The 117,078-nt window shown below is 34.0% G+C and overlaps 15 protein-coding genes, 1 long non-coding RNA gene and 1 other non-coding gene across 22 annotated transcripts; 8 read left to right on the plus strand and 9 right to left on the minus strand.

Annotated features, from left to right (window-relative positions):
* Nucleotides 1–20,200: 20,200 nt before the first annotated feature.
* Nucleotides 20,201–22,037, minus strand: LOC118027653 (cytochrome P450 705A22-like). Its single transcript, XM_035031054.2, has 2 exons — nucleotides 21,092–22,037; nucleotides 20,201–20,939 (listed from the first exon to the last, which is right to left on the minus strand). The coding sequence occupies exons 1-2, from the start codon at nucleotides 21,998–22,000 to the stop codon at nucleotides 20,310–20,312; spliced, it is 1,539 nt and encodes a 512-aa protein (XP_034886945.1). The 5' UTR covers nucleotides 22,001–22,037; the 3' UTR covers nucleotides 20,201–20,309.
* A 6,402-nt stretch (nucleotides 22,038–28,439) lies between these two features.
* Nucleotides 28,440–33,689, minus strand: LOC118027652 (translation initiation factor eIF2B subunit gamma). Its single transcript, XM_035031053.2, has 13 exons — nucleotides 33,485–33,689; nucleotides 33,225–33,320; nucleotides 32,833–32,910; nucleotides 30,974–31,054; nucleotides 30,675–30,894; nucleotides 30,540–30,598; nucleotides 30,292–30,341; nucleotides 30,121–30,208; nucleotides 29,767–30,024; nucleotides 29,564–29,656; nucleotides 29,333–29,437; nucleotides 29,001–29,117; nucleotides 28,440–28,896 (listed from the first exon to the last, which is right to left on the minus strand). The coding sequence occupies exons 1-13, from the start codon at nucleotides 33,548–33,550 to the stop codon at nucleotides 28,831–28,833; spliced, it is 1,377 nt and encodes a 458-aa protein (XP_034886944.1). The 5' UTR covers nucleotides 33,551–33,689; the 3' UTR covers nucleotides 28,440–28,830.
* A 441-nt stretch (nucleotides 33,690–34,130) lies between these two features.
* Nucleotides 34,131–34,203, plus strand: TRNAA-UGC (transfer RNA alanine (anticodon UGC)). Its single transcript has one exon. It is a non-coding gene; the product is annotated as a tRNA-Ala (tRNA).
* An 802-nt stretch (nucleotides 34,204–35,005) lies between these two features.
* LOC118027651 (F-box/kelch-repeat protein At5g26960) lies at nucleotides 35,006–36,557 on the minus strand. Its single transcript, XM_035031051.2, has one exon. It carries the CDS (start codon nucleotides 36,437–36,439, stop codon nucleotides 35,177–35,179), a length of 1,263 nt encoding a protein of 420 aa, XP_034886942.1. The 5' UTR covers nucleotides 36,440–36,557; the 3' UTR covers nucleotides 35,006–35,176.
* A 4,022-nt stretch (nucleotides 36,558–40,579) lies between these two features.
* Nucleotides 40,580–44,255, plus strand: LOC118027650 (G2/mitotic-specific cyclin S13-7). The gene is made up of 8 exons (XM_035031050.2): nucleotides 40,580–40,983; nucleotides 41,879–41,982; nucleotides 42,077–42,298; nucleotides 42,385–42,501; nucleotides 42,600–42,848; nucleotides 42,952–43,113; nucleotides 43,220–43,401; nucleotides 43,620–44,255. The coding sequence occupies exons 1-8, from the start codon at nucleotides 40,938–40,940 to the stop codon at nucleotides 43,762–43,764; spliced, it is 1,227 nt and encodes a 408-aa protein (XP_034886941.1). The 5' UTR covers nucleotides 40,580–40,937; the 3' UTR covers nucleotides 43,765–44,255.
* Nucleotides 44,256–47,283: 3,028 nt separating this feature from the next.
* Nucleotides 47,284–54,554, minus strand: LOC118027648 (stomatal closure-related actin-binding protein 1). Of its 2 annotated transcripts, XM_035031048.2 has the most exons (13): nucleotides 54,342–54,551; nucleotides 53,368–53,667; nucleotides 52,794–52,922; nucleotides 52,561–52,653; nucleotides 52,262–52,402; nucleotides 51,868–51,936; nucleotides 51,266–51,349; nucleotides 50,512–50,692; nucleotides 49,682–49,798; nucleotides 49,382–49,440; nucleotides 48,175–48,309; nucleotides 47,756–47,905; nucleotides 47,284–47,635 (listed from the first exon to the last, which is right to left on the minus strand). In XM_035031048.2, the coding sequence occupies exons 2-13, from the start codon at nucleotides 53,647–53,649 to the stop codon at nucleotides 47,591–47,593; spliced, it is 1,485 nt and encodes a 494-aa protein (XP_034886939.1). In that variant the 5' UTR covers nucleotides 53,650–53,667; nucleotides 54,342–54,551; the 3' UTR covers nucleotides 47,284–47,590. The 2 variants fall into 2 exon arrangements, with proteins under 2 accessions (XP_034886939.1, XP_034886940.1); XM_035031049.2 differs by lacking the exons at nucleotides 47,284–47,635; nucleotides 47,756–47,905 and adding an exon at nucleotides 47,930–48,041 and having other exon boundaries at nucleotides 54,342–54,554.
* Nucleotides 54,555–55,615: 1,061 nt separating this feature from the next.
* On the plus strand, nucleotides 55,616–59,027 carry LOC118027647 (uncharacterized). The gene is made up of 3 exons (XM_035031047.2): nucleotides 55,616–57,295; nucleotides 57,514–57,677; nucleotides 57,781–59,027. The coding sequence occupies exons 1-3, from the start codon at nucleotides 56,677–56,679 to the stop codon at nucleotides 58,849–58,851; spliced, it is 1,854 nt and encodes a 617-aa protein (XP_034886938.1). The 5' UTR covers nucleotides 55,616–56,676; the 3' UTR covers nucleotides 58,852–59,027.
* On the minus strand, nucleotides 58,928–62,215 carry LOC118027646 (putative pentatricopeptide repeat-containing protein At1g69350, mitochondrial). Its single transcript, XM_035031046.2, has one exon. It carries the CDS (start codon nucleotides 61,886–61,888, stop codon nucleotides 59,456–59,458), a length of 2,433 nt encoding a protein of 810 aa, XP_034886937.1. The 5' UTR covers nucleotides 61,889–62,215; the 3' UTR covers nucleotides 58,928–59,455.
* A 5,317-nt stretch (nucleotides 62,216–67,532) lies between these two features.
* LOC118027645 (tubulin beta-1 chain) lies at nucleotides 67,533–70,534 on the plus strand. The gene is made up of 4 exons (XM_035031045.2): nucleotides 67,533–67,715; nucleotides 68,148–68,557; nucleotides 68,647–68,916; nucleotides 69,672–70,534. Exons 2-4 carry the CDS (start codon nucleotides 68,164–68,166, stop codon nucleotides 70,346–70,348), a joined length of 1,341 nt encoding a protein of 446 aa, XP_034886936.1. The 5' UTR covers nucleotides 67,533–67,715; nucleotides 68,148–68,163; the 3' UTR covers nucleotides 70,349–70,534.
* A 2,200-nt stretch (nucleotides 70,535–72,734) lies between these two features.
* On the plus strand, nucleotides 72,735–75,804 carry LOC118027644 (tubulin beta-5 chain). Its single transcript, XM_035031043.2, has 4 exons — nucleotides 72,735–72,852; nucleotides 73,234–73,637; nucleotides 73,708–73,977; nucleotides 74,870–75,804. Exons 2-4 carry the CDS (start codon nucleotides 73,244–73,246, stop codon nucleotides 75,547–75,549), a joined length of 1,344 nt encoding a protein of 447 aa, XP_034886934.1. The 5' UTR covers nucleotides 72,735–72,852; nucleotides 73,234–73,243; the 3' UTR covers nucleotides 75,550–75,804.
* A 2,067-nt stretch (nucleotides 75,805–77,871) lies between these two features.
* On the plus strand, nucleotides 77,872–81,380 carry LOC118027642 (early nodulin-like protein 18). The gene is made up of 2 exons (XM_035031040.2): nucleotides 77,872–78,067; nucleotides 80,797–81,380. Exons 1-2 carry the CDS (start codon nucleotides 77,872–77,874, stop codon nucleotides 81,276–81,278), a joined length of 678 nt encoding a protein of 225 aa, XP_034886931.1. The 3' UTR covers nucleotides 81,279–81,380.
* On the minus strand, nucleotides 81,283–86,046 carry LOC118027641 (uncharacterized). Of its 5 annotated transcripts, none has more exons than XR_004683858.2 (3): nucleotides 84,090–86,045; nucleotides 82,590–83,714; nucleotides 81,283–81,808 (listed from the first exon to the last, which is right to left on the minus strand). XR_004683858.2 is itself a non-coding variant. In XM_035031039.2 (2 exons), exons 1-2 carry the CDS (start codon nucleotides 84,180–84,182, stop codon nucleotides 82,659–82,661), a joined length of 1,128 nt encoding a protein of 375 aa, XP_034886930.1. In that variant the 5' UTR covers nucleotides 84,183–86,046; the 3' UTR covers nucleotides 82,293–82,658. The 5 variants fall into 5 exon arrangements, 2 of the variants coding, with proteins under 2 accessions (XP_034886930.1, XP_034886929.1); XR_004683860.2 differs by having other exon boundaries at nucleotides 81,283–81,845; XR_004683859.2 differs by having other exon boundaries at nucleotides 81,283–81,848.
* Nucleotides 86,047–86,733: 687 nt separating this feature from the next.
* On the minus strand, nucleotides 86,734–87,395 carry LOC118027643 (splicing factor 3B subunit 6-like protein). The gene has a single exon (XM_035031042.2). The coding sequence runs from the start codon at nucleotides 87,266–87,268 to the stop codon at nucleotides 86,891–86,893; it is 378 nt and encodes a 125-aa protein (XP_034886933.1). The 5' UTR covers nucleotides 87,269–87,395; the 3' UTR covers nucleotides 86,734–86,890.
* Nucleotides 87,396–88,060: 665 nt separating this feature from the next.
* Nucleotides 88,061–89,273, plus strand: LOC118027639 (uncharacterized). The gene is made up of 3 exons (XM_035031036.2): nucleotides 88,061–88,188; nucleotides 88,615–88,806; nucleotides 89,082–89,273. Exons 1-3 carry the CDS (start codon nucleotides 88,120–88,122, stop codon nucleotides 89,127–89,129), a joined length of 309 nt encoding a protein of 102 aa, XP_034886927.1. The 5' UTR covers nucleotides 88,061–88,119; the 3' UTR covers nucleotides 89,130–89,273.
* A 108-nt stretch (nucleotides 89,274–89,381) lies between these two features.
* On the minus strand, nucleotides 89,382–97,228 carry LOC118027638 (dihydropyrimidinase). Its single transcript, XM_035031034.2, has 13 exons — nucleotides 97,069–97,228; nucleotides 96,676–96,837; nucleotides 95,207–95,258; nucleotides 94,480–94,749; nucleotides 94,125–94,336; nucleotides 92,845–92,965; nucleotides 91,738–91,825; nucleotides 91,534–91,612; nucleotides 91,157–91,244; nucleotides 91,010–91,050; nucleotides 90,857–90,909; nucleotides 90,534–90,690; nucleotides 89,382–89,828 (listed from the first exon to the last, which is right to left on the minus strand). The coding sequence occupies exons 1-13, from the start codon at nucleotides 97,147–97,149 to the stop codon at nucleotides 89,637–89,639; spliced, it is 1,596 nt and encodes a 531-aa protein (XP_034886925.1). The 5' UTR covers nucleotides 97,150–97,228; the 3' UTR covers nucleotides 89,382–89,636.
* Nucleotides 97,229–103,352: 6,124 nt separating this feature from the next.
* Nucleotides 103,353–109,931, plus strand: LOC118027636 (uncharacterized). Its single transcript, XM_035031033.2, has 8 exons — nucleotides 103,353–103,739; nucleotides 104,069–104,160; nucleotides 104,515–104,586; nucleotides 105,285–105,391; nucleotides 106,340–106,395; nucleotides 106,625–106,799; nucleotides 108,047–108,337; nucleotides 108,964–109,931. Exons 1-8 carry the CDS (start codon nucleotides 103,557–103,559, stop codon nucleotides 109,878–109,880), a joined length of 1,893 nt encoding a protein of 630 aa, XP_034886924.1. The 5' UTR covers nucleotides 103,353–103,556; the 3' UTR covers nucleotides 109,881–109,931.
* Nucleotides 109,923–110,976, minus strand: LOC140955955 (uncharacterized). Its single transcript, XR_012170761.1, has 2 exons — nucleotides 110,560–110,976; nucleotides 109,923–110,451 (listed from the first exon to the last, which is right to left on the minus strand). It is a non-coding gene; the product is annotated as an uncharacterized lncRNA (long non-coding RNA).
* Between the last annotated feature and the right edge of the window lie 6,102 nt (nucleotides 110,977–117,078).

A 117,078-nucleotide genomic window follows, 5' to 3' on the forward strand; every position in this document is an offset into this window, starting at 1 on the left:
GAGGACAAAAAACCCCCCAAAGAGATCGATGGTTTGTTTGTTTTGTTTTGTTTCTTGGGATAATGTTGAAGGAGATAAAAAAGGCTAGTTATGTACTAAAAGCTGTAAAGGGAGATCTAGTCAACGACACGTTACTTATTAATCTATTTAATTATATTACAGAAGTTTCAAAGGTTCAATCTATCTAAGGTTAGTTAGATCCTTTTGTCTTGCACGGAGATCATTAAAGTTGTAAGGAAAGAAAGAAAAACCTATTTATTATAAAGTAATTAAATTCAAGGTTCAGAAACCAATATAAAGCTGTTAATGGTGTATTTAAAAGTATCATTATAATTACTTTTTAAAATATTTTTTCATACTGAAATATATTAAAATAATATTTTTTTAGATAATGCATTAAATTGATTCAAAATATAAAAAATTATTAATTTTTAACAAAATAAAAAAAATAATTTTTTTTTTAAATATAAGTTAGCCGCGTTTCCAAAAGAATATATATCTAAGCTAATCTAATTACTGTTTGAGAATATTTAACAAATCCAACAATTAATTATTGCTTTTGGAGAGGAAAAAAAACACTTCTAATTTACCGTACATATGATAGAAGGTTCTGATATTGTATGGGAGTATAGTTTTTCTTTTTTCAAAACTCAATGACAAAAGTATCCTTGGTCTATCGAAACTAATTTCTTCTTTATGTGATTTTCAAGTAATTAGGTTCTTAGCATGTGCTCCGTACGTAGATGTATTATTCAACTAATAAATAATAATTTTTTTATAATTTATAATGGTTTTATTTAAATTATTTATAGATAAATATCTTTAGCATTTACGAAATTAAAATGTTTGGTTTTTAAAATCTGAATAGTTTTGGGTAAATTTTGATAATTTATAATTAATTGATAAATCTTGATTGCATTGAAATAAAAATCATAAACATAAAATAATTAATAGTTAATATAAACAGTTCTACTATTATCGATTGGTGAAGAATTGGTTATAAATATTTTGACCAATAGTTTTCCATCATCATCATCGTAGAGTTCGTGACCACACAAGAGTTAACCGCAAAAGCCCCACCATCAATTATTGTTCATGACTTCCATTTTTTCTTGTATTTTTTATGGCTTACTTGGAGAAAAGAGATTATTGTATATATTCAGTGTGTTTTTTTTTTTTCTAATAAAATGTTTATGTTACATTCCAATATCAAATACAATTTCAAGAGAAAAGAAGTTGTATTGTTAAAATTATAATTTCAAGTTCTTATTAGGAGAAAAGACTACATGCTAAACGCTAGGGGGTGTCGCTTATATATATATATATATATATATATATATATATAATTAATCCGTGTTAATATTATCATAATTTATCTAAAAAACATGTTTAGTGTAAAAAGACCAAGTAAAAAAAACATATCGTGTTAATAAGGTAAAAGATATTTAATTTGAAAAATATAGTTCTTACTCTTATTTCAAATCAATCAAATTTATTTTGTATTTTATAAAAAAAATTTGTTAATTAAAAGAAGAGCATAGAACAAAAGAGTTGCATTTCTTCTTGAAAAGAAAAAAAAGACCGAGAAATTATATTAGCAAATAATTTTGTTTTAATGAAATTTTAATTATCATTCTTTTTACCAAAAAAAACAAATAAATTTTATATAATTAAATAAAATTTTTTTAAAGAGCTTCATTCCAAACGAGATTAAATATTTTAATTTATATTTATATTTTAATTTCTTGACTAGATCGTTAGTTATCATGATTAGGAATACAATTTAATATTTATTGACACATTTAATCCTTGACTATTTTATTAGATGGTTGGCTAGTATCAAACTAGAAAATAACGAATATTTGGATTTAAAATATAAGTGATGATAGTATGTACTGTAAAAAAAGTCTAGAGAAAAACGTAATAATCATCAGAATTGTCAATGGGAGACTAGAAGTTGAGCAGTACTGTCGAGATAAAGAAAGTTTTCGGATCTTTTTATTATTATTATTATTATTTTTGAAAGACTAGTCCGCATGTATTAATGGTCATGTACATCTCTCTAAAAAAATTATGAGTAATTTCATTAAAATGTTTGTTGTACTTGGTGGAATTGATACTTCAAAGTCAAAAAATCATCTCTTGTCACTTTACAATATTCAACTTATATATATATATATAAAAGTAATCAGTGACATTTCTTTCTCGTCATGTAGCAAGAACATTGTAATGATATTGCCTCCTGCTGCGACTACTATTATTATTAATATAGTTGTTTGACCAGTTTATGTGTATCTTAACTAATTCTATAAATTTAAAATATAATGGCTATATAAATATTTAGTAATATTGAAATTTATGTAATTTGAATTTATATTTTTAAAAAATTAAATTTAAAACATGATAAATTAAAGATAGATTATCCACGTCAGTTTGCGAAACTAATCGGGTAGCTTGCAAGGAAGGCACCCAGCAGGTGACGTGTCGAGATGCTTTGGTCAACACGTGTAGGAGTCAGCATCGTGGAATCGATGCCGGCAAGGCAAAAGAAAGTGTCACTTGGGTCAACTCTAGTAGATTACTAGTTAAAAAATAAATAAATAAGGGATGATATTTTAATAATTTAGTCAAGGCTGTACCGATATTCGTTCTTGAAAAAACCTCACCCTCATGGCATCTCATGCAGAGGCGTTCTACAGCAGATATATATAAATATTCGGACTTTTTGGGCGCAGCGCTTAATTTTCAACCCCGCAGATATTAATGACTTTTTGTGGTTGTTGATGTTGACTTGTTGCTGTATAAATAGTCAAGTATATTGTGCTCATACCGAAGGTAACGTCTTTATCAATTTCAACTACGGAGAAAAAACAAAGTAAATATTATACCAGCGAATAAATCTTTCAAGCTAAATCTTTATATGTTTGTTAATGTAATGTTCCATTGCATTCACTTGTGTTGGCTCTGTGATTTTTTTAAAAAGGAAAAATTACCCTAAAATTTGTAAAATATATTAAACTATATGATTATTTAGGATGTAAATTGTTAACTGTATAACAAAGTTTTAAAATATAAATTATAATTTTTCAAAATAAAAAAGATAAATATAATAATGACTAAACTATAGAATGATTTACATAATTTTTTCTTTTTAAAGTTATAATGTAAAGGACCATTTAAATTGTATATATATATATATATAAGAAAGCGATGTGATGAACTATGATTAAGAGCAATCAGATCTAAGTGTATTTTTTTCATTGAAAGGACTAAATTGTAGTTTTAAATTTCTTTTAAAAAACAACCCAACAAAACCATGACTTGATTGATTTTTTAATTAAAATGATGTTGATTTTATATTTTTTATAAAAATACCAGTGTCAACAAGTTTTTTTTAACTAGAATAATTTAATAATGATAATTATCTAAACATTTCTGAAAAATAAGATTGGATTCACTTTGGATTTTTTTTATTATGTTAATTTTTTTTTTTTTAGAGTTATTGAGTGGTTTGAAGAGATTTTAAAGAGTTTTATAGGTAATTTTAAATAAAAATATCTTGGAAAATAAAATTTTAGGTAAACCTACCCCCTGATTTTTTCAGCCACCGGGTAGCTGAAGTCTGAGCTGTCGCTTTCATGTGAAGATCATGAAAGTGCAATGCAGGGACTTCAATCTATTCTGGAAAGCACACAAACTAAACAAGGACTGGAAGTTTTTCATAAGAAGATCAGGATCATAGATGGCTCTCCCTTTCACGAGGAATACTTTTCTGGATTCGAATATCTTTCTCAACTTCAGCTCCAGCAAGATGTTCCAGCATGACGAACATTATGAGCAGATAAGTGGAACTCTGAATAGCACAAAATCCAAAACATCTAACCTGTTGCTATGTGTAATAAAAACTGCTTTGAGCGTCCAATCCAACGATGTTGTAGCATCTTGGTTTCTTGATTTTGGCCATGTTTTCTGGAAAGTAGTTTTCAGGAAATCATTTTCCAAACTTTCCTGTGTTTGTTTGTCATTAGAAAAGTTGGTCAACGGAAAACACTTTCCAGTCAACGAAAAACACTTTCCCATCAACGAAAAACACTTTCTGGTCAACGGAAAACACTTTCCAATCAATTTCAGTCAAAGAAAAATTTGACTTGGTTTTCAGGAAAGTGTTTTCCCTTTAGTTGTGTTTGTTCTCCGGAAAGTGGTTTCCGGGAAATCACTTTCCAAACTTTCTTGTGTTTGTTTGCCAGTAAGAAAGTTGGTCAATGGAAAACACTTTCCAGTAAAAGAAAAATTTGACTTGGTTTTCAGGAAAGTGTTTTCCTGAAAAATTTAGGGGGGAAACACTTTCTGAAAGTTGTGAAAAATTTGGAAATGTCATTATTTGCTGATTATATCAAATTTGATCCTCAAACTTTTGATTGCTATATATATTTTGTTTTGAATATTTATTTTTCAATTTCATGTATTAAAATTTTATTTTTATATTAACTTTGGTCCTTATTTTTATAATTTCTATTTTCTTTTTCCTTATCATATTTTTTATTGAAATTTTTTATCTATCAAATTTGGTCCTCATTCTTTTGATTGTTACTTATTTTATTTGAAATAATTTATGAAATATTGATTATTATTATTTTAATTTCTTCATCTTTCATTTTTTTTAAAAAAAATTAGATTTGATCTCTATTATTTTTGATTATTATTTATTTTATTTGAGATAATTTATGAAAATTATTTGTTTTTCAATTTCATTCTCATTCAACTTTTTAATTTGTAAGATTTGTTCCTCATTATTTTAATAAACTTGAGAAAAATAAAATATTAATAAGTTATTTTCCAGTTCATTTTCCATAACATAACCAAACACTGGAAAGTATTTTCCAACTCATTTTTCATTACACTACCAAATATCAAAAAATACTTTCCCGGAATTCACTTTCCCGAAATTCATTTTTCCCGGAATTGACTTTTCAAAAGAAAACTACTTTCCAGCAAACAAACGGAGCCTTTATCTTTTCCACCTCAAGATCCTGACTCCGTAGGCCTATTGACAGGAGCAGAGCAAAGCATTGTCATCACCACTGCATCATTGTGATTTGTGCCTATATATGAGCGGCTGCAAGTGCATCGGGAGGGACAACAGAAACAAGATCACCACTCACAACCTGCAGGAAGATGAAGCATAAATGGCTGTAAGAGCATCTCCAATACAGAAAGCCAAATTGAGAAGCTAAATTGATAAAATGACTTTTTGAATAGTAGAAATATAGCTTTTTTTGATTATGTGCATTCCAATGGTAAAAGTTATTTAGAAAAAGCTATTTATATTTTAATATATTTCATGTTAAATTCATTTTTATATAATCATGTAACTAATTTAGATCTTTTATATATAATATAATTATGATGTTATTAATTATATAATTAATATTAGTAATTTATAAAAATAATATAAAATTTAATGAAATAATATGAAAGTTAAAAGATATAATTTAAAATTAAACTTAAAATTTATTTATATGAATATTTTTAATTTTCAGTTTTATATGTTACTGTTAAAAAATTTAATTTTTTAAAAGTAAAATCATCATAAAATATCAAATTAATAACAAAAAATCTACAAAATCAAGAGATATTAAAGAGTAAATATAAAAACCTTTTAAATAAACATACATTTTAATTTCAGCTAATTAACACAACTGATGTTATTAATTAACCAGAGAATAATTGATTCTTTGTTTTTCTAAATTTGAGAGAAGAGTGAGGCACAATACAAGATTTTTTTAAAAAACAAGTTTTTTCCTTCCTTTTAAAGAAAAAATAAATATTGTTGCCAACGGCTATAAAAATAGCTGTTGGCAACGTTAACTTAAATTTACCTTTTCTACGGGAACTTGTAGAAATGCCTCTGCTTAAATTAAAAAGTCATTTTGGCTTCTTTGATGGCTGCTCCGTTGGAATAACTTAATAAAGATCCTGAAGACAAAAATACATGTTTTTGAATTCAGCTCTTCATTTGCATCTCCGGTTGGAGATGCTCTAAATAATCCAAGGCTTAGAACTAGAGAGCTAGAAAGGGTTTGAATGCTGACCAAAATGTCATTTGCAGTCAAGTGATGAGCAATGGCCTGAAGAGCACCAGCAATTCCAACATCCTCAGGAACTGCGGCAACCTGCAGCATTTATATATATATATATATAGCACCTATAAATTATACTTTTATTGATAAAAAAATGAATGGCAAAGACTGGAGTACCATGCAGTTAATAACAATCCTGAAATATATGCTAGCATCGGGCATTGATGCTTACGAAATGTAATGTGTTGCCGCACAGAGCACATGATGGCAGCTTCCATTTTTAGAATAGCAGAAAAAAAGAAATTACGTGTTTTTGGAGAATAAATACGAACTGCATTTAATAAGTGTTATCTCTGGGGAAAAGGAATGATAGTAGTATATATATATATATGGCCTTTAGCAGGAAGCTAAAAAACTAAGAAAACAGCAAGTTCCTAACTGATTTGGCCTTGGTCCAAGACCACTGTGTTTGCTTTCAGTTTAACAAAGAATCAAATTAAGTAGCAGACCATTCTTTCCATCTCATTGACATGTTCTTGTAGGCTTAAAAGCAAGTGGTAAGCATTTCCTAAAAATTCAACAGCCTATCTCTACTATTTTATGGCTTTATATACACCAGCATCAATCATTCACCAGTAGGAAGTCTTGCAATGAAAGAGATGCCTGAGCCACAGTCATCATATTGCATAACCTAGCTCGTCCTCTAGGACAGCCCACAGTCATCATATTGCATAAACTAGTTCGTCTTAGGACAGCATTCTTATTACTAGTTATTATAAGCTATAGTATCCTAAATAATCACTGCTCCTATCAGGGCATAGCATTTAAACCTAGCTAGGTTTCGACCCAGGCTTTAGAATTTTGTATGCGATGTGTTTCTCAAAGCCAAGTTTAACAGATTTTAAGAGAGCAGAAATCAACTAAACGTTTTTTCCCATTCTGTACGTGGCTATCGTAACTACTATAGTGGTGGTCTGTACGAATCAAGTCTTATGTTTGGAATCTTTATTTAGAATTTAAATCTATAATTTTTGTTGTAACCCATTTTTGGGTCCCCATGAAAAATAAAATAAATAGCCAAAAGAGGCTAGAAAAATAACGGAAGGCAGAAGCACTCAGAAAATGGTTAGAAAACTGGTCAAGGAGTATAAAGATACAAAGATTGGATTTTTTGACAGTATTTTCTTGAAGGATGAGAGCCCTATTGAGAAAGGAAATTTTGAATTTTGAGGAGAAGCCCAAATTTGGATGTTTATGGACTTAATTGGATTTTATTTGAATTTATAAAGGATTTGATTGCAAGAAAAAATTGATTTTTAAGTCAATTTGGGCTTTAATTAGAAGAAATTAAAGTTCTGGGGCCAAATTATGATTTTTAGGAATTTATTAAGTCAAATCAGGGGCTTAATTGCATAAATATTGAAGTTTAAGGGCCAATTAGGGACTTAATTAAGAAATTCCGAAACCAGGGACCAATTTGGAGAAGGCGCAAAGATAGAGGGGTCTGTTTGGAATTGTTTCAGGGGCTTAATTGAAGAAATTGGAAGTTTATTGATCAATTAGGGGCTCAATTACATAAATCAGAGGCCAAGGACCAAAATGAAAAGGCAGCCAACAAGAGGGGCGGGGACCGAATTTGAGGGACTGATTTGAAGTTTAGCCATTTAAATGAAACGGCGCGTTTTACCCAAAACGACGCCGTTTCATTAAAAAAAAAAAAAAAAAAAAAAGACCAGAACGGTGTTCATCTTCTTCCTTTCCCCCGTTTTAGCAGAACCGAAGGCAAAAATTTCGAAAATTCTCCCGCGTCTCTCTCCTCGCCCCCACCACCGCCGAAAGAGCCGACCAGCCGTTGCGTGATTGAAGGCGCACTAACCATGGTCTCCCACCCGTTCTGCCCCTATAAATATAGAAGAAAACCGAAGAGAAAAAACGGGAGAGAGAGGAGAAAGAGAGGAGAGAGAGAGAGAGCGAACCAAACACTTGGAAACAGCCGCAGCGCCGCCGCCCGGAGCCACCGTGCACGAGCCACACCACCGCCAGCGACCACCTCCTCCACGCCAGGTACATTTTCTTCCCCCCATTTTTGTGTCTTCTGCAGGTTTGCCTCCTGCATGCATTCTGCATGCAGGAGGCGGGGGAAGAAAATTAATTCTTCCCCCGCTGGGCCTGGGTCTGCTGGGCCAGCCCGATGCTGGCCCAGCCTTGCAAGTCTGGGCCGGTCTTGGCCCAGACCGTAGGAGTTTTTCGGGCCGAGATCGGCCCACGTTCGTTTCTCGGGCCGAGATCGGCCCAATGTCATTCGGGCCGAGATCGGCCCGTCTCTTTTTTGAGGCTGAGCCTGGCCCATTCATTTGGGCCGGCCCAGCCCTATAATATATTATATATTATTATAAATTATAATATATATGTGTATATGTTATATATATATATATAAAATATTTATAAAAAAATCTGAAAAATCTAAAAAAAATGTTGTTACTTTCCTTTCATATATATATATTTTTTTTTAAGGGGGTTTTTGTATTTTTTTTTTTTATATTATGGAGGTATTAAAATCAGTATTTTGAAATATCTGATTTTAGTCGAGACACCTGAAATTTTCAAAGATAAATTTTTTTTTTTTTGCTTTCAAAAAAATTCTAAAAATTCCTTAAAAATATTATTGATTTTTTTGTACATCTTTTTAAAAAATGACTTAATATTAGTTTGTATTTTTATGCTGTGGAGATACAAATTCAGTATTAAAAATACCCGATTTCGTCAAAAAAAAAAAATATTTTCTTGCGTGTTGCATACGGCCAATACACTAACATGTTTTGAATGTTCTTTTTTATATATATAAAAAAATATTGGAAGTTTTTTTGAAAAATGTGTTTTCGCATGGATTTCTTAAACACAAATCATTTTCTTGCATTTGTGGATTTTACAACCTGTTTGTAAAACTCCAAAGGGTATTGGCCAATATTCCAAAAACTATAAAAATCTTATTTTGGAGGAGAAGTTGTGGTTATTGTTCACCGCTAATGTTTGGATGAAGAAATCCTTAAAAGGACGAACATCCAAAATATTATCGGGAGTAATAAATCAACGCACATGTTTTGAAAGAAGCTTTGGTTGCGATCGAGAACATTTCAAAAATTATTTTTTTTTTCTCTCCACGGTTTAACGAGTCGTGAAAAGTAATTGTTTTTTTTAAGAATTGTGAAATTTTCTTCGTTTTTTTTATTCTCTTTTCCTTGCGATTTACGAGTTGACGGGATTTAGAAAACACCAACACCATAGACTATAGAGCAAACCAAACACCAAGCAGCTTACCTCAGGTAGGGCGTATTAGGGGTGCTAGTACTTTCCCTTTACGCAACCAGTCCCTTGCCCTTAGAATCTCTGAAAGACCAGTTAGGGTTCCTAGTGACCAAATACTAGGTGGCGACTCCAAAAGAACCAAATCATCAGAACACTACGAAAATCGCCAACCGATGTCGTGCCTTCTTTAATTTATAAATTTTTGTGGGGGTGTGACAGTATGGCGACTCCACTGGGGGATGTTAGGACTAAGCTTTGATTTGTTTGTTTGTTTATGTTATATGTTATTGGTTTTTGTTTTCTTATGATGTTTTGTTTAAAAGCTTTAGCATATATCTTTACATTCTATCATACATGCCATAGTCATGCATCACTTTATTATTATTATTATGTTTTGGAGGACACACACATGTAACTCTAAGTTTAAGTTGGGGGACTAGCAGCTTGCCTTATGACTTGAGTCAAGGCTTAAGTTTGTGTAAACCCAACTCTTTGCTGAGTGTTTAGACTGATAGTGATTGGTACACGTGCCATCCCACTATCTGCTGGACCTCCATATCGCCTTTACGAGGGTGATCACTGGAACAGCAAGAGACCCTCTTTTAGAGACCTAGTAGTAAACCTACCCTATGTCTCACGTAGAAGAACTAGAACCTATCCTTAGGATGTATGTTCCATAATATCTTTTGCAAGTCATACATTCATACCCAATGAATAAAGCATTTTTATCACAATCATGCATTTTTTTTTCTCATACATCTATGCATGCATCGCCAGATCGTGAAACATAGGTCCCACATCCAGAGTCCACCAAACCCGATCCAGATCAAGAATGGAAAACGAAGTAAGAGCTCACTTAGAGTCGCACTACCAGACCGAGTTGGAATCTGTGAAAAATGAAGTTTCTCGATTGACCAATCTGCTTGAGCAACTTTTAAGAGCCCAAGAACGGGGAGGGAATGTCTACCCAACCACCTATAGGAGCACAGTCAGTTCATGTCCCGGGGGTATCTCAGAACTTGGGGGCAGATTCAATGATGGAGCAGCACTTTGCACCTGCCATTCCCATTCAGCCCCCTCAAGCTCACGTCACAGCAGATGGGCCTTCCGATAATAGGTCCCACCGGATTTTATGAACGATGATAAGATATCAGCCTTTGGAAGAAAGGTTAAGAGCAGTCGAGGGAAATGACTGGTTTGACCCCATGCGAGCGTCTGAAATATGCTTGGTACCAAACATCACGGTACCAAAAGATTTCAGGATACCAAAGTTTATAAAGTACACTGGGTTGGAATGCCCAAACACTCACCTTCGATCTTATTGCAATAAGATGGCTGAGGTGATTCATGACGATAAGTTACTGATCTACTTTTTCCAAGACAGTCTATCGGGGTCGGCGCTAAGTTGGTACATGAGGCTGGATAATGCCAAGATCAAGAAATGGAAGGATTTAGTTGAGGCTTTCCTTAAGCAATACAAGTTCAATTTGGAAATTGCTCCAGATCGAACGAGCCTTATGTCAATGGAAAAAGAGAAGCCAAGAATCAGTAAGGGCTTATGCGCACAGATGGAGGGACGAGGCCATGCATGTGCAACCCCCTTTGATAGAAACGGAGATGGTGGCTTTGTTCGCCAATACATTCAAGGCACCCTACTATGAGCATTTAATGGGTAGCTCTTCTCAACATTTCTATGATGTTGTACGCATAACGGAAAGAATAGAGCAAGGGATTAAAGCTGGACGCATAAATTGAGCCATTGGAGACAAAAGGTTTTTTCGGAAGAAAATTGAAGGGTCCCGTTAACAACTTCGAAGGTGGGTCCAATGACAAGTATAACGGATTCATATAACCCACAAATACCTACCTCCCATGTGGCCCCACATAAACTTTAACAAACCTTTTTTCCCTAATCGAGCAAATGGCCAGTCAAACACCCAAAACAACCACCAAAGACCAAACCCAAGATACGTTTCAGAACAACTACCGCCATTACCCATGCCTTTGAAGGACATATATGCCAAACTACTGAGCATTGGACAAATAGCTCCTATCCCTACATTACCACTACAGCCACCATTCCCCATCTGGTATAAGCCCGAGTTGACTTGCGAGTACCATGCTGGTATTCCCGGGCATTGCCTTGAAACGTGCTATGGTTTCAAGAACAAGTTGTTGAAGCTCATCAAGATAGGATGGGTGTCATTTGAAGATACACCCAATATCAGTTCAAATCCATCGCCACATGACAAAAGTGATAGGGGATAAAGGGTTGGAAAACCTTGGTCAAGAATCGTCAATAATGAAGAAGGCGAGATCAAAGGAGAAGACAAGGAAACGCAAATGGGGAAGGAAGATGAAAGCATTGCCTCGGTTGACTTTCCACACACTAGAAGAAGTTTCAGAACGGGTGGACCCAGGAGCTTCTCGTAGTTTTCAAAATGTAAAACAACTTTATTTGCCTTAGCATGTTTTTGTCATTTGCTTTTGTCTTTGCTTTTATTTTCTCTAGTGAGCATTCAGAGCTCATATTGTCAGCCAGATTTTGTGTTTGTCTTTAAGCCTACCTTTTCTTTAAATAAATGATGAGATTATGCACTTTTTAAACAAGGTTTAGTGGTTACAAATAAAGTATCATAAAATGCTACCCTTGAAATACAGCCTCACCTCTGGATAACATAATGAATTGATACATCACCTGTAAATTTTTTTTTCAAGACAAAAATAGAGTTTATCAATCCTAAACAATGTGCATTTTTGAAAAAAACACAATTTATTGTCCTTTCACTCTCTAATGAGTTTTTTTTGTTGGTGGTTTTGTTTTGAGTCGAAATGAATTTCTTCTCTATATAAAAACCTAGACTAGGATCGCACCCCTACACTGGGGGCAAGACGAGATGTTTTATGAAAAGTTTTACGAAAACCAAGCTAAAGCATTTGACAAAAGCATGACAGAGAGGCAAATACAAGTCATACATTTTGAGAAAAGGACTAGTTGAAGAAAGTCAAAGACTTCTTCTCCAAGAATATGATAGGCAACACGAGAGATAAATCCAGCATACGACTTCAAAAGCAAGTTCATGTTAAGAGGGAGTCTCATGAACTAGAAGAAGAGGCTGGGACCTATGTTTCAAAAACCAGGTATAAATGCATGCATTGCATCTAATCATAAATCATTGCATATATATTTTTTGGATCGTTACAGGAGGAGATCTTAGCGCATTCCAACAAGATTATGGACGAAGAAAGAATCATTGAGATGATTCTAGAACAACAAGAAGAGAAGATAATGGTTTTCAAACCCTGCCAGCAGGAAGAACGACATCGATAGCATTCGGTAAAAAGGAATCACCAAATGGGATTCCAAGTTGTTGAGATCGACAGAAGGGATCTCGTATTTCGATGGAGGTCGCCAGAAGGGACCTCATATTTCAGCTTTGAATAAAAGGAATCGTCAGATGGGATTCCAAGTTGTTTGAGATCGCTAGAAGGGGTCTCGTTTTCGATATTCATCAATGGAGGTCGCCAGAAGGGACCTCAAATTTCAGCTTTGGTATAAAAGGAATCGTTCAGATGGGATTCCAAGTTGTTTGAGATCGCCAAAAGGGGTCTCTCGTTTTCGATATTCATCAATGGAGGTCGCCAGAAGGGACCTCAAATTTCAGCTTTGGTATAAAAGGAATCGTCAGATGGGATTCCAAGTTGTTTGAGATCGCCAGAAGGGGTCTCGTTTTCGATATTCATCAATGGAGGTCGCCAGAAGGGACCTCAAATTTCAGCTTTGGTATAAAAGGAATTGCCAGATAGGATTCCAAGTTGTTTGGCTAAAGGAGATCGCCAGAAGGGATCTCGTATTTCGATGGAGGTCGCCAGAAGGGACCTCATATTTAAGGAATCGCCAGATGGGATTCCAAGTTATTTGAGATAGCCAGAAGGGATCTCGTACTTCGACATTCATCAAGGAAGGTCGCCAGAAGGGACCTCATATTGAAACCATTTCTTAGAAAAAGCATGGAGTTTATTAAGAATTCTTCCCCCTGGGTAGGTCACCCATACAATGAGACCATCATTTTTCTTGGGTTCGTCACCCATACAATGAGACCATCATTTTTCTTGGGTTCGTCACCCATACAATGAGACCATCATTTTTCTCGGGTAGGTCACCCATACAATGAGACCATCACTTTTCTTGGGTTCGTCACCCATACAATGAGACCATCATTTTTCTTGGGTTCGTCACCCATACAATGAGGACCATCATTTTTCTCGGGTAGGTCACCCATACAATGAGACCATCACTTTTCTTGGGTTCGTCACCCATACAATGAGACCATCATTTTTCTCGGGTTCGTCACCCATACAATGAGACCATCACTTTTCTTGGGTTCGTCACCCATACAATGAGACCATCATTTTTCTGGGTAGGTCACCCATACAATGAGACCATTATTTTTCTTGGGAAGGTCACCCATACAATGAGACCATCATTTTTCTTGGGTAGGTCACCCATACAATGAGACCATCGTTTTTCTTGGGTAGGTCACCCATACAATGAGACCCTTCTCCATTTTTTTATATGGGTAGGTCACCCATAAGAATGAGGCCATTCTTCCCCCTGGGTAGGTCACCCAAAAGAATGAGACCACTCTTTCCCTTTCCACTCGGGCAGGTCACCCATCATAATGAGACCATTACACACATTTTTTTGTAAAGGAATCGCCGGTTGGGATTCCAGGTTAAAGGAGATCACCAGATGGGATCTCGGATGGATTTCCATGTAAGAATTCAGAGGATCGCTGGATAAGGATCTCGAGATGACTAAGTTTTGATCATAGTTTTTGGGCTAAGGAGGATTGTTATAAAGGACAAAGTTTCAGATCAATCAAGCTTTGACCGGATCAGTTTCGGGAGTTCCGTTTCGGTTTTATCTTTATAACACTTACTGCGCAAAATCCATGCTCCGTAAGTATTATAAAGAGGGGCATCTGTTGTAACCCATTTTTGGGTCCCCATGAAAAATAAAATAAATAGCCAAAAGAGGCTAGAAAAATAACGGAAGGCAGAAGCACTCAGAAAATGGTTAGAAAACTGGTCAAGGAGTATAAAGATACAAAGATTGGATTTTTGACAGTATTTTCTTGAAGGATGAGAGCCCTATTTGAGAAGGAAATTTTGAATTTTGAGGAGAAGCCCAAATTTGGATGTTTATGGACTTAATTGGATTTTATTTGAATTTATAAAGGATTTTGATTGCAAGAAAAAATTGATTTTTAAGTCAATTTGGGCTTTAATTAGTAAAGAAATTAAAGTTCTGGGGCCAAATTATGATTTTTAGGAATTTATTAAGTCAAATCAGGGGGCTTAATTGCATAAATATTGAAGTTTAAGGGCCAATTAGGGACTTAATTAAGAAAATCCGAAACCAGGGACCAATTTGGAGAAGGCGCAAAGATAGAGGGGTCTGTTTGGAAATTGTTTCAGGGGCTTAATTGAAGAAATTGGAAGTTTATTGATCAATTAGGGGCTCAAATTGCATAAATCAGAGGCCAAGGACCAAAATGAAAAGGCAGCCAACAAGAGGGGCGGGGACCGAATTTGAGGGACTGATTTGAAGTTTAGCCATTTAAATGAAACGACGCGTTTTAACCCAAAACGACGCCGTTTCATTAAAAAAAAAGAAAAAAAAAAAAAGACCAGAACGGTGTCGTTTTGAACAACACTGTTCATCTTCTTCCTTTCCCCGTTTAGCAGAACCGAAGGCAAAAATTTTCGAAAATTCTCCCGCGTCTCTCTCCTCGCCCCACCACCGCCGAAAGAGCCGACCAGCCGTTGCGTGATTGAAGGCGCACTAACCATGGTCTCCCACCCGTTCTGCCCCTATAAATATAGAAGAAAACCGAAGAGAAAAAACGGGAGAGAGGATCGGGAGAGAGAGGAGAAAGAGAGGAGAGAGAAGAGAGAGCGAACCAAACACTTGGAAACCAGCCGCAACGCCGCCGCCCGGAGCCACCGTGCACGAGCCACACCACCGGCCAGCGACCAACCTCCTCCACGCCAGGTACATTTCTTCCCCCCATTTTTGTGTCTTCTGCAGGTTTGCCTCCTGCATGCATTCTGCATGCAGGAGGCGGGGGAAGAAAATTAATTCTTCCCCCGCTGGGCCTGGGTCTGCTGGCCAGCCCGATGCTGGCCCAGGCCTTGCAAGTCTGGGCCGGTCTTGGCCCAGACCGTAGGAGTTTTTCGGGCCGAGATCGGCCCACGTTCGTTTCTCGGGCCGAGATCGGCCCAATGTCATTCGGGCCGAGATCGGCCCGTCTCTTTTTTGAGGCTGAGCCTGGCCCATTCATTTGGGCCGGCCCAGCCCTATAATATATTATATATTATTATAAATTATAATATATATGTGTATATGTTATATATATATATAAAATATTTATAAAAAAAATCTGAAAAATCTAAAAAAATGTTGTTACTTTCCTTTCATATATATATATTTTTTTAAGGGGGTTTTGTATTTTTTTTTTTTATATTATGGAGGTATAAAATCAGTATTTGAAAATATCTGATTTTAGTCGAGACACCTGAAATTTTCAAAGATAAAATTTTTTTTTTTTTGCTTTCAAAAAAATTCTAAAAATTCCTTAAAAATATTATTGATTTTTGTACATCTTTTTAAAAATGACTTAATATTAGTTTTGTATTTTTATGCTGTGGAGATACAAATTCAGTATTAAAAATACCCGATTTCGTCAAAAAAAAAAAATATTTTCTTGCGTGTTGCATACGGCCAATACACTAACATGTTTTGAATGTTCTTTTTATATATAAAAAAAAAATATTGGAAGTTTTTTTTGAAAATGTGTTTTCGCATGGATTTCTTAAACACAAATCATTTTCTTGCATTTGTGGATTTTACAACCTGTTTGTTAAAACTCCAAAGGGTATTGGCCAATATTTCCAAAAACTATAAAAATCTTATTTTGGGGAGGAGAAGTTGTGGTTATTGTTCACCGCTAATGTTTGGATGAAGAAATCCTTAAAAGGACGAACATCCAAAATAATTATCGGGAGTAATAAATCAACGCACATGTTTGAAAGAAGCTTTGGTTGCGATCGAGAACATTTCAAAAATTATTTTTTTTTTCTCTCCACGGTTTACGAGTCGTGAAAAGTAATTGTTTTTTTTTAAGAATTGTGAAATTTTCTTCGTTTTTTTTATTCTCTTTTCCTTGCGATTTACGAGTTGACGGGATTATTAAAAAACACCAACACCATAGACTATTAGAGCAAACCAAACACCAAGCAGCTTACCTCAGGTAGGGCGTATTAGGGGTGCTAGTACCTTTCCTTTACGCAACCAGTCCCTTGCCTTAGAATCTCTGAAAGACCAGTTAGGGTTCCTAGTGACCAAATACTAGGTGGCGACTCCAAAAGAACCAAATCATCAGAACACTACGAAAATCGCCAACCGATGTCGTGCCTTCTTTAATTTATAAATTTTTGTGGGGGGTGTGACAATTTTAAAAAAATATATGTGAAAACAAATTATGGGGAGAGACCCTCTAATTTGCTACAATTTTTTCCACGTTAAAAAAAACCCTCCACGGTACTGTCTCTTTCCTTCTCTTCTTCTTACCCCCACCATCTCTAATATCATCATGTCATTCCTAAGTCTTGTGATCATTGTGTTCTTCCTATGTACGTAATATTTCTTCCAACTCTGCTATTCTCTATTATTAAGGGGAAAAAATGTGTTGGAGAATAAATCAGACAGAAATATGGTGTGGAAAAGGCAAACAAAGAAAACATAGTTGAAAGATGTTGCTGATGTCTTGGTCTTTTGCATGAGTGTTCTTCATCTGTTATAGAGGCACAAGCATGAGTTCACTGAAAGACTAACTTATTCACGATGAAGACTTTAAAGAGATCATAATCAGCATTATTCCAATCTATTTAACAGCATCCAATTCTAAGAATTAATAATAACTAGGGACTTGACTCAATTTCCCAGAAACACGATGCATGTATCGCTCGATAGCTAATACATATGTAATTACCACATGAAATATAAATCATCCTCCAAAATAGCACCCTATACTAATACTAAGCAATCAGAGCTAATTATTTGCCATTAGCTACTTCAAATGATCATATATGTTCTTTGCATTGTAGAAAACCATAATTGCCATTCACAAGATTTATGCTGTCAAAAACCAATTTCCGGGGATTTCAACAGTAAACTATTTCTAAATTCACGGGACCCATTTTATTTATAGAAGTTATACATGTTCTTCTTAGTGGCGTTGAGTAGCGAAATATATAGCAACAAACTTATTTATACAATAATTGTCAAAAATTTATTTTATGTGGTGATTTTTTTAAAATTATTAAAACTAAGAATTGTGGTGTCTTTATGAATTATTAACACTGTCAAAATTATATTAGTTATTGAATTGTTTATTTGGTAATGTGATTTGCATTGGTATAATATTTATTTATTTAAGTTTGATTTGAATAAAATGTTAGAATTTTTTATTAGAATATTTCTAGAAATTTTTCTCAATATTCAAATGAAAAGATTAATTTGATCGAATCTTTTCAACAAATACATATTTTTTGATCTTTTAATAAAGAATTAATATTAGATAAGTCTATTTATATATTTTTTTAAATATCTATATTTTATGTCATTTTAAATAAATATAAGGGTATTTTATAACAAAAAGAAATGTTTTTATAAAAAAAAATGATTTATGAATTAAGAGTAAAATAGTCAAGATTGATAATTCAATTCATTTTTACAATTATTCCAAACAATATAATTGAATTCATTTCAATTATGTGGTTTTATATTTTATTCTAAATATAAGAATTATAATAGGTTATAAATTAAATTCAAATTTGTTTATACAAGGATGGGGTTTAGTGAGTGAAACATATTTGGTGAAAAAATTAAAATTTGACATAAATAGCACCAAAGTTTTAAAATAAAGTTTTGAGTTTAAATCAAACATGCTCAGCTCATGGCCTAGCCTTTGCCTAGGTTTAAATTTACTGTAAAGTAATTTTTTGAATTACAAAAAAAAAAAAAAACTATATTTTTTGCTGCCAACATATTTTAGGCTTGAATTTAAGTTTATAATTATTCAGTCAATATATTACTTTGTCCAGCCTATAATTAAAAAGGTTGTACAATTAGTCATTTTCTTTTACTGACTCCAACAATTTTTCCAGTACAAAAAATACTATATTTAAAATTAAAATTGACAAGTTTAATATTATTTTATGATGAGTAATCGAGGCTTATAATGAAGGGAATTTATTATTGTAATCACCAGAATTAATTATATATTAATTTTGTTCTAAAATCCATTATAAAAGGGATAAAATAAGAGCGTCCTAGATAGTTTCCTAAATACATTTAATAGAAATTTTAACACTCTCCTCCTCCTCCTCCTCCTCCTTTGTTTTTAGCCTAATTTCCTATGTTTTTAAGCTCTACATTCTATGTTTTTTCGTATACTTTATAGCTTATGATTAGTCTTTGTAGAGAGATATTTGAATCAAATTTTCTAGAGTTCATGGATCTTATTTAGAAATGTATCTAAATAAGATTGTATTGTTGGAATTTTTGAAAGTTAATTGCATACATCTTGTGTTTGCACCAAGGAATAATAAAGTCTTAAGAATAAAAAATAAATTTTTAGCTTAGTCATATTATAAGTAGTTCAACAAATAGGTACTCTAGAATAGTTTTTTTTAAGTATAATATTAATACTTGTTTAGTATACAAGCTAAGATTGTGTTTTAATATGTTATTGAGGTTTCTATATTTTCCTAGTAAGTATATCTGTTAATATTTTATTTTGATTGTAAATTTATTATAATATATAAATTGCATGCTTGTAAACTAAACTTTTATGATAGCTAATCTAATTAATAGTTTTATGACAACATGAAGATCCTCTAATGGTTCTTAAAGAATCATGATTTGCGCCTAAGTGTATAATTTGAATGAAATACGGATGAAAAGTAATGTGGATAAAAACCTTTTCATTAAAAATATATATAAAAATTAATGATAAAATATTATTTGGTAGAAATATTAAGGTAATTAGAGGCATTTTTTTATGTTTATCTAAGAAAAAAACATAAATCACCTACTAAGATAACTAGTCTTCAAGAGGCGTGGCGTGGTAGCAAAGGGCTTGAGATCTGCACAGCAGGTTTTGAGTTCGAGTCAGGGTATACAGCTCTTGTAAGAGCCTGAACAACCGAGGTTTTTACTCGCTTACCTGGGCCCCAAAATACGCTTTCTGGGGGGTAGGGTTTCCTCGAATCCAAAAAAAAAAACTAGTCATCAACACTAATATGTGTTAATTAACATTAATATAAATTATATCTCGAAATCTTATTTAATAGTTTAAGTTTTTAAATTAAGATGATTTATTGATATAGTATTAAAGTCTTGATAGCTAAATAATCATGAGTTTCAATCTCATCATCTCTATTCTAATTAATGAAATTAAATAAAAGATATTATATGTATATATGAGCTTCAAGTTTAAAAAGTTTTTATTTAAAAAGATATATTAAAAAATAATATAAATTATATTTTAAAGTTTCATATATTAATTTAAAGAAATTGAGGTTTTATAAAAGAAAAATAGCTAAGTGGGAAAAGAGAAGATTATTATTAATCTTTTTACACGCATATACTATCTGGCATTTGTACACATATAAACAGTAAAGGAAAAAAAAAAAAAAAGGAGTTAATAATGAAACCATGCAAAAAACAAAAAAACAAAGAAAGTAAAGGAAAGAAAAACACAGAACCACTGCCTGGCATAGAGGAGGGTGATTTGTACTGAGAGTGGATACTTAGAATTAGAACTTAAGAAGAACAAACGTTTAGACTGGGATTTAAGCAGAAAATAGGTTACTGTGGAGAACAGGAATGGCCGTGAAAGGTTTAGCCATGGTCTTTACCACGCCTGATTTAGAGTCCATGTTAACCTTCGATCCATCTGCTCCATCTCCACCGAGAACTTTCCAATCAAAACACTGAACCATAGCTGTAACACTACAATTAATCAAACTTGAGGTCATGTTGGTCCCAGGGCACATTCTCCTTCCTCCACCAAAAGGGACGTAAACCTGTAGGTTTTGGCCCTTGGTGTTGTCCTGTTCAGTCAAGAACCTCTCCGGAATAAAATCATTGGGGTTTTCAAATATCTTTGGATCCCTCATGATAGAGTAGGCGTTCATTATCATTGTGATTCCTTTGGGTATATCATATCCTCCAAGTTTGCAATTTTCACCGCATATTCTATCAAATAGAGGCACCGGTGGATTTAGCCTCATTGCTTCCTTCACACATGCTTGGAAATAAGGCAGGTTTGGGATATCTTCTTCATCCACAAGTCTCTCTGTCCCAACAACTGAATCTATCTCCTCTCTCAGCTTCTTGAACGCGGCAGGATGGTTGACAAGCTCTGCTAAGATCCACAGTATGGCATCTGATGTAGTATTGGTACCTCCTGTGAAAAGATCCTGGGAGAGAGAGAGAAACAAAAAAGCGGAAATTAAAAAGGATGTTTAATAAATAAGATTACTTAAATTTTGACAGTTCATTCTAAGTATAATTAGCAGAAAGAAAGTATTGATCATCTTGAAAGAGAGATTAACTAATGAAGTATAATTACCAGAAAGAAAGTCTTCATTTGCTTCCTGGTTATCCTTATTTCAGCATTTTTGTCATGATACACTTCCAAAAGAATATCCATCAAGTCTTTATTCTCCATGTGAGGACCTTCTCTCTTTGCTTTCTCCTCATGCTCTACCAAGACGTTCTCAAACAATTCATCATACCTTTTGGGCACGTCGGCAATTTTCTTTCTTAAGTACCAGATACCTATCCTTTTCAAGGGACCAAACACGCTAAATAAAGCAAGCTTCGCAGCCAGATCAAAGGATTCACTCACCAGCTCTCTGCACTTCTCAGCCTGATTATCTTCTCCTGAACACCTAGCGCTCATAATCATCCTGCAAGTACTATTGTTTGCTAGTGTTAATACCTCAGCACTCACATTTGCAACCTCATTTTTCTGACCTATCTCCAACATTTTACTCAAAAACCTCACAACTTCTTCTCGTCTAACATTCTTTAACTTCTTCATCTGTCTAGTCCCCAACAATTCTGTCGTACAAATTTTCTTCATGAATTTCCAGTAATCCCCATACGGAGCATTGAAAAAGCTTGTTGAGCTTCCGAATAGTAAATTATCCTCAAAAGGGGATTTTATTCTAGAGGTAAAATGGATATCTAGTGCCTTGAAGATTTCTGTGGCCAGTGGAGCGGATGAGACAAGAACAGCAGGATAAGTGGCCAAACGGAGATAGAGGAGAGGGCCATATTTATTGTTGAGAGCATGGAATCCTTTGAATGCTACCGGGGTTAATAAATGGAGGTGGCCGATCAAAGGAAGTGTGGGTGGGCTTGGAGGGGGGCAATAACCGGCAGGTTTCTTGCCGGGCCTCTTGAAGATGAATTGAAGGAAGACTGTGATAAACAAGAGGATAAAGATGGCAAGAACATATTGAATGACAGTCATGGTGTCCGCTTAGAGAAAACTAGCTAAAAAGAAAATGGGGAGTAAGTGTTTTGAACTAACTTCATATGTATTTATAGCCAACTCTGCCCTTTACCCAACCGTTGCGTGGGCAAGTAAGGATGTATAACGATTTCTATGGAAAATAAAAGGGATGAATTAGCTTAATTTGTTTTTAAATATTAGATATTAAGATTTGATGTATTTTCATAGTTTTATTGTTTTCAATTTATCTTTAAAAGTAAAATCATTTTCACAGATGAAACAAAGACCATAAAATTTGAATGATCAAACTCTTATTCCTGTCTGTTCTTTATATCGTTATTGCTTCGGTGGAGGGAGACGCCACGCCTAGGAAGACTGCATGAACCAAACAGAAACATGGAAGGTTTTTCAACTGTCAAACTGATCTAGAATTGAATGGTGAATGTATGGTTTTAACCTATTTATTTGCCTGTAGATTTCGCGACAAATTAAGTTCTTTGTAAGCATCAAAGATAGTGTAAGCCTGTACCATGATAAAAAGTGTAAGAAAAGTGCACAACACTTGTAACCTCGAAGAATACAACAAATGATCAAAGTGGTTCTCCTCCTTGTTTTCTTTTAAGATTAACACTTTTTTTTAAAAAAAAAGTAACTATTTTTTAATTAAAAAAAGAATACATTAAATCGATGCATGGTTTAGAAAAAAAACTAATCAACCCTTATACAAAAAAAAAAAAAAAACACATCTATTTCAATTTTAAGTGATGATTTTAGAGAAGAGTATTTAATTATGATTATTTTCTTAAGTTAACCAGGAAAGTTCCTGTTCAAACAAATAGGATAATTTGCACAATGAGCTGGTCAAAGGTCAATACACTTCAAAACAAAGCAATCTTTAAATAATAAATAATGTGATTGCCTGAATTATGTTACATTAAAAATATATATTTTTTATTTTTAAAATTATTTTTAGCATAAAAAAATAATTTTAAACAAAAAAAAATCAAACTTATAAAAATATAATTTCAATTCCATTTCTAAACACTACTGTGACATATAATTTTAATTGAAGAGACTGATCTGAAGCGTCATGTCTTGCAGTGGAAGGGATCGAATAATTGATAATAACGCGGGGTTAAACTACGGTTTTTACCTAAATTTAATTTCCAATTTTTCAAGGACAAGATTTTATTGATTTTACCCCAAATAGCTATCAATTAACAGCCTTTTGTACGTACGTAGGATATATATTTGAAATAAAATTTAACTAGTAATCTTTCTAATTGATCCTTTTTTTCATATTTGCATCAATTATTATTATTATTATTGCATTCTCCATAAAATGATATAATGCGAGAAGAGAAGATTCACATATAAATTAGCTTAGCTTCATGTTATATACTAAAATTAATTAAGGAGTTACCAAGTATGATCAAGAAGAATATGCAAAACTTGACTGCAGACTGAATTTGATCACTTATACGTGAATGGTGAATGAAAGATATAAAGAGTTTACATGGTACAAAAACCTTCAAACAAGAAATGAATGAGTAGTGACCAGAAGTTACATTTAATAAGAAGAGAATCGTTATTGGAAGTTAACTTGAACTTTCCTATTTAAAGAAGAAAACAAGCGAAACAGGAATAAATTAAACAACTCAACAAAACAACAATAACTAGTTAATTTCTTTGTTAAAAAAAATTTAGTTGTACGAGAAAAATAATTTAATTTCTTCTTCTTTTTTGTTGTTTTTTTTTTGGAAGGGATCATCCAAGTGGTTAACAACTTTAATGGACTGACTTATTCCTTAGGATTGTCTTATTCCTTAGGTTTTTAGGTTTAGATATATTGGTAGAGAATTTATTTAATTTTTCACTGTTAAAAGAAACCAGCCTGCCCCACCTTTAATGTCTACAATATTCTTCGCGCGCACAGAAAAGGCCAGCAACTCTGAATGGTGATGGATCTTTGACTAGATGATGTTAATTTTGGGATCTTGAAGAAGGTGGATATTAAGGAATTATAAAATGCTAATTATAACCGGTTTACTTGGAGATGGTGCTTGCTTGAATGGTTTTCTAAATCCAAAAAGATCCTGAATTTTTTTGTTAATTTCGTCAACATGTATAGAAGTTTTAAAGAGATTGGATTTTTTATTATTTATTTTATTGTGTTTGATTGTAGGAGATGATGGGTAAATATGGTGTTAGTTTACTATCTTGTTTGATATTATGAGGACGATTACTTTTTAACATACTAATTAATGAGAATAATGGCAAAGGTTTACTTGGGGATGGTGCTTGCTTGAATGGTTTTCTAAATCCAAAAAATCCTTAACTCTTTTGTTAATTTCGTCAATAGAAGTTTTAAAGAGATTGGATTTTTTATTATTTATTTTATTGTGTTTGATTGTAGGAGATGATGGTTAAATATAGTGTTAATTTACTATTTTGTTTGATATTATAATGACGATTACTTTTTAACATACTAATTAACGAGAATAATGGCAAAGGTTTACTTGGAGATGGTGCTTGCTTGAATGGTTTTCTAAATCCAAAAAATCCTGAACTCTTTTGTTAATTTCGTCAACATGTATAGAAGTTTTAAAGAGATTTGATTTTTTTATTATTTATTTTATTGTGTTTGATTGTAGAAGATGATGGGTGGATATGATGTTAGTTTATGATTTTATTTGATATTGTGATGATAATTACTTTTTAAAAATTATTTTTAATATAGTATATTAAAATAATTTTAAAATATTAAAAATTAATATAAAAAAAAATAAAAATTATTTTTTTAAAAAAAATAAAAAATTATATTCTACATGAGAGAAGATGGAAGTCAAAGGAGAAAAGTATTGGAAGAAATAGGAGGACGTACGATGACGATTCTTGCCCTTCATGCACGCAACCTAGGTTAGGGTTACCTTTCCATTATTGAAAGTTGAAATTTAAGTAATGTAATGACTTCAAACCTTTGACTCCCTTTATTTATTTATTTTATTGCTTAAAGTTAGTTAATTATTTTCATTAATATTGGATCTCCTCCAGTGGATTTTGACTGTTGAAAAATACACACAATATCATACCAGGCCACGTGATGCATCCTCTTTTTCAAAAACAAACACGTGATGCATAGTTATAGCCAGGAAATCCGTTCCTGGGAAAATTTAGGACAGACTGCCGCAAAGCCAGCGATTTGACTTTCATTAATTCACATGTAAAGCACATTTGTTTTTATGTTTTAAAAACAAATTTTATTTTTCAAGTTTGAAAAAATTGTATATCCTCCCTGCTTGAACGGGCTCGTAATATTATATCCTACCTGCTTGCTTTATAAGAAATGACGATGGAATAAATTCATTCACTATTATTAAATAAATGAGAAATTCGCTCCTTCTTTTTTAGCAATCTTGTGATACATATCTTGTAGAGTTTATTGAGTTATCACCAAAAGAATTTTGAAATTAATTTTTTATTTAATTATATAATAATAAGAAGAGACTTCGATCATAAGAAAAATAATAAATAAAATCATGGAGAAAATATATTTATAAAAAAACCATTTTATTCTGGCTCATGTAATTTTGTTAAAAAGCAACAATAATAAAAAAAAAACATAAAAACTATAATGATTTGAACTTAAAATATATATATATATATATATATATATATATGTTTAATAAAAAAACCTAATTTTCTATTTCATAAACTTCATTTTTATTTTGAAAAAAAAAACATGTTTTTTTTAAGAAGCATTGTTTTTTAAATAAAAACTTATTATAATTCACAATATATAGAAATCTGGTACAAAAGTAAAATGAATAGCTCTTATTTAGTTTTTTGTATAGTTCTAGCTTGGAATTCCAGTCCTAATTAAAATGATATAGGCCACAAAGTCAATCAAGACCTCAAGTAGCTTATAAATCCATTTTTCTCACCATTTTTTCAACCAAAAAGAAAAAAGAAATACACCCTAAAGATTTTATTAAACCCATTTACAGTCTTAAATCATAATTTAATCAATGTAAAACTTAAAGATTAACTTCAATCCAAAAACATTCTCAAGAGTCCATCTACTTTTTCAAGAAAGATATAGAATAAAAAATATCTTAATAAAATTTCTCTCATCAAATGAAATTCATTAACATAAATCAAATGAAACTCATTAACATAAAAAAAATAATTATTTTATGGTTAGAATGTGGTCAACTTATGAATTTTTCTTTCCTTGTTAATTTTTATAACTCTTTCTCTCTGGTCTCTTAGACTAAAGGTTGAAAAAATAAAAAATTAAATAAAGTTTCACATCAAAATATCAGATAGAAAATTAAAGGAGACCAAATAGTAATTTTAAAAAATATCCAAGGAGAAATCCAAGGAAAAAAGCATGAGGACCATTTTTGTACTTTTTTATATAAGGCTTGGTATTTCATTCATTTTGTAGTTTTGGTCCCTTAATTTTCAATTTCTTCTAAATTATAAAACCAAATTGTTTTTTTATAAAATCAAACATCAATTTAATGTCAAGATAATTTTTTTAAAATCGTAATAATATTATAAAAAATAATTATAATTAAATTATAAATTTTAATTTCTAATAAATACAATAAAACTAAATTAAAAAAAAAAAAGGGTCACATCTTAATTTTATAGCCACGGCAAAGTCAGCAATCTGGCTTTCATTGATTTACATATAATAGCTACTTGCATTATCGAAAAATGACGCAACGCGACGCTAAAATCATATAAATTCATTGACTATAATTAACTGAGAAAGCCGGGTTTTTTTTTTTATATAGTTTAATGATCAATAATTAAAAAATTCTTCTCGGAGCGATGTTTGTCGAGCAAGACTAGGCAAAAAACGACAAAAACTCAGGGAACGGCTACTTGTGATCTTGGACCACCAGTCACCGTTTAACCTCCAATGTCAACTACCATTTGATCTATTCCCGTCACAGTCATCGTCACTCTCATTTTTTAATTATCAACCACCATGCATCTCAACCAAGTCATGTAGGGGGAAAAAATCTAATAGGGCTGGAGGAGATTCTTATCATCGAGTTTTCTGAATTTTTTTTTCTCCTGGGTGTGGTGTTGTTGTACTTGGTAGTTGGTTATTAGATATATGCTTACTCTTTGTTGCTGGTAAAGTTAATTTTTTTATATAAAAAAAGGTTTTAGGAGTCTATCTAAATTATCAAATAATTTACTACTAATCCAATTAAAAAAGGAAAAAAAAAAGAGTAAAACTTCAAAGAAAAAACAGAAAACATTGTCTTAAAAAAAAATGAAAACTTAAGCGAATCTTCTAAACCTGATATAATCTAAAAACCTTGTAATTCGTCAAATTATGGAATCTTAAGTTCAATCAAGAGGTTTAAATTTCATCCAATTTAATTTTAAAAGATGAAATCGTTGAAAAAATATTAATGAAAAAACTCATAAAAGAGAAAAGAAAAAAAAAAAAGAGTATAAAATTTAAGAGAAAAACACCTAAGAGGGATGAAATCTGGAGAGGAAAAAAAAAAGGAATGATCATAAACAAACTAAATAGTAATTAAAAGAATGAGAATCAAATTTGAAAGATTAAAAAAATCAAAAGGGGTGAAACTGCAAAACATTTTTAATTTTATAAATTAAAAAATGAAAGGGGGTGAAATTGAAAAAAATCATAAAGTGCTAACCCAATAGAAACAAAACCAGAAAAAATAAAAAAAAAAAAAAAAAAAAAAAACAAAGCTCAAAAAAGAAAAGAAAAACAAAACTAAATCTTTTTGCTGCACCAATTAAGGGGACTCTTATAGTCAATATAGGACATACACTGCAGATAATGAGCCATGGTCTGTTCAACAGCATTGAGCAACATGTAATAAACCAACAATAGCAGAAGCACGATTTTCATTCCAATCTTTTTGAGTCCAAGAGCGGATTGGATTGTAGCTCCATTTGCCGAAGTGATTGGGAGTGGGGAGAGTAACCCATGAATAAGTACGATGTCTTCTCTGAAGACACGAAACATTGCTTTAGTAATGCTGGGAAACTCTCTGTTTTCAGTTATTTTTTAAAAAAATTATTTATTTATTTATTTTAAATTAATATTTTTTTAGTATTTTCATATTTTTTTAAGATGCTAATATTAAAAAATTATTTTAATATAATTTCAAGTAAAAAACACTTTAAAAAATAATTATTCTTAAACACTTCAAAAAAAAAAAACTGAGATCGAACAGATTGTAGCACTGCCAAGCTCAAAACACAAGCATCTTGAGTCATGTATCCGTGGAGCAGGACATGCAAATGCTTCAAATATGATTACTGGTTGGCTAATCAAACGTTCTTATCAGATTACATTATTAGCCCTGAAGTAATTTTACCATCACAACTACAATAGAGGCTGAAGAACAAACATTTCACATGCAGACACAGAATTACACTACAACAACCTTAATGGAGACAACCGGAATTGATAAATGCTTGATCCAGCAGCCAAGAACTTTGAACATCTTTTACAAGGTTATGAAAAAATTGGCGCTAATCTATTTTTTCCCGAGTCGTTAAAAATATATGGGACGGATTCTATCAGATACAAGAAACTCTGACCATATAAAAAGAAAATTGTAAGAACAAACTAAAAAATGATTGAATAGTACTCTCATTAAGATTGGTATTTCTCTTTACTTGCCAAAGATTCTTTTTGCTTGCCAGAGGTATCACCTGCTCCACTCGACGGCAGCAATCACCAAAAATTTTCCTCTGACCTATGATTAGCACACTACACGATTCAGAAGACTCCTTCGCATGGGCATTCACTTCCAAGCAAGGGTTTTTCTTCTTTACTTTTATTTTCTAGCCAAAGACTCTCCCTTGTGCTCACTGCCTGCAGTAACCACAAAACCTGCTCCAACCTGGAACAAAGACAGAAAAATGAGAACATAGAGAACACATGAAACTGTGCTGTGCGTGATTAGCTGTGTGAGAGAGAAGAGGTAGGAAGGGAGGGAGGGATGACCTGGCAGTCTTTCAACACAGCTCGCTCTTGGAGCTGTGCATTGCTACAAATCACAGAACCTTGGATTGAACAACCATCTCCAATGGTGACATGGTTCATGATGACTGAATTAACAACCTGCGGTTACAGAGTAATTAGATTCAATGACTTGACACTCATGTCGACAAAGTTAAAATCTGTTGTTTTCTTTATGAATGTATAAAAATTAAGGAAACATATATACAATGGCCAAAGCAATCGACCTCATAGGTTCATTCTAGCTAGTGTTATGGTATATGCTATTTCATGTTCATTCTAACTAGTGTTATGTTTATGATTTAAAATCTTCATACCTTCACATTGGAACCTATCCGGCAGTGACGGCCAATGACAGATCGCTTGACACTACACTTGTCACCCATTTGTGAACCTTCCCATAGCATACAATGAGGCCCCACCTACACTCATCAAATTAACATCCAAGTATTCGACCAAATGTACAAGACAAAACCCCCAAGATAAATTATTACTGAAACTAAATAAGTGGTTTTAGAAGTGAGATTTTTTAAGTTTACTGGACTCACAGCAGTTCTTGATCCAATCTGTGCAGAAGGATGTATGATGTTGTTATGAGCAGAGAAGGAATAGCCTGACAGATGACTGACATCACCTATGACCTGACATTTCACAGATTGAAAATCAATTTCAACTAAATCAATAAAAAATGCAAAAATAGAATTGAAAATTATAATAAGAACAAATAAGAACATCAGCAGCATAAACTCACATCTCGATTTATATCACTGAATGCTTGAATAGAATTTAAGCGTTGACAGTATCTGCTCTCGCTGGCAATATAAGCACAACATTTATGGATTCTTCGAACCAGAGCAGTACCGTTGTTACTTGAAGCATAAAGATCATGGAAGCTCAGAGTAGATGCATTAGCCAAGATCTGAGATACCACTGCTTGGTTGTTTTGGAAACTAACCTTCTCATTTCCATTTTTTGCTTGTGGTGCCCCGTTCAATAATACCTCTGATTTCTAACATTAAATGGATATATTTGCACCAATTTAAGTTTTCTATATCAACATGCAAGCCAAAAAAATTCAATTATACAAGGAATTTATTTGACTAACCATCTGACTCCGAACAAGATAAGGCAGCATATCTTCTTTTATGCTTCGAAATTTATCCTTTTCATCCAAAACTTCTTGCAAAACAGACCTGAAAGAGATACACAGGGATGGTTATGGAGGACTCTTGAAAAGAAAAACAAGGAAAAGATGACAAGTTAAAAACAGACCAACCTCTTGAATGCATACATATGAGCATCCATGAGATCAGCTCGTATTTCCATCTAACAAAGTGACAGAAAAGAAGAGTAGAGTAAGAGCTACAGTTCATACAAAATATCATCAAATACAACTAAGAACTAGAAATATGAAAATAATAAAAGTACGCATGCTGGGATTTCAATCTGTTCTGGAAAGCACAAAAACTAAACAAGGATTGGAAGTTTTTAATAAGATCAATGAGATAGATGGCTCTCCCTTACCTGATCTACTGCACGAAGAATGCTTTTCTGGATTCGAATTTCTTTCTCAACTTCAGCTCCTGCAAGAAGTTTCAGCATGAGCACTATGAGCAGATAAATGGAACTCTGAATAACACAAAATCCTAAACATCTAACCTGTTGCTATGTGTAATAAAAATTGTTTTGAGGGGTCCAAGCCAATGATGTTGTAGCGTCTTGGTTTCTTGATTTTATCTTTTCCACCTGAAGATCCTGACTCTGTAGGTCCACTGACAGGAGCAGAGCAAAGCATTGTCGTCACCACTGCATCATGCTGTCTATGAACAGCTGCAAGTGCACCAGGAGGAATATCAGAAACAAGATCTCCACTCACAACCTGCAGGAAGATGAAGCATAAATGGCTGCAAATAATTGAAAGCTTAGAACTCAAAAACTAAAGGTGTTCAAATGCTGACCAAAATGTCATTTGCAGTCAAGTGGTGAGCAATGGCCCGAAGAGCACCAGCTGTTCCAACATCCTCTGGAACTGCAGCAACCTACAGCATTATAAAGCATCTATAAAGTCTACTTTTAGAGATAAAAAATGAATGACAGAGAGAAGAATACCATGAGTTAATAACAATCCTGAAATATAACAATGGTTGCATCAAGCATTGATGCTCATGAAATGCAATATGTTGCAGCACAGAGCACATGATGCCAGCTTCCATTTGTAAGATTGCAGAAAAATGAAATGACATCTTTTTAGAGAATAATATGAACTGCATATAATAAATGGTATCCTTGAGGCAAAGATATTGGTAGTATTTATGGCCTCCAGCTAGAAGCTAAAAAACTAACAAAACAGCAAGTTCCAAACTGATTTGGCCCAGGTCCATGACCACTGTGTTTGCTTTCAGTTTAACAAAGAATCAAAGTACAGTACCTTTCAATTTCAATTGACTTGTTCTTGTACGCTTAAAAGTGGTGAGCATTTTCAAAAAATTCAACAATCTCTACTATTTTATGGTTTCATACACTGGCATCAGTCATTCAACAGTAGAAAGTCATGCAATAAAAGATATGCCTGTGCCACAATTATCATAATGCATAACCTAGTCCTAGGACAATATTCTTATTATTAGTTATTATAAGCTGTAGTATCCTAAATAATCACTCTTCCCATAACATGTAAATGATTCACGCGAAACAACACAGGAGCATAAAAAAGACAAAAGGTGTGGTCTGTATTGATGTTTAATTTTCAGCTTTTCACACGCCTAAAAGATGGGATGGAAAAGACTGAAAGGGAAATGTCAGTGGATTCACATAATTGTTTTTAAAAAGAAACCCCCCTAGACCACTATATTAGTATAATGTACTGAAGAGAATGCATCAATTAGCCACGAGTGCACTAAATGCAAGTGGATTGAGGAAAAAATGTCTCAACCACTACCAATAAGGAATGAGAAAGGAAGCCAACAGTCACGAAAAAAAACAGAAAGGGGGTTGGGGGTTAGTAAGCGAAACATATTTGGTGACAAAAAAGCTTTTTAGAAATTTGATGGCATATTAGCATGCCATGAGCTTTAATCATTGAGGAAAATAATTCCATAAGACCATCTTAGGAAGTTTATGTCAGCACTCAAAAACCAACATCGCAACAATCCATTGTTCATCAACTAACACTCTTCAGTATGGAGTTCAAAATTCTGCAAAGATTTTGAGCTATTCATTTCTCACCTTTTTCATCAAGCAGATGGAAATTTCCTACCATTAAGCGTGTTATTTCAGTCGCAAAATATGCAAAGAACAGAAAAACAGAGGGATTTGTAATGAAACAGACTAGTGATAGGGAATTGTTATAACAGTCTTTTTCTTCCTGATATTACTCAGACCCTGACTCTGGCTTGAAGTCCCATTTTCTGATACTTCGAGACAGACTACAGAATAGTCTGCTACGAGGAAAACTCTTCTAAACATTGGCAAGCTCCACATTTATACATACCAAGGCAGCAATTGACATACATCCATGTCACATGTATCACCAAAATTAGTAACTATAGTTGATGTTCACTTGTCAAGGCCACACTATAGTTTTAGTTATTTAGTTAAACAGTTTGCACAAAGTGAAGACTCATTTCTCAATTGTTTAACCGAATCATTTCCGAGCAATATTCCTACCAAATTCTACCTAGTTATTTCAGTAACCAAAAAACACCATACTCCATACCATCAAGCACTGACCACAGACAATTACAATCAAATGTCACCAACAAAATACAATTATTTTTATTGCATTAGAGATTAAAATTAAAAAAGAACAAAAAATTACCTCCACATGTAAACGATCAACATAAGCATTTGATATCCAACCACCAACGTGAAGAGCTGCATCTTCCCCTTCAACAACCTATACAGCAACACAAAAAAGGGGCTGTTAGAAAGAAACCCTAAACCCCAAAAGCAACTAAAAAGCCATCATTGTTACACATTTGCTAATAATTCACTTTATAATCTTAACAATTGAATTACACTTAAATAATTTAAATTATGAATGAACATTCCAAAACAGAAGCAGCAGTGGCTTTTATAAAGTTCAGTTTTCTTCTCCATTTTGCAATTTTCTTCCACCACCACCACTACTAGAGAAAGCAAAACAGAACAAGCAAAAAGATCACAAGGGATCACAAAAAAAAAAAAGAGTTAAAATAAAGAGAAGCATACAACTATAAGATCCTTAAGATTACTGAGTTCTAACTGCTCCAACACGTAAGAAAGAACCGGCCGGTTCGCGACCGGAAGCAAAGCTTTTGGCACATCCTGCATTCAGCAAACAAAAATAAGCAAGAAAATAAAATCGAAGAGAGGACAGAAATAAAAATAAATCTTAGTCGGTAGAGCAATTAGAGCGGTTTTTATTTTTAAATATATATATTTTTTAATCTCGAGAAACATACAGAAAGTGAATAAAGTAGGAAGCAAACCTTGGAGACGAGAGGAAGTAATTTTTTACAGGTGCCACCGGCAAGGACGACAACTTGAAAATCCATCTCTCAATAAAAAAAATATTTATCTCTTTATTTTCGAGAGAAAGAGAGGGGGAAGCGAATCAGAACAGGGGAGGTTTTAGGTTCTTTTTGGTTTTTATTTTTTATTTTAATTTTTAGGGGGGGGGGGGTTTGGTTTCTAGAATGAGAAATTTTATAGTGTTCGATGAGTAGATAGTTGTGTTTTATTAGTTATTTTATTCATTTATTTTTAAATATATAAAAAAGAAATAAAAATATTTTTATTATTTTTATTGGGTTATAAATTTTATTTTTTATCTATTTTATTTAAAAATATAAAAAAACAAAATATTACTAACTTCTTACCATAAAGGAGCAAAAAGAGAGGAGAGCGTATCTCCTTTCCTTTTTAACTCTTGAGCCGTAATGGCTCGGTTTATTACCTATATTCATTAGAAATTAATAAAATAAAAAAGGGACTTCACTGCCGGTGAGCAATTTCAGATTTTCAATCCTGTGCGTACCGTCGGAGTGTCGTTTCTTACCTAGCCTATCGTCATCTTACTTTATTATGGAACTCAATATATCTATTATATACTAATTAAAGAGTAGATTTCGTAATGGGGATGTAGCTCAAATGGTAGAGCGCTCGCTTTGCATGCGAGAGGCACGGGGTTCGATCCCCCGCATCTCCAAACGTTTCACACTAAATATTCTATATATATATAATTATTTTTAGAGACTCAATATATATATTTTCTAGCTTACCATGAGATAAGTTATGGCATTCAGCCATTTACTATACTGGTTTGTAAAAATAAAATTTTCATAATTCTTATGACCAATTTTTTAAAACAGTTTTGAGCAGTGAACCTATATTATATTGTGTTTTTTATGAACAACAACAACAATAAATCATCTCTATATCATGCTAATCACTGTATTAAGCTGGAAGAAATATTTTTTGTCGACTACATATAGTTTGAGATTACATGTAGTTTGAGATTTTGAACTTCAACAGTGGCTACTAGAATAATTGATGATAAATTTACAATCGATTGAGACTACGTTTGTTTTTACAACAAGCACAATCATGTTTTTAAATTTTTTTATTTTAAAACATTTTTAATATGCAGTTATTAAAAACAAATTAAAAAAATATTATTTTAATATATTTTTAAATAAAAAAAACATTTCAAAAATTAACCTCATTCTCAATCTAAAACACGCTCTGATTCCTTTCCGTGCTAAACTCCATGAAAAGGGTCAATAATGAATTCTCCTAAAATTGGTCAACAAATAATACTCCTTGTGATAATGTTTTAAAAAAATAAAAGTAAAAAGTAAAAAAAATGCATTTTCTTTATCGTAAATGGTATAATTTTGTTCAAGAACACACAATCACCCTAATTTTGTCCATTTCTGTTACTCAAGCCAAAAATAGGCCAATCAAATCAACATGGCTTCAATTAAAAAAAAAAAAAAAACCACACGCTATCCACGCCACTTTTTCTTTATTGTAAATAGTGTAATTAAAAAATGTCAAGAACACCCATGATTTTGTCTGCTATCTAAACGACATGCGTAGGGTAGCCCCGATAACACTCCTTTGCCTAATACGCACCACCATTATAAACGGCTATAAACTTAGCATAAATTTTTCTCCCTCTAGCATTCCACAGTCACACAGGCGCCGCGTCGAATCACCTCCGGCAAATCAGGCCCTCTACTCCATTCTCCACTAATACAATCATAAATCAAGACCAGTCCCTCTTTCAATCCCCTAACACTCCTTCCACTCCTCCTCAACAAATCATCAAGGCACCCCCTAACTTGAATTAACACCATCTTGTTTTCAACGCCTACACAACTAAACCTCACTGTACTGTCTAGTCTAACTTGAGCTGGCAATGGTGGACTCTTTATCCTACACCACTTTCCAAACCCACTGCCATTGCTGCCACCTCCGCCGCCATGCCTACGGGCATCAAAGCTCCAAAATGATAGCTCCACCGCGTGGCTAGCTAAAATGTAGACGTAGCCCGCCACAGCACATGCAGCCACTACACACCCGCCACCAGGAACTACTCTACTCCTTAACCACGCACGCGCCTCCACATCAAACAAATCCATCGAACTGGCATACATATAAGCCTCTGTCCCTGCTGTAGCGGCGCGTGTGATTTCATTACCCAAGGCGCCACCAATGTTAAGTCCCCCAATCACATAAAACACACCATCAACAGCCGCCCCAAGGCAACCATATCGCCTCCTCAACGCGTTTGAAACCACGCGCCAAGTATCAGTGTCTGGGTCGTACTCCTCCAATGTTGCCCCAGCTCGTGACCCACCTCCTGCGACATAAATTTTACCCGAAAGCACTGCAGTAGCAAATTTCTTTCTCGGAAAAATCATTGAACATCTTGAAGTAATTATGCCACTCCAGACATCATAACAAAACATTTCGTTTCGCCCAATGATGTAGATTCTGGGTCCAATTACAGACAAACGCGCGTGAGAAAAGCTATCCAACGAGGCCAGAGGGAAAGGAAGACACGAAGCAACTTTCCACAAAGGGTCATTGGTATTGGCATCATTGCGATTTTGGAGGCGGAGGGAGGCGACAAGGGGGGCGGAGAGGGTGAAGATGGTGGGATGGATGGAGTGGTTGAGACGGCGGAGGTAGAGGAAGGAAGGAGAGTGGAGGAGGAGAGACCAGCGGCGGCAAACGTGGGAAATGGAAGGGAGGGAAGAGGAAGGGACTCTAGAGAGGCATTCTAAGAGAAGATCGTCTGGAAGAGAAGAGAAAGTGGTGGTGGCGACTGTGATGATTGGGTTTGGAGATAGAGGGTTGGAGCTGGGGTCTTGCGGGTTTGGGAAGCAAGATTTCATTAGCCATGAGAAGGGGCGAGAGTTGCAACTTTCTGGCATGAAGTAGAGTTATGGGGGGGTTTAATGGAGGAGAGAGGAGATTTGCGAGGAGGTGAAGCAGTTACTTATTATGTTCAGGTGCTTGGTCTGCTAGCTAACAAGACATAGCCTTTTCAAAACAAAACAAAAAAAAAAGAAAAAAAAAACATTTTCTTAACTTATAAAAGTGGACTTTCTGGCGATTGGTCTTGCTGGATATTGAATAGACACGTCATCTTTTCTAATACCATCTTTTTCAACTTATTGATGCCTGTGACATGTCTGCAGAATCACGATAGCAAGTGTTCTTTTTAAAACATAATCGTATTTTCGGAACAGTTTAAGGTATACTAATTAGCAATATTTTAGTATAAGGCTAAATAAGTCATTATAAATTTCAAAGAGTTAGCATCATGATGGTTGAAGAAGTTTACGGAGAATTATGAGACTTTATTAATTTTTATGAATATACTACGTCTATTTCCGGAGTATGTCTTGGGATGATTTGAAAATAAAATTTAATTTTAATTGAAGTGTAAGTTGGTTCGATAATATTTTGTATTACAGAATAAAAACTCTAAATCCAAAAAAAAAAATGTATTTATAAAAAATATTTTTTTTTCATTTTTTTAGAAAAATGAGAAAACCAAAAGGCACATCCATTAAATATTATATAAATGCATTTAATATACTTTTTTTATTGTTAGATTGCGATAAAAAAAAAATAATGAAAGTAAAGTATTTGAATAGAAATGAATGGTGCTATTTTATATAATAATTTTTTTAGTTGTTCACGATAAATTCTATAAAAAATAAAATAAAGATGGATTTGAATAATTAAATGACTCAATAAGTGAGCACCGTTAATCAAACCCCTTTTAAAATGCAGATTCTGAATAATAATAGTATAGGTACCGCATTGACTTATCAATCACACCATGTGATTTTGTTTTAAAATTCAATAGGTTAAGGAGTGAGGTTTTATATTTTCATGTTAATATTTAATTCTTTAAGAAGCCAATGGCAGCGAGCTCGACTTGTACATTGGATTGGGCACATAGTTGACCTTTAAAACATCAAATCAAGTAGTATGTTAGATTTTTATATATTTAAACTCAGAATATAATTAAATTTAAAAATATTAGACATGATAATTTATCAAATCAATGTATATTAAATCTCAACACATAATTGAATTCAGAAACATTAAATTTAATAGCTTGACAAACTCGTGTCCTATTAGACTCGATATATAATAACACCTAAGATTATTGGTCCTAGAAATGAGATAAATCCACGTCATCTCGGTCAGCATTTTATCATCCGAGAAATATTAAATATAAATGCAAGCCTAGCCAATATATACTGTACAGTGTACACTTATCCATGTGACAAAGTTACCCGTAAAAGCAACAAAAAGAAAGAGGGCGGGGACCGTTTTATATCAATCTTTATATATATATGTTTGCATCGGCACCTATAGATGCTTGGTTGTTTTATCATGTTTTTTCCCCTTTAACCATATTCTTGGTTCAATGGAACCATGGAAGTTTTGACCAGTCCGAGGATTTTTGGATTGAGATTTTTATAGAGATGAAATGATTCGAGGATTACCTTATCCACTAAGAACCTGATTCTCATCTAAAGGGGGAAAAAGAGCACTTTTAGCACGTAGGTCAGATTCACAGGTCTAAGAGCCCATTTGAGGCTGCATTTCTACATGTGTTTTGTAAAATTTTAAATTTTTTTTTTGTTAAAATTGAGTACGGTTTATACTTTTTGGATCGTTTTGATGTGCTGATGTTAAAAATAATTTTTAAAAAATAAAAAAATATCATTGGCATGTATTTCGGCACGAAAAACTATTTAAAAAACAACCATTACCACATTACCAAACACGTTCAAGCACAACCCGTATAAACTTGTAGCGTGTCTAAATAAAAAGAACAAAAAATAAATATTCCATACTTCGTTATAATTATAAATATACATAGAAACACGGATTCTATATTGAAACGTTTATTTTAACAAAACAATTCTTAAATTAATAAATTTTACATAGCAAAATTAAAAAGACACTCATGCTCTTTATTAGCAATTTTTTTTTTTTTTGTATATGACAATATAAAATATATGCCAATGCTAATATGTAAATTCAGCTCTATCTTTAATAAGAAAGAAAGATACTAGATTATATGTTTTACAAAATAGGTTAGTTCTATTTTTTTTTTTAAATTTTATGCTTGTTTATGTATCCTTAAATAATATAAAATGATTTTTTTATTTACTATGCAAAACAGTTTTTAACTAATTAAATGATTTTTTTTTATTATTATTATTATTTGAATGGAGCGGATAGCTGTGGACTTGCTAGTTACGGCCTTGAGCTCCTCTCCCAGAGGAGATCCAGTGGCCAGTGGCCGGAGAGGAGATGAGCAACAACCATTTTCTTTTCTTTTTGCCTTTATTCCCGAACTGATTTATATAGCACAATAGAAGCCCACATATATCCTCGCCCGTACAATTAACGGCTATAATAAATTTCAAAACTCAAACTCCGGTGCATTGAGAAAAAAATAATAATAAAAGAACTATTTAATTTTTTTTTTGTTTTCAATTTTGATTCTTGTTTCTTTTTTACTGCTCTTTTTTTTCATTTTATTATTTATTTTATTTTTCAATTTAATTCCTAATTTTTTTCTTTTAATTATTTTTTTATAGAGTATTGAGTCCTCATTGTTTTTATTTTTTATTTTTTTATGATTGAGAATTTTGTTTTGTTATTTTTTCATATGCTTGTTTTCTACAACTATGACCCGGCCCACCAGTTTCAATGACTAATCTAGTTAAAGTTTGATTTTTTTTTGAATTTTTAAAATATTTTTTTTGTTGTTTTCATCATTTGATACTAACTTATTGGGCCCCAAACTTTGTAATTTGTTCTGCTTTTTTTTTTTTTTATAAGATAATCTTCATCTCATATCTTGACTCGCATATTATTAAAGTTAAGTTGGGTTGACTCAAATTTTTATTTTTTGGTTTCATCATTAGATATTTCTTTTATTTTAATGGAATCTTTTCTGACTTTTTAAAAGTAACACGAGTTGCCTTGTTTTATTTTGCCTTTGCTAAATCTACCTCTTTTGAAAGGAATTTTTTTTATTAGATTAAATTAATTTATTTTATCATTTAATATTAAATTGGTTTGGTACTACCTCAATCTTTTTTGGTGTTCTTTGTTATATCTTTCTCTTTTAAAAAGTTTTTTTTTTTGTAATTAAATTAATCTATCTCATCCTTCATGATTGAATTTGTTTTATATTGAGCTTTCTAATTGAGCTTAGGTTTGGAATTTAATAGTTTGTTATTTTGAGAGATTAACTTGGGTTTACAAGATTCACCCAAATTCACTTTATTTTTTTCTTTTTTAGCTATTTTTTCGGTTTCATCATTGGGCATTTTCTTACTTTTTTTCCACTTCTTATGGGATTTTTCATTTGTTTTGGAAAAAAAAAACACGTGTTATATAAAGCTTTTTTTTTTTTTTAGGTTTTGTTCAACTTTTTTTATAAGGATTTTTGCTTTTGAATTAGATACAAGCATCAAATATTTTTTATGTTTTATTCCAATTACTTTTGAAACCCGATCGTTCTAAGCTCTAGGTCACGAGTCAAACTGTCAGGACGAGTATTTTAAATTTGATTTTTTCAATTGTTTTTTTTTTCAAATTTGGTCCTTACTTACTTGGTTTTTATTTTTGTTTGGGATTTTTTTGTGAATTTATTGACTTAAAATTTCCAATATTTAATGATATTTGAGATTTTAGTTCTCAATATTTTTTATCTTTAATTTTTACTATTAGTTCTTTTATTAAATTTAAATTTGTTTTTAAATTCATCATCGTTGTAATTTTAATTTTTTTTATAATTTTATCAGCCTGATTTACTAGTACTTTCATTAATATTTTTTTTAATTTTATCTTTAATCATTTTGATTTTTAGAATTTAACAATCATTTTTTTTTTCAGTTTTCTTTCTATAACGTAGGGTCATTAATTTTTTTAAATTTACAGCACTTAAACATTGTTTTTTATGCTTTTAGAAGATCAGCTCGGCTCGTAGCTTTGCACATCATCAAGCTATCTAGTCAAATCCAAAAAAACCACAAACGCCTTCACGTCCGTCAGATCTGAACAATCAAACGGTGGAAATTAACCAAAAAATCGACCGTTGGAGGTCCTTGCGTCTCTTCAAAATTAGTCTTCTTTGACTCGTTGACTTCATTTGCTTGCTTGCGCGCTCTCGTTTTCCACATCACCAGACGCAAACAAATACAAGAAACAGAGAAAGAATTTGCGGAGATTTCAGAGAGATAAAGGGTTTGTAGAGAGAGATAAAAGGTTTGAAGAAGGGTGGCGGTCAATAACGCTGAAGAAGGAAAGGCACGAAGTAGTCTTCTCCAAGAGTTTTTATCATCAATATTTGAAAGAGTCTTTGGTCAGAATCAATAAGAAAACACAATGGGTTCAAGAAATCTTGTTGTTTCTTATCCACAACAACCCAGAGGTAAAAAAAAAAAATTTCTGTTTTTGGGTCTTGGTTTCTTAATTTTTTTTTTCTGGGTTTTGTTTCTTTTTGCGTTTCTGTTTCATTTTTTGTGGTTCGAACGGTTATTTGTGGTTTTTATGAGTGAAAGGTTATTTCTTTGTGGTTTTGGTTCTGCTTTAGGTTTGATCATGGTATTTGATATGGTTTAGGTAAAAACTACTTGTTGGGTTTTGGTTTTTGTTTATCGTTTGTTTCCTTTTTGTATTTTGAAGGGTTTTTTATGATCTGGTCTGAATGCATGCATAGGTGATTCTTTCTTTGGGTTTGGTTCCTTTATAGTTTGTTCATGTGTGTGATTACGGTTTCGATGCATGATAATTTGGTTTATAATAAAAAGAAATTTACTCTTAAGAGTCCTTTATTGAATCTGCAAAATGGGATTGATTTCTGTTCCTTTTTTGAGGCTTACTTTCTTTCTTTCTTTGCTTTTTTTGTTTGAGGGTATTTCATATTCTCTTTTAGTATGGTTTTGTTGTTTGATTAATTGATAGAATATAGAGGCAATTGCCTTAAGATTTCGCTGTCTATTTGCATATTAGATTTCTGTCCTTACCAATAGTAATTCTTTCACATTTTGAGTTTTGATATTGGGATTGTCTTGTTTGATGGGAAGCATTGGCATTCTAATTTCACGAGTATCTTTCAGTCCTTCCTTTTCTTCTTTGATGGATTGATTTTTTGTGTGTGTCCTTTATCGTATTCTCTTGAATTTGATGCTGATAGTATCATGTTTTAACACAGTGGGTGTCTTTTATCAATTTTGTACTGTCTTGCAACTTTTTTTTTTTTTTTTGTAAACATGTTTTCTGTAAACTTTACACTGCTAGATTAATTTTATTTCCTTTTCTTTTAGGAGAAGCGAAGCAGAAGGCTTTTGCACCAGCAGATGGAATGAATAGAAGAGTGCTTCAAGATATTGGCAATTTAGTGAATGATCGTGTATCTTTGCAAGGGAAGGTTAGCTAACATTTTTTGGTGTGACCATTTTGTAACCGGGAGTCGGGTTCTTTTGGAACCTCACCTAATGAATGCACTCAACACCTTCTTGCAGAAACCAATCACAGAAGTTGTAGATTCTGTGGTTGCTCGTAATGTGAGGGCTCCTGCAGCTAGAAAGTTACCAGCAGCAGCAATAAGGAAGGTTAACGAGAAACATAGACCTGAGGATGTCATTGTGATAAGCTCTGAGGAAACAGAAAAGAGTAAACCTGTTAGCAGGGTACCAAGGAAAGAAGTCAAGACACTCACTTCAATCCTCACTGCTCGAAGCAAGGTAATCAGAGAGTTTCGCTTCTGGTTTATGTATAATTTGTTCTATCCTTTTGATTGTTTATTTACTGATGTGGTTTGTAACACTAGGCCGCTTGTGGTAAGCCTAAGGATACACTGGTGGAAATTGATGCTGCTGATGTTAATAATGAGTTGGCAGTAGTTGAATACGTTGATGATATGTACGAGTTTTACAAGCTTACAGAGGTTAAGATATCCCCTCTCTCTCCATATATCTATCTATGCCTCTCTCTCTCTCTCTCTCTCTCTCTGACACACACATTAACATAACGAGTTTTATGCAGGTTGACAGTAGGGTACATGACTACTTGGAATTCCAACCAGACATCAATGCAAAGATGAGATCGATCCTTGTAGATTGGCTGATTGATGTTCATCGAAAGTTTTTACTAATGCCGGAAACTCTCTATCTTACCATAAATATTGTGGATAGGTTCCTAGCATTGAAGTTGGTACCAAGGAGGGAACTTCAGTTGGTTGGCATCAGCTCAATGCTTATAGCTTGCAAGTACGAAGAAATATGGGCACCAGAGGTGCAGTATTCTTCACTTTTCAATATTATTGCCTTGGCATTTTTGTTTTTTCTGTTGAACTCACTCTCCAGACATGATGATTCTTTTGTTCTCAAATTTACAGGTTAATGACTTTGTTCGCATATCTGACAATGCCTATATAAGAGAGCAAGTTCTGGCAATGGAGAAAGCAATCTTAGGAAAGCTAGAGTGGTATCTAACAGTTCCAACACCCTATGTTTTCCTTGTTAGATATATCAAGGCCTCCATTCCATCCGATGAAGAGGTACCAATGCAACATTGCTATAATTTTGTTTTCAAGCCCTGCTTTTTCATGTTGATACCTCCTTGATATGGCTCATCATAATTAAGCTAATGTTTCACTGATGTAGACAGAGAATCTGGTGTTCTTCCTGTCTGAACTTGGTCTGATGCAATATCCGGTTGTTGTCAAGTATGGTCCTTCAAAAATTGCCGCATCAGCTGTGTATGCTGCTCGATGCACTCTGGATAAGATCCCTTTCTGGACTGAAACTTTAAAGCACCACACTGGCTACACTGAAGATATGTTAATGTAACTTTTCTTTAACTAAAAATATGGATCATAATTAAGTTAAACTATGCTTTGCCCGACTCCCTGCTAGTAACAATCATGGTGTGCCATAATGTGGCACACAGTACTGAGGCTTCTCTAGTTTGTGACCTTAACCACACCATAATTTGGCACACTGTTGGTTGTTGGTTGGATGCCACATAGTTAACTTTTAATGTTTTAGTTCTGTCATGCAACAGGGATTGTGCAAAGCTCCTGGTTCATTTTCACACTGCAGCTGCTGAAAGTAAGCTCAAGGCTGTCTACAAGAAATTCTCAAGTGCAGATCGTGGTGCTGTGGCTCTTCTTACCCCAGCCAGAAGCCTTTCATCTGAATCGCCATGAAAAAGTTCTTATAAAACATTTGAGTGAACAAGATTCTATTTTTGAAAGTCTTAATGTTTTGATGCGTATGCTCAAGGCTGTCTACAAGAAATTCTCAAGTGCAGATCGCCATGAAAAAGTTTTTATACAACAATTGAGTGAACAAGATTCTATTTTTGAAAGTCTTAATGTTTTGATGTGTAAGCTCAAGGCTGTCTACAAGAAATTCTCAGGTGCAGATCGTGGTGCTGTGGCTCTTCTTACCCCAGCCAGAGAGGCCTTTCATCTGAATCACCATGAAAAAGTTGTAACATTTCGGTGAACAGGATTCTTAATTTTGAAAGTCTGAATGTTTTGATGGCTAGATGCTTGCGTCTTCCATATATCAGTAGTGTTTTAGTTAATAGGGAAGATCATGCTGCTGCTATCATGATCCATAGTCTTCATGTATTATCCTGCTCCTTTTGGTGAAGCAGTTGTCAAATTACGTGAGAATGCTTGATTTGATTCGAGTTTAAAGATTCTTTTACATTCTTTGAAGATCATGCTGCTGTTATCATGATCCGTCGTAGTGTTCGTATAGTATCCTGCTCCTTTTGGTAAAGCAGTTGTCAAACTACATGAGAGATGCTTGATTTGAATTTAGTTTACAGATTCTTTTACATTCTTAGAAGATCATGCTGCTATCACGATCCGTAGTGTTCATTTAGTATCCTGCGCCTTTTGGTGAAGCAGCTGTCAAAATATGTGAGAAATGCTTCATTTGATTCTAGTTTAAAGATTCTTTTACATTCTTTGTGTTCGCTTCTCTAATTAAGCAATTAGATTATGAGTGGTTACATGCTACTTTACATCCTTTTACATCCTGCTCCAATTTTCATGTGCAACGTTTCATTACAAAAGAATAACCACTGTATACAACAGTTTGAACATTCAACACCCCCCCCCTGGTGTTTATTATTATTATTATTATTATTATTCTTTCTTTCTTCTGTAAATACAGAGATTGTATTGAATTCTTTTAAACTGTTTCTTCAGTCCCTGCATCATTGAAACTAATCTCTGCCGCAACTCCATCAACCATTGTATTGTTAGAGCCTTGATCTTGTTGTTTTCCACCATTGTTGATAGCTTCAGAACAAAAGCAACCTTCCTTTACCCTTGGAAAGTGGCTCTAATACTAATTGTAAGGAATCTCCTTACAGCATCCACCCTAAGCACATTATCAAAACCCAAACTCTAAGAAACTTTATCTGCATTCTTACTAATAATTATAGGTTCAGCGAGAATAACAATATCAACTCTGTTCATACGAAGCAACTCCATTAAAATAGAATGAAAACTGGAGCTTGCTGCAGTTCCAATATAAAATCCGCAATAAATAAGGTGAGATGAGGAAACCTGTTTAAATCACGATCCTAGTAACAAAACCACGATCCTAGTTAGACACCCTGTCCACTCTAGCAGACACTGCTTCTATAACTCCAACAACAAGAAGTTGTGAGTCCCCAATCCCAAGCATGGAAGCAATTTCTTCAGACACGACACCCTCGCAGAATTGGCCCTCTTGGGTCGCTTTAACAAAGTCATCTGGTCTGTTTAGGAGACTGATTAATAGAGAAACCAAGAGGAAGTGTCGAGTCTGAGTGGGAAGAAAGATGAGTGGCAGTATTAGAAACAACATGACTATGAGAATTGATACCGTTCAAAAACTGATGAGAACTGGCCATGTTACTTTCATTTGCTGCTGTCTGATGGTCTTTGAGTTTATGAGATTCGTGTGTGGCCATCACTCCACGTGGTTTTGGTCTAGGGAGGGCATTACGAGGTCCATTAACAACAAGATACCCTTGAGGTCTAACATTAGAAATAGAAGCCCCTTCATTGACCGACTCAAAACAGACAGATTTGCCTTGAGGTGTAGGGTTTCCATTCCTGAAATTGTGAGGCTAATTAATAACAGGAGAAGAATTCGGGACAGGCAGAGAAAGATTAGCATGATATTCCAATCCATCACCATGTTATCCATGAGATCTTCTCCCAAATTCCCAAACCGTGAGCTAGAGATTCTTAAGCACGGATTTCCCCCCTCATTTTCTGTTCCTTTGCACAGCATCCACGAACCAAATGGTTCACCAATTTCCGGTCTAATCACTGGAGTTGGATCGGCTACTGGGACCGAGAGAGGTGAATTCTCGTCCATAGAATCCAAGTTGTTTCCTTCCTGTATGTCAGAACAAGATTCCTTTCGGTGACCATACTTTCTTACAATGAAAACAGACCAAGTGCAAGTTCTCATACTCGGCCTTCCAAATTTTCCGTTTCATACGAAATTTCGAATACAATGGCTTGTTAAGATCAATTTCCTCACTAATCCTTGCAAATTTTGCCCCGGTACTGGAGGCGGCGCTGTCATCATTTCGAATAGTACGCCCCAGTTTATGACCAATACGAGTAAGGATTGGTTGATCATAATACTCCACTTGTAAACCAGGATTAGTTAGCAAGTTTTAAGTGTTTCTTTTCCTTGTCTACCTCATATATCTTTTTTGTTGTGCACGAGTTCCAACTCTCAACTGACGATCTAAAGGAAACTCAGATAAATAACTTGTTGATGAGTGAAAACTAGCCTTCTCTAATTATGTGCTTCCGGAAGAAAAGATGAAAATTGTGTCACTATATACATACACGAAACTGATGTCCGAGTTCTGCCTCACAAGTAGAACATGTTTTTTTTAGTCTGGATTATGGCAGAGCTTGCAAGGAACTAAAGACTGATGGAAAAAGTACAAGAAGCAACAGTAACTAGCATTACTGGAACAAGATAGTGTTTGAAAGGGATATACAGCAAATTCCTCACCTCAAGATGGTGGTGAAATAAACTATGAGATTGCACTCACCTGGAGCATTCCTTGTTCCAAGAGTAAATTGTTAGCGCATTCCTTGTTCCAGGCCGAAACCAGTTAAAATGCACAATAACTGGTTAGCGCTTCGTCAACAAGAAGAGATTCCAAAACCTGGAATGACCCTGAAGGACACCTCCGAGAGAGGTTCATGGACAGTCCTTTCGATTTTCAGACAGCCTTTTGGGTTGCTGCCAATTCGTACTGCTTCAAGAAGTAGCCCGGAAATATATATGGAAACCACCATAACAGAGCTCAATACTGGCAAATTTATTGCATTGTTTTAATGGAATTTGCCCGATTGCACGCAGAAGCCAGCTAGTAATTCATACATCGAAATCCAATCAGGATATTAATATGATCCGGGCTTTTACTTGGCACACGGGCAGGGGTACATGTTTTTTTTTTGCTGCATCTTTTGGAAGAATAGCTGGTGAACATGATATTGTGGGGATTGTAATGCCACGTTGTGGATCAGTTTATGACATTTTCATCCATGTTGGATGGATCGATGTCTTCATGAAGATATTGCTTGCTCAATTACATGAAAGTATCATCATATTGTAACAATCCCAAACATATTACATGCAGCTTGCATAGTTTAAAACTTTAATAGCATATACATAGCACACATCTCTTAAAACAATAACCAATTGTGCAGCCATCATACAAAAACCATTCAACACCTGCAGTTATGTTTAAGAGATTTGAGACGACTGCAATCCATCTCCATTTGCAGGGGGGGGGGGGGGGGTATGCTACACTATAAAAAGGCAAAATAAAAAAACAATGCCTTGGAAAAATTTACGAATGAAAAAGAAAAAAGAATGGTGGAAGCCCACAACACAATCATGCATGCCAAATCCTACTATTACAAACCTACGGTACATGTGCAAACTCAACCTAATTACAATTAGTGAAACAGAAGACTAATGGAGGTTGGTTTAAGATCCTAAACGCGCTCTGTCATCTGGCCCGGCAAGCATAATCTGGCATTCCAATGATAGCAAAAACAAAAAGGGTTAATTTCATTTGACAAAAAGATCAATCACGCTAATGTATAAAACTTTGATACAAGGATTTATGGATAGATTTTGAGATGCGCTTACATTGCAATCAAAAGCAAACCTTCTTGCAAGCATAATGGCTGCATTCCTCTCCCTTGCAGATTCAAATGCTAATACGAAGGAAAGCCCTTTCTTTGCTTGCCAAAACAATGCTTGAGCTGCAGCATTCCCACCTCCTCTAACTCCACACAGCTAAAAGCATAGGAGTGTGAGAAATGGCTGACCCAAAGGGTCATTTATTGATAAAACCAAAATAAGACACTAATGTCCAACAAAAGAACCGTTGACAACTTCATAGGCACATAAGAGGGGTGTGTGTGTCCGTGTGCTGAAGGACAGACCAAAATATTTTGCAATCAAAAGGGAATAAAAGTAAAAAAGAAGTGAAGGGTATGGACTTTCATAAACACAAAACCATCTTATCTGCGATATCTGAGAAATGAAAAAACAGCTCATCTTACCTGCATTGAAGTAGAGTAGTACTCTTTAGCATTTGTCGACTTCCCTTTCCGAAGCTTTATCCTCATCTTTCCGACATGAAGCACATGAATAGATTCTGATGGATGATCTACCCCATTCGTCTGGGTAACAATGACCTGTAAAGTAAACAAAATTAAATGGTGAATAATAGCATCCTTATACTTTGATGGAAAAATACAGTTCTTTTTTATTTGGCCCCGTACCACAATGAGACAACATTAAGCTAAAAAACATTAAGCTAAACACCCTCTATAAATTCCATCAACTTCCACCAAGATGAATGTAAACTTCAACATGTTATCCTTGAAGAGTTATTACCATGATGCCCTCGATCCATGAGCTTCCAGCTCAATGGCATTTGCAAAACAAGAGGGGTATGGTCTCAAGTTTGAGTGTTGCCTTTATCAGTTCATTGCTAATCTCAAAAAGAAAAGGAAAATCTATGATGCCCTCACATCCCAAAGCATTTTTAGCAATAACAAGAAACACTGGGCAGAGACTAGAATGCATGTATGTTTCCATGCTCAAGGAAAAGCAATGAGAGTATGGGAGTGTAAATGCCACCTTGATCATTACAATGGTTAAGAAAATACCCCTTCAACTCAATGAAGGAAGCAGAATCAGGTACACAACTAAACATCCCTCATTGTGATTATTCCTATAAACTAGGGTTGTGTCCTCAAAGTCATAACCTCAGAATCTCTAATATACATCTTTTCCTATTTTTCTGTATGTGTATGTACACTCTCTTAAGGCCATAAGAGTCAAAGAACCTACATTGCACTAAGTTGCAAATACCCAAATATCATTACCTTTTCACTAACATATTGCAGTAAGAGCATTGGAATGAAAACATCAGCAAGCCCTCAAGATTCAAGAATGAACACAAAGAAAATATCCAATTACCACGTGCACATGCACTTTTGTCTATACTTCATCAGGCATCCATGGAGACTTGATGTTGGTCTAAGTTCAATTTAAACCAGTGACCAACACCATGGGTCAGCCTGGCCAGAACTTGACCCACAACCCACCCTTCAATTTACAAGGGTAACAAAAATCACTGAAATGGCCATTGTAAAGATGCACAATATGCAATGTTCAGATAACAATTCCAAAATATTGAACTTGACATGTTTAGATACCAAAAAAACAGAGAAAAGTTAAACCAGTTTTAGCACAACTTACATTGAATTCAACATCATGTTTTCGCACAAGTGCCTCCACATAACTTCCCAGACCAGCAGCTGTTCACAAAATCACATCAGCCAGTTGTCTTTCTAAATCGCACGGTTCAGAACTTCAAGTACAAACATGTGAACCACATAATTTTAATTATCAAGTTCCATATACTAATGGAAATTGAGAACAGTCATGAAAAATGATTATGTAGTCTGTCCAACTAGTTTGGGATCACAGCTTTGTTGAGCTGAATCCATAAAAATTGGAAACCAAGAACCAGCTTAGAGAAGCAGATCAAATACAGACCAGGATCAATGGGACAAGCACTGCTCAAAGAAAATTGTTGGCCATCAGAAATAATTTCAGCTTGCAGGACTCGCCCAACATCAAAAGGCTCTGGAGCATAAACTGGTTTGGTAGCTCCTGTAGAGAGTAAAATTAATGAAAGCAGTCAATAGTCTCTTTCATGCAGCATTATGTTAACTACGCATAAATCATAAACAACCCAAAATATGCTATTCTCTTCATGAATCCCACAAATACTCACTAGCAAAAACCATTTTCATTTAACCCTCTAACTCCATGGATATTCTCCAAAATCAAAATCAAAGTGTCTAACTTGTTAACCATTTAATTTTCTGTCAATTCATCTAAACTTGCAGGGCAAATACCCATTTTCACATAACTCATCCCATATTCTATTCTAGCCTTGCTTGATAACACAATTCAGCCAATCCAACCTTCATATATCAAGATACTGAAATCTCAATCAATCTATTGCATTTCAGATCCCGCTCATATCCTCAATAAAAAAATGCTCTGTTGATAGTTGAATGTTGGAGAACAAGCAGCATTGCATCCAACAAGTTGCTTGCTTAACAAAAAGGGTGACAAAATCATGTACAAACAGGTTTCATGCTTCATAGCAACTGTTTGGTTCACAAAATGACAATCATCTCACAAAGGGTTGGCAGTGGCTAGATCAAATCTACAAGACAGAAACTAAATAACTTAAAGACACTAAGCAAGAATGAAATGCTATCCTCTAATAAAACAGAATCAACCATAAAACATCTACTGTGTTTTGTTCAATCGTTCAAAGCATCCAGAAGAGAAACATGATTGCAGATAGAAACCTGATATAAGCTCCTTTTTTCCACCATCAGATGATAGATGATACCACTGAATGGAACATTTTGAAAGTTCTGGAGCATTATCAGAGCAAGGATTGATCCGCAAACACGAACCTAAAGCTTCAGTGCCATCCAGTTCAAATAATTGAAATATGCTCTGCTCTGCTCGCATGCTCCTTGCCAGCTGAGAAAAATAGGATTGGGGGGGGGGGTGTATTTAAGAAGTCAATTCTCTGATATATTATTCAGCAAGTTCAGTATAAATGAACAGCAAAATGATGGACATTAGAATTGCATGTCAAAAGCAAGAGATCATAATTGAAGATCTCACAGGAAACATTTTTAGAAGGAAGCATGCATAAAGAATTTCCTCTTAACCATTGAGTCGCTCTGACAAAAGCATATCACGTTAATCAAAGCCCAAACCAGATCTTAAACCATTCAAAGACTTCAATTTTGAATTACAAAAACTACCAACTTAAACATATTGCCTGAAAGTTTTGCATATTTTGACTTGTTTGAAGATTTTAAACAACATTCTGAAACCAAAGAACTCAACACTGGTTTGGAAAGTGAGGACTAAAATAACAATCAGGGAGAAGTAACCATACAAGTCAAATTATAAATGAAAATTCTGAGATTGGATGATGGCGGAAAAGCAGTAATAACTAAGCATCTTCACGACATGCAGTTAAAATGAGAATTACAGAGATGTTACCAAAGCTATTTACAACCAGCGCATAATATCTAATAATACCTCCTTTTGAAGCTGCAGAGAACGTTTAGACTTCTCAGCAAGTTGAATCCTCAATGCCCGTATCTCATGTTCCATGTCCATAACCTACAATTAGATGTTCAATTCACTTGTGATCAATAAACGAATTTGTGTCTCCAGATATGAAAGTTCATAAAGCTATCAGTCACCACAAGCATTACAGAGGAGTGAAAAATCATTATCCTAGAAACTCAATTTCCCTTGAATTTAGAAATTTCTGATAACCTACAACTCATAACTTTGACCTGTGCCCATTCAAAAAGTCTGCAGTGTAATTTTCATTGTAGAAGCGAGCTATATTTTCAAGGATCATTATCAGTTCTGACTTAACTTGGTCCCCAAAAAGGATAAATGCATGCATCTGAAAACAACTTATGAATTATGATTGTCAAGTTCTAGTTTGAAATGCAGTTAAAACACATAATAGGCTTAGAGAAATAGATAAAAACCCTGAAAAGGACAGTCATGAGCCCCAAATATGTTACAAGAACCTCACCATATTTCATAGAAAAGTGAAACAAACTAGTTTTGTAACTAGAACGTCTGGTGGGAAATGAAATTTTCACCAAAGATCCAGCACGCACCTTACTTGGCTGATGCAGCATTTTGATCCTTCGAGCCTCTTGAACCTCCTTCATTAATTCTTCCAAGTCCTAATATGCCACCCAAATTTTTTTTGTAAAGAATAAGATGAAAAAATAAAATAATGCAGAAAAATAATGCACAAACTACAAACTTAACAGGATTCAAACACAAAAGGAGCATAAAAAGAACAAGAAAAGGATGTCAGACTGTCCTTGTCAATTTCAAAAGCAGAAAAGTACCAACTCATAGCTAACTACAAGTATTGAAAAATGAAATGCAATAAAGAGGATATCTGTCTAATATCCACATAAAACAAGATCTTTTTAAAATTTGTAACATTAGCAAAGGGCCAAACTCCCATTGAAGCTGTAATAACTAATAATTAATATAAACCTGCTTTCCGGAAGCTCGAGACCCTCGTTCATGTTCCTGAATCGCTTCTTCCACCCTCTGGACTGCTGCTCTCGCACTCTCAATTTCAGCACGAGCATAAGCTCTTTCCCCGTCAACAAGTTTCTTGGCATCCTCTGAAGCCTAAAAAAGGATACAAACACTAGATGATGAGGCAGAAAAATGCTTATTGCTATCTCAGATTCTCAAATTAAAATATATATATATATATAGGAAAGCTTGCTGAATTGAATTTGCTAGCTTAAGAAAAATTTGCTAAATTTCATCAAAGACTAGATTACCTGCTTGAGAAAATTTGCTAGCTTCTTTACTTCTGCTTTTTCTTGAATCAACTCTCCTTCCCTATGAGTCAGCTGGACCGCCAACGCTTCCACCTAGAAGAATTGACCATAATTTATTTTCCACATAAATCTTTAAGTACTCCATGGCAGCAGAACCAATTCAGTAAGTTACACATGAAATCAAAATTTTTGGATGAGAAATTTGATAAAAGCAGCAGTGAAGTAAGACCAACCATGGCAATAGCCTCTTCCACATCATCCTTGTTTCTACCTGCCACTCGTCCTTTTAATGATTCTAGCGCATCCCTAAGCTTCTTCAATAGAACATGTTTCTCTAATGAAGCTGCCTCTCTAAGCCTAGCCTGTAATCAAAAGTTGAATAGCTTATAATTTGATTTCTTATATCATCCATTCTCATCAGCAAATTAATAACTCCAAAGTCTTAAAGCTTGAGAAATGGAGAAACAAACAACCACTGATATGAAACAAACAACTGACTTCCAACTTTTTTCCACAATTAATTGATGCTCCACTCAATTGACAAGAAAAAAAGAAAGCACACAAAACCATGTAATCAGTCAGCTGAATTTATTACTTCCAATTGGCATGGTTGAAAAATAACGTGAAGAATAAGTTTGAAAACTATTTCCCTAACCAAACTCAAATTTCTCTGCAACCAAAAGGGTAAAGTAACAGACAATTGAGGAGGTCAAGTTATTCAAAAATTAGACAATCCATCTAAAGCAAAACAAATCAAGCTTCCAGAAACAAAACAAAATGTTAAATACAATTTAAAAGAAACTTAACCTCTTCTGACAACTTGGCAGCAGCAGCCAATCCCTTTTCAAATTTATTGGCAAGGTCACGGACAGAGAGGCGTTTCTGCTGTTCCAAAAGTAAAGCAGTCTCGCGTGCCACAACCTCCTTCATGGACAATACTTTTGGGCTATCTTTTGCATCCACAATCTGATTGTTAGCTCCAATTTTGTAATTAGGAAACCGACTAGAAGCAAATGCAACATCAGCTGATACAGCTGGGACAGCATCTTTTTGCATAGTATCTCCAAAATCACGGGTTACCCTGGTCATTGTCTCAATATGACTACCCTGTTTGACAATCAAATAGGTAATATTAACAGAAATGGATTAATTACATAATCAATGTAAAAGAATTTCTCAACATAAAAAAGCAAAATGCAGGTCAGCGTTTTACCTACCAAAATTAATCCAGTCAAGTAACTAATCAGAGGGGGGGGGGGGGAGTAACCCTTTTTACTTGCTTAAAAAAAGAGATTTTTAATCTTTCATTAGTAAGAGAATCAAAACTTCAAAAATAAAGAAATTCTCATGTTAATTTTTCTCCTAATTTTCCAGAGTTTTTCTCAGCAATCAAACAGGCAGTTACAGTCAGCAAAAAGAGCTGAGATAACATAAAAAATGGCAAGAAGCTAAAGATCAAAAAATTATTTTGTACAATCATCCACGAAATCAAAAGGAAAACCTTTAACTATTATAAGCTTTGACGGCGATCAAAAACAGCAGAAACAACTATAAACAAATACCAAAAAAGTTCCTATAAAAGGTTAATCACATCATAATCAGAGAAAACACACATCAGCAAAAGGCAAAGACTGAAACAACAAAGCACACACAATAGTACTGCTAAGAAGTCAAAGTAAAGAGCTAGAGAAACATGAAAATGAAACCCTAGCTCTCTAATATCTTTTGGGGTTAAAGAAAAGCTAAAATGGAGACAAAAAGGGAGAAACTTGGGGACTTACAGATCATGAAAATACTTTAAAGTACAGCAAATAAATGAGAGATGATAGATGGGTTTTTGAGATTCTTAGATCAGATGAAACTTAAACTAGCCAAGATTGAATATTTTTGAGAGAATTCGACTGTTCATTCACAGAGAGACAGAATGATACTTTATCTATGAATTTAAATGGAAGATGCAAAGGTGGGTAGGCTTCACTTTTTAAAAAGGAAAGCAAAGAAGAAGTAAAAAAAGGAAAGGGAAAAGAAAAAGCCGCCCTTATGACTTTATTACTTATTTTTTATATTTTATTTTACTTTTTTTCAAATAAGTACCAGATGGCTTGATAATGAACTCTAATGTATTGTTTTGTTAGTGTTAAAGCAGTAGTTTTTAAAAATATTTTTTTAATTTTAGTATATTAAAATATAAAAAAATTATTTAAAAAAAAAAACATGATATCGAGTAAAAAAAGTCAATGTTGTACTTTTTTTTTAGCCTGAAGCCATCTAAAAGACTAAAACTATTATTAATTACGTGTTTAGTAGTGCATTAGTTTTTATTGTATTTAATTTAAAAAAAATATTCAATTAATATTTTATATATATATATTAATATTTTTAATGTGTTAATGTCAAAAAACTAAAAATATTATTTTAATATATTTTTAAATAAAAAAAATACATTTTAAAAAATATTATACAATATATTACAAAACACATTAAAAACTTTAAGTAGATCATTCTAGATATTAAACTTTCTTCCTTGTGACCTATAAAAAAATTCATTTATTGGTTGATGATATTTGATATTATAGTTTAAATATTTTTGTTTTTTTTTAAAACATCAAATTGCATGTTTTTTTTAGTGGTTTTATATATGAAAATGTTTAAATAAAAAAAACTGAGAGAGATAAATTTAATATTTATTTAAATAAAAATACTTAAAAAACTATTTTCAATAATTAAGATTTACAAGTGAGTATTTTTCAAAATATAATTACACTGCTTATGCGTGTCGTCATGCCTGGAAAACTTCGAAACTTTCAAGAGTGGTCCTACACTTTGATATCCAGCACCTCCTTGATTTTTTTTTTTTTTTAATTTATATAAGTTATTAATTTTACGTGTATCACAACTAATCTCACGACTCATTAAATATTCTGCAAATTTAATAAATATGTAAAGCACCGCAGAGTAACAAACATAATAAAATTTGAATCCTATAATTACAAAAAAAAAAAACAAATCCCTTTAACAGCCGGCAAAGACCTCAAGTGCACCTCTCTTGATTCTTGAAAAGGAAGGATTGGTCTGTCTTAACAAACAGAAGAACGAGAGCCTGTGGCCTGTTGAGAGACGACGACGACGACGTTTCTGTACAGGCAATTTAACATACAGGCAGGCAGTATACTCAAGGGACCGTCCTTTCTCTTGCTGTTAGGTTGACCAGAAGCTGTCCACACCGGTCTCTTTCACTGGAGCATCTGTTAAGTGTGCACAGTTGAGGCAGATAGTCATAGAATTTTTTGCTTGCAGAATGAGGGCGATTTGCCAACTCATTCGCTGGATAGCCACAAATACTTTATGGTGGTTGGACTATTCTACCAGCAACTAGTAATTAAAGCCGGCAGAGCATAATCTCCAATGGAAAAAAAAAAAAGAAGGAAAACTGCGGTAAACCAGAAAGGAAAAGAGCAAGCTTTCGTGTTGAAAAAGAAGAGCAGCCCCAAGCTCACTGAATGCTGATCACTTGCTAATAATACTGGATTCCTTATCGAGAGCAATGAAGAAAATCAGGAGAGGTAAAACGAGGAAAATCCAAGTAGATCCTGTCAAAAAAAGAAAAAATCCAAGTAGAAGACAGCGAGCGCAGCCTGCGCTCGGGACCCATTTAGAATTGTGGAAAATTACCTCGCAAGATGGCATCCAAAGTCCAAAGATTCATCTGAATCGCTAGGTTGCATTGACAAGAAATCAATGGATTATTCATTTGTAACATAACAAACATATCACTGTGAATCTTCTTCGTATGGGCCTCTTGTCAAAAATTTCGAATCCCAGATCCACAGTAGTCCAATACTGCACGTATTTGAACTCCTCCCTTCAAAATCCAACCTTCCTGGGCCTCACAGTCCTTCTCAAATCCATCTTTAACACGGCCTTCCTTCCCTGTTCTCACTGCCAAGCACCATGAAGGATTGATTTGTTGAGAAAACTGAATCATGCTGCGAACTTGAGATCTCCATCTCTCTTCTTCACATCCAAACATCATCTCAAAACACGAACAAATTGAAAAACCCTAAACCCCAACATGCCCTTCTACTCATTCAATTCCAAATCCTAAAAGCATAACAAATGGTAGGCCTGCCAAGAAGCTTACTCCTTCCTATCATTTTCACCTCCATTGGTGTCGTCATCCTCTTCTCCCTATACCAATCCACTCACCACATCCCTAGCGCTGAATTTACTTCCAGTAACAACCCAATCAAAGCCCCAATTGCCCGATTTGCCCCTCAAAACTTCACTCTCTTAATCATAGTTCTCGCCTTTAACCGCCTAGACTCACTCTCCAGGTGCCTCAACTCCCTCTCTTCCGCCAACTACGGTGGCGACACTGTCCACCTCCACATCCACATTGATCATTTTGCCCTCACCAATGAATCCCTCAACGTTATTGATAAAAAACTTGAGGAATCGCGAAAAGTTTTGAACTTTGTTGATGGGTTTGATTGGAAATTTGGAAACAAAGTTGTGCATTATAGGACTAATAATGTTGGGTTGCAAGCTCAATGGCTAGAAGCTTGGTGGCCAAGTTCAGATCATGAGTTTTCGTTTATTGTTGAGGATGATATGGAGGTTTCGCCGTTGTTTTATAAATTTGTGAGGAGTTTGATTGTTAATTACTATTACAATGTGTCGAATTTTAGTCCTTTTATATATGGTGCTTCACTTCAGCGTCCACGGTTTGTCCCAGGTACTGCTCTTATTTCAGGTTTTGTATTTGTTAGACTGGATGTTTTAATGTTCAATGTTAAGGTTTATAGATTTCTTGATTTGTTATATTGGGTTTTTGTGGGCATGGAGGTTGCTTCTCTTGCTAAAACTAGTTTTAGAAGTAGTGTTTGATTTTTTTAAAAAGAATTCTTTTACCTTTCTGAGAGTGATTTTGGTTTATCTGGTTGCTGATTGCAGGTAAACATGGAAACAAAATACAATTGGATAGTGAAACGCATCTTTTCTTGTACCAGTTGGTTGGTACTTGGGGTCAGATTCTCTTTCCAGAACCTTGGAAAGAGTTTAGGTTGTGGTATGATCTGCACAAGTCCAAGGGTATCAAGCCATTTCTTGATGGAATGGTAATCTAATGCCCCCCCTTCTTCACGTCCACTGATTGATTTTTTTCTCTGTCATTACTTGAAATCTTTGCTCAAATGAATTCTAAATCTAATATATTTGCAGGTGACTAATGGATGGTACAAAAGGATTGGAGAAAGAATCTGGACTCCTTGGTTCATTAAATTCATTCACTCTAGAGGTTATTTTAACATCTATACAAATTTTCAGCATGAGAGAGCACTCAGTGTCTCTCACAGGGATGCTGGTGTTAACTATGGGAAAACTGCTGGGCCTGACTCCCAATTATTGGATGGAAGTTCTCTTGACTTCAACTTACTGGAAATGCAACCTTTGAGCAATCTGAAATGGTATGATTACTGCTTCAGAGAAGTACTTCCTGGAAGAGTTGGAAGGACCTTGGATGAAGTTGGGTCTATTCTTCAGACTGTGCAGGAAGATCAGAGTGTTCTGCTTGTGAATATATTTGGGGCATCAGATACAATCACGAGGAACATGCTTTGCCACTTTGAGAGGCTAAATATAAGGAACTATGTATTGATTGGCCCTGGGTCTGATTTCCTATTTGATCTTGCTAGAAGAGGGCATCCTGTGATTGATGCTGACCAGTTTTTCAATTTTCATAGAGCACAGAAAGTAATGGGATTTCAACATTCCAGTGCGGGGCTGATGAAGAACATTTTAGTGAATGCTTATGTAATCAAAAAGTGTTTAGAAAATGGGTATGATTCTTTGATAGTGGATGCAAACATGCTGTTTCTCAGTAAAGTTCAAGAGTTCATTGATCCAACTAATGACTTCTATGCTGGGAAGAGCTTGGGATTTTTCTTTGTTAGGAGCTCTTCTTCTGCTCAAGAAATTTGGGCTGGTCTCCTGAAGAAGGTTGCTGCCACAATAGGTAATGTTTTGTTCCAAGGAGAGAGCACAGATTTTGTTTACTTAGTGAAGTTGTTGGAACAGAATGGTGTGAGAATTCACAGGGTTGATGAGGCGAGCGTTGGCATCCAGATTCATGCCTATACTTCTAATCAATCATCTGTGGAGGCTGGGAAGAAGATGGTTTATTGGTTTGCAGGCACAGGTGTGGATTTGATTCAAAAGCGGCTTCAAGAACTGAGTTTGTGGGTTGTGGATGGTGACTCTTCTTGCTCTGCTGTTGTTTGTCACCAGTCATAGGCTCATAGCATCTAGTGGTAGGCAGATTTTGTTTAACCATTTTTTACCAATATTCTTTGTACAATCTGTACAAATATTCAGAAATTCTTTTGCATGCATATGCTGTATTGTAAATTTTTGGAACAATGAAACCCAAAAACTTGGTGCAATGGGAATTTGTTCGGAACATGTTTTTAGTCTTGGGACCATGCTTGAGTTATAATTGACAAGAGTTCCCTGCTAGCTTGGACAGATTGATTAAAAACTTCTGAATCGTCGTGCCATGTAAATAATATCATGAACATGCTGCCTGATCGTTGAATTGACGGGGACCTCAGCTGTGCAAGGTAGGTGAATTGGCCAGAAAAATTGATCGCAGCAATACTAGCAACCAATTTCATTAATTTTCCAGAGTTAAGTTATGTCCACGTTAATATAAATTACTCAGATATCCACTAAGAGACCACCAAGCGGGTAAAGATTACTTGGTTGCAAACCGATACCCAAAAATGATTTGAGATAACCATCTATCCCGCTTCCTCTCTTACAACACATCCAAATCGAAAGGGCTAAACCACTTGAAGATCGGGCACTCTTTTGTAAAATGAACCTCGGAATTCAATTTTCAAACATTGAATAATTGAATCAGGGAGGCACATAGAAGACTTGAATCAACATTCATCATTCTCTCTCCAGCTACAAAAGCATGAACCTGGTTATCAATCTGAACCCAACTGCAACCGGGATTTTTCTTCGCGCCTCTCGATTTCATCAATTTCCTTACCTGGTTTGCCTCGTCCCATTTTCCAGCTTCTGCATACATGTTTGAAAGAACCGAGTAGTATCCAGAATGCTGGGGTTTCAACTTGAACAAATGTTCAGCTGCCCAATGAGCCAACTCAATATTCCCATGTATTCGACATGCCCCAAGCAAAGCACCCCATACATTGGTATCGGGTTCAATGGGTAAGCTTTCAATAAGTTTTACTGCTTCCTCTATAAGTCCAGCCCGGCCAAGGAGATCGACCATACAAGCATAGTGCATTTGCGTTGGCTTAATATTCTGGACCTGCATATGCTCAAAATATTTCTTCCCCTCTTCAACTAGCCCTCCATGACTGCAAGCAGACAAGACCGCAATGTATGAAACTGAATCATATTCCACCCCATTTTCCTTCATTGCTTCAAAAAGGTTGATAGCAATCGTCAATTCACCCAGCATTCCGTAACCTAAAATCATAGAATTCCAAGAGGCCGTGTCCCTGCTTGCAATTTGACGAAAGACCTTACCAGCAAGATCAATTCGTCCACATTTGATATAGAAGTCCAAAAGTGCATTGGCAATGAAGAGGTGCGTGTGCAAATGCTTTCTTACTGCTAATCCATGAACCTCTTTCCCTTGTTTCAATGCAGCAAGATTTGCACACGCTGAAATAACACCCATATAGGAAACTACATCAAGCTTTATACCCTTAATTCCCATTTCCAAGAATAAACTAAGAGATTCTGAGCAATCAGTTGTTTGAGAGTAGCCTATAATTAAAATGTTGTAAGATACTTCATCTCTAAGGGAGATCTTAAAGACTCTTCGAGCAAGATTTAGACAACCACATTTCGCATACATGTCTGTCAGAGCATTTGACACAAATAGATCAACAGAGGACCCTGTGCGAATTGCCCTTGCATGGATTTCTTTTCCAGGACGAAGGAATCCTATTCGGGCACACGCTGGGAGAACATTCGTGAAGGTGACAGAATTTGGTATTTCACCGTCAGCTTGCATTTGCCTCACTAAATCTACAGCTGCTAATTCAAGACTATTTTGAGCAAAATTAGCTACCATGGCATTCCAAGAAACAATATTCTTTTCACCTATCTGGTTGAACACATTGGATGCTTGAAGTGAACGACCTGATTTTGCATACATATCAATCAAAGCATTGGCAACAAAAATATCTGATTCAAGTCCAAATCTTAGACTACACCCGTGAATTTCCATCCCCGAGTCAAAAAGTTTTAATTCAACCAAGACAGGCAACATACTGGAAAAAGTGACAGAATTCGGCTTCACTCCTCCATCAATCATCAATCTAAACATCTCCAACGCATCTTGATTACGCTCAAGATAAGCAAGACTAGTAATTATTGCATTCCAAGAAACCCCATTTCTCTCTGAAATTTCATCAAAAACACGCCTCGAGTCTTTCACATACCCGCATTTCCCATACACATCAACCAAAGCATTCCCTACAGTCACCTGAGAATCCAAGCCAGTCTTCACAGCATAACAATGAATTTGCCTCCCCATAACCCCATCCTCAAGTCCCGCGCAAACCGGCAAAACACTCACAACACTAACCATATTTGGCCTAAACCCAGGCCTCAAATTCATTTCACAAAATAAATGAATCGCTTCGGCATAGAAACCATGAACCGAAAACACCCCAATGACCGAATTCCACGACACAACATCTCTTTCAAGCATTTCATCAAACACCCTCTTCACATCTTTCAAACCCCCGCAATTCCCATAAAACAATAATAATGTGTTCCCTACAAACACATCCGAATCAAACCCAAGTTTAAACACAGCCCCGTGAATCTCTCTACCTTTTTGAACACTCAAATTATCGGCACAAGCTTTCAGTACAAAAGGAAAGGTGTGGTCATCAAGTCTAACACCCATTTTAACCATTTGATTATATGTTCTAAAATCATCATTAACGCGCGCCACCGACAAAGCGCGAATGAGAGTGTTCCACAAGAAAGCAGAGCGAGAGAAAGGCAGAGTTTGATGAAACAGATAGAGAGAGGTGGTGGGGTCATGAAAAGTGGCGTACTTGAGGATGAGAGAGGCACAAAGAGAGATACTTTGAGGAAGGAAGGCATTGAGGAGTGCAGAGGCGTGAGATTGTTTGGTTTGGGGGAGAGATTTGGCGTTGGAGATTAGAGAGAGGAGACTAGCGTGTGTGGAGAAAGAAGAGGAGTGTTTGCATGAGAGTGTTGAAAGCAGGTGGTGAAAAGCTTTTACACTTGCATTGTTAGAGAATGAGAACATAGAAAGAGCGAGGGAGCAACAGAACAAACTGATTTCTGATTCTCAAAGTGTAGTTTATTAAGGGATTGCCTTCTGCACGGACTGGGTGTTTCAACTCTCTTTCAAATCGTCGCCGGAATCGACCATTTGCTCTTTGAATAAACACTCTAAATTCAATTTGAAGTTAGGAGTTGTCAACTTTTTGGCCCAGTGGGGCTTTTAGGGAGCTCACCTTCCATAATCTAGTGTAGTGATGGGTCACATAATACATCTGAATCCACGTTCTACATTTAAGCTCCAAATTCCAGAGTGAGCTTCATTGTTCATCATGGATAACTTGTGCGAGCATGTTTTGTGACGTGAATTCTGTGATCAAGGGTGTAGACTCCCGAACCCATCAACATTGATTTTGAACTAATCATGAATTTTATCAATTGTAAATATTTCTTAATAAAATTAGATTGATAATTTGGAAATTAATTTGAAATTTATTTTAAAAAATATTGGAGATTCTTTCTATTAAAAAAAAAGTGACAACAATTAAAATAAATTAAATTAAATTAATTAAAACAAGCTCAGGCATGTGTTCCTAAATTTAAAACTCACCCACACACCTAGGCTTTCCTTGTAGTGGCCCAGGGGATTAGGCCATAGGCGCTTACACGTGTACTTGTTTTTGCCTTGATTTTTTTTAATATATATAAGAAAACATTTATTTAATATGGCTACCTACATGATTTAGATTACATGATTGATAAATTAAACCATAACACTTGTATTATTTTTTAAAAATTGAAATATTTTTTTAATATATTTTTTAAAATTATGTTTCAATTAATATCACTCATTAATAATATTTTTTTATTTTTTTATTTAATCTTTTATTTAATAGAGAATTTTCTTAAATTATTTTGTGTGTATTTAATTTTTGAAGATTTTTTTTTATTAATTTGTGTGTTTTTTTATCTTTTGCATAGATGAATTTTATTTTTTAAAATAAAAAATGTTTATTTTTGAAATGTTATTTTTAACATGTGAAACTTTACATAATATCTTTTTATATTCTATTCAATTAATTTAATATGTTTGTTTATTTTTATTATTGTTTGATTGAATTAAAAAAATATTTTAATCAATAAAATTTAGTAAACACAATTGGATAATTTTATATCTTTTTGTAATATTAAATATCTTAATCTATACTTGTTTTTTTATTTTTTTATTTTTATTTTTAGTTGTTCGTTAATGACTCTTTTTTAATTTATTAACACACATGATTTTCCTATTTATTTGATTATGTGCATGGATAAACATTTTGATCTGTACTTATAAAATTTAGAAAATTTTAACTACAAAAATACATTAAGAAAAGCATGCATTTACAATTTCTTTATAAGGTATAAAAATATTTAACTTGTAATAGAGCGTGGATCACATGACAAGTAGATTGCTATTATGAAATGCAATCACAAGTTTGGTTAAATTTTTTTTTTTAAAATGATTGGAATTAACAAGAAAAAAAAACCATTTTTTTTGTTTGAATCGTTGAAGTGATATTTCTTTATATATTTTGGTCCTTGTCTGTTAAAAAAAGTTAACATTTCAATCACAAAATATCATTTTTTTACATTCAATTCCTTGCAAACCGAGAAAGAAGAGAGAACCATTGAGAAATGAAGAGAAGGGGGGAACCAATTAAAACTATATATTTTTTATTTGATGTTGAGTTTTCAAGCTAATTAAAACATGTTTTGTTGCTGGGAATAAGACTTTAGAAATTATTAAGATTATCATCATCATCATCATTATTATTATTATTTTGTTTTTTTTTTAAGTAAAAAATGTTGAAGCTAAGGTTTATGAGGCTGTAAAGCTTGGATCCTTATTTCCTGGACACTAAAAGTGCTCAAAAACTATTGCAGCAGGCGAGATGCAATTTATTCTGTTAGTGTATAATTAACTAAATAACATGATATTTATTTTTGTATTTGACATTAAAGTATTTATTTTTATCATTATAAAATTAAGTCAAAATATTTCTAAAAAAACAAAGTTCTTGATATCAATGAAGTTCATTATCTAGATCGTGAGTTTAATAAATTATGTTGTTTAAACTAAGTTGATTCAATATATTTAACATCTTAGTGCTAAAAAAAGAATCATCTTGAGTTATTTTTTTAAAAGCCAATCAATTTTTTTTAGCAATCATTTAAATTACTCTTAAACTTGCTAGGTCGATCGAATCATGTCATGATAACTGATCTTGTATAATTGAATTTTAAATTCAAATTAAAAATATAACTAGGTTGAAAAAATTTAATATTTATTTTCAAATCAAATTTAATAACAATTTCAAATAATATTCACTTGATAATTTTTTTACATTTTTATAATAGATTATTAGAGACTAAGAGCAACCTTGTAAACTAATGCATAACTATTTAATTTGATAATAATGTCAACATCACAAGCATTAATGGAGTATAATCTGAGACCAATGGCTTCCTGGATTTGGTTCCTAATCCTTTGATCTGGCAAAGGAACACAGTCTCCACACAAATGGTAAAGCACTGCAACAAAATCAATAAAAAAGGCAGTCACATGCTTGGACTGAAAGCATACTATTGTATCTAGAGAATTACATTCACTGACGCCACGTGAGCGAGACATGTGAGGTGCCTTTCTTGCGACAATAAAAAAAAGGAGGGCGGTGGCAGGGGTGGGGCTCAGGCTAGCCTTCTGATACAAGAAATTGGACCACGTGATAGGTCATCCACTGCTCCCTGTGGTATTTTTTAAGGCAGGACAGATGTTTCGAAGGCAGCTGCTAAAAACGGACCACCTGATGCTTCTAATTGTCTGTTGAGATTTTTTTTCCTAGACTTCAAACTGGCTGCTGTGTTTAGACTGTGTGCCCCGCTCGACGGTGATCTGCAATGTGCGCCCTCATGGTGTTTAATACACAGGCACTGCTTGGTTGGTCCCCGGCAAAATCTGAAGGAACAAGAAAAGAAGGAAGATTAATGTTCAAGACAGCAAGGCCTAGCTATGAATCTTGAAAGACAGATAGATTCCACGTGAAAATCATTTCTTCCCTGCTGAATTGTCAGCAATTCATGTAGCCATGTAACTTGGATCAAGAAGTGACAGGGAATCATACCCACACAGCTTGCATTAAAAAAGCAGAAGCTCCACCTGATTTTTATCCTCTACTAATGTCAAATGTAACAGGAGAGGCAAAGCATGTCTGCAGCCACGTGGAATCCTGTCACATGATCAAAATAGCTTTCGCTTGCTTATATTGGCTACTGGCTTAATCAACCTCTCCTTCCACGCCTAAATACGACAGCGTTGAGGCTACGATCTTAGTTTGTTCCGGAGGTTTTTTTTTTTAACTGTTCGAGAAGATGAACTGAACTCCGTGTTCGAGTTGAGCATGCGTCGCAAAAGAGTTTGTGTAAAAATGAACATTTTTTCCGACCCCAGAGCATAGATTATTGGATATTATAACGGGTAGATTTTACATATGTTAAAGAATAATATAAATTATATTTTGAAATTTTATTTAACAATTTAAATTATTGAATTGAGATAATTTTTTAATATAGTATCAGAATCTTACTAACCAAGTGATCTCAAGTTTAAACCTTACTATCTCTATTTATTTGATAAAAATTAAAGTAATGTGAATCTGTGCATGTTTCAAATTCAAAATTTCACCTGAGAGAGATATTTTAAGAATAATATACATCATATCTTGAAATTCCACTTGACAATTTAAGTTATTGGACTGAGATGGTTTTTAACAATATATAAACACTTATTCTTCAAATAAATGGTGTTCTTGAAATAATTTTTACGGTAATCAAGATTAAGTTTTACCTTGAACATTTAAAAAATATCAGCATGATGTGTTCAAGTGAGCTTAATAATTTTTTAAAAATATTAATCTCATATTTTAAATTTAAAAAAATAATAAAAAAATAAACACAGTTCTTTAACCATCAAATTAACTCAACATAGTTTATCTATATACATATACTTAACCGTGAGGTGTAATATTATTGAATTAGGAAAACGAGATGCGATGGGCGTGATTGACATGTCACATGGCCACATCGCCATCTCATGTGCCCCTGCCAGCAAAGCTCCTTCTAACTTTTTTCCAGGCTGTCCTTTTTCCCCCAATCCAAGGCCGATGCACCAAACAAATCTCTCTCCTTAGTCACTTCTTCGAGTTAACAATAATTTTTAATCAGAGAGATTAGTCAATAACATGATGCTTAATAATTAAGCTGACAATTATACTTGCATCTGTTAACAGAAAATAGATCCAACTGATATCAACATACTCTGTTAACTGACGGCTGATGATCTTGTAGGCGAGAAGGCCATCAAGCACCCATGTGGGCCATGCCCCGTGGGTTGAAAAAGGGACCGAGTCAACGTGCATTTGAATCGTTGAGATCCAAATCTTGCACATCATGATCCGTGGCTTTTTCAAGATCTACGACACGCAGTAATGTTACTATTACGCATGGATTCGTAATCATAATATTTCTCTATGACATATATAATATTTTTCTTGTCAGATAATTTTTTATTGTTACTGTGACAAAATTAGTCAAGTTATGAAATGGCAAATAATCTTTTACTGTGTGATGAGTAAATATATTTAAATTATTGCAATGTCAGGACTTGAATACTACATGTTTTTTTCAACATCACAGTACACATCGAATTATAATTGCATTATGAGTATGTATGAAAATATAATTATAGTTATATTTTTAAATATTTTTTATTTAAAAATATATTAAAATATTATTTTTTTATTTTTTAAAATTATTTTTGATATCAGTATATCAAAATATCTAAAAAAATTTAAAAAATATTAATTTAAAATAAAATAAAATAATATTTTTTTAAGATATTTTTAAAACTAAAAAAACTAATAGAATAAATATTATTCATTTAAGTAATTAATTAACTCATGAAGTGATGAAATAATCTTTTACAGCATAATAAGTGAAAGCGAGCCTCGTTTACTATTCATTAATTAAATATATTATAACATAATTTAGCTAATCTAGAAAACATTATAAATATAACATGTTATATTACACAACAAGCAAATATTTTAAATCATATATATTGTATAAAAATAGGATATCATAACAAATATTTTTTTATAATGTTTGATTTTACAGTAACAAAACTCAATTATTTTAAAAAAATAATAATATAAAATTTATTATTTTTAAATTAGTTTTTATGATACAATCAAACATTCAAAAATAATTTTTAACTTCTTTTCATTTCATGACTCAATCAAATATATAAAAAAATAATTCTTATTGAAGAAATTATTATTTTTGGATCACTTTATGATAAAACAAGCAAGGATGATTAACATGCAACTTGAAGGGATTATAACTACAATGGAAAATGCTTCATAACAAGTAACTGGAAGGGAACATAAAAACACATAATCAAATAGCACTGCCGGCCAAAAAAGGACTATCAAGTCATTTCAAACTAGGTCATCACTGTCAGCAAACCCTGATTTTCAAATATCAAGTACGATGACAAAGCCAAATCAAACCTACATCTACACCGTTAAACAATCACGATCCAACGGAATCGAACGGTCTACAGAAAAAAGAGAGGGAAACAACCACAGCCGTCCGATTCACACACCTTGCCTTGGCCTTTTCCTTATATACCCACGCATGTTTCCGCTTGTCTCCACAGCTACACTCTCCACTTGCTCGCTGTCACTTGCTCGATATCCGGAAATCTCACCGGACGCGCCGCACTTTCACAGCCAGTCTCCGATTTCTCAACGGTGAGTTTTAATATCCAGATCTGATCTCAATTTCTCTTTTCAAGTCTGTTTGGATGCCGAGAAATTACGGAGAGAAATAATCAAAAGCTGAAAACCATTGATTTATCTTCCCGACTTATGCATCATGCGTTATTTGCTCAGCAACTGCGTATTCCATTTGCTCAGAAACTAGATCTGTGACAACTGACAATACACTGTTTTAAGCTATTAATTTGTGTATCTTCGCTTCGTTTAGTGATTTGATTGTTCTTTACCGATATCATCTTCTCTTATTTGCCGATATCAAATTTGTTACGAGTTTAAACTCCAAATCGCAGTGTTGAATAGAGTCTCAGATCTGATGTCTGTGTTGCAAATTAATTAAACTGGTTTACTAGTGCTTAGTTTTTTTTTATTATGCGGCTCCCTTTATTCTTTTTTTATTTTCTGCAGAAATATAATATAAAAAATGAGGGAAATCCTTCACATTCAAGGAGGACAATGCGGGAACCAGATAGGTTCCAAGTTCTGGGAGGTTGTTTGCGATGAGCATGGAATTGATCCCACTGGAAAATACGTTGGAACCTCTGACCTTCAATTGGAGCGTGTCAATGTTTACTACAATGAGGCTTCGTGTGGGAGATTTGTCCCTCGTGCTGTGCTTATGGATCTTGAGCCTGGTACTATGGACAGTTTGAGGACTGGTCCTTATGGCCAGATCTTCAGGCCTGATAACTTCGTGTTTGGGCAGTCTGGTGCTGGAAATAACTGGGCCAAAGGGCATTACACTGAGGGTGCGGAGTTGATTGATTCAGTTCTTGATGTTGTGAGGAAAGAAGCAGAAAATTGTGACTGTCTTCAAGGTATATTATGTTCTATCGATAATTATTTTTTTATTTGTGATTTGATTTTTAATTTTAAGTAATCATTAATGGGTTTTCTGTATGTGCAGGTTTTCAAGTTTGCCACTCGCTCGGTGGAGGAACTGGGTCTGGAATGGGGACTCTACTGATTTCTAAGATCAGAGAAGAATACCCTGATAGAATGATGCTTACTTTCTCTGTGTTCCCATCACCTAAGGTTTCTGATACTGTCGTGGAACCATACAATGCTACCCTTTCTGTTCATCAGTTGGTTGAGAATGCTGATGAGTGTATGGTGCTTGACAACGAGGCATTGTATGATATTTGCTTCAGGATTCTCAAGCTGACTACTCCTAGCTGTAAGTGCATTTTGGCTTGAAACTAGCTTTATTTGTCTGTTGCCCAAATTTAGTATCATGCTTCGTTTTGGTGCATAATGCTTTCAGATTTTGGTGAAGCAATCTGTGATTAAGTCATAATTTGTTTTCATAAGCTCCCTCATTTTGCTGGGTTGGTGGGTTTGGGTTTTTTCATCTTTTGTCCAAAATGTATATCTTTATCATGGCTTGAAATCAGAATCGAGATAGAGGTGCATTTTTAACTACATGCCCCTGTTCGTTGCTGCTATGCTTTTGGTTCACGCGGCTTGGTCATGTTGTTTGTTTATATTCTCCACATGCTAACAAGGTGCCTTGTTCAAATATTAGCTGCATTGACGTTTTGAAGTGTTTTTTTTTTTTTTTTTACTCTTATGTTGACAGTCATTTAATTATTTCATTGTGAGTTGTTGCAATCTGTGTCTTAATCTCTGTCTGCCTGAGTAGCAATGTGGGGTTTTCTCCGTGGATCTTAAATATGTATTTAGTAGGATATAGGTGATTGCATGGGTTTATGAAACGTGGCTGTGCCAAATGTTAGGTGGTTGATTTTATGACACTGTCAATTTTAAAATTTGATTGATGGTGTAGTGGGGTAATTTTCAGGGGACAGAAGTTTTGGGTCCTCTCTATTATGAAGCTGGCCTGTTTATTTTCGAATTGCTTGGTTATTTATTTGTATCTTTCTGCTTCAATTGAGATTAAAAAAATGCTGAATCAACTTTTGATTGTTGCAGTTGGCGACCTGAATCATCTGATCTCTGCAACAATGAGCGGTGTCACCTGCTGCCTCAGGTTCCCTGGTCAGCTCAACTCTGATCTTAGGAAGCTTGCAGTGAACCTCATCCCCTTCCCCCGTCTGCACTTTTTCATGGTTGGATTTGCTCCTCTGACCTCACGTGGTTCTCAGCAGTACAGGGCACTGACTGTCCCAGAACTCACCCAGCAGATGTGGGATGCCAAGAACATGATGTGTGCTGCTGACCCACGCCATGGTCGCTACCTGACTGCCTCTGCTATGTTCAGGGGTAAGATGAGCACTAAAGAAGTTGATGAACAAATGATCAATGTCCAGAACAAGAATTCATCCTACTTTGTTGAGTGGATCCCCAACAATGTGAAGTCTAGTGTGTGTGACATTCCTCCAAGAGGACTTGCCATGGCATCCACTTTCATTGGAAACTCAACCTCCATCCAGGAGATGTTCAGGCGTGTAAGTGAGCAATTCACAGCTATGTTCAGGAGGAAGGCTTTCTTGCACTGGTACACCGGAGAAGGCATGGATGAAATGGAATTCACTGAAGCTGAGAGCAACATGAATGACCTCGTGTCTGAATATCAGCAGTACCAGGATGCAACAGCTGATGAAGAAGTTGATTATGAGGACGAGGAGGAAGAAGAGGCTGAGATGTGATGAGGTGTAAACGGTCCTGCTACTGTTTTTTTTGCAGTTTATGCTGCTTTGATTTGTACTCTTCAAATTTATCATGTGTTGAAGTTCCTGTGTAGTATGAATGGTAGAGTTGGAAAAGTCGTTTCTTTTCCTTCTAGTTGTAGTAGTTAAATATAATGTGGTTGATAAGGGTTGCGTTACCATCAATGGTTGAATTCTGTACCTTTACTTGTGCTTCTAGTTCTTGCAGTGGAAAATTGAACCAAAGTGATTGTTTAGGCAGTGTTGATTGTAGGACGCTGGAGCTCCGTCTGGACAGGTGAGATGACAGTAACAACCAAAGAACGTTTACGAACATCACTGCTCTTTGCAGCAGCTGGATGTTTTGTTGCCGTCCATGTTTTAACCTCTGGTTAGTTGTTCTGGATGAAATATTGTCGGGGAAAAGAGAATGGCCAACACAACAGGATCCTGTTAGTGTTAGAGAGAGTTTCCATGTGTGTCCTCTTCGGAATTCTTTAGCATTTTATCAGCTATAATAGCTTGGATGAACAACAGAGAATGATATCCATACAGGTAGCGCCAAACAATACAAGTTCCACCAGATTTTGGTCCTTGTGCTTCAACCATTAAAGCCTGTTTGTATACATTGAAAGGCACTTTGTCAAGTGTGCCCTCTAGACCACATATATATATATATATATGGTTGTCTGTACTAATTTATATGTATTTGATTGATCTTTTGAGTTTCTCGAGTTAACAATTATATCGAATGATGCTAAAATTTGTGTTATTGGAATCTGGGAGTCATCCATAATTGGACAATATTTTCTTTCCGGCTGCTTGCTTAGATATCCATATCCTAATTCCTATCCACGTTTTGAAATTTAGAATGGGAGAAGCCAGCTACTCCCCTACAACGAGTCGCTGATATGAGATTTGAATTTTTTAAAATCAATCAAGAAAAAATGACATACCGAATTGCACATTCCATACACCTCTTTTAAGACTAATTCATTTTTTTAATGCAGGGAAGGATGCCAATAAAAAAGTAATGGTTTTTAATTAGTGGGATAGAGGATTCATGCTAAAACGACGGATTGAATTGATTACCACTAAAATATAAAGAGATATTACGACCTTCTCATGTAATAAAATGTGTGTGTGTATATATATATATTTATCATCTCAAATACTCCAATAGGAGGATTTTAAACAGTTACACCTTGCTATTTTGATTTGATTAAAATAGATATTATTGACTGAAAATGTCTGAAAACAAGGAAAACGAGAAAGCAATTTGGGAACCACTACTATTTCTATCTGGATCGCACTACAGAGAGTCCCCTTTTGGATAAATAATCACTGTCATATTTAAGACCTAAACGCTGGTGGCATGCTTGACTCTAAATCTAAGCAAGAGATCTGCTCTTATGAAATGGTCAAGATTAAGTGGAAGGTGTGTTAATTATGTTTTAGGTACAGAGTCTGGATTCCTGTGGGTGTGAGTGTGATGTTGAATCAAAATGAGATATGAGAATAGCTGACAGTTCATCTGGGGACCTCTCTACCTCTTGTGGTCCTTCTAGCAGACCTCTCTCCCACCTTTTCATTTTTCCTTTTTTGCTAATTGCAGGAAGTTGTACCAACCAAACTCGCATCTCTCCTCTAATCCCATCATTTAACTTCACACTGATACTTAACCCCCTGTTTTTTTGGGATTGCGGCTGAAATAAAGGTCGCAAAAATTTATCTATCTTATTTAAAATTAATTTTTTAAATATTTTTTATCGTTTGATGTGTTGATATGAGAAATGAGATTAAAAAAAAAAAAAAATAAAGAACTTTATGTTATTCCTGGAAGGAAGGGATGTGTTGAAATGATTTTAGCTGGGAAGGAAAACATGGAGGAAGATTCATTTTCTTTAATTCCTTTGTTTTCTCTTTGTAAAACAAAGGCAGCGAATTTCTTTCTAATCTCATCCATTTCGTTTTTATTTCAGCACATTGATGGAAAAATAATTTGCTCTCTCTGTATTTTCAGCCCTTCCATCTGCAATCCTCCTCCTCCTCCTATCTTCTCGGCTTCTTAAATAGAGGCTTAGGCACTTAATTGCAATCTTCTATAAAGATAGGATACCAACTTGTAATTTCCCCTAAAAAAATACTTAGGACAAGACATGTCGAGACAGGGACAATTAAGTCGTTTTAATAAAGGTCATTAGTCTACAAATCCCCTATTTTAAAAAATCAAATATCATTGCCCAGTCAAATCACAACCACTGTCTACACCGTTGAAACATCATGATCCAACGGACTAGAACAAAAGAGATGGAAACCACAACAGCCGTCCGATCCACACACCTATTTCCCCCCTCTATAAAAGCACTCATTTACAAACCAAATTATCTCCTACTCTCACTCTCACTCTCACTCCTCCCCGATCGAGCATCTCTCAAAGCTTGATCGCCGAAAACCTCACCAGAGACACTGCATCAACAACGTCTGTTTCCGATTTCCTAACGGTGAGTTTGTGATTTCTAGACCTGATCTCTCTTTTTTCGAGTCTGTTTGGATGTTGAGAAAGCTGAGGAAACTGAGAGACTTAGTGAGTATTTTTGTTTTGTTTTGAGTGAATGACTTTGTATATGCAGTCTTATCGCACTTTTTTTTCTCTCTTCAGCCAAACAGGCTGGATCTGTAACTATACTGTCTGTTAATCTTCCATTTAAAGCTTTATTTATTGACTTAATTGTTATCTTAGTATTTATCATAGGTTAAAATATAACTATCCAGTGAATTCTAACTAAATCCTTGCAAAAGTAGAACTTCTTCTCTCTTTGTTGTAAAGGAATTTTAATTAGTTTTCCTCTTACCACTAATTTCTATCATTTATTCATTTGCAGCGAAACAAAAATGAGAGAAATCCTTCACGTTCAGGGAGGACAATGTGGTAACCAAATTGGATCGAAGTTTTGGGAGGTGGTTTGCGATGAGCATGGAATTGATCCCACTGGAAAATACGTTGGTACCTCTGACCTTCAATTGGAGCGTGTCAATGTTTATTACAACGAGGCTTCATGTGGACGCTTTGTACCTCGTGCTGTGCTTATGGATCTTGAGCCTGGTACCATGGACAGTGTGAGGACCGGCCCCTATGGCCAGATCTTTAGGCCTGATAACTTTGTGTTTGGGCAGTCTGGTGCTGGAAATAACTGGGCGAAGGGGCATTACACTGAGGGTGCAGAGTTGATTGATTCGGTTCTTGATGTTGTGAGGAAGGAGGCGGAGAATTGTGATTGTCTTCAAGGTATATGTTGTCAGATGTTTGGCAATTTGATTTTTGTATTGTTAGTTATATTGTGGTTTTGTGTGTGTAGGTTTCCAAGTTTGCCACTCGCTCGGTGGAGGAACTGGTTCCGGGATGGGGACTCTGCTGATTTCTAAGATCAGAGAGGAATACCCTGATAGAATGATGCTTACGTTCTCTGTGTTCCCATCCCCCAAGGTTTCAGATACTGTTGTTGAGCCTTACAATGCTACTCTTTCAGTTCATCAGTTAGTTGAGAATGCTGATGAATGTATGGTGCTAGATAACGAGGCCTTGTATGATATCTGCTTCAGGACTCTCAAGTTAACAACTCCTAGCTGTAAGAGCACTCTGGCATTTATCTATGATATTTTTTATTCCCTTTTATTTGACGAAAACATTGTTTTGTGGTTTGCTGATAACTTCTACTCAGATTCAGTACCATGCTTGTCGAGGAAACTTGCATATTTAGATTGCTGTAAAGCATCTAGTAATTGAATTTTTCAGGTCTATGGGGGTGGGGTTTTATTATATGATTATGATTGTGATTATGTGAAATGTATATGTTATTGAAGGAATGACAAATAAGAAAGTGAATAGAAGCTCCTGCTCTGATTACTTGTTTTCTGTTTTTCTTTGCTTACATACCCTTGGTCCAGCATGTCTTGAGGAATGAGCAATTTATCATTTTTTGTTGTTGCTTGGTTGTATTCTATACGTTTTGTCAACTTGCCTGGTCAGGTGTCAGTTGTATTTATGTTTTGTAGCGGTTCATTGCTTCCCTCATTTATGTCAATACTTAATTTATATCTTTTGGCTGGCAAGCCCTATCTTACAATTCATGCCTGCTTGAATGAGGGATGTCGGCTCCATATTGCTAGATCTCACACGATTCTTCGCAGATGTCATTCTCTAGCAGCTAGGCGTTTGTTTGGGTTGATGAGCTGTGGAAATAGCAAAAGTTTGGCGGCAGCTTTTATGATATTACTGAGTTTGGGATAATTTGATTTAAGGCAATATGACACTGTGATGTAACCATGAAAAGAGAAGTTTTAGGTTTTGTATGCATGGAAATTTGTTTGTTTGTTCCCCACTGGCTCTGTTTTTTTCCCCGTGGCATAGATCTGGGCTTTTGACATGGGGATTGTTTGTGTTTTTCCATTGCTGGTCTTTGCATCTTGTCTGCACCATAACAAGGATTAAATGCTGGATTAAAATTGAATTTGTGACAGTTGGCGACCTGAACCACCTTATCTCTGCAACAATGAGTGGGGTTACCTGCTGCCTCCGGTTCCCTGGTCAGCTCAACTCTGACCTTAGAAAGCTTGCTGTGAATCTCATCCCCTTCCCCCGTCTGCACTTCTTTATGGTTGGATTTGCTCCTCTCACATCTCGAGGTTCTCAGCAGTACAGGGCATTGACTGTCCCAGAACTCACCCAGCAGATGTGGGATGCCAAGAACATGATGTGCGCTGCTGACCCACGCCATGGTCGCTACCTGACTGCTTCTGCTATGTTCAGGGGTAAGATGAGCACTAAAGAAGTTGATGAACAAATGATCAATGTCCAGAACAAGAATTCATCCTACTTTGTTGAGTGGATCCCCAACAATGTGAAGTCTAGTGTGTGTGACATTCCTCCAAGAGGACTTGCCATGGCATCCACCTTCATTGGAAACTCAACCTCCATCCAGGAGATGTTCAGGCGTGTAAGTGAGCAATTCACAGCTATGTTCAGGAGGAAGGCTTTCTTGCACTGGTACACCGGAGAAGGCATGGATGAAATGGAATTCACTGAAGCTGAGAGCAACATGAATGACCTCGTGTCTGAATATCAGCAGTACCAGGATGCAACAGCCGAAGAAGAGGTTGATTATGAGGACGAGGAGGAAGAAGATGCTGCCGGGATGTAATTATTTGTGCAAAGTCTATCTGCTACTTGCTTTTACAGCGTATTCTGCATGAACATGTTTACTGCTTTGAAATGTGCGTGGTGAATTTCACTGTCTGGGCGGTTTGAATAGTAATTAGAGTTGGAAAAGCCTATATTTTTGTTCAGTAGTTAAATATTAAAGCCATGTGGCTGATGTGAGAAGTTTTGTATTGGTGTTCATGTTTGTATTCTAGCGCCATTGCTATTTCTATTCCTATAATCAATCATTTAAATCTCCGTGTCCTTTGATGTGATAATCATGCCAGTCATTTTCAAGGATTATGTGTCGTTTATTTATTTTTATTTATTTTTCCAATTCCTTTTCTTCTTTGTGTCCCTCTATCTTTCTTTACCTCTCATTGTTATGCATAGCAGGGAACCAGGGGTAGCTATTAAACGTTTTCAATGCTAAACCCAGCAAAGAGTTCTGATAAAAAAAAATGTTATGCGTATGATGATTTTTTTGAGAAGTAAAATAATTTTTTATTATACGAAAATATATATGAAGGATAGGTTATAGTTTTGACCTTGAATATATATATATAAACAGGTCATTTTTATAGAATAAGGTTTTGTCTATTTTTGTGTTTTAAAGGTATTTTAAAAAAAAATTTGAATTATTTTTTCTTTCAATTAATATTTTTTTAAAAATTATTTTAATACATCGATATTAAAAATAATTTTTTAAAAAATAAAAAAATATTATTTTAATATATTTTAAAATAAAAAATATTTAAAAAAATAATCATAACAATATTTCTTTTAAGCAAACTGTAAATAAAAAAAAATCGATATACTCCAGGCGATGTCGGAGTCAATCAGATAGTACATCAGCATTGTTACAAGAAAAAGAATCAACGAGGGTCTTATACGCTACATCATGAACAATCCAATTACACCCTCTTTTGATATAAGAATTAAAAAAATAAATAAAAAAACAATCACTACAAGTTGTAACCAAGCAAGCAGCATCATTAAGAGCTAAGTGAAGATCACCGAGGTTGAAACATCTCTCCTTCATAGCAGAAATCACAGCATGAGAATCACCCTCTATAATGCAGGAAAGTTTTCAATTTGAAGTGTCATTTGAACTGCTTCTCGTTAAGCTATGGCTTCCATCATGGGTTGGGTCGGAAGCATGGGGATAAAAGATGCATTTAGCACTCAATAGACTACCTGTAAAAATTACAAAATTATACAAACCAGGACTCCAAAATAAAAATTTTAAAATCTAGAGACCTGATTGCCATCCAAAAATCAAATTAAATATTATGATTCTTTTGAGTTATTATTTTAATCTGGCTCAATAAGACCTCTACTTAGACCTAAACGTATTTCATTGGTTATTAAATATTTATGTTAGGCTATTCACATAATCTATCTAGAAAAGATTTAATTGTGATATATCTATACCTAACTATTCAGAACAATTCGTTATTTCAAATCGAATTATATTATTGATATTGAAAAATAGATGATAACTATTTTTGTGAATAATGATTTTTTGAAATTTTATTTAAAGTTTGTTTTTAAGTCTATAAATTGAATAAAAAAATATATCTTGACTCATAAAATATATTTATAAGAAAAGATTCATAAAAGAAATAGTCTCTAACTACTAATCATGAGAATTAACAATATAATTTATAATATCAAAAAAAAAAAAAAAAAAAACCTTAGAGCTGTTTTTTGTCCTTTGTTTTCTTCTCAAAGGAATCGTTTCCAGCAGCAGCAGCGGCTTCTTTCCTTTCAATGGAGCTTCTTCCAAATGTTTCATCAAATAACTTGTTGCCAAGTTATCATAAGCGTATGGTTGTCATTCTTTGTCACGTTATATGCAAAAGGTTTGCCTTCATACACCACACAAATGCCAAGAGTACTGTTGTCTTCAACTAAAGTAGAAGTGGATAGATCCTTCATGACCCTGTGTATGATCTGCGTAGTGAAATCACTTTCAATCCCATGATAAATGATCCAAAATGATAATATCCCAGTACTCTCAGATTAATTAAGGTTTTGATCGACCCTTTCCTGCAAAACAAGGCAGAAAACAGGGCCCAAGAAAAAAAGAAAATAAAGAATTTATTCTAAACCCAATATAATCTCCTTTTGATTTTCTTTTTCTTTTATCATGTTAAGGGAACAGGTAAGACCATGTTAGTCATTCAAAGGACAATACGGGGTAGAAATATATAGGCCTTGGAGCATAACACTTGACATAATTCCCTTCCTTTATTCCTCCATAAGAGGTAAAGTCCACACAGTTCTCCACATCCACCAAGTTTCACAGAGCCCAAGAACAATGGAACAGAGGACAGGCCTCCTCCCATTCCTCTCCTTCTCTAGCCTTATTCTGCTGTCTTTTTGGGGATCTGTTGATGCTTACAAGAACTACACAGTGGGTGACTCCTTGGGTTGGTATGACACCACTGTTAAGTCCAATGTCAATTACCAAAAATGGGCTGCTGGCAAGAACTTCAGCTTGGGAGATTTCCTCAGTAAGTCCTTTATCAACTAGCAATATGTTTTGGGATTTGAACATACCATAAAAATTCCATTTATCTGTTCATAGTTCGTCTCTTTCTGCTTTCTCCTTATGGTTTGTGGTCACTCCTTTGAGTCTCTAGTCTTGATCATTGTTTTATTTTGAGTTTCTACTTTAAGCGATGCCAGAATTCTGTGAACTTTGAGTAAATTTACACCGAAGGAGGGAAGTTCTCTCTCTAGCTAGTCTCAACCAGTAGAAAGAAATCTAATAAATCTCGAAGCATCTCCTTTTGTATCTTCATTTCTTCCTTTTGGCCTAAATACATACTATTTGTTTGAATTCACAGTAAAAATCAGGAGATCAGATTTGGTCACCAAATGGATGAAGCATTAAACTCTTTCACATGAATCTGATCCTATGTGTCACCTTAGCTAATGTTTTGGTGAGCTCCCAACTTTCTTGTTTTTAAATCGTGCTATAATAAAGTTATGAACCCATAATTTAGTTGACATGTATAGGTTAGGAAAAGCATTAAACATGTTTATTTAAAAAAAATAGTTTTTTTAATTTATTTTTTAATATTTTCAAATCATTTTGATATATATATATATAAAAGACACTCCATCATTATTTAATGGAATAATTGACAAAATTTGGACAAAAAAATACTGCATTGATGATTTTTTTTTAAAAAAAAAAACCAATATATCCAAATGAAAATTAAAATTCATATGCTTAATTGAAAAAAATATTAAAAGTTAGAGTACTTATAAATGCAATTGTCCCATGATTGTTAGATGCTTTATTTACCAAGAAAAGCATAGATCCTGCATAGATGTGAGTGGAAAAGCTAGGCTTAAAAAGAAAAAAGAAAAAAGCACAGACGAAAGTATTTCTGATAAAGGTAACAATAGGCACATGGGTTTTCAATGATCCCAAACCTGTCACACTCTCACATGTTGACAGATGACATGTCTGTTTATTTTTATATTTTAAAAATATTTTAAAAAAAAATTAATTTTTTTTATATTTTTAATTTTTTTAAAAAAATAAAATTTTAAAAATAAAATATATTATTTTAATATATTTTTAAATAAAAAAATAATTTAAAAAACACTCGCTAATACATAAATAAACAGCCTTACTCTTGCCGGTAATCCTTGTTGCTGCTCTCTTGGATCTCTCTTTGTTCTTTGAATCAAGCATGAAGCAATGGTATTTTAAGCGAATCCGACTATACTCTATTAAATCAAAATTCAATTGAGATCAGAGACTGATGGCAGTGTCTTAACATGGTAAATAGGTACTTGTTAGAGTTGATGTTCGGAAGAAGAAAATGGGGGAGCAGATGAAGGTCTAACAGGACAGTTAGCGTATAAAATAAAAAATAGTAAAAAGTTGTAGTGAAATAATACACTTTTAGATAGATAACATGAGTAAGAATTACAATAAAATTTTATTAATTAGATTCATGAGTAATCTGTTGACCGACTTATAAAAAAAATCACAAAATTGTTAAACCATGGGCTCCAGAATAAGATTTTTTAAAATTTAAAAATTTGACAGTTCGAAGTAACAATTTCATGACTACTTAAAAAAACCTCTAAAAATTCCTATAAAAAATTTGAATATGATCTAATAATCGAATTAAAAATTATGTTTATTTAAACTATCATTATGGTTTGACGCGATTATATATTTTCTTAGGTCTAAACATGTTCTACTAGTTCATAAATATTTCTGGTAAGCTATCTATGTAATTTGTCTGGAACAGATCCTCATCTAATTATTATAAATCCATACTTGACTGCTCTGAATCATTTATTATTGCAAGTCTAACTATATTATTGAAACTAAAATACTTAGGACAACTATTATATAAACAATAATTTTTGAGATTTTAATTAAGAGCTTGTTTTTTATTATACAAAGTGGAGAAAAAATATATTTTTTAAAAATTATAAAATTATAATTTTTGTTTGAAATAATTAACCAGTTTATACAACTAGATCAATCGACCAACTGATAGCAACTACTTTTTAAGTTGTTGCTCTTCAAAAAAAAATGAAAATTTTAAAATTATGTTATTTTAAAGTATATATCATAATTAAAAATAACAATATCTAATAAATATTATGCTTTAAAAACATAATGAAATAAAAATATATTATTTCAACGATAATTTTAAAAAAAGTGTTACCAAAAAAAAACTTTTATCTTGATATGCTAATTTTTCTTTTAAAAAATCAGCAGATGAGCTTCCGTACAGGTGTCGTAAGGACATATCCCTGACTGACAGGCTTATCAGTTACCCAGTTCCTTCAAGACATCTGATACTGCTTTTCTATCTGGCATAACATGATTGGTTTTGTCGGCAAGAAGCAGAGAGAGAATCTGCTAGGTTTTCTTGAAATCACCGTTAGGATATTCTCAACTGCATCACCTTAATTTTCAGTAATGAACATCCGTAAACATGCTCTCCCATCTCTCTCTCCCTCAAAAAAAAAAAAAAAAAAAAGCCTTGAAACAGGGAGCTCGTTCCCTGTCCTTGCTGAGAGGAAAATGACGTAATCTGTTCCATCTGAGTAGAATCTATGAGTCAATTGTGATTTGAATGCTACAAGCATGAAAGATCTTTAGTAATGCAGTATGGTATGGTTATCATTGAATTGGCATTATTTTTTGTTAAATTTATTCAGAGTCACATAGTGTTCATGGGTGTTTTTCTTGTTAATGCAGTTTTCAACACGGATAATAACCATTCAGTAGTTCAAACATACAATTTCACCACATACAAGCTCTGTGATTATGACAATTCCGTAGACAACGACACCGTGGAATGGTCATCCGCCAATCCATCCAACACTCTCACGCAGGGAGTCACGGTGGCAGTTCCTCTGCTCAGGGAAGGACCAACCTATTTCTTCTCTGGGGATTATGACGGGGAGCAATGTGATAATGGTCAGCATTTCAAAATAACCGTGTCTCATGGAAAAGGGTTGCCGGACAGTCTGAAAGACCCATCCGATCAGGCCCCGGCCCCAAATGCTGCCGATTATGACTCGACGCCAGATACTGCTGTGCCCTTTGACTTAAATAATCCTCATGATCAGGACGCTGATGTTAAGAAGGATTCTGGATCTATTTCATTACATGGGAAATTCCTAGACATGAAATTACATGGGATTTTGCTTTTGTTAGGGTTTGTTTACATGTTTTGATCAGTTTTTTTTATTTATTTATTATTATCCCTTTTAATTTCTTGGTTCATATTTTTTATACATGACGGGTTTGTATCTTCAGGAAGAAGGCTTTTCTTATATAACAGAGCATTCATATAGTTATGTATAGTCCTTTTTGTCTATAAATGGTCGTTCTAGACAGACTGTATGAGACAAGAATGCACTAAAACTTGTTACACATGAACTGTTAAGGAGTCTTCTACAGATATTCAAGTCAACGAATTGGCTCGGAATTTCTTCTATTAGGACCCAAGGCCACGACCAAGTTACCAGGGCAGTGCAGTCAAGTACTATGGGTCACTTGCACCAAATGAAAAATAAATAAATTTGTGAATCACTTGCAGGCCCCAACTAGCTAGCTGGGGCACTATAACATAAAAATAGCACTCAAATCACCTGACTAGGATCACCAAGGAACCCACCGTGAAGAATTGGTGACAGGCCGCCACCCAAACCAGTTCGATTAACATCTTCGTGCCTTGGCCTTGAGACGAGTCGGAGATGATTCACTGGAAGGTATTGGCATCAGAAAAGGCCAGCAAAACTCTACTACAGCAACGATATTTAAAGCAGTAATAAACAGCATGATTAGTCAATTTACTCAGGTTTTCTCCAGGATTGAATGTGCAAAAGAAATACTCCATAAAGATACGGAAAAATTGGAAAATTATTCAGTGATTCTATAGTTTGGATGCTTTGTCAAAATTGGTCTATGCAACTTCACTTAAAGCAACCATTTGATGAATTGGCCACTTCCTGGTTTTAGGAGAACAGTTTGTATGAACATTCTGCGAATCATGTGTTCAGATTTTTCACATTCAATGGACATAATAAATAGTGTTGAAGGAACTATAAATTAACTGTATTAGGAACAGAATACATCCACAGCACATTTTGCTCCAACTCTTGAAATGTACATCAGTATCGAATTAACTCAAAATACCACAAACTCAAGTGCACGTGTAATGACTTATTGATGAGAATTCCAATCACTAGTCAGAAATAACAAATTATTAATAAATTTTTTAATTATTGAATCCTTTCAATTTGAATTTCAATGTAGATAAAGATGTAATTCTAGACATTACTCCTTTAAACCCAAGTCACCAATTCAATGATTATGATGACACTAACAAGGACTGTTTTGTAGCATGGAAACATACAAGACTGCCAAGGTAATGGATTCCGGGACCAATTAGAAATTGTCAAGAAAGGTAAATCAGAAAGAAAGTAGCAATAACAGCATGCCATTATCAGCATAAAGACAGGTAAAGGATCTCCACTGGTTACCTAGCTTGAGCAAACTTGAGCCAAGTACTCTCCTTTGAATTGCAAAAACCCTTCCTTCTCTGTGTGCAACTATCTGTGTGTTCGTTTGAAATCCTTGGGACCAGCTAGGTTTGACATTGATGCATTCATCTCCTCCCAAAAGGTCATTGCCAATTCAACCTTTCCCATCTTCTTCAAACTAGCAATTAATGATCGATATATATAAATTGAGGGACGAATCTGCTTTGTTTTCATCTCATTGAAGAGTCTCAATGACTCCTCAATGTTTCCGGATTGGCCAAAACTCCAAATCAATGCAGTGTATGTAAGCAAATCTGGTTCAATTCCATTCTCAACCATGTCTCGGAAATACACTGAACACAAATCCAATCTTCCTACTTTGGTCAACTGATTTAGCAAAGTATTGTAAGAAATAAAATCTGGGAGAATTCCAGCTTCCTTCATGGAGGCAAACTCACCGAGCATTTCATCAATCCGACCTGCACGACCTAAAAGATCCAAAACAGTATTATACGTAACCAAATCTGGCTTACATTTCAGATTCTCCATTTGCTCAAATATCAGAATGGCTTTGTCAAACTGCCCGCATTCAGCAAAGGCAAAGATAAATCTATTTACAACCTTCGTGCTGCTTGGGAATGTCAATTCAGAAACTTCTTTGACAAGTCTCAGTAGCTGGACATCATCGTTTGACTTCACGAAACCCCTGGCAAGTTTCAGATACAAAGATGAAGGCAAAGACTGAAAAGACAAGATCAAATCCTTGAAAACCTGGGACAAAATCTCGACATCGTTTTTTTCACTAGCTGTCACCAAAATTATATTATAAGCACAAGGACCAAGGAAAATGTTTTTATCGCATAACAATCGCAGCAGTCTAACTGCAGCAAAAAGATTTCCAGCTTTACATAAGTTATGGACATAAGCTGTTCCGACTTTCCTAGTAGTGCATTCTGGGGAATTTTCAACAGCTTCAAGCATTTGGTTCAAGTTATCATCCTTGATCTCCTCTTCATCAAAAGACGCTCGTGTTGTGAGTTGCCTGTGATGACCAATGACTTCAGTAATTGTGGCAAAGTGGGGCAAAATCCAACGAGAACCAACTGGGATGGATGTGATACAATTCTGTATTAGAGATATAATCAATACCAACTAAAATTCTCATTAGAAAGTAAAACCAAATAGAAAAAGAAAAAGAAACCCTCCATGATATTTGCAAACTACATACAATTAAACTCAGTCAGAAATGCAAAGTTTCAAAGCTCATAACTACAAAACGTAACTAATTCGAAGTTATTTCAGCTCTAATTTCAAAAAAGAAAGAGGAAAAACCCATTTCGAGTGGAGGTGACTTGATCACCATTAACCACATGTAACTGAAAAATCCCAGTTTTCTCAGGTGCGAAACAACAGAAAAATAAAATTATAAAGAAACTTCGAGAAAAAGACTCATCAACAAGAATAATAACAGTAATGAAATGGGAAGTCAAATTAAGTAACCTTCCGAAGGAAGAAACGAACTTTGTGAAGATGAAAAAGGAGGCTGCTTGATAGAAAGAAGGATCTCGCTACAACATTAACAAAATTTCTCATCAGAGGCGTTTCGAAATCGGGTTCTTATTGTCGCCAGCTCAAATGCGACTGCCTTCAAGCTTTTGCGGCGAGTGAACGAACTGTTGATCGTCTTGGGCGGGTCGGGTTTGGTGACGGAGAGAGGGTTGAGTGAACTGGGAAAGGTTTAAGGAATTGGGTTCGTGGGGTACTTTCGAGATTTAGAGGGTTTTGGGGGTCTCTTTAGTTTTTAATGCAGGGGTAAGACTGGCTTGAAGTTTGTCGAGGATTTCACAAGTAATACGACGCCGCGTCACAAATCGTGGTAGATAGTTGGGCTTGGATTGGGCCTAAGCATTTTGGTTTAATATCTCATACTCATGCGTCTAAAAAGTTTGCAGTGTCTTGTATCAATTGGTTTTGTGTTTCTAGGGCATTACCCCCAGCTTGCATGCATATCCATATGCTTTTAGGATCCAAAATCCTATTTTTAAGGCAAGTGTTCTTAAGGGATGTCTTCTCTTGTCAATAAACACTTGAGTTATTTCTGGGGAAATTGTTGGGAAAATAGTCATGCATCTCCTTTTTACGGTAATGTTTATGCTACGTGGCAGTTTTATCATATAATATGGCAACACCATAAAAACTTGGCAACCTTTTTTTTTCTTTTTTTCTTTTTTATCATTTTCAAAACAATAATTCAACCAAAAAAATGAGAAATCTAGGCACAAATGCTCCTTATAAATACTGGCAAATGCCTCCTACACAACATCAGAAGCTGCATCCATATCTTCACAAACAAATCCTACACTTTGCAATTAGGTAACATGGACGCCTGGAAGAGCCTTTCAGTTTTTGCCATCCTCTTTTTTCTTATTCTCTTTATCTCTTCTGGTAAAATGTTCCTTCAACGGTTCAACCCCGTGCTGCTTTATTTTTTGTTGGCTAAGGTAGATAACGAATTGTTTGCTCACAGGAGGATGAAATCACTAAAACCTGATCGAAATTCACACATCCAAGTCCTTTGATAAAACGTTCGAATGTTGTTTCATAGAGATACTTGCACACCCATGTTTTTAAATTTGGGCACTTTTCAGGAAATGCTTGAAAAATTCTAAATTTTAAACAGAGTTCCTATTACTAAACGTGGCAGCAGTGCTCTTAAATATATGAAGATTATGTCAAGATTACTTCGATGACTTGATTATTTCTTAATGAGTGCAGGTAGCGAGAAGATGCTGGCAAATGTTGCTGGCCAATGAGAGAAACCATTGCATGGAGGTGTCTGTCAAAAAGATGAAGGCAACAAAGGATGTGTGGCCAAGTATGGCGCTGGCTATTATGCATATTGCTAATTCCTACTCCTGAGTGCAACTTAAAGTTGCAGTGTATCCTTCACTTTTTATGTGAAATGTGATGCAGAAAAATAATAATAAGTTCAAGGAGTGACAACTAAATCATTACTCTTTGTTTTCTGTCATTGTGTGGGTGCACGGTCTGAATTTTGACACTGATCCAATCCAGATTTCAAATAAAAATAGATCGAAACCAGATATTAACAACCAAAAGCGTTTCCAACTATCTATCATAGGTGAAAGCTGTCTAACGCCTAATGAAATTACTTGCACCCATATCCAATCTTAAACAGAGCAGTCATCCCTTTCCATGAATATAAGCAGGCGCATACAATTAGCAAAAGGAGCACAATATCAACAGTCGCATGGCGAGTCTCTGCTGATTCAGGTTTACAATCCCCTTTTGCCATAAGTAAAATCTCATCAGCCAAATCGAATAAAGCAATCAAGAGAACCTTCCCCTTCTCTAAATCTTCACCCAAACATGTTAGTTTTAGTTGACATAACCTAACTCAAATATTAGAGCTTCATGTAATCCAATTCTTCATTTGTCATGCAACGTGTACTTAACTCATCTCAAGAAAGTAATTCCTAACATCCCTACCTGCATTTCCAACCCTATCGCCATGTCAAAACTCTATAAATATTCTGCATGATCAAAACTTCACGATAATCTCCCAATCCAGGTACAGCCATAAAGGTTCCAAAGCTACCCACACCTAATTCCTCCATCAGATAAAACTGTTCATCTGTAAAAAAATCCTAAAAGGTAGCCACTGTAAACCCTAATCTTATCACCAGCACAAGCAAAATTCTCGAGAATGGAAAGTTAAAAGAAGAACCCGACAAGATTTAATTAGTACTACTACATCTAGATGAATAATCCGACAAGATAAAAGAGCATCATACCCACAAATGCATATGTACTATTTACACTGAAATACCAAGTTCCTACAACAAGAATAAAAAAAACAATCTCCTGCATACTTTACAAACTCAGACTAAAAGATGATATGTTCAATATAATCTATTGTAGCTCTAATTATTCAAAAACCAAAAGGTAAAGGTAAAGGTACATCAAGTTCAATTCAACTCTCCATGCCTTTACAACATAATTCCACTAGAAAAATCACAGCATATTATAATTTGATAATTCTTTATTTATCCAGTCATTGTAGCCACACAAACACACTTACAATCCTAAAAATCATTAATCAAAGATCACCAATTGCACTAAATTAAACAACACATCAATCAATTACGCATACATTAATAAATAGATTGCAAAGTTAAAGCACTGTCATTAATCAATAACATCCATAACAAACCTAGCAATTCCAAAAAACAAAAGGAGTTATCATTTCTTAAACTAAAGTAATTAACGAAAAAAAAAATCTACTTATCTTTGGTAGTAATGCCATATTTTTCCTGCATCTTAACAATCTCTTCTTCTTTCTTCTTCTGATCAAACTTCTTACTCATCTTCGCTTGCTGATAGTACAGCACAATCAAATACCTATTCGCCACATTAAACCCTGACAAGTGATCCACCGCTGTTTTGGCATCGTAGATATCTTCATAAACCACATAAGCAGTGCCTCTCGTGTCCTTGTTGGTTCCGATTCGGATTTGACGAATCGCTCCGTATTTTCCAAATATATCGTACATCTCTTCGCTTGATATGTTGAACGGAAGATTACGGACGTAGAGGACGCGGTTGACCTCAGGTGGGAGACGTGTGTTGCCTTTGCGGAGGCTGATTGTTTGCGCCATTAGTGGTGGTGTTTAGGTGCTGAGAAAGTGAGGAATAGCTCTTGAGGAATTTTTTTTAGTCCGAGTTGGAGATTTCTATAGAAAGGAGGGAAGATTATTATCATGTATTTTTATGAGATATGGTCACGTGGACTAAATTTTCCAAGGAAAAACGGTGAGAAAGCATACGAAAGAATGAAAGTAGAGCCTAGATGATGGTCGCATAAAACTGAGCCCAACACCAAGAGAATATGGGCTAAAAATCGAGCCCAATAAGGAAGGAAAAAGGTTGCAAAACCAAGACCAAAAAAGAGAAGGAGGGATAAAACCGAGCCCAAACAAAAGAAGAGAGCGAGCCGAAACCGAACCGAAGAAGGAGGGCCAAAACCTAGCCCAACGCATTATTGATACTATGAAAAACATGAAAAGACAACATTAAAATCATACAGATTTGTCCACAACTTTTTATTAAAATTATAATTTTAATAAAATCAAAGCTTTCCAAACATGTCATAACATTCGAACTAGAACAACGGCTTGTCTTTCATTAATCGTTTCTCAAGTGAATGGCAGGAATTAAACTTGGAAGTCCACCCCCACCTCTAGATTTTCTTCCTTTGTTTTTGGCCGCTGGTCAAGGATAACCACCCACTAAAAAGTAAAATCTCCATTCAGCACGTAACCATACTCTAAACTTGGAAAAAAAAATTATAATTTCTCAAGTTTTCTACTGCCATTGTCTAATTTAAGCCTTGTGTTACGCTTGCTACCCACGAAAACAGGTTGGCACCGTCACTGATTGTTTCCATCCATCAGTAAAACAGGGCATTTGACAGAGCAGCCCTGATCTCACTTAAAATAGACCTGTACGTATGTACTTATGTGCTGATAATCTCTATTCACAATCTTACTTCCATCGCCTCATCATGGCAATGGGGGAGGTAAGTGCACAGCTTCAGAAGTTCAAGGGGGCATGATTTGTTCTCGATTTTCCTTTGTGTTTTGATTCTGATGTTGCTATTTTCCAACAAGAATTCTTGTTTCTTGGAACTGGGAGAGCTTTTCTTTTTTTGATATCCAAGACAAAATCATTCATTTATATTAGCATTCAATCACCAGCTTTTATTTTTGTAAGTGGGGTCCTTGATCTTGTTTTGATTAATACGCGTTAATGACCAAGGGGGTATTAACCAAAACAAGATCAGAATGGAAGTTGAATTCCTCCCCAAATTCACTTAACATTAACAATGGTTACAAGTGTATCAACCTAAATTCATGTTATTTAAATGACGATTATATTCCGAGCAACTGACCTTGTAAGCTTCTGCGATAAAATACTGATCACCTTGACTTCTTTTTCTTTACAGAAAAATGGAGGGCTGTCTGTTCCTCAGTTTGGAGCATGGGACTCCAAGAACCCGGTACCTACCAACTACTCCATGGTGTTCACACGAGCTCGCGCTAATAGGAAGCAGCACAAGTCCGATGTCAGGCACGCCAGCCTTGGAAATGAAAGGGAACTGCTAGCTGCTGCTTGCCAACAAGAAGAACCTGTCATTGTGAGTCCACAGTCCACTCTTAATCTTCTTTATACAGTTTAGTTTAGCAACGAGATTATTGTGCTTACTTGATGAAATTTTGCGCTTCCTCATTTGTTACCATGCTCAGCCTGTAATGATCCATATCCCCTTGGTCTTTGGTAAACGCATATGGATCATTCCTTGGCAGAGTATGACTTAATGAGGGAAGCTCACAATTATGGGTATTAAAAAATAACAGCAAACAACGAGGTTCTGATTTCTAATTCTTCTCTATATGTATTATTGCCGTGCAGAAGAGAAAGAAGATCTTGACCTACATTCATTGCTGTACTAGGCCTTGATTTCACAAGAACCTAGGGTTCATCAACTCATGTAATTCTCAAGTATGAAAATATAAATTTCTATTTTGTGAATCTATAGACAAGACGTGTCATGAATTCCAAACCTTGTAATCTTTTGCTGTGAGCCTTGGTTACCATGCATGACTTTCTGCTTGCAAATGCTCTTTATATCGGAAAGCAAATAGAATACCAGCAGATTACAACTAAATTAAAAGCAGTGATATGACATAAATTAATGGACATTCACGAACATTTCAGAATATGGTATAGTCCAGTTCATTTATTATTTGAACATTACCATTATTTAGTGTTACATAATTCGTAAATAAGTTTATCATAGTATAGTCTAGAATTGAAGCGTGGTGGAGTTGGCTGTCAAATTTGTACATTGTGGTATTGTGTATAAGTCTCCTATATGCAATCTATAATAGAAAGGAAGAATCCTTGTAGTAGTACCAGCGACCATGTATTTAACAAGACCATGTATTTCACATAGAAATAGTGACTTTAAGTTGTAGATTTAGAACGTTTTACTGGAGCATTCAGGGAGGATAGGTATGAAGCATCAGCCTTGTCAATTCCGCTGAAAAGATAATTGAAAGGGGGCATTTCTATGTATTTGCCAGAGCCAGGAACAACCTTCAGTTCATTATTTTCCCAAACAACTCGTCCTCCAGCAATCGTCACCTCAACCTTTCCCTGAGGAAAAGATGGTATGAACAGTGAAAGGGTTTAGGTAAAAACATGAATATGAAAATACATGCACATGATGCTGGTGAGTGTGAAAGTGTGCACCAGTGCGCACTCACACACCACAGTTAAACTAGCAGATGCATACTCACTTGTGTGCCAGCATATTTCTCTTGTTTCTAATCTCGTTTTCCCAGCCAATATAATGGTGATATCTCTACCAAAGATTATTGGACAAGACCATGTATTTAACAAAATATGAAAAATGAGAGCATAGCTTCAAGGCATGGATGAATCCTGGAGGTAACAAATCAGGATATCCAGGATCACAACTCAAGGGTTGCAACATGGCTATGTTTCTCCTAAAATGCTTAATGAGTATTTTAGTGACTCCAGGCTCTCAACAAAAACATAACCTTTCGTAATGAATTCCTGAACCCAAGCAACAATATTTTTTATCTTTAGCATAGTTTTGACACACTCTAGAAGCAATATTTTGAATAGAACAAATATAACTGAAAAAACGCTGAAAATACTATAGCTGCAAGATTGGAAGAATCAAAAGATGATAGACATCAATTAAAACCTAGGATACCATTGCTTTAGTCACGGTCAAACTGGTGTGAGGCCCCTTATGTAAGAAGGGCTAACAGGTACTTTGAATTCCACTTGTTAACGAAACAAAAGAGAACTAACTTATAGTGAAAAAATTACCTTCCCCCTTCTGCCCTCATAAACATTTGTATCTGTTCTAGAGTGGTGAGACTGGGCATTTATTTCAAAGCTTGAGTTTGGGTTGAGTATAATTATATCAGCATCAGATCCAGTAATAATTGCTCCTTTTCTTGGATATATGTTGAAGATCCTAGCACTGGAAAATTCATAGGGATCAAAATGATTTTACACGCTTCATGAAGCTAAATCATGTGATTCATCAGATTGTACATGACGTATACTTATCATTATTAACCCTGAGACTGAATAACATGATTCACAAATAGACATTAAACTAACAGAGAATAACGGTCAAAGCATACCATTCAGTGCTTGTGACCCTTACAAAATCATTGACAGAAATTTGGCCAGATTCCTGAAAGTGCTCAACTTTTAGTTGACAACCAATATGAGGACAACAATTTAAATTAATATAGCAAGTAGGAATGATTATGCAAAGAGTCACAGAAGCTTACCACCATCGTATCCCAAACCAAATGCATCCTCTCCTCAATACCTATGTTTCCATTTGCCAGATTTAGAAAAAAGAAAAAATGGCTAAAATTGAGTCAACATAATAAGAAGAGGAATAGATTTGACTTAAACAAAAACATTTTTATTACCATTGACACCATTAGGAATTTTACGGAAATCATCAATCCCGAAGGCTTTTTGTGTGGAATTAAATACACAATGATCAGTTCCTACCAGCTGCAAATTGTAATGAGTGGCATGAGAAACAAATAATGAGATTGTTCTTAAATGAGTAAATTGATTAATAAGTCTTGGATGATTCAAAATAACAGTGAATCTAGATTTATATATTGCATCTGAAGCTTATAATCACCATCACAAACTTTAAGAGACCACATGTCCCCATTTTCCAGAACATGAAATCAATTTGTCACTGAAATTAGCTTTACAGAAATTAGATGATCTCAAGTATCTTTAAGGTATGAACAATTACTCCAGTCAATCTTTATAATGACAAGAGAGAAACCTGTAGAACTCCATTTGAAAGGGCACCTTGCAGGACTTTGTTATGTCCTGCTGCTCTTATGGGGGGGCTCATGACAAACCTGAAAAATGAGAATATAGTAATGCTTGGCAATCAATATATATGACAAATTGGTCAAATGTGTTCACCTCCCTCCCCTCTCCATCCAATAATAATAGTGATAATGGACAGAGTGCTGGCTCTTACTTTGATGCAGTGGCAAAGTCAGAATCCCAAAGTCCTGAATCATCAAGGACCAATCCGGAAACCACTGGCTCACCTACAACTCTCTGTCCTGCAGTTTGAAGAAAGTGATCTGGCTTTCATGTTTTGAGAACAAAAATAAAATTGAAGCGACATAGCACCAGGGAAGTCATAAACAGAACAAGTTAGGTATCTAATGTCTTAAAGAGAATCTGGCAGTTGAAATACATTTTACAACCCTTTTTAGAGTCCCAAAGGAAAGGTTTTGGGATGCCTTTAGAAAGCGAGAGGTTGCAGAGGGGATGGTATAAAGCAGTGCAGTTAGGGAAATAAGCTGGTGCAAGTTAGGAACTAAATCATGCAGAAATCCAGGATACACAAAAGTGGGTGTTAATAAGGGGTGGGTAAGAATTTGATTATAGATGGGAACAAAAGTGGCTGATTACAGTAAGAATTCAATTGCATGTAGGAACAAGCAGCTATCAAAATTACTGGCAACAGTGCCTGGCACAATTGCGAGAAGCACATAGAGGAGTCAGGTGATAAATATAAATGGTTCAAATGGGACATCATCCTTATTCTCATACTCATACATGGTATCAATTAACTTAATAATCATGTGAAAGATTTATAGCCACTCCAGTTTTTTAAGATCAGTTTCACTGGGCATGCGGACTATTTTATCTTCTCTATTACTTGAACATCCTTAATAAACATGACTTGTCCAGCTTGTATCCAGAAGTATTACTATCTATCCTCTATAGTCCGCTACTCTTTCCAGCCAAATTTTTGATTTACTTGTTTCAGACACTATCCATTATCTTACACCGATGTTGGCGTCTTAGTAATATTAAATTTAAGAGAAAAAGTAAAAGAAAAAAAATGAAATGTAAGGGATGACAGCAACGAATTTAACTGTTTCGTTCTGTTACAGAAAATGCATGTTCTCTTATAAACTCACGGCTATGTAGTATGTACTGCCCTGTAAGCAACAGAGTCTTTTATATGTTTGTTAGACTCTATTCACAATGGTGTGAATTGTAATTGACTACTGCGGTCATGTAAAACTTCCTCAACAAACAAGAAAATGAAATATTAAAAACTTTAAACCTGATTTTCGAGCTTTGGCTATTTCTTCCATGGCATCAATGCTCATCACATGAACTACATAGAGAGGTGTGTTCACAAAACCAGCTAAACGAATTGCTCGAGCAGTTGCCTCTCCTTCCAGCTGCACGAGAATCAAACTAAATGCTAAATTATAAAAGAAAGATGCATACTTCAAAAAATTTTTAAGGAAAAGGAATACCGTATAATACAAATACATATCTGCTTAGAACGAACGGTTATCAATCAGAGATCAGTAAAAAATTAAAAAAATTGTTGAGCTAAGCTAATCTTATTAGCTAAAGAATTCATTCTTAAAGGATCAAACACAGGCTGTTTCTGCAGATCAAATACACGATTGAAAAATCCTGTAATAATCACATTAATAACATCATAAAATACAGTACATATCTCTTACCACATAAGATAAAAGTGTGTTTGTTTCTGATATAGCTTTTGTGGTTGTGGTTTAAAAAAAATAAGTTTAAAAAAAATATGGTTAGTTGTATTTAAATACGTGTTTGATAAAAATTATGGTTGAGGTTTATGTGCAGCAAAAAACATGTATAAAATGTTTAGTTGTGGTTGTTTTTTAAAAGTGCTTTTCGCTTTGAAATACATCAAAATATTTTTTTTATTTTAAAAAAAATATATTTTTGATATCAGTGCATCAAAATGATCTGAAAATACAAAAAAAAAAATTATTTTGAAGTAAATAAAAAAATAAAAAAAGTTTAAATTTTAAAAAAAAGTGCTTTTGAAATGCAAAAACAAACAGAGTTTTACGAAACTCAGTTAAAAAAACATGTAAAAACTACTTCACAAAAAATGTATTTTAAACTCAATTTTTTAATGGGTCCCACAGTATAAAACACGGTTTGGTGTATAACCAAACACCTTACTGTGTTTTTTACACCACAAACGCAAAAGTTGCAACTAAACAAACAGACACTGAACAGGGAGTGAACAAAAAAAGGTAAAAGCAGTCTGCCACATTCTCTCACATATTGGTCATCAACCTAAGCACTAAATCCTCCCAAGAAAAATCAACACATCATAGAGGAACAAGAAAGGAAAATGACTAAAAACAATTGGAACAACTAATTCACCAAATGTAAGGACAGTAGATTTGGTCTACAGGCTACTAGAAGATTATTTGTATGATATGGATGGGTAGGGGTTCACACAGATTCTAGAGTGAAGCACATAGATCATTTCTCAATTACAGAATTTTTAGTTAGTGGGCACACATTACAACGTGGAGAGCATATTTGAAGGATTACCAATGGGGGCCTTGAAAGAGCATGTCCTTCTGGACCAGTAATACCAAGTTGTATCATTCTTTTCTGTCCTTCAAATACAGCATCTCCATTTTCTGCGTGGACCATGGCCAATGCACCAAGAGACTTGCACTGCTTCAGTCCTTCTAGTAGAAGCTCATCATTGACCATAAGCGACCCCTTGTATGCTAGAAAAAACTTAAAAGAGTTGATACCTGCAAGTTTTAAATGCATGTAGATTTTAAATAAAAATAAATAAATAGCCAGAGGTTGCTGTTTCTCAGTTTCTCCGATATAAATTGAAAAAAAAAAAAATACTTGAAAGAATCCATGGATGACCTTGAACAAAAATACCAACCTTTTTCCTTCACCATAATTTCCATATCCCTTGAAACACTGTCATCAAACTTAGTGATTGCCATATGAAAGCCATAATCCATGCATGATTTCTTTGCCTTTTCCTCATAGCTTTCTAAACCTGCTATTAAACTGCCATTTACTGGTATAACAAAGTCAATATGCATTGTGGTCCCACCTGCTAATGCTGCTGCCTGACCACTGAAAAAGTCGTCAATAGTTTCAGTGCCCATAAACTCCATAGCAAGGTGCGTGTGAGGATCAATTCCACCTGATGATGTTACAAGGAGAAGATGGCAGCCATAAAATGGAATGATTTGCATTAAGTTTTTAAACCCAGTATTGGTATTAATAGCTAACCAGATAGTCGTTACGCACTCAAATTACTTCTAACATAGAGGAAAGAATTCACAATATGAACATTGAAAGCGCGGTGCAGAAAACATTGAAAGGAAGCATCCAAGAGCTGATTCTTGCATTATAAAGATGTATTAGATTTATAAAAGATGCATAGAGAGTGATTAATGTGCCTAGCTCGTTTAGATTCCAAAACTCTGTTTGAACTGCAACAATGAATGCATGAAAGAGTAAGATTGATGTAAGAAAGAAAAAGGAGAGATAGAAGGAAATCCTAGTGTATGGGATCTGTGAAGCATACAAAATCCTGCTGTTAGAAAGGTTAAAACACAAAAATTGATCTATCATGAAGAGATAATACCGCAACTAACCTGGCATGACAAACTTTCCAGTGGCATCAATTACTTTAACATCATCAGTAACCTGCAAATAGCAACCAAACAATTGAAAACTAAGTATGAAAGACATCATAAAGTAAAGCCCGAGCATTAACAGCCAAAACAAAGCATTAAGGAAACCAGATCATTTAGCAACGCGAGAGGGTAACGAATGCAAATCACATTCTGAATAAAGCAGATTTAAAATGAAGACAGGTATCAGACAGGCATAAGTAGCTATGAACCGTGAGCTGCTAAGACTATAGTATTATGGTGTCCCAGAATCCTGCACTTTATGCAACTTATTTAGCAAGGTAGGTAGGCTTACATTGTATTTGCAACCAAAATGCCCTACCAGGCCTGAATTTTTTGATGAAATACATCCAGCATGTCTAACTAATATTACTGCTTGGAATTCTCACGTAATAAGTTGTGAATCTGTATCCACATACAGGGAATCCAGAATTGCTGATGTTAGTTTTCAAGTATCATTAATATGAGATTGCAAATAATTTAAATCCCCTCGTGACCAAACTTTATCATCATATGAACTTTCCAGTCAGAAGAATTGAAATCCATTTAAAATTTAGTATTAGAATAATTTGTTCCCTTTTTCATCGACGCAAGCCCATTATCAATGCCCTTGTGAAGTTGGCTAGAACTAAAACAAGCTGCCTGCTCTTATTAGTTTTTCCGTACCTCATTCGTTTCGATTCTTCTTTTTTTTCTGGTTCTGCCAAAGCTATTGCATAGTTTACCTAGCCTTTATCTATCTTATTTGTATTCTTATCGAAGAGTGAGGCCCTCTCATTCCTTAGCTTAGGGAGTGAGAGGGGCAAGGCAAAAGGGTGGGTGGTCCCTTGCACCGGCGTTCCTTATCTCAGTAGTGGAATTCGTAGGATATGACTTCTACCAAACTCAAACCTTCCTTAAGCTAAGGAAATCTAATTCAAGAGGTGGATAGATAGGACTACATCTTGCTCAATCAGGTTTTTTTTTTTTCCAGTAAAACATATAAAATCTGCTTGCTTGCTTCAATTAAGGATAACAAATCAACATCATCATACTTTCCTCTCCTTTCTATGGTACTAGCTAGTAAACTATCACGACACTGGCAAGTTTGAAACTGCTGCTATATGTTACACCATAACAACTTGAAAATCATAGTATGAGAAAGCATCTCCTACCATTTCCAAGACACTTCATCAAAGAACTTGAAATAACTCTTTCTAAAAAATCATTGATGGCTTCTACTAGGACTATTTTCATTCTTTCTTGATCGACAAAAAAAAAAATAACAAAATCCAACACTTGTAAACAGTTTAAAAAGATCGGATTTTTTTTTTCAATTTTTGTTCACCTGTTTTTGGGTCAAAAAGATTGAAATTAAACCAACTTCTAGTAAAGCCTTAGCTACAGTACGGATTAAAAAAAAAAAAAAGGAGAGAAGATATATTAAAAACCTTGAGATCAGGCTTGACAGCAACAATAATCCCATCCTCTACGTAAACATCAGCAACCTCTTGGTGGTGTGCATTCACGACAGTTCCTCCCTTGATCAACAGCTTCGTTGATGATGAAAGTCCACATCCAACCTCACCATATCCAATCCCAGCTTCGCAGAACTGTGAAAAAAAAATAAACCAAAATTTTCAAATCCTTTTCTCTTTGCAAGTAATAATACTTTATCTTGATTGATTGATTAGTCAGTATAAAAAAGAAGAAAAAGTTGAATAGCGTTTTTCACTTTCTCGGCGTCCAAACAGAAAGTCAACTCAAATTTACTTAGAAACCAATCATCAAGTGAAGCAAATAAGGAAATTCAAAGATGATAAATTAGTAGTGGTATGGATTACCTGGTTGGATTGTGAATTGGAAAGAGAATGAGTGAGGAGAAGAAGAGAGAGTGAGCAGAAGAAATAGAAACGATAAGCCATTTTTCAATTGAGAGTGAGATCTCTGTCTCGCACTGGACGCCCAAGATGTCCCGCGCCAGCCTATTTTTGGCTTTTCAAGCGGGCGCGTTGAGTGTCGTTTCATTTGAGAGAGCGGTTGTATTGTAATTTTTTAAATTTTTTATTTTTAAAATTAAAATAATTTATTATTATTATTATTATTATTATTATGGGTTGATGATAAAATAAAAATAAAAAAATATTTTAATATATTTTTAATTAAAAAATACTTTTAAAAATATCATCCACATCAATCTTATATCTTATTTGATTTGATCTTTGAGAAATTAGGAAGCAAGGAACAAGAAATGCCTCCACATCCATATCGTGCCTGTCCACAAGTAATTCACGCCGGAAACAGCATGATATTTATTGAATATGTGGGGATATTGTAGAACATAATAAAAAGAAATTCAAATTTGGATAATTGGATTCGTGAGGATACGGTTATGGAAATCCTTTTTTGGTTTATTTTTTAAAATGTATTTAAAAAGATTGGTTTAGGTATAATTTAAGTTTAATGAGATTATACTACAAACTAAAAGACATAGCGTGCATAGACAGTGTTCGTATTATACTAGCAACTAAAATATACGAGGTGCAAGGTTTACTATTCATATTATACTGCAAACTAAAAGACACTTGTGATGAGTTTATTCAATTATATCAAGATAATTTTTATTTAATTTATTTTTAAATTATTGCTTGTAAATAAATTAAATTAAGAGGTTTTAAAACTAACTTGCTGAACCAAAATGAATAATAATTTCAAATAATTTGTTGCGACTTAGATATGTTTTTGTTATATTTACAAAAAATTAATCAGCTCCTAGTATAACGCAAACTTTAAAATAGTAAAATAATAAACATTTAGCTCAATAAAACTTCTTTTTAATACTTTTTAATTAATCAAATAATTATTGTTTTTTTATGATTAATTATTATTTTTTTAAAAAATTGATTAAATAAATTTTAAAATGATATTTTTTAAAACTATTATGACATCCACATATGAGATAAACTCAGTCTTTATGGCTTAATCCCTTAAATTCATGACTTAAATCATGGATTCCAGTAAATTTAATAATTTTTTAAAAATATATATTTTTTATTTAATTGTATTATAAAAAAGTAAATAATTGTAAAATCCAATACCAACCGGATATCATGGTGTTGTTTAGGATTATAATAACTTTATAAAAAGTAAAACAAAATAAATTATAAAAAACTAATTAAAATTAATTAAATGTAAATTGATGAAATTTAAATGTGATATGATATTAAATAGTAAAATAAAAAAATATTAAAAAAAAGGATCGTGAGTCCGAGCCTTTTACGAAAAATCTAGCTGTGCAGGTTTAGAATAGACCCACGTGTCTGAGTCTTGTTTATCTTTCTTTTTTGTTAATGCCATCAGCTCGCTTTTTTTTTTTTTTTTAAAAAAAAAAAAAGCAATAACTACTAATGTGTTGCTAGTTGCTGCTCATAATTCAGTCACCAACCACATTGTGCAGATCAATAATTAAAAGGCAGGTTTTTTAATTAAAAATATATTCTCAATCTTCTTTTTTTTGAAAAACACGAGATAAACATCATACAAATTACCTAACAATCCCATAACACCCTAGACTATCTAAAAATTAAAATTAACTGAATAAAAAAAATCAAAATGAATATGATCTTTTTTTCAAGGTCATGTTTGTTTGCTGTGTGATAGTTTTTTTTTTTTTTGAAAAGTGATTTATTTTAAAAGTAAAATAGTTTTTGAAGTTTGATAATACCGTGAAAAATAAGTTGAAAAATATTTTACAATATTTGGTTATGTCATTAAAAATTTATTGAAAAATAATTTATTCATGTTTTATTTTTTTTTTTTCAAGTTTGTTAAAAAGAATGAGAAACAAATCTTACAAGTTAAAAAGTTGAATGAAAATGAAATTTTAAAAAAAAATATAATTTTATAAGTTATCTCAAATAAAATAAATAGTAATCCATATAAATTATAATAGAGGTCAAATTTAACAAATAAAAAAGTTAAAAGATAGATGAAATTAAAAAAATATATATAATTTCATGAATTATTTTAAATAAGAACTAAATTTAATGGATAAAAAATTTAATTTTAAAAAAACGATAAGAGAAAAACAAATAACAATAGAAAAAAATAAGGATCAAAGTTGATATAAAAATCAAATCAAATCAAATTTCAAGGGATAAAATTAAAAAAATAATAAAAAAAATATATACATCTATCAAAAGTTTAAGGATAAAATTTAATATAATCAATAAATAATATGACATTTCTTAGTTTTTCACGTCTTCTAGAACATATTTTCCGTCAAAAATAAAGTGAAAAAAACTTTTTTGGAAGCCAAATTAGATTTTTTTTTTTTTTTTACTAGTCAATTTTTCTAATAATAAATAAACACAAAAAAAATTAGAAAATAATCTTTTACATAAAGTATTTTTATAGATAAAACCATGGCCAACAAATTTTTATAATCAAATAAACCCTTTCACGCCCCAAAAATAAGTTTTGGCGCCAAAAAGTAACCCGTCATGCCACTTTCTCTTTCCTTGATGTTTTCATACCAACTTATTTCTTGTATTTTCTAACTGAAAGTAGAAAAACTAAATTTTTAAATCAAAATAAAATTTGTTACTGATATGGGGTAGTAGTATATATTTTTTATTTTCTTTTTACATTTTAGACCTTTTTTATTTTAATTTTGTTTTTTTATCATGTTTTTAAACTTGATTTTATGTGATTAGACTACAGAAGGATTAAACAAAAAGAAAGAAAAATGTTCAAAAAAATATTGAAAAAAAAAGAGAGACTAGGTGCGCTTGGGAGGGAATCCCATATATTTTATTATATACTAGTTTAAGCTCACTCTATGATGTCAAGTAAAAAAAATTAATGTTATGAACATATAGGTTACAGTGAACTATTTGATTCTACCTAAACCAGCAAATTAACCTTAAAATTTTATGATTTAACGTTTTAATTGAATTAAATTTAAAAATAAATTATATAAAAATTATCTCCATTTAATCATTCAGCAAGTTCAAATACAATATAGAAGTGTGGTTTGATTTAAAAAAAAATGTATTTTATTTCTTTTCACTACAATTTACAACTTTATTTCAAGTATTATATAAAACTAGATAATTAAATAAAAAAACTCAAGGAGAAAATTTATAAAAAAGAGAGCAGCCTGGCTGTTCATATAAAACAATAAAGTTGTTTTCAATTGTTTCAGTATAGAAGGCCATTATTTATATTTCTACTGAAAAATAGTTTAATCTCTCTCGTTCAACAATAATTTCATACTTAATCTCAGGCTTTATTTATTTTTATATTTCAAAAATATATTTTTTTTTTATTTACTTCAAATTAATTTTATTTGGTGTTTTCATATCATTTTAATATGTTGATGTAAAAAATAATTTTTTAAAAATTAAAAAAATTATTATTTTAATGGATTTAAGAAAAAAAAAATACTTTGAAAAAATAACCGCTACTACACTCTCAAACACTCCCTCCACATAAAACAATGTTAAAAAAAATAATTATTTCCTTAAATTATAAGAACTAAAAATCCTTTGAAAAGAAAAAAAAATGCAAATAGATTGTAAGAAAGCTCATTTTACAGGGCTTAAATAGTTACTAGTTACATGACCCGTGCGATGCCATATATTAATTTTTTTTGTATAAAAAACACTAATAAAATGCTAAAATCTAAAAGTGTTAGGTCTTTCTGCAAAGCTATATTCAAGAATCTTGGGTTGGTTATAACGCTTGATCCAAAAGTAATATTTATAATATTAATAACAATAATAAACTTACATGACCCGGTAGGTCTAGCTCCAATACTAGACCCAATCGCCTTGGATGCCGATCTGGCTGTAAGGTCGTGTCATAAAAATATGATGATTAAATAAATTAATTAAAAGGAAAAGAAACCAATAGAAGGAAACAAACTAATAAAGAAAAAAATAAAAAAAATATGAATTAACTGGGTTAACCCTCTAAACCAGGTTAACCCGTCAAACATTAGATTCATGTCGTAAAAGTTTGATTACTAAATAGAAAAAAAAATTGACGGGTTAACCCAGAATTATCTGGGCTAACCCGTCAAACCAGGTTACCTGTCAAACCCGAGATCTGTGTCATGAAAGTCTGATAACTAAATAAAAAAAAAACTAAACATTAACAACCTAAACTAAATGAAAAAAAATAATTTTAAAAAAACAAAAACAAACAAAAGATATAAGCCTGTTACTAATGAAGAAAAAGAAAAAAGAAATCCGAATCAACCGAGTTAACTCATCAAATCAGGTTAACCCGTCAAACTTGAGATCTGCATCATAAAATTTTAATAACTAAATAGAAAAAAAATTTGATGGGTTAAATAAAAAAAATTAATAAACTAAATTAAACAAAAAAAAATTGATTAAAAAAAGAAAAAAAGCAAAAAAAAAAATAAAAATCGGGTTAACTTGTCAAACTAGGTTAGCCCGTTAAACCCGAGATCTGTGTCATGAAAGTCTGATAATTACATTTTTTTTTTCACATCAACAAACTAAATTAAACAAAAAAAAAATTCATTAAAAGAAAAAAAACATAAAAAAAGGCTAAAAAAAAAAAACCTATGCATAAAAAAAACAGAAAAAAAATACAGTTAAGTGTTTCAGTATATATTATATGGACAATAAAATACTTATATATAAAAAACATGAGGAACTACAGTACTTTCCCAACGCCTCACCTTTCAGAGTATTAATTAATTTCATCCCCTCTCATAAACCCCATGCAGCATCATATAAATTCTATCAGTTACCAATTTCTTAATTCTTTGAACCCTAAATCCCCCCCCCCCCCCCACGTTCACCGAGTTATTGCTGCAAAGTCAACATCGCCACCCAAATTCGACGGGCAGTCATTCCGCACGCTCTCACAATCGAACCTCCTAGTCTCTCTTCAAAAAATATTAGAGAAGAAAGATATCACCAAATTAAACCGCCAAGGATTGGAAGGGCCTTCACATAGCCATCAAGATCACCTTCCAGAACCGCTAGGTTAAGGTTACCGTGGTCCCCTCAGCCAGCAGCGCTGGTAATCAAGATGCTGGAGGAGCCATGGAGAAATAAAAAGAAGACACAATACAAAGCGCAACGGTAGTACCTCTCTCTCGATATGATAGAGATAACGAAGGTGATGCGAGTAAGATCAATAGCGAAGGATCTAACCAGGACAATGAAGGAGATACTATGAACTTGTGTTTCAGTTGGCTGTAATGTTAATGGAAAGGATCCATAGGGCTTGCAAAAGGAGATTACTGATGGTGATGCTGAGATTCCTAAATAATCGAAGTTTTTTCACTTTAAATCGAACTTATAATGTTGTCTAATACTTCTTGTTTTATTTGGGTATCTTCTTGAGATTACTATTATTGCATGATAAATTAGAAAAAAAATAATAAACAAAGAAAGAAACATCATTATATATATATTTTCAGTTTTTTAGATATATTTAATAATTAAATTCATCCAAAATATATTTAGAGTCTGTTTAGAATGTGTTTCTAGTTGCTTTTTAAAATATTTTTTACTCAGAAATATATTAAAATAATATATATTTTTTATTTTTTAAAAATTATTTTTGATACTAACACATTAAAATGATATAAAAATATAAAAAAATATTAATTTAAAATATTCTCTTTATTTTTAAAATAATATTTTAAAATATACATTTGAAAAACAAAAACAATCAAGACCAAACTCTCTATTTTTATTAGACTGAACTAAAAAGGAACAAAACTCCAATATTCAAATAAGAATATAAAATATATCAAATAAGTATTATTTTATATGTTAAATTTTGAAGTATTTAAAATTCATTTTATCATAAAATAAGAAAGTAGAGATTCATTCAGATACTCCTAACTTTTAAGAACATCATTTACCCAAATCCTTATGCCACCATCCATCCTTTTGGTCTCTAGTAAAATAGATCCATGGGCCTAAATTGATAATTTTCATAAGGCCGTTATTTGCGTTAACATTAGACAGGCCCTTAACATTCTTTTAAGTTTTATCCCAAATTCCCAACCCAATAACCGCACCATATCGACCCGGATCTGACCCGCCCACGCATCTCCAGGGTTTTAGACAGACCAGTCCCGTAACAGCACAGACCCTTCCCTCCAGAGCCTCAGTGGTAAAGCCGCTTTGCAGAGTAAAAAATCTCTCTATAAAAATAATCCAATTATTATTCCATTCAACCGCAACATAAGATAAATTAGGGTTTCTATTTTGGTACTTTCAGTTCCTTCTCCCTGCTTGAAGAAACCAGTGGCAGCGGATTAGCTGGTGTTTCATCAATGGAGTCACTGTTAGGATTCCAAGACGAATCGATAGCCGTTGTTGGCGATGACCAAGAGAAATCAACATCGTCATCGTACGGCTACAAATTAGTGCCGTGGTTAAACTGGAGTGAATGGGAATGTGTTAGAGATTCTCTCTTCTCCGATTCTCCTGAGAAGATTCATTCTGCTATTACTAGAGTAAGACACAACTCTCTCTCTCTCTCTCACACACACACAAAATGTTCTCTGCTTGTTTCCCTAGAAAGTTAATTTGGAATGTCTAGGCATTCAAAGTATGAATTCAAACTTCTTGCAAAGATTCATTCTGTTTGTTTCCTGAGAAATTAGGGGAAACAGCATGTAATCTCGGCTGCTATCGTATACTTTTCACTGTTTCGGTTCAGCTGTTAAAAGTGAAAAAACCTTTTCTAACCAGTCTGTGGTTTCATTATGTTAAATTAGTGGCTTAGCTGCCAATAAAAATATTTCCAGTTTTTCCAGTTTTAACTTATATATCTGTGATATAGATATCAACATGGCGAAGCAGAGGATGTTTACCGGCTGTGATTGATGTTACAGCTTCGATCATTGAAGTTCAACAGAAGGATCCTTTGTACAGGTAACTCTTTGTTCCCAGTCTCGGTGAGCTTGATTCAAATGCCCAAGGTCCTTCTGTTTTTAAACGGTTAGCTTGATTCAAATGGCCCATGCCAGTTCCTTAAATTACAATGGCCATGCTAGTTCTTCTCTTCCGTGAGACTGTGATGCTATGTTATTTCTTTTCATGAATAAAAAGAAAAGGTTTTCTGCTGCCGGGATTTGAACCGGGATTTCCTGTATAACTTGAAATTGCCAATGTGCCACAGCAGACTTATTGACAACTCTTTTCGAGTGTGATGCTATGTTATAATTGTATATTTTTGGAATCCATTTTTTTGTGTATTCTAAAAGTTTCATTTTTTTTCCTTTGTAGAAAGGACTTACCTGATGATGCTATACATTCCGAGCAAATGTTGGCAATGCTATATTGTATGGCTATCTTGAGGTAAATTGTTCTTGCATTCTTCTTCTTTTTCAACTAGAATCTCATCATTCTCTCTAGCCTGGCTGTTGTACTGAAGTAATAATAGCATATATGTATTTGGAATTTACAAGTATTTTTCACATGGCTTGTTTTTTGATATATTGTACGGAAATCATGAGGTAAGAACCAGGAGGGCTGGGTCAGGAAAAGCTTGTATGATGATGCATCAATAAATCATGCTACATTGATAGTTATGAAGATGCTGGAGCAAAACATCTTGGAAATGGATTTTGCTAATATAATGGAAATTAGATATGGAGACATATTAACCCTATTCACCTAGAATAATTTGAAACATGTTGAAGCATGCAAACATAGAATTACAATGAAAATTTCTTGTCATTTATCAAGTTTGCATATCCTCAATTTTCGAAAATTTCTTTTCATTTTAAGATATGCTGAAATATTTTGCAACGAAAACACTTGTCATTTATCAAGTTGGAACAAACGACATATAATTCATTTGGATTCTTATAATTAATCCTGTTTTCTGTGTAACTTTCCTAGAAATTAGGACAGTATATCTACATCAAAGTTTTAGAGGTCTTATGCTTAAAGATTGTATTTGGTTAAGTTGCCTTATTTTGTATATGCATGCAAACATAGAATTGCAGTAAGGAAAAATAGCAGGCTCACATTGCCAAGTGTTGTTACTGAAGGCTTGTAAACTGTGTTGTTGAGAAGACAAGGAAGAAAACAGAGGTGTCGATTGCTGAGGCAGCTGGTGCAATAGGCATTCCACGCACGCTGATCGACATTCGTCATGGTTAGTGTTTTCTTTGCATAAGCTAGTTGCTCTATATCGTTGGTTTTATAAGCAAAGGAGAATCTTAACTTTGGCAATTCCTGCACATGTTTTTTGGTATCTACAAGTGCAGAGTCATTAAGAATCTTAAACTGTTTTTGGGATTATTTTCCTTGAATTCATATTCTTTGGTGCCTGCTGATAATTTTTCTTTTCAGGCATGTTGCCCTTTTACTGTCCACTTGAAGGAAATGATTGAACACTTACATAATCCTTGAGTTTTTTGCTTATTCCAAACACCCTTAAAACTACTCTTGTGGTTGCAAGTCCAAGACTCTTGACCAGTGTACCAAGAAATGAAACTTAGTCTGTCCTATTTGCGTCCTTACTCTTCCTCTTTCAATTATCCGCAATAAGTTGTCATCAACCTATAAGCCTCCAAGTTTCCCTTATTATCACTAAAATCAATCCCTAAAATTCACCTTATTGTTACATGATATTAATTCCATCATTTTCCAACTCTTTCTCTACTAATTAAGACACTCGAATAAACCATAATCTTGGTGTGATGTTGATGCCTTGAGAATCTTAAAAGCATAATCTAGTATCATCCAGTAAAAGCAATTCATTTGCCTTCAATCTACAACATTAAACTGTAAACCTCAATTCTTATATCCTGACCCCTAAACTCCTCATTTTAACCAAGCTAACTCACTGCAAATACACAAATTCTTGTTGGTCCAAATCTATCCCATATCAACAGCCAACCTGCACCCCTCTTCCTGACCCACAAACAAGGATCTAGCGTAAAGCACTTGAATATTTGTATACATGCTAGGAGAGCTATTGTAATTTTGGTGGCAGATCCAGTGGATATCTCATTAATTTGCGGTGAAATATTCTTGATTTTTTTTTGCTGGACTGAATCAAGAATTCTATTGTCTTTTCTTGATGTTGCTTTGATTGTAGAGGGTTCTCACCGTGATCTTCCTGCTCTCGCACTTGTTCGGGATTCTGCTGTTAAGGTATATTGTCCATACAAGTTTCTGTAATCTATAGCGCAATCCTTTATCCTGAGATTCTTTTCTAACAGTTTTCCATTTAAGTCTGATAAAACTCCTGTTTCAATGTTTCATGATTTTTTTTTGGAAAATTGTTGGACCATGCTTCCACATGATTATTTAACTAACAAACCATGTTTGTTTTTGAAGTCTGTAAAAGTTAACTTACAACATCTGCTGCTGAAAATTTCAGGCAATTGATTGGTTGAAATCTTATTATTGGGAGCCTCAGACAAAGCAGATTCCATTCCAAAGAGATGGAAGTGCTGACATCAGAAAAGAAATCAAATCTAAATTCCGTGAATTAGCATCCTGCTTGAAAGTTAAGAAGAGTACCCACCCTGGTTCTTCAGCAATCAAAGCAAAACGTGCGTATGAAATTTTATTTTCTTTTATTTTCTCTCTTTGGACATTAAAAGGCCAATGCAATTTTATTTTTCTCCCTTTTGATGTTGCCAGGCCTTAGAATAATGTGATTCAAAATAAGACTTCATGATCAAATATTCATGAAGGCTTAACATGTTTTCCCCTTTTTAACTTTTGTGACCGGTTAACCAGCATTCCACTGCATTTCCCTTCCATAGAATAAAGAACTTGTTATTCTAAGACTAAACATAGAGAAGGGAAAATCCCTCTTAACATGAAGAGATAGCTAAAACAAGGAAATCATGGTGAGTGAAAGAGGGGTCTTGTCAAATTAGATGTAGACGTAGATGCTGATGGGAATCTGTTGTCCATGCAGCATGTTTGGTTTTCATACCTACAAGAATATTGGCTCTTTTTTTTTTCCACCACTATGTATTCAGTACATGTTCTTTTTTCCTTTGTCTGGAAAGATTAATTCTTGAAACAGTGATATCTTGGCCCGAGTCATGATGTGTTATCCCATTCCACAATTTTTTGTCAGTTCATAAAAAGCATGATTTGTTCTTATCTGGAATTGTTACTGAAACTGCACTTTTTAGGGGTGTGATGGAGGTTGCTTTTCGCTTGGAAATGCATCAAAATATTTTTTTATTTTAAAAAATTTATTTCTGACATCAACATATCAAACAATCCAAAAAATAAAATTGAAGCTAGAAAAAATAAAATTTTTTCAAAAACGTGGTTGGACCGCAATGCCAAACAAGGCTAGTTTAAATGTAAACTTATATATTTTTTTACTCATCCCAATGAGGACATAGCATTTTTTAGTTATATGATTTTCAATGCTTATTTAATCGCTACCACTATAGAATTTCAATCTTATTGGCCGTCAGCCTTTGTAGGTGGCAAATGTTGTGAACAACTTTCTGGCCATATTAAGTTTTTCTCACTTGTGTCCCGCACGCTATATTCATCCAAATCTAGGGGTGAGATGATACGCCCCAATTATTTTTAAGAAGTAATAAAGGCAAAGTTCAAATTTATGGTTCTTTCATTCTTGATATTTCTTGGTTGCGATATAGTTCATTATGAACACTTAGTGAAGAACTTTTGAGGATAGTTTTTGATGTTGTAGGAATTCTCTCAGATACTGTTTGAAATTTGGAGTCGTGGCTAATGCATGGAAGATGACCCAAATATCTGCACACACAAGTTATATATGTATTTGCTGATGAACTTCTTTCTTCAGGTTCTAAGAAGAATATTACCAAGACTTTGAAAAATCTGGTTCGTCTATATTCTTCCTTCTCCTCAGAAGTACTGTCAGTTTTGTTGGAGTTCTTGCTCAAGGCTTTGGATTCCTCAAATTTGGTAGAGCTTCCAAAAGATTGCCTAGTTGGCGAAGGCGTGTGTACTTTGTTGGATGATTGGAAGCTTGTAATAACAAAATTCTCAAAGAAGGAACCAGAAGTACTCCTTATGCTTCTTAAGGCTGTTCTAAATATGATTGATACTCATGAAGCCATGAAATATGAAATGGGTAACCACAAACTCAGTCCTCCTGTGTTCCATAGCTATTGTTTGCTTATTCTTTAGGTCCTGTTAGGATAATCAGAAACTTTAGTAGTTGTTAACTGCTAACGTTCTCCATTTTCACCGTGCTTGGGGTTAATATTTTTTTGTTTGCTCACAAGAAGCACAGAAATAGCACTACTTGTATTGGTTTTATTAGCAAGAAGTTTCAGAAGATATAGGTTTAGAAAAAGAAATTCTCTCCAAACCTTTAACAAAATTCCAAATGCTACTGCTTTCAGCTAGCTATAATTTGGTGTCAACTTTCAATATGCATTTTGTTTTTGCGTTTGAAACCCACTTGTGAACTTTTCTTCGTTGAACCAACTTTTGTGATCATTGGTCTTTATTTGAGCTAGTGAATTAGGCATGCCCAACCTCGTATTTGTTGAACTCTTTTCAACCTGTTTATGAGCTATATCTGATTAACCATGCAAGTACCTGGTTTACAATGAATGCCAGCTTGATTCGGAATGACATATAGCTGCCTGTAACTATACATGATAGCTTCAAAAAGGTTCAATGCAATAATAATCACATAAATGGTTTTGATTTAATGTTCTCTTTATTGACCTTTTCTGAAATCTTGTTTAGGAACACATCTCATATCATGGGAGCATGGAACAGAGAATTGCCAAATTGATCGACTTTCTTCCTTGTTTGCATGGCTTGTTGGACAACTCAAGGGTCTAAAGCCTCTTCGCTGTAAACAATCTGCAGCTGAAAGCTTAGCCTCTTCAATAGGAATGAATTTATCCAACGCAATCCTGATGGAGGTTCTCCGTAAATGCCTTCTGGTGTCCTCATATGGCAATAAACAGCTTATGTGTTCAGCACTGCATCTTGCACAGTTGATGGGTGATAGCTCTGTGATGGATAAACTCAAAAAACTAAGTTTGCTAGCTTTATCAGACCCAGATGTTACCCAAGAGAAGTCTCCTCCCCCGAGTTTGAATAGCCTTCTTACCCAGCAAGATCAATCTATCCATCAGGCCACCAAGAAGCTAGACTTTGTAAAACTTTGCCGAACAAAGAGTAAAGTTGCTGAGAGAACAGATGGTGATGTGGGTAGTTCAGGCAGATGGGTTGTGGCAAAATCATGGAACCCATGTCCAATTGGTATGTTGCCTCGTGACCTTGGATCTTCTGGCTGTCTTCCTGTTCTTGACTGTGATGACGACAGTAAAAAGCCTGTGCATGCATCAGAAAGGAATCAGATCTGGGAACAGAAACAATGTAGCATAAGAGAACCTGGTGGTGATATTCCTTTATCAGATTACACTAGTGTCGAGAGGACTGGTAGCAAGAGAGAAGCTGGTTCTGATATTTATTTATTGGACAAATCAAGTGTGAAGAAGATGAGAGAGACAGCAGACAGTTTTGAATCAGAGGATGAGAATGTTTTGTTGTCAAAAGATGACAAAGGTTGTCTAATGATAAACGGGGTCTGGAAGAAAATCGGGGAAGAAGAGCTGCTTGCTATTATGTCTAATGTGAGGATTTTGGTGTAGAAGTCCCCAGAATAACATTTTTGATTTCTTTATGGTGCCCTATTTACTCAATTTATTCTCATTGATATTCATCTGCAACCCTTTAACAACCTCATTCTCATGGGAAATGAAATTACTGGAATTTACGCCAAGAAGCTGGCATGGCTCAAACTGGTTTCTAGGCACTCGGCACGCTCTTATTACTCCTTTCTAAAGTGATAAATTTTCAATGGGAGTGGAGCATGCTGCGAGGAAACATGGCCTAGCATCAACTTCGATATTTTCGTGATGCATTTTGTTCAGGTTTGTTCCCGTCATTCTTGTAAACTGCTTTCAGCTATGTCAAGGTTGGTCTGTACTCTGCTGGCAATGTGATTGCTCTTATCTTGTTCAAGGTGCCGCATTAGCAACACTACAGGAGCATAACTTTTAGAGCAAAAAAATAACAAGATCTTGCATTGCCATACCTGTCCATTTGCGTAAAAGAACAACTTGAGTTTTTGCTTTCAGGGGTCTCACGTACCGACTCGTTTAGCATTCCATCACGTGGATTGTGAATATTGAAATTACTTGTTTATAGTGCTGTTTGATACTTTCCAATTGTTTATCAAGAGAGCAGCCCTTAGATGCTGTAGCTAGACAACTAGGAGTAAAAAAACACTCGAGATATTAATAACGTCAAAAAAAACAAAGGACTTACAAAAAATACAAGGAACTAGGCGAAGATCCAATGGTACAAAGCACGCCATCAGAGTTGGGCCCACCACTGAAATGTAGTAACTAGCATATGGAGGAAAGCCCGGCAGGGGCGACCTGAGAACACATGTTGCCCAAGATAACCCAGGAGGGTGCAGCCCACATGTGATTTCAGGTCGCTCCTGTAGGAATCCTCCACGATCGGCCGCCTCTGTGTTTTCCGTTTGCTCAACTTCGGCGATGAATCCCTCGGGCTTCATTCCTTGTTATATAGCACCAAAAACCCAGTACTTCCTTTCAAATGTACTACACGGAGTCACCATATGCAGTAGTACTTGATATGGATCTTTTAATTGAATTATCACCCAATTTGTACTCCCTGATCCAGCCCCATTGTACTGCTATGGAGCACCAAATTGGCATGATATCGATGTAGGAAGGCTAATGAAGGATGCATGGTTTTAGTACACAGGTGATTGTGGGTCGTACAGAAGTATGATTAGCACAAAAACCAAGAAAGCAGTACATCTGTACGTCACGTGTATATCATGGAAGGAATCGTTCAAGAGTATTGGAGTTTGGAAGAAAATTCGCCCTGTATTTTAGTACCAAACCAAACTATGTTGATTTCTTACCATTAAGAAAAGCTAAAAACTCATCTTTCTTATTGAAAAATAAAAAAGATTATTATTATTATGATATATATTTTCCATTTAGTTAGATTGCTACTGGAGTTGAATTAGGTTGGAATTGCGTTTTAATATGTTAATGTTAAAAATAATTTTTTAAAAAAAAAAAAAAAATTATTTTGATATATTTAAAAATTAAAAAATATTTATATTTATTTATTATATATATATATATATAACAAATATATATCTCGAGTTTGAATTGAGTTTTTATAATATTTATATCTTATTTATTACGTATAAAATAATGTAAATATCCAAAATAACTCATCCATAAAGGTAGTGTCGGTATCCTAAATTGCCTTTCCTAAATAATACATTTAATTAATATTAAATACATGAGAAAACGGACGAGTAGGGTCTATTCTTTGAACACAGTCTTGATCCGTGTCGTGTCCAGCCAACCATTGACTATTATCTAGTTTAGTAATTCTTAGTAGTTTTTGAAAAGAAAAATTGCGGTCTTAAATTACTCAAAAGACTCTACAACAAATGGAGTAATACCGCTAACGCACCTACTGGCTTTGCGTTCCATGCTACGATATAGTTGTAGAAGCCATTCAAACAGTTTTAAAGTTGTTTATGATTGATTTTTAAAGTGTTTTTTGTTTTAAAATATATTAAAAAATATATTTTTTATTTTTAAAAAATTATTTTTAAAATTAGTACATTAAAACGATTCAAAACATATAAAAATAATTAATTTTTAACAAAAAAAATTAAAATTTTTTAAAAACACAGGTTCATCAGTGATTTTTTTTTTAAGGGTACAATATTCTATAAGTACAAACCACACCTTTAAAAATTAAAAAAACATAATTTTTACAAAAAAAAAAAAAAAAAAGAAGAAAACACAAATTATCTTCTATTCAAACACAGACGTAGAAACATGGGCTTCAGAAGCATACGAAACAGCACAAAAAGACCTGATATAAAAATATTACAGGCTCGGACCTCTTAGGGACACCACAATCAATGAATTTTCTAATGCTTCGACAGAGCTTGGCCCATGTTGCTGTCTCTTCAATGGCGAAAAGAAGACGAGATGCTCCTTCCTCCCGAAAGTATTTTTTGTCTTCCAAGCCACCCATCACCAAAGGGTATCCTTTTCACCTTTATCTTTTTCAATAAAATCAAAAGGCTTCATAAATATGGAATTATTGCCTCCCCTCACTCTCATCGGATTTCTCAAGCATCTTCAAACTTACTTTCACTATGGTACAAGACTTCAAAGATGAACTTGATGCATATGCTATCCTTGGAGAACTACTGGATGGATGCATGGGATCCACTCTTATCCTCGGAGATCCTTAAAGGAAGATAGAGGGCTACTGTCCTCTATATATGGGGTACGATCCCTCTTTTTTTTTTTTGAGACAACGCCATGAGAGGTAATGATTTGAAAATCCAAGATGCAAATCTATTTTCTTTTTAGGAATATGGTGTAAAAGTTTTGCTTAGATCCTTGCATGTGGATTTCCATGGTGTCACGGAGATTATAAGGTCTTTGATTTCTCTTTTTGGGTCCATTAATTGATCGTATATATAAATTATCCCAATTGGTGGCTAGCTAATTGGTGCATAGAATAACCATGCGTCCCAAAGAGTGGCATTTTTTAGGTTGAATTATGATAAAAATCTAGGTGAATAAAAAATTTAAAACATATTTTGAATTTGTTTGTATTTTTTTTTATAATTACAAATAAAATCAAAAGAATTAATTTATTTGTTTATTATTCGTTTTTAAGTAAAAATTGGAATCATTACTATAATTGTTTTTTTTTCAAACAACTTTATTCAATTTTCAAAAATTGTGATGTTTTGAGAATTAAACGATTTTTTAACTTATGAAACAAGATTTTTTTTTTTAAAAAAAAAATAGTAGAAATGATACGGATATTTTAAGGGAAATATTGCCATATACATCCAACTTGTTAAATTAATACTTTAATTCTTGAATTAAAAAAAAAAGATGTTTCGGTCTTTTAATTTTTTTTTAAATAGTATGATTATTTTATGCCCTTTAAGACAAACACTATAACTCTCTCACAAACATTTTTTAATTATTTTACATTGGTTATAGTGTAAAATTAAAGGTTACTCATAAACATTATTATAATTGGCATATATTAAATAATATTTAAAAATAAAATTGTTATTTCATGTAATGCACTTGCCAATGTATGGACAGCCCTCGCACCATTTGAGTGGCAGATGCGAAGTTTTTTGACCACCAAACCCTATCTTCTAGTATGATGTTTGGAAGATCTTAGTGTCCTCCATAAAATGTAACGACATGTGTGCTAGAAATGTTTTTAGTTTGGCTTTGCTAACTTTGTTTTCTTTCTTCTTCTTTCTTTTTTTTTAAATTATGCACAAACACATTCAAAATTTCAGACCATCCAATTCAGTTTCTTTTTTCCTTCATATTTACTCCATATCCTTTTTATTACTATTTTATTTTTTATTTTTGAATAAACTATAAAATTACAATTATTTTTAAAATAATTCATCCCTACCATTTTTTTTTAATTTATAACTAATCTATTAAATTACAAATGTTTTTTATTTTTACTCCTCTATGATTTTTTAATCTTTCAAATTTGGTCTTCATTCATTTTATTACTATTGTTTTTTTTGTTTAGGATCATTTTATTTTTTTTTTTCAAATTTCATCATCTTTTGTTTTTTTTTTTTCATCAAATTTTATCCTCATTTTTTTGTTGCTATCTTTTTTACTTTTGCAAGTTTTTTTATTAGTATTTTTTTTTCAAGATTTTATCACTCAAAATTAAATTGGTTGGAAATTAAACTTATTGATCGAAACCATGTCCAAGATTTCACAAGTTGCGAGTTTTAGAGATTAGACAAGGTTTAATAGGTTTGCCTAGGTTTTTTGTTTTTCTTCCTTTTGTTATGCTGAATTTTTCTAATTTTTGTAATCTTTTTTTTTTTTGGGTTTTGCTTTGTTAATTTTTATGATTTGCTTTTTTTGGAGTTATTAGCCCTTGATTCATGACCAAGATCATTGGTTTTAAAAGCTAACAGGAGTTCATTTTTATTTTTTTTCTTTTTTAAATTGATTGATTTCAATTTTTTCCTTCAAGCTTTTTTTTTTTTCATAATTTTCTTTCTATGAGATCATCCAAATCTTATATTCATGGTCACGAGGTTTACGAGTTCACCCATTGTAATAGTTTTTTTTTTTTTTGTTTTTTTTAAGTTTTTTATATACTTTCATTTTTCAATATTAAGTTGTTTGATAATTCAAATATGTTCAAGTTTGTTTGTTTTTTTTAGTATTGTTATTTTTTTGGTCAATTTATTTATTATTTTTTTCTTCTTCATATTATTTAATTTTACTAATTAAAGTAATGACTCGGTCTAAGATTTTTCAAGCCCTAATATTTTCTTTTACATTGAATTTTTTCCCCCCAGCCTTCATAGTAACGCAGACCGCAAATATAGTAATAACTATGGAAACTATCGTGCTGCTTTGTTTGTTTACCAAGAGTTTCCATATATTTCTTCTTCTTTTTTTTCTTTTAATTGGAAATTTCCACCTACTAATCTTGCAAGTGAGTACTCTGTTTTATACTAAATTAATAGTCTGATGATATCTTCTAAGAATCTGAAAATCAAGCTACTTTTACAGAAATCCCCTCTGTTTCTTCATAATTCAGGATTGCTCATAGTCACATGTTATGCCATTTAGATTTGTGTGCTCCTATAAGACAAAGAACTAGCCCCCCCCCCCCCCCTCTGATCACTCTTCGTGGTGTGAAAAGGGCAAATTATGTTGTGGGTCACATGGAGATAGAGAAAGATCATGTGATGTAATCCATGGCATGTCCACTGCAAATTCTGAATATATTGAAGAGAGAGAGAGGTCATAAATGGGATTGAATCTTGTTTATTATTGAAATATTCCAAAGAGCCACCCCTGCCTGATCTTCCAAGGTTTCCTATCTGGAAAACCAACCAATCATTTCTTTACAAGCACGCAAGAGGGGCTGCAGCTTGCTTGCTTTGTGTATCAAAATGGATCCATATCATTTATTTTTCAGGCAAATCCAATCCCTGGAAATGGAGTTACCAAGAAAAGCAACACGTAAAATTAGAAAAGAAAAGCAAAAATGAAAAGAAAATTTCCCCCATTTTTTTTAAAAACATTCTTTGTTTTTTATGTATATATTGAAAGGAAAAGGAGAAAGATTCACTATCTGTTTTCTGTTTCTAGTGAGCAAAACAGATGAGACTAATTTATTTCAATGTGATTACAGTTAATTTCATTGGATTTAATGTACAATTTGCAGCATTTACTTCCATGCCAGTAGTATTCGCAATAAAAATGATATTATCGGCATCAGAACATTTCATTTGCAACCATTTGTTCATTCTTCCGAGCAGTATATAAAAACAGAGAAAAAAATAAAATAAAATCACACTTATTTATTTTGTATAAATAAGTGTCAATATTGTGTATAAACAAAGACCATTCGAATAAAGGATACATATTAGTGCTGGATTTAGCTATGAAGACTCAATCAAAGTATGAGTCTTGAACGCTTATATCAATTGTAAGAACCATGAAGTTCTTAATTAATTTAAATAATTGTGTTTTTGTGCTGAATAATCGGCCAATAAACTTAGAGGTTAATTTACTCCAATGCCGAGCAAAAACTTAATTAGACTAAACCAGAGAAAGAGACAAGAACCCTAAAATAAGACTTTTAAATCCTTTACAAAAACTAAATATAAGAATCTTAAGCTAGGAAATTCATGAAGTCTTTTAAAATAATCTTTATCATAAAACATTCCGGGTTCAAATTGAAGAAGTGCAGAACAGCCGTGCATAGCCGAGCAATCTTCCATTGAATAAGTTCTGTACACGAACATATATAATTTGAAATATTTATTTTAAAGGTGGGCAGTCCTGTAATGTTCAAAGAAATAAATGATTAAAGTTGAGGAATGTTCCGACTACACACACACACACACACACACATATATATTCCTATTATATTTTCATTAAATAATTAATGGGGGGTGGGGAGCTTCAGCTCATGTCGTTATATATCTTGATCTATCGTAATAAATTTTTAACAAGCTAGCTATAGGGTGTATTGTCCAAGGCTTAATTATCTGGAAAAAAACATAAATAAATAAAAGCCTGTGAGTGCCAACTTGCTTGCCTCCCTTCGCTGATCACATGCATAACAAGCCAGAATTCATAGCCAAGTTGAAAACCCTTTTGATTCATTATTTCAGAGAATACATAATTACGACTTCTGTGCAATCACAGATTAAATATATAACTAGGGCTTCTCGATGCAGCCTTTTTTTTTTTTTTTAATTTTTGATTCACTGGTCACTGGTGAATGTAAGACTCCAATAAATAGAATATAGTGTTCCTTGATGACAGCAAGGGTTAAAGATAGAGATTCAAAATATGTATTCGCAAGCTTCCAAGTTTCAGTTCTAGAGAAGAATATAATGTCCCTCCTAGGGTGGAGGAACCATATCTTAACATCATTAATTTTCTAAACCAGCTAGTGAATTTGGATCTTTTATGTCTGGGACAAAATGAAATCTCGCTATATATATATTTGGGCACTTCACCTTTTCTAATTTCTTTTTTGTAAGGAATATCATAGCAAAAACCTCCAAGAATTCTTTTCTGATACTAAGAGAAGTTGCTATACTGTATGGCAGCATGGGTTATGGCGAACATCAAATAGGAACAGATTTGTCCTTGCATGGAAAGACAATGATTCTAAACCATCATTTGGGTGTGCCCTAATCAAAAGAAAAGTTCATGAGCTCAAGATGCA

Source organism: Populus alba, chromosome 9 (assembly GCF_005239225.2).
Source record: "Populus alba chromosome 9, ASM523922v2, whole genome shotgun sequence".
NCBI classification, from domain to species: domain Eukaryota; kingdom Viridiplantae; phylum Streptophyta; class Magnoliopsida; order Malpighiales; family Salicaceae; genus Populus; species Populus alba.

Coding starts and splice junctions, on each gene's coding strand:
- LOC118027653 (XM_035031054.2), bottom strand. CDS start 22,000: ATGACTGTCATTCAATATGTTCTTGCCATCTTTATCCTCTTGTTTATC. Junction 20,940..21,091: donor AAATGAAGACTTTCTTTCTG/GTAATTATACTT, acceptor TCTCTCTCCCAG/GATCTTTTCACAGGAGGTAC.
- LOC118027652 (XM_035031053.2), bottom strand. CDS start 33,550: ATGGATTTTCAAGTTGTCGTCCTTGCCGGTGGCACCTGTAAAAAATTA. Junction 30,209..30,291: donor CATATGTATGCATTCAAGAG/GTTGGTCTGTTT, acceptor TATCTCTTTCAG/GTCTGTTTTGCAAGAAGTTT. Junction 30,025..30,120: donor ATCTTGTTCGGAGTCAGATG/GTTAGTCAAATA, acceptor ATTTAATGTTAG/AAATCAGAGGTATTATTGAA.
- LOC118027651 (XM_035031051.2), bottom strand. CDS start 36,439: ATGCCAGAAAGTTGCAACTCTCGCCCCTTCTCATGGCTAATGAAATCT.
- LOC118027650 (XM_035031050.2), top strand. CDS start 40,938: ATGGGTTCAAGAAATCTTGTTGTTTCTTATCCACAACAACCCAGAG. Junction 42,299..42,384: donor TCCTCACTGCTCGAAGCAAG/GTAATCAGAGAG, acceptor TTGTAACACTAG/GCCGCTTGTGGTAAGCCTAA. Junction 43,114..43,219: donor CCATTCCATCCGATGAAGAG/GTACCAATGCAA, acceptor TCACTGATGTAG/ACAGAGAATCTGGTGTTCTT.
- LOC118027648 (XM_035031048.2), bottom strand. CDS start 53,649: ATGACCAGGGTAACCCGTGATTTTGGAGATACTATGCAAAAAGATGCT. Junction 49,799..50,511: donor AAAAAAGGAGCTTATATCAG/GTTTCTATCTGC, acceptor TACTCTCTACAG/GAGCTACCAAACCAGTTTAT. Junction 48,310..49,381: donor AACATGATGTTGAATTCAAT/GTAAGTTGTGCT, acceptor TTTACTTTACAG/GTCATTGTTACCCAGACGAA.
- LOC118027647 (XM_035031047.2), top strand. CDS start 56,677: ATGGTAGGCCTGCCAAGAAGCTTACTCCTTCCTATCATTTTCACCTCC. Junction 57,296..57,513: donor GCGTCCACGGTTTGTCCCAG/GTACTGCTCTTA, acceptor TGCTGATTGCAG/GTAAACATGGAAACAAAATA. Junction 57,678..57,780: donor AGCCATTTCTTGATGGAATG/GTAATCTAATGC, acceptor ATATATTTGCAG/GTGACTAATGGATGGTACAA.
- LOC118027646 (XM_035031046.2), bottom strand. CDS start 61,888: ATGTTCTCATTCTCTAACAATGCAAGTGTAAAAGCTTTTCACCACCTG.
- LOC118027645 (XM_035031045.2), top strand. CDS start 68,164: ATGAGGGAAATCCTTCACATTCAAGGAGGACAATGCGGGAACCAGATA. Junction 68,558..68,646: donor AAATTGTGACTGTCTTCAAG/GTATATTATGTT, acceptor CTGTATGTGCAG/GTTTTCAAGTTTGCCACTCG. Junction 68,917..69,671: donor CAAGCTGACTACTCCTAGCT/GTAAGTGCATTT, acceptor TGATTGTTGCAG/TTGGCGACCTGAATCATCTG.
- LOC118027644 (XM_035031043.2), top strand. CDS start 73,244: ATGAGAGAAATCCTTCACGTTCAGGGAGGACAATGTGGTAACCAAATT. Junction 73,638..73,707: donor GAATTGTGATTGTCTTCAAG/GTATATGTTGTC, acceptor TTGTGTGTGTAG/GTTTCCAAGTTTGCCACTCG. Junction 73,978..74,869: donor CAAGTTAACAACTCCTAGCT/GTAAGAGCACTC, acceptor AATTTGTGACAG/TTGGCGACCTGAACCACCTT.
- LOC118027642 (XM_035031040.2), top strand. CDS start 77,872: ATGGAACAGAGGACAGGCCTCCTCCCATTCCTCTCCTTCTCTAGCCTT. Junction 78,068..80,796: donor CAGCTTGGGAGATTTCCTCA/GTAAGTCCTTTA, acceptor TTGTTAATGCAG/TTTTCAACACGGATAATAAC.
- LOC118027641 (XM_035031038.2), bottom strand. CDS start 84,182: ATGAGAAATTTTGTTAATGTTGTAGCGAGATCCTTCTTTCTATCAAGC. Junction 83,715..84,089: donor TTCGTTTCTTCCTTCGGAAG/GTTACTTAATTT, acceptor TCTCTAATACAG/AATTGTATCACATCCATCCC.
- LOC118027643 (XM_035031042.2), bottom strand. CDS start 87,268: ATGGCGCAAACAATCAGCCTCCGCAAAGGCAACACACGTCTCCCACCT.
- LOC118027639 (XM_035031036.2), top strand. CDS start 88,120: ATGTACTTATGTGCTGATAATCTCTATTCACAATCTTACTTCCATCGC. Junction 88,189..88,614: donor TCATCATGGCAATGGGGGAG/GTAAGTGCACAG, acceptor TTTTCTTTACAG/AAAAATGGAGGGCTGTCTGT. Junction 88,807..89,081: donor AACAAGAAGAACCTGTCATT/GTGAGTCCACAG, acceptor ATTGCCGTGCAG/AAGAGAAAGAAGATCTTGAC.
- LOC118027638 (XM_035031034.2), bottom strand. CDS start 97,149: ATGGCTTATCGTTTCTATTTCTTCTGCTCACTCTCTCTTCTTCTCCTC. Junction 91,245..91,533: donor TTTCAAATGGAGTTCTACAG/GTTTCTCTCTTG, acceptor TACAATTTGCAG/CTGGTAGGAACTGATCATTG. Junction 91,051..91,156: donor AATTCCTAATGGTGTCAATG/GTAATAAAAATG, acceptor ATGGAAACATAG/GTATTGAGGAGAGGATGCAT.
- LOC118027636 (XM_035031033.2), top strand. CDS start 103,557: ATGGAGTCACTGTTAGGATTCCAAGACGAATCGATAGCCGTTGTTGGC. Junction 104,161..104,514: donor CAGAAGGATCCTTTGTACAG/GTAACTCTTTGT, acceptor TTTCCTTTGTAG/AAAGGACTTACCTGATGATG. Junction 108,338..108,963: donor AGCCATGAAATATGAAATGG/GTAACCACAAAC, acceptor AATCTTGTTTAG/GAACACATCTCATATCATGG.